Here is a 141,808-nt window from a genome sequence, read left to right on the forward strand (position 1 = left end):
GTTCCGTGGAATTAGGAATGACTTGGCGAGAAGACTTTGAGTCACAAGCTGCTGTGCCTCTGACTGTCCCTGGCTGTGTGCAGCTGAGGTGGTGCTGTGCCAGTCAGGCAGAGGGTAAGTTGCTGCTAACAGGGCAGAAGAGGTGGCCCTTTAGCTTCTCATCCCAAGATATTTATCCTGCCCACCTATCCATGAAGGTGATTTCAGTAGGCCGAGAGAAGCTGGTCACCTTTGGTTCCACTCATCAGCTGGAGTTCTAGTCCCAGACCAGGTTTCATCATCAGTGACTCTAGAAACCATATTCAGCTTTGGTTGGCTGATGTCATATACCAAGATCAACTGGTCTCTTCTTGACTACTTCCAGCCTGCCATCTTTCCTTACCCCACCAAGCATCATGGAAGAATTTTTTATATTCTTTAAAAAAAAATATTTATTTGGGGGGCAGTGTCATGTTGTTGCATCACACGGGCTCTTTCATGGTGGCACATGGAATTTCTAGTGGTATCTGCTCAGTAGTTGCAGCCAGCAGGCTTAGCTCCCCCATGACATGTGGGGATCTTAGTTCCCCGACCAAGGATCGAACTCACATTCCCTGTATTGCAAGGTGGATTCTTAACCACTGGACCCACCAGGGAAGTCCCAAGAATCTTTTATATTCTTAGTTTTTTCTTCATTTCTCCCTAAAGTGTGTTTTGGTGCTTAAAGAGGGGACGCATAGGAGTATATTCTTGGGGTTCCTGGAAATAAAATTCCTCTATGCTCAGCTACTTGAGTGAGCATAAGGATCCCTGAGGACATTCATTTGTGTAGCCACATAGCATACATTACTGAGGGCCTCCTGAGTGCCTGGATGGAATTAGACCCACTGATGTATTGAGGCACGTGGAAACAGAGATGGAGAACTGATTCAGCAGCTCTTCCAGGAGACCACTGTGGGTGTAGGCAGAAACCCAAAAGGTGTTGGGGGCATATGATCAAAGGAGGCAGTAGAAGGCATCAGAGAAACTTGACTCCTGAGGAAGAGAATGTAGAATAAGAAGGTGAGGCCAACGTGTGAATCCTGAGAACATAAATCAGTGTTTCTTAGAGCTTTACTGTTGATGATTTTAAGTGGAGAGACTGAGTAGGTAAGATGTTATTTCCCAGTTCAGTATTCTGCTTGCCTCCAAGAGTATTTTTCTACGAGAAATAGTTGAAAACACTTGTTCCAGAATACTTCGGATGTTGGAAGTGGTAAGGTGTTTTCCTCCTTCTATTATGGTCCAAGAAATAAAGTTTCCAGGAATTTGACCAATTTGGCTAACTAACCATTTAATTCAATACAGGACTACCCAGAAACCTATATATTGATTTGCCTCGGAAGTCAAAGGAGCTAGGAGTAGGAGAATGAGAAGAATATATTCATCCCAAGAATTGAACAGAGGAATAGTGCCTGTTGCTCTTGAACCTAAAACATTTCTACCCCAAGACTCTTCCCTTACACTCTTTAGGTGGTTCATATATGTACATTTTGGGTCCCCAGTTAGCCAGTGTTGGGCATGGATAACCTCTGCACTTCCTGTTTCTTGTGTTCTAGCCCCAAACCCATCAGAATCTTTCCTTGTCCTTCCAGGTGTCTCCAGTGCTGTGCCCTGGCTGTGCACTCTTGCTCTTAGAAGCCCAGAGAATTTTGCTTTCCCCTCTTCTATGACCCTTGACCTATTCTAACACATTATTAAGGGCCTCTGTCAGATGAGGGCACTTCTGAAGAAGGAAGGCTCTTGTCTGGCCTGTTTCTGTTGTCTTCTAGTTTTATCCCAGAGCTTCACAATTGCAGGGTGCTCTTGACTCTTCTCCCTGGAGAAGGGAACGGCAACCTGCTCCAGTATTCTTGCCTGGAGAATCCTATGGACAGAGGAGAGCCTGGTGGGCTGCAGTCCATGGGATCACAAAGAATCAGACACGACTGAGCGACTTTCACTCACTCACTCACTCACTCACGACTCTTATGCTGAATGGAGGTGCTTGGTCTCCTTGGGAAGAGAGGATATGTGGGTAAAACCGTGGGGAATTCTCCCCTACAGGGGCCTGCTGGCTAATAACATACTGGGCTGTAAAGAGTGACCTCATAAAGCAAGGATTCCCTCTGTGGACACTTCTCTGTGACCTTGTGGAATCTAGATGCGAGGAGATTCCTAAGCAGAGATTTTCTGTTGGATGGTTAAAGCAAGGAATAAAAATTGAAAATTTGGAAAATGTCTCAGCACTTTTATCACCAGGACCATGCAAGAATCCTTTCTAACTCACTGTTCGAGAATGCGTCACAGATATTCTATGAGAAATTATGGAAATTTCAGTAAATATTTTTTATTTCTCTTGCTTAACAAGTATGCAGATGGCAGTGTTGAGGGCTCTTAGCCTCTTCTCATAGGCACTCTTCTACTTCCCAAACTGAGGGACTCATCCTAGATAATCTGATTTCTCCGACTGGTGAGGTTGTTGAAGTCTCAGCCAAACAATTTTCTCAGCTTTACTGTCACAGTTGGCTGGTTAATCAGATATTCAGTCACACTCTTATTTGACCTGTAGACCAAATGACTAGTTTGTTCCATCTTTTCCTTTTTTGTTCAATACTGTGTTAGATAATTTGAAGGCTTTTTTGTTTGTTTGTTTTGGTAATAGACATGATCTCAAATCAGATAGTGGAAATTATATATTTTATTTTTATAGGTTATAGAAGTATATACATTCTATAGTTTTTTTACTGTGTGAGACTGTTGATTTGTTACATGAGGAAAATTGAAAAACACAGATAAATATAAACAGGAAAAAGAATTACCTGTAACTTTACCATCAGTAGGCAGACACTGGCAACATTTTGGCATATTTCATGCTGAATTTTTTTCTACCTGCTTTGCACAGTTGAGATAATTTTAAGTAGAGAATTTTTATATTGTATTGTTTCTATGTTTTGCTATCCAGTGGTCATAAGCATTTTTCTAAATCATGAAAAATATGTAGACATGTTGTGGTATCTGTGCAATATTCCATTAGCTGGATGTGCCATAGTTTACTCAACCTGTCTTCTTTTGGTTAGACTTTTCAATTGTATCCAAGTTCTTATTACAGCAAATAATGATGAGATAAACAGGTTAGGCTAAAGTCACAGCATGTCCAATTGTATTCTCTTGGGGTAGATTTCTTGGGTCTGAGGATATGAACACAACTAATGTTTTTCAGAAAAATTGGTCAGTTTACATTTCCCTGGCAGTTTATGAGAATGTTCCCTCACACTGCACTATTGCCAGCATTAAATATTATCAAGTTTAAGTCTTTCTAATTTCATAAGCAAAGTTAATGGTTTTGCTTAATTTGCACCTCCTTGATTAGTAGTGCTGCTGAACATAGGGAGGGGAACTTCACTGCCATTGTATTTCTTTCATGAATTGATTATACGCTTGCCCATTTTTTCTTAGAGTGGTCAATTTTTAAAAATCATTGATGTATAAGTGCTTGTATGGTTATTTGATTAGCAGTTTTCCCTACTAGACTGACTGTATATAGTTTTACTTCACCTTATATCTCAAGGGACTACTGTATTGCCTGGCATATAATAATCATTCAATAAAAACTTGTTGAGTGAATAAATGAGTGAGTTGAATAGTAGTTAGTTACTGAAAGTTTCGAGCTATCATAGCTCAGTTGGTAAAGAATCCTGCCTGCAATGCAGAAGACCCCAGTTTGATTCCTGGGTCAGGAAGATCCCCTGGAGAAGGGATAGGCTATCCACTCCAGTATTCTTGGGCTTCCCTGGTGGCTCAGCTGGTAAAGAATCTGCCTGTAATGCGGGAGACCTGGGTTTGATCCCTGGGTTGGGAAGATACCCTGGAGAAGGGAAAGGCTACCCACTCCAGTATTCTGGCCTGGAGAATTCCATGGACTGTATAGTCCATGGGGTCACAAAGAGTTGGATGCGACTGAGCAACTTTGGCTTTCACTGAAAATTTGTTGCATGAGTAAAGGAAGATGATGCTTTGTTTGAGAAGGAGTGGTAATCATTTTTGTTCCATAAGTCTAGAGAGATTGAACTGAGTTAACTGAGTGGGGACAGACCTACCCTTTGATTGTCATACATATTTCAGTGGTCATTTAGTCAGCATTTCATTGCAAATTTAAAGTATATATATGGATTAGATTTATAGTCACAGAAGGGGGAAAGCAGACCCTAGTTCCTAAAAAACTGTGCATCGTTTGGGGATCTAGCTCTGTTGCAAGATAATCACACCTCTTATTCAACTTTCTGACAGGAGGAAAGATACTCAGTTTCAGGCATTTGTGAAGAAAGTCATAATGAGTCGTCTCTTTAAGATAATTATGATTAGCACCGTCTCAATGAATGCATTTTTTATGGTCTTGTGGACTGATTATAAAACAAGATACAGCTTGTTCAGACTTTTTGAGGTAAGCAGACAAAATGGGTCCATTTCCTTCTGTTTTCTTTCCGAAACTGTTCTAAGACTCTTAAGGCATTTTGTTCAAAAAGTTTTCTATAGAAAAATTCTAAGGACTATTAAAATATACCCTAAAATCTAAGAAGATGGTGGCCGCAGTAGTGACAGCATTTACATCAAAACTAGTTAACAAGAGGGACTTCCCTCCCTGTCCCGTGTTTAAGACTGCATACTTCCTGTGCAAGGAGTGTGGGTTTGACCCCTGGTCAAGGAGCTAAGATCCCACGTGGTACGCAATGTAACCGAAAACCAAAACCAAAACAACAGCAACAAGAAAACTAGTCACAAGAGATCCTTACACCCAGAGAGTCCCAAACAGGATAAACCCAAGGCGAAACACCCCAAGACACATATTAATCAAATTAACAAAGATCAAACACAAAGAACAAATATTAAAAGCAGCAAGGGAAAAACAACAAATAACACACAAAGGGATTCCCATAAGGATAACAGCTGATCTATCAATAGAAACCCTCCAGGCCAGAAGGGAATGGCAGGACGTACTGAAAGTAATGAAAGAGAATAACCTACAACCTAGATTACTGTATCCAGCAAGGATCTCATTCAGATATGAAGAAGAATTCAAAAGCTTTACAGATAAGCAAAAGCTGAGAGAATTCAGCACCACCAAACCAGCTCTTCAACAAATGCTAAAGGATCTTCTCTAGACAGGAAATGCAGAAAGGTTTTATAAATGTGAACCCAAAACAACAAAGTAAATGGCAACGGGACCACACCTATCAATAATTACCCTAAATGTAAATGGGTTGAATGCCCCAACCAAAAGACAAAGATTGGCTGAATGGATACAAAAACAAGACCCCTATATATGCTGTCTACAAGAGACCCACCTCAAAACAAGAGACACATACAGACTAAAAGTGAAGGGCTGGAAAAAAATATTTCATGCAAACGGAGACCAAAAGAAAGCAGGAGTCGCAATACTCATATCAGATAAAATAGACTTTCAAATAAAGGAAGTGAAAAGAGACAAAGAAGGACACTACATAATGATCAAAGGATCAATCAAAAAAGAAGATATAACAATTATAAATATATATGCACCCAACATAGGAGCACCGCAATATGTACGGCAAACGCTAACGAGTATGAAAGAGGAAATTAATAGTAACACAATAATAGTGGGAGACTTTAATACCCCACTCACAACTATGGATAGATCAACTAAACAGAAAATTAACAAGGAAACACAAACCTTAAATGACACAATGGACCAGCTAGACCTAATTGATATCTATAGGACATTTCACCCCAAAACAATCAACTTCACCTTTTTCTCAAGTGCACACGGAACATTCTCCAGAATAGATCACATCCTGGGCCATAAATCTGGTCTTGGAAAATTCAAAAAAATTGAAATCATTCCAGTCATCTTTTCTGACCACAGTGCAGTGAGATTAGATCTCAATTACAGGGAAAAAATTGTTAAAACTTCAAACATATGGAGGCTAAATAACACGCTTCTGAATAACCAACAAATCATAGAAGAAATCAAAAAAGAAATCAAAATATGTATAGAAATGAATGAAAATGAAAACACAACAACCCAAAACCTATGGGACACTGTAAAAGCAGTGCTAAGGGGAAGGTTCATAGCACTACAGGCTTACATCAAGAAACAGGAAAAAAACCAATTAAATAACCTAACTCTACACCTAAAGTAATTAGAGAAGGAAGAAATGAAGAACCCCAGAGTTAGCAGAAGGAAAGAAATCTTAAAAATCAGGGCAGAAATAAATGCAAAAGAAACTAAAGAGACCATAGCAAAAATCAACAAAGCTAAAAGCTGGTTTTTTGAAAAAATAAACAAAATTGACAAACCATTAGCAAGACTCATTAAGAAACAAAGAGAGAAAAACCAAATTAACAAAATTAGAAATGAAAATGGAGAGATCACAACAGACAACACTGAAATACAAAGGATCATAAGAGACTACTACCAGCAGCTCTATGCCAATAAAATGGACAACTTGGATGAAATGGACAAATTCTTAGAAAAGTATAACTTTCCAAAACTGAACCAGGAAGAAATAGAAGATCTTAACAGACCCATCACAAGCAAGGAAATCGAAACTGTCATCAAAAATCTTCCAGCAAACAAAAGCCCAGGACCAGATAGCTTCACAGCTGAATTCTACCAAAAATTTAGAGAAGAGCTAACACCTATCTTACTCAAACTCTTCCAGAAAATTGCAGAAGAAGGTAAGCTTCCAAACTCATTCTATGAGGCCACCATCACCCTAATTCCAAAACCAGACAAAGATGCCACAAAAAAAGAAAACTACAGGCCAATATCACTGATGAACATAGATGCAAAAATCCTTAACAAAATTCTAGCAAACAGAATCCAACAACATATTAAAAAAATCATACACCATGACCAAGTGGGCTTTATCCCAGGAATGCAAGGATTCTTTAATATCCGCAAATCAATCAATGTAATACACCACATTAACAAATTGAAAGATAAAAACCATATGATTATCTCAATAGATGCAGAGAAAGCCTTTGACAAAATTCAACACTCATTTATGATTAAAACTCTCCAAAAAGCAGGAATAGAAGGAACATACCTCAACATAATAAAAGCTATATATGACAAACCCACAGCAAGCATCACCCTCAATGGTGAAAAATTGAAGGCATTTCCCCTGAAATCAGGAACAAGACAAGGGTGCCCACTCTCACCACTGCTATTCAACATAGTGTTGGAAGTGCTGGCCACAGCAATCAGAGCAGAAAAAGAAGTAAAAGGAATCCAGATAGGAAAAGAAGAAGTAAAACTCTCACTGTTTGCAGATGACATGATCCTCTACATAGAAAACCCTAAAGATTCTACCAGAAAATTACTAGAGCTAATCAATGAATATAGTAAAGTTGCAGGATATAAAATTAACACACAGAAATCCCTTGCATTCCTATATACTAACAATGAAAAAACAGACAGAGAAATTAAGGAAACAATACCATTCACCATTGCAACAAAAAGAATAAAATACTTAGGAGTATATCTACCTAAAGAAACAAAGGACCTATACATAGAAAACTATAAAACACTGATGAAAGAAATCAAAGAGGACACAAACAGATGGAGAAACATACCGTGTTCATGGATTGGAAGAATTAATATTGTCAAAATGGCTATTCTACCCAAAGCAGTCTATAGATTCAATGCAATCCCTATCAAGCTACCAACGGTATTTTTCACAGAACTAGACCAAAGAATTTCACAATTTGTATGGAAATACAAAAAACCTCGAATAGCCAAAGTAATCTTGAGAAAGAAGAATGGAACTGGAGGAATCAACCTGCCTGACTTCAGACTCTACTACAAAGCCACAGTCATCAAGTCAGTATGGTACTGGCACAAAGACAGAAATATAGATCAGTGGAACAGAATAGAAAGCCCAGAGATAAATCCACGAACCTATGGACACCTTATCTTTGACAAAGGAGGCAAGGATATACAATGGAAAAAAGACAACCTCTTTAACAAGTGGTGCTGGGAAAACTGGTCAACCACTTGTAAAAGAATGAAACTAGAACACTTTCTAACACCATACAGAAAAATAAACTCAAAATGGATTAAAGATCTAAATGTAAGACCAGAAACTATAAAACTCCTAGAGGAGAACATAGGCAAAACACTCTCCGACATAAATCAAAGCAAGATCCTCTATGACCCACCTCCCAGAATATTGGAAATAAAAGCAAAACTAAACAAATGGGACCTAATGAAACTTAAAAGCTTTTGCACTACAAAGGAAACTATAAGTAAGGTGAAAAGACAGCCCTCAGATTGGGAGAAAATAATAGCAAATGAAGAAAGAGACAAAGGATTAATCTCAAAAATATACAAGCAACTCCTGCAGCTCAATTCCAGAAAAATAAATGACCCAATCAAAAAATGGGCCAAAGAACTAAACAGACATTTCTCCAAAGAAGACATACAGATGGCTAACAAACACATGAAAAGATGCTCAACATCACTCATTATTAGAGAAATGCAAATCAAAACCACAATGAGGTACCATTACACGCCAGTCAGGATGGCTGCTATCCAAAAGTCTACAAGCAATAAATGCTGGAGAGGGTGTGGAGAAAAGGGAACCCTCTTACACTGTTGGTGGGAATGCAAACTAGTACAGCCGCTATGGAAAACAGTGTGGAGATTTCTTAAAAAACTGGACATAGAACTGCCATATGACCCAGCAATCCCACTTCTGGGCATACACACTGAGGAAACCAGATCTGAAAGAGACACGTGCACCCCAATGTTCATCGCAGCACTGTTTATAATAGCCAGGACATGGAAGCAACCTAGATGCCCATCAGCAGATGAATGGATAAGGAAGCTGTGGTACATATACACCATGGAATATTACTCAGCCATTAAAAAGAATTCATTTGAACCAGTCCTAATGAGATGGATGAAGCTGGAGCCCATTATACAGAGTGAAGTAAGCCAGAAAGATAAAGAACATTACAGCATACTGACACATGTATATGGAATTTAGAAAGGTGATAACGATAACCCTATATGCAGAACAGAAAAAGAGACACAAATACAGAACAGACTTTTGAACTTTGTGGGAGAATGTGAGGGTGGGATATTTCAAAAGAACAGCATGTATACTATCTATGGTGAAACAGATCACCAGCCCAGGTGGGATGCACGAGACAAGTGCTCCGGCCTGGTGCACTGGGAAGACCCAGAGGAATCGGGTGGAGAGGGAGGTGGGAGGGGGGATCGGGATTGGGAATACATGTAAATCCATGGCTGATTCATATCAATGTATGACAAAACCCACTGGAAAAAAAATAATAATAATAATAAAAATTTAAAAAAAAAAAAAAAAAGAGATCCTTACCAAGAACCACACTGCATAGTATTAGCATCTGTAGCAGAGGAAGCAGAGGGAAGTCAATAAGTCTTGAATAGCAATTGATACCAGAGAGTGTGTTGCCTAATCTATTAGCTGTGGTGTAACACAGGAGGTCCCTGCAATTTATGAAGGGGCTAGAATGGTTCAGACCCTGTAACTTTAAAAACTGACCGTCCAAGGCTACTTTCAAGGGTAGAGTTCCATACTTACGGGAAATATTGGGAGTGGAATGAAAATTGAGCAGGTAAGAGACCCAGGAAAAAGAGGAGAGGTTCAGATAAAATTGGAGAAGGGAAACAGAACCAGGAAACTTCAAAAATAAAGCTACCACATGTTAAATCAAGAATGGATATTTAAAGTTAGAATCATGTTTTCTCCTAAAAGTTCAGGAAAATTAATTTCATATAAAAAAGTATAATAGAAAAAGATTGTGGTAAAATCCCATATAAAATTATAAGAAGAAAAGAACAAAGTGGAGAATAATATTACTACAGATAATGAAAGCCCACAACAAAGATATGTTCACAAAACAGATAAAACCTGTACTATTTCAGAACAAGGTAAATTTTTACAAAAGTGATGTTAGGAAAGAAAAGAGTGAAGTGATAGAACTAAGAAAAGAATTAGAAATAAAATCATTTCAAAAATAAAGACCAAATTAGACTAAGAGCAATTAAATACAGCAGATAAGGACTTAGACATATAGGATTAAATGGGAGAAATAAAAATTTTAATTTTTAAAATAAAATCAGTAATTTTAAATTAAAAATCAGTAATAAATAAAGAGATTAAAAAGTATACAAGAGAAAATGATGAACACTGAAGATGGGGGGAAAATGATCCCACTTAAGGATAATAGGAATCTCTGAATGTGAAATAGAAGCAAAGTAATGAAACAGAATAAACACTCAAATGTAAATTCTAAGAAAAGTTATCTGAAATGAAAGAATTGAAACTATATATTGAAAGAGCCCTCATTGTATATTGAGAATATGGACTTAACAAACACCAGAACATATTCTAGTAAAAGAATATGAAGGAATCCCTTTGGCTTCCCTGGTAGCTCAGCTAGTAAAGAATCTCCAGTTCGATTCCTGGGTCAGGAAGATCCCCTGGAGAAAGGGATAGGCTATCCACTCCAGTATTCTTGGGCTTCCCTGGTGGCTCAGCTGGTGAAGAATCTGCCTGCAATGCAAAAGACCTGGGTTTGATCCCTGGGTTGGGAAGATCCCCTGGAGAAAGGAACAGCTACCCACTCCAGTATTCTGGCCTGGAGAATTCCACGGACTGTATAGTCCATGGGGTTGCAAACAGTCGGACAAAACTGAGCAGCTTTCACTTTCACTTTGAAGGAAAGAGGTGTAGAGGAAATTGTTAGCATCTAAGCTAAGCGGCCGGAGAAGGCAATGGAACCCCACTCCAGTACTCTTGCCTTGAAAATCCCATGGATGTAGGAGCCTGGTAGGCTGCAGTCCATGGGGTCGTGAAGAGTCAGCCATGACTGAGCGACTTCACTTTCACTTTTATGCATTGGAGAAGGAAATGGCAACCCACTCCAGTGTTCTTGCCTGGAAAATCCCAGGGATGGGGTCGCACAGAGTCGGACACGACTGAAGTGACTTAGCAGCAGCAAGCTAAGAGGCTTATAAGGAAAAGAAAATTATTATTAAACTCTGCTATGGTAATGCTTTACGCTGAGTGAAAATGGGGCTTCCCAAGTGGCTCAGTGGTTAAAGAATCTGCCTGGCAATGCAGGAGACATGAATCCGATCCCTGGTCTGGGAAGATCCTACATGCTGTGGGGTAACTAAGCCCATGTGCAACAATTCTTGAACCTGTGATCTAGAGCCCAGGAGCCACAATTACTGAGACCATGCTCCTCAACTACTGAAGCCCTCCTGTGGCTCCACAGCAAGAGAGGCCACCACAGTGGGAAAACTGCACTGTAATGAAGAGTGGTGCCTGCTCACCTCTGCTAGGGAAAAGCCTGCATGGCAGTGAAGACCCGGCACAGCCAGAAATAAATAAAGGAAAATGGAGTCAAACATTTAAGATACTTTAGGAAAGAAAATGCAAACCAAGAATTCTGGATCCAGCAGAACTGACTTTCAGGTATACAGGGCATAGACAAACTGTCATCAACATAAAAAAATCTTGACTAATACTGCTCCCATGAGCCCTTTCTTAGGAATCTATTTAATAAGGAATAAGTTTCAGCCAACTAGAATTACTAAAGAAGTATCAACACTGGGAAGGCAATGAACAGTAAAATATGTTTTTATTTCTAGAACTAATCATAACTATGGGTTAACAAGGAGAGAATATAGCACAAATGAATATATACTCTGACAATGAAGATATAGTATTGATTAAAATGGGGAAGAATGGGAGAGTTGATGCAAAATTTTAAACCATTTGTCAGAAATGAACTTTGTGGTGATGCTCTTAGTATTACTCTGGGACTGTTGTGTGTGTGACACAGGATAAAGCAGATGAGTAATTATGGGACAGTTTAATTCTGTTATCCTCAGTATTCTTGAGAACCAGGTTACTCATGGAAGAAAGGAAGTATGAATATAATATAGACAAAGTAAAACCCTATCGTTTTGCATTTAAATTGGAAGTATCAATATAAATCCCTAATATATTTTATCATTATCCATTGAAAAACCTAGAACACTGACCAACTTAATTATGCATCCTTAGTGCCCATAATGTGGTGTTGAAATACCATTTATCACTAGAAGGAGCTAGGGATTTTTCGAGACATGGTTGATTGCAGGCTTAGGCCTGAAACTATACCAAATGAGCTCAGAATATCTTGTACACATAGCAAGGAAGCTATCAAAGATTACTGTGAGTAAAAGTCACTCAGTTGTATCTGACTCTGCAACCCCATGGACTGTATAGTTCATGGAATTCTCCAGGCCAGAATACTGGAGTGGGTAGCCTTTCCCTTCTCCAGGGAATCTTCCCAACCCAGGGATCGAACCCAGGTCTCCTGCCTTGCAGGTGGATTCTTTACCTGCTGAGCCACAAGGTAAGCCCGAGAATGCTGGAGTGGTAGCCTATCCCTTCTCCAGGGGATCTTTCCAACCCAGGAATCAAACTGGGGTCTCCTGCATTGCAGGTGGATTCTTTACCAACTGAGCTATCAGGGAAGCCCAAAGATTATTAGGGTCATGTCAAAAGGACTCAGGAGACAACTTGATGAGACTCCTACTGGCTAAAGATGGGACACTTTGAGCTTCAATAAGGATAATACTTACAGTGGATTTTGAAACTCAGCAAATAATCTGTAAGTTTACGATGATACAAAAAAAGCTGATGGGTCACTTTTGGAGGGTGATACCTGGTGACTCAGCAGTAAAGGATTCTCCTGCAGTACAGGAGACATAAGAGATGCAGGTTCGATCCGTGGGTCAGGAAGATCCCTGAGGGCATGGCAACCTACTTCACTATTACTGCCTGGGAAATCCCATGGACAGAGGAGCCTTTTCCATGGGGTCGCAAAGAGTTGGACACAACTGAAGTGCCTGAGAACAGCAGCACAAGGAACTAATACTTTATTTCAAAAACTGTTAAATTAAGGGAAGGAATCAAGCTTTACTGACCTTTCTTATTGTGAATTGTATTATTGCTTAACAACATAGTAGATAAGGGGGATATCTCTTTATAGAAATATCCCAGTTAATAAAGGGAAAATAATTGACAGAATTAAAATATCACAGTTTTTCAACTGCTAGTGAATTATAGGATTTAGGCATTTTGAGCATTAATGATCGCTTCCCTCATAAAAAGAGAGACAACCAGACATTTTTTTTTTTTTTTGCCTCCTATAAAAGAACAGAACCTATCATCTTATGAAAAAGATCAAACCTGGGACTTCTTTGGTGGTCCAGTGGCTAAGACTCTGCACTCCCAGTGCAGGTGACATGGGTTTGATCTCTGGTCAGGGAACTAAATTCCACCTGCTGCAACTAAAGATCCTGCATGCCACAACGAGGATCAAAGATCCCACATGCTGCAACTAACTAAGACCTGGCACAGCCAAATAAATAAATAATAAAAAGAAATATTAAAAGAAGATCAGATCTGAATCGGATCAAGTCTTTTCATCTAGCATCCTATTTCTAGGAAATAGAGGACAGAAGAACATAAGTGTGCAGTCAGCATAATCCAGATGATGAAATTCTACAAGTCAAGTTGTCTGGTTTCTTCAACAAATAAACTTTAAGGAAAGGAAGAAAAAAATGAATAGGAAACTTAAAAGACATATCAAATTTTGAAAAAGTTTTTAATAAAAAAAAGTATTCTAGGAATGCACACATGAGTTTCTATCTATGGAGAAGTGCAAGAAAATGATCACTATAAATATAGGGACAATGGTTAACTTGGGGGAAAAGGGACGGAGTTGTGGTTGGAATGGAGCATATGGAGAGGCTTCTGGGATAGTTGGCAAGGTTCTAACTCTTGACTTAGGTGGTGGTTACAGGGGTGTTGGCTTTGGAACAATCCATTAGGCTATGTATTTGTGTGGTTCTGTATGTGTATTTTATTCTACAATAAAAAAAGATTGAAGAGGCGCTTTATCTTCATTTATGATAAATAGCAAATTTCCTTCTTGGTGATGAAAAGGGTTAACATCAACATAATGTGGTGTCAGAGGTGGTAGAGGTGATGGAATATCCCAATCAGTGTCTTAGATGTGCAGGGTCCACTTGGCACCACTTCTGTGAATGTGTTGGTATGGCAGTACATTCCACACCAGCATCCCACAGAGTTTAGAGTTTAGAGAATTATGTTAAGTATAGGGCTTGGGTAAGGATTGGGGGAGAGATGAGTTGAGGGATCTGAATCCTCTGATTGTTCTTCAGAAGCCATAAGGATTATTAAACATGCTTCAGTAGTGATCTTTGTTTGTAAGCCTAAGGAAGTTCTGTGCTGTGGAAAGGATGCAGACTTATGCAGATTTTGGTTCAAGCCCTAGCTTTACTACTGTCTCACTAGCTGTGAGAATTTGGTCACGTTGCTTAACCTCTATGTGGTTCAGCTACATTTGTAAAATAGTATTAACACACACCTTCCAGGGTGGCTATTGAGGTCATTGAAAATAATATGTATGAAAGCGCCTGGTTATCTATAAAACTGAGAAATTATTAACAGTCTTAGGGATCCCAGTGAAGATATGAGGAAAGCATGGAGGAGGCCCTGATCTGTCACCTCAAACTAATCTTGAGATTCTGTGCAAGCAGCAAATAAATGTTAAGGCAGGGTTGTAAACTTCTGAGGCATTAAATACATGCCCCAACACACAGAGCCCCTTGGCAAGGCTGGGAGACTTAGGGATTTCAGGAATTTAAGGAATACTCTGTTCAGTTATTAGTAGACCATTAAGCTAACTGAGCAGAGAATTTGGTGACCACACATGACAAAGTCATGTAGAATTAGTTCAGGAAAGTCTCTTAAAAAAAAAGGACAGCAACAACAACAAAGCCCTAGGAAGAGGGGGAATACCTGATTTCCACAGTTTCCAATATTATATGATTAAAAATGTTCAATTTCCAACCAAAAAAGAAAAAAAATTATAATACATGCAGAGAACAAGAAACTATGATCTCTACACAAGAAAAGAGTAAACAATAGAAACTCACCCCAAGGAAGCCCATCTGTTGGACTTACTAGACAAAGATTTTAATTGGCTGCTATGTTCAAAGAGCTAGGAAAAAAACCCACATCTAAAGAACTAAATGAAAGTATGAGAGCAATGTCTCACCAAATAGAGAATATGAGTAAAGAGAAATTATTAAAAAGAGCCAAATAGAAACCCTGTAGTCGAAAAGTACAATAACTGAAATGAAAATTCAGTGGAGGAATTCAACAAGTTTGAGGTAGTGAAAGAAAGAACTAAAGAACAGAAAGACAGGTCAATTGAGATTTCCAGTATGAGGAACAGAAAGCAAAGTGAATGAATAAAAATGAGCAGAAACCCATGAAACATCATCAGACATAGAAACATGCATGCAATTGGTGTCACAGAAGGAGAGGAGAGAAAGGATAGAAAGAATATGTGAAGGCATAATGGCCAAAAATGCCCCAAATTTCATGAAAAACAGTCTGAATATCCAACACAATCAACAAACTCAGAGATCCACCTAGACACGTTATAAGCAAATTGTTGAAAGACAAGGACAAAGGGAGAATTTGAGACCATCATGGAGGAGTGATTCATTGCATACAAAGTATCCTCAATAAAATGAGTAGTTGACTTTTCATCCAAAACTATAGTCGCCAGAAGGCAAAGGATGTCATATTCAAAGTGCTTAAAGAAAGACTATCAAACTAGAATGCAAAATCTAGCAAAAACTGTTCAAAAATGTAGAGACGTGATGCCAGCGAAAAGGCAGAGTAGGTAGCTTCAAAAATCCATCTGTTCACAGAAACAGCTAAAAAGGAGACAAAGCTGTCAAAACTCTGGAAAACAGCCAAAGATTTATAGAAACTGAGTGAACGCTGAGTCAAGAAAGGGGAACTTTAAAAAAGTAGGAAAACTTTGCAGCATTTTTACGTGCCTTTGGCCCTATATCTCTTCATCAAGGTGATGGTCCTGAAGATGGCAGCCTGTGTTCCCAGGGTGGGACTTTGGCCCCTGGGTCTAGAAAAAACAGAGAAGACTTTTGTTCATAAAGAATTGTGTTTGTCTATTTTGGCCTATCAAAGGGCTGTCTGAAGGATTGGTCTAAGCTCTTTTCTTTGTTTTGCTTAACCTGGAATTTTCTGAGGGCAGAAAGTGGTTATGCATTAGGCATTTCTCAAAACCACTGAAAAGCAAGTGACTGGTCCACTGCTCCCTGGAGCAAAAATATAGCACTTGAAGCAAACAATAGGTATGCTGAAAGCCTGAGAGGAAAATCCAGGGAGAGAGATTCTTTGGAAAAAGAGGGCATTGTCTGCCATACATGTCCAGGGCAGGACACATGCTTAGGAAAGACCTGAGAATATACCAGGCGTTCACTGTAACTGATCTTTAGGCTCAGCACAAGCTCAAAATTAACACTCAGTTTCAGTTGTAAGTGGGCCGGTTCAACATGGAAGGAGTTCCTCAACAAAGAGGCCATTTGCAAAGACCAGGAGAGTTTTTCTTCTCCCTCTTTCTCTCACTCCTTCTCTCTTCCTTCTTTTGTTCCTTCCTTTCTCTTTCTTTCCTTCTCTCTTTTTTCTTCTTTCTCCTTCCCTTCTTTCCCTCTTTTTTTTTTTTTTTTTTGCCTGAGCCATTTAAGAAAACCTCCATTTAAATACTAATTGACCAGAAACTAAAGAAAGAGACTTCAGAAGTCATGCATTACAAAGAATATGGTCTTTACAAAAGTTGTTTAGAGAAGTCACTAAACAAACAGTTACTACCCATGAAAGCAACAAACCCAACAATAAGGAGGGAAAGAATTTGATTTCCAGAGTTACCACATTGTAAAATTTTAAACATCCAGTTTTTAAAGAGATATTCTCCTACACAGGAAAAATAAACAGAAGCTGTCCCTGAGGACACACCAGACAAAGATTTTAAGTCAACTTTGTAAAATATGCTCAGAGAGCTAAAGGAATTCACAGGCAAAGAGCTGAATGTAACTAGGAGAACCATGTTTCAGCAAATAGAATATGTCAATAAAGAGAAATTATAAAAAGGAATGAAACACAAATTTTGGAACTGTAAAGTATAAAAATTTAAAAATTCATTAGAAAGATAGAGAGCATATTTGAGCAGCCAAAAGAAATTATCAGTGAAGTCAAATCAGTTGGACTTAGTCAGCCTAAGGAACAGAAAGAGAATGATGAAAAATGAACAGTCTTAAGAGACCTGTGGGACACCATAAAGCATATCAACATTTACACAGTAGGAGTTCCAGAAGGAGAGAAAGAGGAAGAAGGGAATATTTTATGAAATAATGGCCCAAAAGTTTACAAATTTGGTAAAGAATATATCAAGAATCTTAGTGAACTCTGAGGAGAAACAAAGAGATCCACACTGAGACACATTGTAATCAACTATCAAAAGTCAAAGACAAAGAGAATTCTGAAAGCAAGCAAGACAGAAGCACCTTGTTGCATACAAGGAGTCCTCAATAAGATTAGCAGCTGATTTCTCCTCAGAAACTGTGAGGAGAGAAGGCAGTGAAATGACATGTTTAAAGTATTGAAAGAAGAATATTGTCAACCAATAATTCTATATCCAGCAAAACTATCCTCCAAAAAAAAAAAAAAAAAAGAAGAAATTAAGATATTTCCAGGTAAACAAAGCCTGAGAGAATTTGCTTCTGATAGATCTGCTCTACAAGAATTGCTAAGATAGTCCTTTAGGTGAAAATGAAATTAGATAGTAACTTAACACATTATTGACCAGGGGATTTTGCAGAAACTAATGCCTACAGTGTTAATATGTCTCTGGTCAATAATGTGTTAAGCCATATGATGAATTAAAGAATGCTGATAAATGTAACTACATAGGCAAATATAAAAGCCAGTATTGTATTTTGGGTTTGAAAAAGAACTTTATTTTTCTATATGGTCCAAAATAATTATAGATAGTTAATGGGCATGCACTGTATTTAGGTGTATTTTGTGACAACAGAAACATGAAGTGGGGGAGGGATGGAGTTGTATAGAAACAAAATTGTTAATGCACTATTGAAGCTAAGGTTGTATGAGTTAAAGATGGATTGTTGGGACTTCCCTTGTGGTCCAGTGGCTAAGACTCCACACTCTGAATGCAGACAACCTGGGTTTTATTCCTGCTTAGGAAACTAGATCCTACATGCTGCAACTAAGAGTTGGCATGCCAAAACTAAAAGATTCTGCATGCTGCAACAAAGATAGAAGATTAAGACCTGGTACAGCCAAATAAATGAATAAATAAATAAATGGATTGTTTTAAATTTAAGAGGTCAATTGTAATCTCAAGGGTAACCACCAAAAAACTAACTTTAAAAATTCAGAGAAAGAAGTGAGAAAAGAACCAAAATGATACACTACAAAAAAATCAAACACCAAAGAGAGCAGTAGTGGAGGAATTGAACAAAAAAGATGTGACATATGTAAAACAAATAGCAAAATGGAGAAATATTTTCTTTCTTACCAGTAATTACTTTCAATATAAAGAAGTGAAGCTCTCCAATTAAGAGAGAATTGATTCTTAAAAAAAAAAAATCAAATATATGCTATCACTTGAGATTCAGAGATACAAATAGGTTGAAAATGAAAAATGAAAGGAGTTACTCCGTGCAAATAGAAACCAAAAGAGAGCTAGGTTGCGTATACTCATATCAGACAAAAAAAGACATTAAAGAAAGCTGTTACAAGAGACAAAGGGGGACATTATATATTGACAATAGAGTCAGTTCATCAAGAAGATAGAATAGTTTTCTCAAGTACATATGAAACATTTTCCAGGATAGACCACATATTAGGCAACAAAACAAGTCTCAATAAATTAGAAAATATTGAAATCATACACATTATCTTTCCTGACAGTTATGGAATGAAACTAAAAATCAACAACAGTAGGAAAACTGAAAAACTTCCAAATATATGAAAATTAAACCACAAACTATTAAATAATAGGTCAAAGAAGAAATCACAAAGGAGTTTAGAAAATACTTTAAGATAAATGAACATGAAAATACAGCATAATGAATATTATAGGTTGCAACAGAAGCAGTACTCAGAGCAATATTTGTACCTGTCAATGTCTGCATTAGAACAAAAGAAAGATCTCAAATTAATAACCTAACTTTATACCTTATAGAACTGGAAAAAGGGCAAACTAAACTCAAAGCTAGCTGAAGAAGTGAAAAAGATTAGAATGGATTTCCCTGGTGGCTCAGTGGTAAACAATTCACCTGCCAATGCAGGAGACATGGGTTTGATCCCTGATCTGGGAAGATCCCACATGCCACAGGGCAACTAAGCCCACTGAGCCTGTGCTTGGGAGCCACAGCTACTGAGCCCATGCTCCACAACGTCTGAAGCCTTCATGCCTTAGAGCCTGTGCTGTGCAGCAAGAGAAGCCAGTGAGCAATGAGCAACCCACACACTGCCGCTAGAGAGTAGCCCCCACAACTGGAGAAAAGCCCACACAGCAACAAAGACCCAGCACAGCCACACACACACACACAGATGGCAAGACTCAAGTCCAGGGAGCCTGCACGAATTATTTAATAATAATAAAAAAGATTAGAGTGTGAAACAAAATAGAGAATAGAGAAATAGTAGAGAAAAGTCAATAAAATAAAAGATTAAAATTCAGTTCTTTGAAGAGATCAACAAAGCTCATAAACTTTTAGCTAGACTGACTAAAAATAAGAAAACTCAATAATGAGAGAAATGAAAAGTTGGGACACTACTACCGACCTTATAGAAATAAAAAGTTTTATATGAGAATACTGTGAACACATGGTACACCAATGAATTAGATAATCTAGATGAAATGGACAAAATCCTAGAAACATAACCACCTACCAAACTAATTTAAGAAGAAATAGAAAACAGACATACCGAAACAGACCTATAAATAAAGAGGTTGAATCACTAATCAAAAGCCTCGCAGCAAAGAAATGCCCAGGACTGGATGGCTTTGGTGGTTAATTTTACCCTGCATTTAAAAAATAATGAGCACCAATCCTTCTCAGACTCTTCCAAAAATAGGAGAAGAGGGAATATTTCTGAATTCATTCCATGAGGCCAGCATTACCCTGAGACCAAAGCCAGAGACATAACAAGAAATAAAGAGACCAACATCCCTACAAATATAGATGCTTTAATCCTCAAGATACATCTGAGCCCAGAAGTGTACCTAAAAAGTTATATACCATGACTAAGTGGAATTTATCCCAGAAGTGCAAGGGTGGTTCAGCTTAGGAAAAGCAATGAATGTAATACATCAATAGAATGAAGGAAACAATTGACAAAATTACCTTAGTAGATAACTGAAAAAGCATTTGATGAAATTCAGTACCCTTTCATGGTTAAAAAACAAACAAACACTTAAACTAGAAATGGAAAGGAAATTTCTTAATTTGATAATGGGTAATTATGAAGAAATCCACAGCTAACATAATACTCAATGGTAAAAGACTGAAAATCTTTCCTTTGAGATTAAGAACAAGACAAATGCCTGCTTTCACCACTATTCAACATTGTACTGAAAGTTCTAGCCAGAGCAATTAGGCAAGAAAAAGAACTGAAAGTTATCCAAATTGGAAAGGAAGAACCAAAATTACCTAAATTTGACTTGATCTTATATATAGAAAATCCTAAAGAATACATCCATACACAAACTCAACTATTAGAGCTATTAAATGAATTCAGTAAAGTTGCAGGATACAAGATTAACAACCAAAATTTGTTGTATTTCTGTACACTAACAGAACATTCAGAAAAGGAAATTAAGAAAATTTCATTTACAATAGCATTCAAAATAATAAAATACCTAGGAATAAATTTAGCCAAGGAGATGAGAGATGTATAAACTGAAAATTATAAAACATTGCTAAAAGAAATTAAAACCTAAATAAAAAATGTAAAGGCATCCTATATTCATGTATTAAAAAACTTGTTAAGAGGACTATCCAAAGTGAACTACAAATTCAGTTCAATTCCTATCAAAATTTCAATGGCCTTTTAAAAAAAGAAATTGAAAACCAAATTCTTAAATCTATCTGACTGTGAGCAGCCAAGAAAACATTGAAAATGAAGAACAAAAGTTGGAGAACTTGCATTTTCTGACTTCAGAAACTTTCTGTGTTGGCTTATTCGCTAAGTTGTGTCTGACTCTTGCAACCCCATGGACCATAGCCCACCACACTCTTCTATCCATGGGATTTTCCAGGCAGGAGTACTGGAGTAGGTTGCCATTTCCCTCTCCAGGAGATCATCTGGACCCAGTAATAGAACTGAGTCTCCTGCATTGCAGGAGGATTCTTTACTGAATGAGCTATGAGGGAAGCCCCCAAAAAGCTTTCTACAGAGATACAATAATGAAGAATGTGGTACTCACAGGACAGACATAGACCTATAGAATAGAGCTGACATTAAAGAAATAAATCCAAATGCCTATGGCCAATTGATTCTTGACAAGGGTGCCACAACCTTTCAGGGGGAGAAAAATAATCTCTTCATCAAATGACAGAGGGGCAGCTTGCTATCAACATGCAAAAGCTGTGAGCTGTCATTCACGGTGCTGGTCGTCGGGTTGGGAAGAAGCATCACAATGATGTAGGTTATGTAACTGTTCCCAGACTGCTCTGGCTGTCATTTACCAGATAAAGAATCCTGAATACATTTTCTGGAAAGATAAGCTGCTGGTTCTATTGCTGAAACAGAAATGCCATTCCCATATTTTTTGTCATTTTGATAGCAATGAAACATTTTTATCACGATTAGCATCAAATTTATGAAATAAAATGATATGGAAACAGAAAGCATCTATTTAAGAAGAAGCTATCAGCCATGCTGTATAGGGCCACCCAAGACGGACGGGTCATGGTGGAGAGTTCTGACAAAACCTGGTCCACTGGAGAAGGGAATGGCAAATTCCTTCAGTATTCTTGCCTTGAGAACCCCATGAACAGTATGAAAAGGCAAAAAGATAGGACACTGAAAGATGAACTCCCAGGTCGGTAGGTGCCCAATATGCTACTGGAGAGGAGTGGAGAAATAACACCAGAAAGAATGAAGAGACAGAGCCAAAGCATAAACAGTGCCCAGTTGTGGATGTGACTGGTGATGGAAGGAAAATCTGATGCTGTAAAGAACAATATTGCATAGGAACCTGGAATGTTAGGTCCATGAATCAAGGCAAATTGGAGGTGGTGAAACAGGAGGTGGCAAGGGTGAATATCGACATTTTAGGAATCAGTCAACTAAAATGGACTGAAATGGGCGAATTTAACTCAGATGACCATTATATCTACTACTGTGGGCAAGAATCCCTTAGAAGAAATGGAGTCGCCATCATAGTCAACAAGAGAGTCCAAAATGCAGTTTGGGTGCAATCTCAAAAATGACAGAATGATCTCTGTTCATTTCTAAGGAAAAACATTCAGTATCACAGTAATCCAAGTCTATGCCCCAACTGGTAATGCTGAAGAAGCTGAAGTTGAATGGTTCTATGAAGACCTATAAGACCTTCTAGAACTAACACCCCAAAAAAGATGTCCTTTTCATTATAGGGGACTGGAATGCAAAAGTAGGAAGTCAAGAGAGACCTGGAGTAACAGGCAAATTTGGCCTTGGAGTACAGAATGAAGCAGGGCAAAGGCTAACAGAGTTTTGCCAAGAATACCAAAATCAGATTGATTATATCCTTTGCAGTCAAAGATGGAGAAGCTCTATACAGCCAGCAAAAACAAGACTGGGAGCTGACTGTAGCTCAGATCATGAACTCCTTGTTGCCAAATTCAGACTTAAATTGAAGAAAGAAGGGAAAACCATTAGACCACTCAGGTATGACCTAAATCAAATCCCTTATGATTATACAGTGGAAGTGACAAATAGATTCAAGGGATTAGATCTGATAGACAGAGTGCCTGAAGGACTATGGACAGAGGTTCATGACATTGTACAGGAGGCAGTGATCAAGACCATCCCCAAGAAAAAGAAATGCAAAAGGCAAAATGGTTGTCTTAGGAGGCCTTACAAACAGGTGAGAAAAGAAGAGAAACAAAAGGCAAAGGAGAAAAGGAAAGATACCCATCTGAATGCAACTGTATAGGCCATGGGGTCACAAAGCAACACAAAGTCATGGACGCGACTGAGCAACTTTCACTTCAAAGAATAGCAAGGAGACATAGGAAAGCCTTCCTCAGCGATCAGTGCAAAGCAATAGAGGAAAACAATAGAATGGGAAAGATTAGAGATCTCTTCAAGAAAATTAGTGATACCAAGGGAGCATTTCATGCAAAAATGGGCTCAATAAAGGTCAGAAATGGTATGGACCTAACAGAAGGAGAAGACATTAAGAAGAAGTGGCAAGAATACACAGAAGAACTGATCAAAAAAGATTTAATGATCCAGAAAACCATGATGGTGTGATCACTCACTTAGAGCCAGACATCCTGGAATGTGAAGTCAAGTGGGATTTAGAAAGCATCACTACAAACAAAGCTAGTGGAGGTGATGGAATTCCAGTTGAGCTATTTCAAATCCTAAAAGATGATACTGTTAAAGTGCTGTACTCAGTGTGAAAGCAAATTTGGAAAACTCAGCAGTGACCACAGGACTGGAAAAGATCAATTTTCATTCCAATCCCAAAGAAAGGCAATGCCAAAGAATGTTCAAACTACTGCACAATTGTACTCCTCTTACACGCTAGCAAAGTAATGCTCAAAATTCTCTAAGCCAGACTTCAGCAGTATATGAACCGTGAACTTCCAGATGTTCAAGCTGGTTTTAGAAAAGGCAGAGGAACCAGAGATCAAATTGCCAACATCCACTGGATCATCGAAAAAGCAAGAGAGTTCCAGAAAAACATCTATTTCTGCTTTATTGACTTCATCAGAGCCTTTGACTATGTGGATCACAACAAACTGTGGAAAATTCTTCAAGAAAAGGAAATACCAGACCACCTGACCTGCCTCCTGAGAAATCTCTATGCAGATTGAGAAGCAACAGTTAGAACTGGACATGGAACAGCAGACTAGTTCCAAATTGGGAAAGGAGTACATCAAAGCTATATATTGTCACCCTGCTTATTTAACTTATATGCAGAATACATCATGTGAAATGCCGGGCTGGATGAAGCACAAACTGGAATGAAGATTGCTTGGAAAAATATCAATAACCTCAGATACACAGATGACACCACCCTTATGGCAGAAAGTGAAGAAGAACTACAGCCTCTTGATGACAGTGAAAGAGGAGAGTGAAGAGGTTGGCTTAAAACTCAGCATTCAAAAACTAAGATCATGACATCTGGTCCTATCACTTCATGGCAAATAGATGGGGAGACAATGGAAGCAGTGAGAGACTTTATTTTTTGGGGTTCCAAAATCACTGCAGATGGTGGCTGCAGCCAAGAAATTAAAAGACACTTGTTCCTTGGAAGAAAAGCTATGACCAACCTAGACAGCATATTAAAAAGCAGAGACATTACTTTGCCAACAAAGGTCCGTCTTGTCAAAGCTACAGTTTTTTCCAGTAGTCATATATAGATGTGAAAGTTGGACTACAAAGAAAGGTGAGTGCCAAAAAATTGATGCTTTTGAACTGTGGTGTTGGAGAAGACTCCTGAGACTCCCTTGGACTGCAAGGAGATCTAACCAGTCTATCCTAAAGAAAATCAGTCCAGAATATTCATTGGAAGGACTGATGCTGAAACTGAAGCTCCAATATTTTGGCCACTTGGTGCTAAGAACTGACTCATTGGAAAAGACCCTGATGCTGGGAAAGCTTGAAGGCAAGAGGAGAAGGGGATGACAGAGGATGAGATGGTTGGATGGCATCATCGACTTGATGGACATGAGTTTGAGTAAGTTCCAGGAGTTGGTGATGGACAGGCAAGCTTGTTGTGCTGCAGTCCATGGTGTTGCAAAGAGTCAGACACGACTGAGCGACTGAACTGAACTGCTCTTAGGAAGGAAAGCTATGACAAACCTAGACAGTGTATTCAAAAGCAGAGATATCATTTTGCTGACAAAGTTCCAGGTATGGTTTTTCCAGTAGTCATGTACAGATGGGAGAGTTGGAACATATTGAGGGCTGAGTGCCGAAGAATTGATGCTTTTGAACTGTGATGCTGGAGAAGACTCTTGAGAGACCCTTGGACTGCAGGAAGATCAAACCAGTTAATCCTAGTCAACCCTGAATATTCAGTGGAAGGACTGATGCTGAAGCTGAAGCTCTAATACTTTTGCCACCTGCTGGGAAGAGCTGACTCATTGGGAAAGACTCTGATATTGGGAAGGATTGTAGGCAACAGGAGAAGGGGCAACAGAGGGTGAGACGGTTGGATGGGATCACTGACTCCACGGACATGGGTTTGAGCAAACTCTGAAAAATGAAGGTCAGGGAAGCCTGGAGTGCTGCAGTCCACAGGGTAGCAGAATCAGACACGACTTAGCGACTGAACAACAACAATGTAAGTAATCTCAAAATGTTTTAAAGTATGTGGGGAGGATATGTGTAGCTTATATGCAAATACCGTGCCATATTTTATAAGGGACTTGAGCATCCTTGGATTTTGGTATCTGTGGGATAGTCCTGGAACCAATCCCCTGGGAATACTAAGGGACAACTTAGTATAACCTTTATGTCAAAACTATACAATGACAAAATGAAAAAGGAAAATTATGCCCAATATCATAAACTTGGACATTATAATCCCAAACAGAATATTAGGAAACTGAAGTTTTAAAAATATATGAAGAAGGTAATATATAGCATTGCCAAGTTGGGCTTTTCGAGGAATGCAAGTATTACAAAAATCTAGGAATTTTATTAACTAGCTTAAAATACTAAAGGAGAAAAAAGTCCAATAAAATCACTTTAAGAGATGCATAAAACAGTTTATCTTGAGTATTTTTCATGATAAAACTTTACCAAACTAGGGAGAGAAAGGATTTGTTTTAAAGTAATTAAGAGCACCTGTGAAAAACCTATATCAAAGTTCACACTCAATGGTGAAATTGTAACAGTATTTTTTTTAAAGCTGTAGTCCAATTCTTGAGAAGATTTGTATCAGTGTCTTAGCCAATGTATAATATAAGGAAAAGGAATAAAAAAATTAAGAATTAGAAAGAAAGTTTTAAAAAAGACTGTAATTATTCACAGGTGTTATGATTTCTGCATAGAGATCCCCAAAGAATCTGGAATAACTATAAAGTTAATACAATTAATAAGTTAATAAAAAAATAAAGCCCATAAAATTTGGTAGGTATATGATTAATAAATAAAATGTATTTAATATGTCAGCAACAAAAGGCATAGCACTTATTATAAGATACAGAAAGTGTTAGAGGCAAATCTTATAAAAGTATTGTAATATTTTTAAGGAGAAAGAAATATATAAAAGTTATTAAAGAAGATATAGAGAAATGGAAGGATATATTAGATCATGCATAGAAAGACTCAGTTTCTTCAAGATGCAGTCTCCCGTGGTTAAACTATATAATATCAGTACAATTCCAAAAGAAATCTGGCAGGATTTTTTATGGATTGCCAAAAGCCAATGCTAAAATTTAGATGAAAGGATGAAAGAAAGGAAAACCAAGATGGTTTTGAAAGTGAAAAAGGGAGAAGTCTTACTATAAGGCTTTCTATAAGTCTTTCTGTAAGGCCTGTTAGTAACTAAGCAGGATGACAATGCATGAATAGACAACACAGGTAGACAAATAGACCAGTGGAAGAGGACAGAGTTCTCAGAGTCAGACCTGGCTTGGATGAAAACCTGGCCCCTGTCATATGGCACTGCAAATGAGTGGTGGAAGACAGTTTCTTCATTAAACAGTACCTATGGAGGAAAACACTCCAGTTGGATCTCTACCTTCCAGCATACACAGCTAAAGACCTAACTTGAAAAGTGAAACTTCAAAATGTTTAGAAGAAAATATAGAGGATTTATATGATCTCAGGAGGGAAAGGAATCTTAAGGTATGAAATATTTAAGCAATGAAGAAAAAGTTTGGTTAAATTGATTCCATTAAAACTTTAAACTTGTGTTCATCAGAAGATCATTAAAGAGGTGAAAAGATAATGACATTTCTCAGTGTAGGAGAAGCTATTTGAAATGCATGTAGCAGGTAAAGGATTAGGATTCAAAGTATGTGGATATATTTTCTTTCAAATCAAGAAGCAAAAGACAAAAAATCCAGCAAAAAATTGGGGGACAAATTAGGAACAGGAAGTTCAGTAAACACATAAAAAGATGCCCAACTTTATGAATAATTAGAAGAATGACAAAATGAAAAATAAGATATCACTTCATCAGATTAACAAAAATTAAGAAGTCCAACAGTAGGAAGTGTTGGTAAGGATGTTAAAAAAAAGCACCATTGTTGATGTTAAAGTAAGTTGGTACAACTGCTTCAGAATACAATTTGGCAATATTCAGTGAAGCTGAAGATGCTCATATTCTACAGTCAGGTAACTCTACTGCTAGGTTGTAACAGAGGAAAATGTGCGTACAATAAAACATGGGGCTGGGAGTTGGCTGGGGGTGTCTTAGGGGCAGGCAGTTATTTCGATGGAGGTGTTGTTTGCAGGTTTCAGAGAGAAATGAAAGAAATTCACCTATACCTGGCATTCTACAGGGTTAGTGGGGCTGCTGTGTCTTTGTGGTCACATGGGCATTATAGCCACATAGTCACCCATGATTAGACCCAGTTGCCCCGTGATGATTTTGGAGTGATTTCCTCTCTCAACAAGGACAGCAAGATAGGTGATCAGGTAGAGGGTGACTACTATGAGGGTCTGAAAGAAATCACTCCAAGGCCAGTTTTTAATCTATATCTTGATGTACAGGTAATACACATAGATGATAAATAAGATAGTAGTGAATATCATTCGATCACTGATTGAGGCAGATCAGAATCACCAGGCACAGTAGAATTTTAGCAAACAGGAGAATTCCCTTTTGGGTGCTCCAGCAGCTGGGAGCCCAAGGGGTACTCAGAACAGGCTGTGGTGTGGACAGGAGTCCCTAGGGGCATGGAGGATCTTTTCACAGGTTCGAGGACACTGTACTCCCAACCATCTTGCCTATGAACTGGCTGACAGGAGGGCCCAGGGGCATAGGACCTCAGGTCTGCTTTTTAAATGGCCCTGTATTTTTGCCCAAACTTTTTGTGCTTTTATACTCTTGGCAGTAGTAAAAAATTACAAAGAAGCTGAATATCACCCAATGGGTAATTGGATAAAAAATTATAATATTTTCATAAGTGGAATTTCTAAATAGTGGGGAAACTTTAAACTAGGTTTACATATATCAACATGGATGAATCTTATAATTTTAAATAAAAAAATTTCTCAAAGGATACTTTAGTGTATATGCAATTTATGTAGTGTATGAAAGATGCAGAACCATACCATGCACTTTTAGGGATACATATGTGGCAAAAGTGTAAAATATATGAGCAAGGCATACTCCAGGTTTAAAATAGGCTTACTTTTGTGGAAAGGGAAGGGGATTTGATCAATGTGAGGTTCTGCCTGTAATGGTAATATTTTATTTCTTAAGCTAAATGGTAGTATATGGTTGTTCATTATATTATTCTTTTACATCTTTTTGTGTATCTAAATGTTTCACTGTAGTTAACAAACATAAAAGTGTGTATAAATGGTTGCCGTGTGGAGACCACAAATATAAGTGTACGGGACAGATAACACCACCAGCGGCCCTAATGTAATCCAAATGGATAGTTGTGGCCTGAGCTATAATTTCCAGTGATAGCATCTGACATATTTAAAAGGTGGTGTATCTTAAAACCTTTTCTATTTCCCTCTAGAAACTCTTTCTAGCACCCTCCCCTTCAACCCACCCCAAACTCATCTCAGTTAAAGGCATCAGTATTTACCCAGTTGCTCTGTGTGAGGAATCTTCCTTGCCTTCTGTACATCCCTGAGTCCATCAGAAAGTCCTGTCATCGCTGCTTGCAGAATACATCTGGAATCCATCCTCTTCTCTTCAGTCCCACACTGTCCCCCAGTCCAATGCAATCTAACCCAGTCTCTTGCCTGAGTGATGCTAAAATTAATTCTACTATCTATCACCTCCTTCCTAACTTGCCGCCCAGTTGCTATTCCCACCAGTTTCCCCACACTCTCATTTCCATGGAGATCTCTTAAAAATGTAAATCAGTTCACATCACTTCCTTGCTCACGCTTCAAGGCTGAGGTTAAAGTTCACAGCCTTCCCCAGGCCTACCAGGCCCTCACTACACAGCTGGCCTCTCCACCTTCATCTCCTGCTTTGCTCGCCCCTTTCTGTTCTAGCCACTCTGGTGTTGCTGTTCCTTTCTTATTTTAGGATGCTTGTAGACACCCCTGGGAAGTATTCTCCTGGATTTTAATATGGCTGCATTCCTGGCTTTAGCAAGGCCTCCACTCTACACCTTTTCTAAGTAGCTGTCATGACCGTCCCTCCCCACCTGACCAGTCCCTTTCTCCCTTGTGGCTGTTTCACTTTCCTTCCTGTGTGATGTTATATGTGTATTTGTCTAAACCTTCATTTCTGTCTCTCCTATTAGACTGTCAGCTTCCTAGGGGCTGGACATTTTCTGTCTCATTCATTGTTGGTTTTCCTTATATCTGAAATAGCGCTTAGCATGTGATAGATGCTTAATCACTGCTTCCTCAATGAATGAATTCATTGATGATAAGAAAAAACTTAGATGTCTCAAAAAGTGCCTTTTGGTAAAATCAAACCCCCTGGAATTGTTCATGCATAAGAAGAATTTGAATAAGGTTGTTTCATAAGGTGTAACAGTGGAAAATAAGCAGAATATTCTTCAGAAGCAGATTAGTTAACTGATTTTAAGTAAGTGTGATAATAGAGTAAATATAAGTAAATGTGTGAGTAGTTCATCTCTGTTCATCTGGGTATTAAAGTTGGTCAGAGGCTCTTGGAATCTTCTCTGGGAAACTTCCTTCCGTGTTGCCTGATGTATACTTCCCACTGGGTCTTGATAGTCATTCTGACAGTCAATCATTCCCAAGCTCTCTGGGTCGGGGCCACAGGGTAGGGAAGACCCAGAAGGAGAAGGGAATCAGGCACGCTGTGTCCACTGTGTGCCTGGGACTCTGCCTGGGTTTCTCTGTCCTGTGGCTGACTTAGGAGCATCCTCCCCCTGCCAACACACACCCCTCATCGGGTGGCCCAGGCTGGGGGAGGTGTGCAGCTTGGTCTGACCCTGCCACCCTTGCCACCCCTGCAGGTCTCAGAGCTCATCTTTGTGTCCATCTATAGCTCTGAGTTCTGCATGAAGCTCTATGTGGACCCCATCAACTACTGGAAGGATGGCTACAATCTGCTCGATGTGGTCATTATCATCATCATCTTCATCCCCTACAGTCTCCGCAAGATCAAGGGCAAGCACTACCCCTACCTCAACATTGCCGACGGTGTACAATCCCTGCGCATCCTCAAGCTTATCACCTACAGCCGTGGCATCCGGGTGAGTGGCCTGGAGTGCGGTGGCTCTGCGAGTGCAGGTGACAGGGCCCCCGATGAAGTGGTACTTCTGCTTCTCTCCTGCGGTGATTGAGTCCTCTTGTGTGGGAGGTTGATCTTTACCTGTTTTATCTCATTTCGTCCTCAAACGATTCTAGGAAAGGTGTTAGCTTCATTTTACAGATGAAGAAACTGAGACCCACGGTCACTCAGCACTTGGATACTGGAGCTGAGCTTTGAAAGTTGTTCTGACTCGAGCCCATCTCATCTTTCCCTCTCTCCTGTGCTGCAGAGTGACTGATGGTCACTTATGGTCCAGACCCTTTGGAGTATGTGCCCAGGAGTCTCCAGCTCTTTGATGGCCCTGGCCACTCACGTCTTCCCCCAGAAAACTAAAAGTCTGCAGCTTCTCTTGAGGGTCAGTCTCATGACTTGTTCAGGAAGCCCTGGAAGCCCTCCCTGCTCCAGCTGAGGGGTCACACGGTGGCCGGTGTTGGCTTGGCTCAGTGGTGTCAGAGCCACTTCAGAGGTGCCCCAAGCATGCCCTCAGGCGTTCATCCTGGACTCTGGGTTCGCCCTGGCCCTGCTCAGTGCCCACGCTTCTCCAGGAAGGGGCTCGTCTGGACCTATTTGACCACACAGACTTCACCTGCACACTGTGTCCCACTGCGGCATTCTTCACGAGTTCTTACCTCTTTAGTCTTAGCAATCTTGGAAAAGAAGTTCTCTTTCTCTTGCAGGAGTGGAGGCAACTTTTTCTTTTTTTTTTTTTTTTTACCATCTCAGTTCTTTTGGAATTAACCCCCAAACACTGGTTTTCTTTCTCCAAGGAGAGGAGGGAGGTGCAGGGTGGGCATTTATTCCTGCAGGCAGCTGCCAGACTGGTCTACATGCAGGGCAGCCCCAGTGCTCCTTGGCTGTCTCTCTGCTTCACACTTTACCCCAAACTATCAGAATTTCACTGTCCTGGCTTCCAGCTCTACCAGTACCTCCTTTTCTATGTTAATAGTTTCTCGGCTTAGAAAAAAGAATTTTTGCAGTTGACAATGGTGGCACAATGCAAGAGGCTGGAGAGTGGGTTCCAGCCCTGCTGGTGTACCACAGTGTGACTGTGGATGAGGCATTTTGCTTCTCTGAGCCTCTGATCCTGCATCTTGAAATATGAACATCTCCCTACCTTGACAAGGTACCAGGGACAGATCTAGGTAGCTGAACATGTATATGCAAGACTCCAGGGCAGGGAGAATGAACGATGAGGTGTGGGAGATAAGACCAACACCCATGTCATGGATGAAGACTGAGATCACAAGATGAAGACCTGCTTGTGAGATGGGGCCCAGAAAACCTGGGAAGCCCCATTCCTCTGAGCCCTATTCATTCCTGTTTCCAAGGTGGCTCCCCTGCTCCTCCTGGACCTGGAAGAGCATTCAGGGCTGGCCCTCAGCTGAGGAGCAGGAGCAGGACACCCTGGGATGAACACAGAGGCAGGCTGGGTTCAAGTAGAGTGCTCAGGGCTGCTGATGGGGAGACTACTCCAGCCCCGGCGCAGCACAGGTTATCCCCCCATGGGTGACTGAGCCTGGAGGCCGTGCACTGGTGAACCACTGTTAGATTGCTCCAGCCCCAGTCTGGACACTGTTCCCATTCATTCTTTCAACCATTTATGGAGCATCTACCATGTGCTAGGCAAGGCACCAGATACTGGGGCAGCTATGGTTGGGACAGGCTGAACTGCTGTCCTCCGAGACCAGCCCAGTCGGCAGCCTGATGTAGCCCTTGTGCCTCTGCCTTGCAGACACTCATCACTGCCATGGGGCAAACAGCCTACACCGTGGCCTCCGTGCTCATCCTCTTCTTCGTCCTGATGTACATCTTCGCCATCCTGGGCTTCTGCCTGTTTGGGCTTCCAGAGGGAGGTGACATGAATAACTGGGGGAACCTGGCTTTGGCCTTCTTCACCCTCTTCAGCTTGGCCACGGTACCATGTTTGGGAATAGTGGCGGGGTCGGGGGCAAGGGCCTTGAAAGGGGACTGGCAGCTGGTGCAAGTGTGTGGACATGCTGGGCATCACTTGGGGTCTTTCCCACACTCAGACACTTAGCTGGGGTGGCAGGGGGAAGCTGAGGACTGGCCTCCTAGGACTAGGCACAGGCCAGCACCCTGGCCAAGAGTCCATCCTTGACTCTAATCTTGTGATTCCCTACAGCATTCCTATTTGCCCCCTGGGGTGGTAAAACTTTTCAAAAGTTCTCAAGAGATAATTCATCCTAATTGAAGTGTAATTTAGAAGGGAAACCCACAACACAAAGCCTTTTGGGGAATAGGCTGTCACAAATCCATGCAGAATAAGTCTGCAAAACCTGAGTCTCAAAGTCTAGATTCTATTGGGTTCTGGTAAGATTGAGGTCTTTCCAAAGGAGGGCCTGACCGAGAGGCAGTGTCTTGGGGAAGGACGGAAGGCCTTTTGGGGAAGAGCCCTTAGGGCACATTGGCCAGCACCACACCAGCGGTGCCCTGCCTCTCCAGGCCAGCCTGTCTGCACTGGAGTCGGTGGGTTAGGGGGAGTGACGTGGAAGAAGGGCCAGCCTGCTCCTCCTTAGGGCCAGGGCTCCACTAGGGCAGGTGAGCGGGAGGCCTGCCCCCCTGAGCCTTGTCACTCGCCCTGTCTGAGCAGGTCGATGGCTGGACAGACCTGCAGGAGCAGCTGGATGCCCGGAATTTGATTCTGAGCCGCTCATTCACCATCATCTTTATCTTGCTTGCCTCCTTTGTGTTCCTCAGCATGTTTGTGGGTGTGATGATCATCCACACTGAGGTGAGGTGGCGCTCTTAAGGATTGGGTGGGGGGGTTGTTGGTTAAGTGTGGCAGGTGGATCATCTCTGAGCCATCTCGCTCCAGAAGTGGATGGGAGGGGGCCAGGGGGACCATCTCTGTGCCAACGCAACCCTTCTCCCCGAGCCCTCCCTCTTGATGGTGGCCAGCAGGAGAGGTACTTGGGAGGTCATTGCAGCTGCAGTTGGCAGCTTGAGTTGGAGGCTGGCCCTGTGAGGGGGTCCTCCTGCTGAGAGGCCTGAGTGGCAGTGGGAGACTGGGGAAGAGGCGAGGTGGGGATAGGGCACAGGGAGAGCCCTGCATCTTACCTCTATCCTCCTGCCCTCTAGGACTCCATCAAAAAGTTTGAGCGGGAGCTGATGCTGGAGAGACACATGAACCTCATGGAAGAGAAGCAGGTGATTTTGAAGCGGCAGCAGGAAGAGGTCGGCAAGCTGCTGCAGACCCAGGTAGGCTGTCTCCGTGGGCAGGCAGACAAGCAGAGGGACAGTCAGGGCTGAAGGAATGGTCAGGAAGACGGGCCTAGGGGCCGGGGTGGAGGGCGGTTGGCCTTAGGCATCTGCGCATTTGGAAAGTCAGCTGCCCACTCCTCTCTAGTTTTCAGAGTCAGACTATGTACTCTACCTTTTTGTATTTTCTCTGGACCTCTTCAAGTGTTGAGTGTTGTGATTATACTATTTCCTTCCTTCATGGGCAACACTCCATTGCTGGACCATGGACTATAACCCACCAGGCTCCTCTGTCCATGGGATTTCCCAGGCAAGCATACTGGAGTGGGTTGCCATTTCCTTCTCCAGGGAATCTTCCTGACCCAGGGATTGAACCCAGGACTCCTGCATTGCAGGCAGATTCTTTACCATCTGAGCCACCAGGGAAGTGCCAACATTTCCCTCCTTCATGGGCACAACTCCATTGCTGGGCCCTTGGCCTGGAGCAGTCTTATTCCCGAGGATTCACTGGGTGCCAGGCAGGCCCCATTCCTGTTCATTGAGCGGGGGAGGTCCCGGAGGCCCTGACAGGTGCTACTAACCTCAGTTTTTCTAAACTGGAACAAGAATGAGCTCAATGGGCTGGAGGTTTTCCATCAAGCATGATACAGCTGTGAGGGCCGAAGTCCTCTGGGCTGCCTGGAGGGCCCAGCGAGGTCCTGAACCACCACCCCTTTCTCCCCCGTGAGGCCGGTGCCGCGCTCCTCAGCCTCCTCTCCGAGGTGGAGACGTCCCCCTGTTCTGTGGCCTGAGACTTGTCCACAGCAGGGTGAAATGCCGAGCCGTGCTCAGGCTGTCCCCTTTCCTCCCATGTCACCTGTCCTCACGCCGGGTGAGTTGTCCTCACGTCAGGTACAGTGGCTTGGCAGGTGACCCCAGTCGGGGGGCTCCAGGCCCAAAAGGGGTTGGGGTGACCCATGCTGTACTCAGGACTCATCTGCCTGCGCTCCTCATGGAGGGTCCCCGGGTCTTTGTGTAGCCACACTCTTGTCATCTTGCTCTGTTTACGCTCCTCTGTCTAGAAAGATCTTGACCACAAGAGTTTCACTGAACTGGTGGAGAAGTTTAAGAAGACCTTGCGGCACACGGACCCCATGGTCTTGGATGATTTTGGCACTAGCCTGCCCTTCATTGACATCTACTTGTCCACCCTGGACAACCAGGATGCTACCATCTACAAGTCAGTCCCAGCCCCGCTGAGCCTGGCCCATGGGCCCTGGTGGGGTGCTGGCTGATATGCAGGGAAGGCAGAGCCAGGTCCTTCTTGGGGGGTGTGCAGGGGCTGGGCTGCTGTGTGGACAGGCCTGTGGCTGGTGGGGGGGAGGGGAGCACTGCCCACTGGCCCTCCTCAGTTTAAAAAACGGACCTGTTTTTAAACATTGCTTCCTTTGATTCTCCAAGAGTACCTCACCAAGCCTTTCTCAGGGGGGCAGAGGAAAGACCTCTGGCTGCAAGTCAGAAGCTGAAGCTCCTGACCTGGTTCTGTTACTGCTTCCTGTGTGACTCTGGCCAAGTCTTTGTCCGTTTCCCGCCTGTCACAGGAGGGACTGACACTAGGAAAGCAGTGTGTGTGAAGCCCGGGGCTGTGCTCAGTGTGAGTTAGCTGGGGTCACACTGGCCATTACTGCAGGAAGAAGAGGGGCACAATTAGCCTCAAGTCTCAGCAAAAGCCCCCTGGAGGGCTTTGTAGACTGGAGGGGGTCTAGGAATGCCGGGTTTGGCCCAAGAGTGGATCTGGCAGTGTCCAGCCAGCCCTCAGGCAGTCACCTCACTCAGAGCCCAGGAGTCCGCTGTCTCCAACCTAACACGGGCAGTGAGATAACTTCCTCCCGGAGCGCAGGGAGCCGGGCCGACCTGGCCTTCCCACCCAGCCCAGTCTGGTTCTCAGGTCTGTGCTCTTTCCTGACCCATACCTGCCAGGTACGGCGGACATGCAGGTGCGAGCATGCAGGGGCAGGGCCGGGTGGGGCGGAGCTCACCGTGAGCTGAGGCCCTCCTCCTCTCCCAGGCTTCAGGAGCTGTACTATGAGATCGTGCACGTGCTGAGCCTCATGCTTGAAGACTTGCCCCAGAAGAAGCAGTCCCAGTCCTCGGAGAAGGTCGATGAGAAGTAGCTGGATGTGGGCACCCAGCCACCACGGGCCTCCCGGGCTGTGACCCCCGCCCCGCCCCCCCCCCCCGCCCCCCATTAAACTCATATTTTCTGAGTTGACCTCTCTGCAGCTGCTGCTGTGATCATGACATCTGTCCACCTTTGGGCGCTGACCTGCGTCGGTGCCCATGAAGTCTGATTCCTCCTCACATGACACAACAAGAGCTTGGAAATGGAGAGCAAGGAGAGAGGAGCTCAAGGCTCACCCTGGCCAGAGGCCACACCTGGGGGCCTCTTTCCCTTCCCTCGACCCCTGCAGCCAGGTCCCACTGGGCTCCTGGGAAAGCCATCTGGACCCCGGACTGAGAAGGGCTGCTCATGGCACCATGAGAGGGCCTGGCTCCTGTGAGCTGGTGTGGCCCCACTGGCCCAGGAAGCCCTGCTGGCTCACCTATGTGGGCACCCCCGTGCCGCAGGCTTACAGATCTCTCTGTGCACGCAGTGCCATGGAGGTCTCTCTCTTGAATCCTTCTCTGCTTTTCCCAAGGCTCACAGTGATAGTGGCGCCCAGGGCTGCAGCCGTCCCTGGCAGGACGCTGTCTTTACGGAGAGCCAGGAGAGTGGCAGCATCAGGCATTGGGGCTGCTCCCTTCCCTTACTTAGAATTCTTTACTCCAAAGGCAGCCTTTTCCGTGTCATCCCTGGCCAGATGCCTCCCGCAGTCGGCAAGGCCCTGGCCCAGCAGTGTTGGAGCCATCTGAAGGCGCAGGTGGTGGTGGTGGTGGGGGGTGGCTGGCACCCCTTGCTCCCATCTGGCCAGACCAGAGGCCCACCAGTGCCCGCTCTGCTCTTGTTTCTGGGGAGTGTTCTTGAGGCCTGTCACCTTGGCAGGGCCCTCTGCTTAGAGAAGTGGTGAGTTCTGGGTTGGGCTGGGGTGGGAGACCAGCTTCTATTGCTGGGTGCAGAAAGGCCCAGGCCAGCCCTGGAGAGGCTGGTAAGTAGAAAAACACAAAGAATTGAGAATGGTTGGACAAGGTCCCATAGGGGGGTCCGTGAGCTCCAGCCCTGGATGATGGCACCCCTGAAGCCAGAGGAAGACAAGGGCCTGTGGAAGCCTTTACTATTGTTTCCTGAGCTGTGCTGGGGGTTCTGTGATGAGAAAGCCACAGTCTCCTCCTGGCCCTCTTGTTCCCATGGTTGCCTAGGGCAAGCAGTCATCCAGTCAGAAGGGATGAGAAGAAATGTCTCTGAGGAAGTGACAGTAATTGTTTGACAGTAGAGAGCATGTGTCCTCTGAGATACTCAAATCGTTTCCATTTGCAAATATTCACACTCAGGACCAAATTGAGAATCGTGTGAAACTGTGCCGAGAAGGATTGCTCTAGAGCATGAGACCCATCGCCATGCCGTAGGGGAGCCCTCCGAGGGTAGGAAGCGTGGCCTCACGCCTTCCTGGACTGGAGAGAACTCTGTGCCCTGGAGGGGGCCCTGAAGTAAGCGAGGGATGCATCCAGTGCCTAGCAGTGAAGGGGGTGACTCCAGGTTGGGGGCTTCTAGGGGGGCTCTAGGGGGTACAGCCCAGACAGCCCAGCGTGCCGGCCTCAGGCAGTGGCTCTGATTTAGCACTGGGACAAGTCAGATGTTGCCAACTGTCCACTCTGGATGTGCCAGTGTTGCTTGGGGGAATGTGAAAACACCTCCCCTCCTTTCACTAGGAAACGTGCGGGAACTGCCCTAGGCCTCTGTGGGTGAACAAAAGGTTTTAAAAATTCCTCAGGGAGGCAAGTTTGTGAGTACTACAGTTTTAGTCAGGGGGCATGGATTCCTTAATCAGGTGGCCTTGGGCAAGGTGTCTGGTCTTTTGAAACCTTAGCTATTTCTTCTGAGAAATGGGCTGATACAACTGTTCAGCTATAGTATTATTTGCTCAGTCATGTCTGACTCTTTGTGACCCCATGGACTATAGCCCACAAGGCTCCTCTGTCCATGGGATTTTCCGGGCAAGAATACAGAAATGGGTTGCAATTTTGTCCTCCAGGGGATCTTCCTGACCCAGGGATTGAACTCACGTCTCGCTCTAAGGATCAAATAAAATGCACCTGAGAGTGTTAAAAAAAAAAAAGAAAGAAAAGACATAGTCAACTATGGTTTGTGCTTCCTGGTTGTCAGCTCTACCTCTGCTATGTGGCCAGCTGCAGTGGGGCTGAGAGGGACAGGGCCAATGACACAGTACCAGGTCGAAAGTATGGAGCTGAGAGCAGGAAGCTGAGGTCAGGAACCTGGGAGTCAGGGAGAATGGGCATCCAGGTGGAGCTGATGCAGGGTGGCCAGATGGCCCATTGGACTTCAGGGCCTGGGGCCCAGGAGGGAAGCCTAGGCATGGGCTGCAGGGCTGCGGTGTAGAAGGGCACTCTGCCTGGCAGGGCACAACCAGAAGGCTTTCACAGAGCAGGAACTGGGAGAGGGTGATGTGCAGAGGGCTGGCTCAGCACTGCTGGCAGCACAAGCCAGTGGATATTTGGCGTAAAGTCCCCAAGCAGCATTTCTGTTTGGCTCTATTTGCCTGCAGAGCAAACACTGGCAGTTTGGAATTCCCACTTGGGCCCTCACCAACTCAAACAGGCTTGGCCAAGGCTTTCAGTTGATTTGCTTCGGGCACAAGTGGCTCTGCTTGCCCAGGCCTGGCTGTGGAAAGCAGGACCCTCCTCCTACCCTCAGCCCGGGGATCCGGCAGAGCTGTCCCCAGATGGCTCGCCTATCTCCATCCTGCCAGCTGGGTAGTTTGGGGCTGCAGTGGGATACCCAGGACCTGGGCTTAACTCTTCTGGTCACTCCCAGGCCTTCCCCCGGCTCTTGTAGAAAGGAATATGGAATCCAAGGCTAGAGGTGTTTGGAAGGTGGCTAGATTTTTTTTGTTTTTTAACTGCTTGTTGATTCCACCAGCAGGAAGCAGTGTCTATAATATGGAAATCCAGGCAGTGACTGAGACTATAAGTGCTCCTCTTTATTCCAACAGTCCCTAAAAACCCAATACTGATATGCTGGAAACTGCACACCTTGAAATTTTCCCCAAATGGCGGGTGAGACAGGACACCTAAAACGAACTGCCCTTCACCAGGTCAGGAGAAGATGGCTCTGAATTCCTAACTAGGCTACTCAGGAAGGAGAGGTAATCATTGTTGATTCTAGTCACAGAGGTTGGGAAATGAGGGAGAAAGGCACTCAGTTAACGGGGTAAGATTTACCAACACGCTTGCACCTCACTCTGCCCCACACTGCACCAAGAATGTCCTCTGGGCGTGGTCGGCCACGTGCAGCACCTCCCTGAGTTCTTGCTCCGATTTCACCTGAGGTTTGGTGCATTGCAGCCCTAGGGGCATGGGGGAGGCAGGGCTGGAGAGTTGGAAGGAAAGGGGAGCGTTGAGGCTTTCTTGATCAGCTCCTGGCTTCTCCTCCATGGCAGAGAAGCAGGGTAATGGGACTAGACCTACAGGATAGGAGCTGGGACAGGGAGGAAGAAGGAAGTAAAAGCTGAGGCCATGAGTCAGAGGCTCTGAACCGAGACTCTGACCCAGCTGGAAGGCGAGAATGGAAAGGGGGCAGGTGGGGACAGTAGGCATCCTTGTTGGGTGAGAACTGGATCCCCACTGACACTCCTGGAGAGAGGCCATTAATGATGGGAATTATTAAGGGATGATTTTTGGTTGCTGAACTTTGTCTTTTGAAAATGGAACCCCATGAAGAAGTCTGACCACGTGGGATTTACATTATAAGATGGCCATGTGTCATACGGACCTCCTAGGTTAAAATTGGGATATGTTGAGAGGGCTTTAAAAACCACCACTGAGCCCCCAGCTGCGATTTGAGGCCTCTAGATGAAGTACTCCTGAGGGTAATGACACTAAGTGTGACTGGCTTTCTGCAAAATGAAACTGAGGTCTCAAAAGGAGGCGTGAAGAGGCCAACAGGCGATGAAAAGTCTGCTGTAAAATTCTTAGATTGACCCCCAACTTTTGTAATCTGGTAATGGGACAATGACCTCTCACAGCAGAGGCCCCCCACTGCCCCAGTTCAGTATCCTAAGAGCACAACTGCCCCTTGACTTCCTCCTTCCCCACTGGGGCCTTGATGTCTAGGATTGGGCATGAGGTGAAAAGACTCTTCAAAACATTCTGTTGGACCAGCGAAGGAGGAGTCCAAGCAGAGATCCAGCAGAGGCTCCAGAGGTATGACCTGTTCTCTTTGTTGGCTGTGGAAAATACCACCTTCTGTTTTATCAGTAGTTCTGTTTCAGATACTTTGACATACATGATTTAAATCTCATAACAACACTTAGGTACTTTCATTATTCCCATTAAACAGGTGGCAAAACTGAGGTTCACAGAGGCAATGTACCCCAGGCTGTATAACCAAGAGGGAAGAACCAAGCATTCCTGCTCTAACCACTCTTGTGATACTGTGCAACAATCCTCTAGGGAAATGTTATCCTCATCTTATAAGTGGGCAGACAACACTCAGAAAGACTGTTACTTGGTGAGATCATCATTGGAGGGCAGAGTCAGTATCTGAACTCAGACCATCCATGGCCCCCTCTGTGGTCTCACAGCAGCCTTGTTCTTTCTTATCAAAGCGATTTTTTGAACTCTAAAAATCAAACCATGATTCTCTCCTGAGCAAGGCCTGCCTCTGGGAGGACGAGGGGTGGTCCCTCAGACCAGCCTCATTTAGCCAGTTTCCTGGCCCCTTCTTATTGCCTCGTGGAGGCTCTGAAGTCTGCCGGCCCAGTGGGTCCTGACTTAGCAGCCCTAGGAGCTCCGGGGATGGAGAGGGTGGCGGGAAGCAATCAGTGTGTGCAGATGGGTGGTGACTGTGGTGCCTAATCAGGAAATTATAGCCTGGGCAGAAGAGGGGTTTGGCTTAGAAATCACCCTTCCCTGGGTTCCAGTCAAGCAGGCCTAGGGAGGCTTGGCTGGGCTGACGGGACGCTCTGAGCAGGCGTGAGCTCAGCCGGCAGGATGAGCCGGCCTTGTCAGGCAGGGCTGTGCAGACCGGCCCCCGGGTCCAGGAGACTGCCTCCTAGGTGGTGACGCTGTGGTCAGTCCTTTCTGGGCCTCTGCCTGCTCCGGTGCCTTCTGACACCTCATCAGCAAGGGGAGAAGCTGTGGGCATCCAGGGGGTGCTTTGGGAGGTTCTTGACCTGCGTCAGTGACTTCTTACCTGATTCACAAATGAGCAAGTGGACAAGGTGTGAAAGAAGTGTCAGGTGGAAAAACCCAGGTGCAGAACTGTGCATACGTGGGCCATTTGGAAAGGGAGAAATAAAACAACACACACACATTGGCAGTGAGATATTCCAAGTGGCAAATATGATAGACAAAACCTAGTCTTGGCCAGGGCATGGAGATGGCACCCTGTCCACTTTTGTCAGTGCAAAGAGGTGTGACTTTCTCAGAAGGCAATGTGCATGAGATTTTACTCATGTGTTCCTATGGCCCAACAGTTCTGCTTATGAAATCATCCTGAAGAGCCAAATGACAAATGCACTGAGATGTAGGGATAAGATGTTTCCTGTGACCTGTTGTGATGGAAACGCAGCAAAAGAAATCAATGCCCATTGGTGAGGAGACTGGTTGAATTAGTATGAGTCCATACATGTCGCCCTTAAAGCAGTGATTTGTTGATAAGAATAGGTGTTCTTGATATTATATGATTGAAAAAAGTGGCTTCTAAAGCTACATGTGATATGTCTTTTATATAACAGTGAGTGAGAGTGAGTAACATATGTACATGCACATGTGTGTATGCTGAGTGATGTCTGGAAGGATAATCATATTAGTGCTGGGATGGTGGTCTTGACTTTGTCTTCACTCTTTTCTGAACCTTTTGAATTTTAAGAATCAATATGTCTTTTGTAATCAGAAAAAACAATATAGTTTTCATCTTGGAAAAAGTTCTGGGAATTCCCTGGTGGTCCAGCAGTTAGGGCTCCGTGTTCTCACTGCCAAGGGCCCAAGTTCAATCCCTGGTCGGGGAACTAATATCCTACATGACGCATGGTGTAGCCAAAAAAAAAAAAAAAAGGAAAAAATGTTAAAAACAGTGTGCATGTGTGTGCGTGTACATGTGTGTGCATGCACACCTATGCCTGTGGTAGATGGAAGGGCATTCCAGGCAGAAAGAACTGCAGACACAAAGGAAAGAAGCTGGTGTGGCTGCAGCCCGCAGTGTGAGCAAGGGCAGGGGGAGACTGGGGACATACACTAAGCAGGATCCTAAGGACCTGGGCTTGGCTATCTGGAAGCAGGGCAGTGACCTGGCCTCATCTGACCCCTGCTTCCTCTCTGTGAACGGCCTGCTGCCCTGTACCTAGCACTTAAACTTCCTCTATTCTGTCTCCACTTCCTCTCCCCATATCTCCCAGGGCTCCCCTTTGCCCAGCCCACCTTCACTCCTACACACCCATTCCCATCGCCCTGTCCATCGTGACTCATCATCAGGTCCCCTTAAACAGGAAGCCTTCCCAGATTACTCTGGTTAGCCTTGATAGCTCCTTTTGCATCCTCTCACCCTTGAACTTTCATCCCTGTCCTTAAATCAGACCTTAATTCCTCTAGACCAGGTGAGGAGGGCTGGGAACTGAGAAGTTACGCTGGAGGTTACCTGGATGCCAGTGATAGAGCAGCTGACATCAGTCAGCTTCAGAGTCCCAATGTGGAGGGAGAAAGCAGGCAGCAGAGATCCAGGAGGTATTTTGAGCCTGGCATGTCACAGGCACAGTGCCAAACACTGCACATAGCTTTTCACATTTATTCCCGTTGAGCAGATGAGGAAACTGAGGCTCACAGAGGTTATGTGGCAGCAAGTGGTAGTCCTGCACTTGGGTATGGACAAGCCCAGGTTCTGTCTAACTCTAAAGTCCACACTCTCACCCTACTCGTCTCTGGCTGTCACCCCCCCTGGAGGGTGGCTGGGCTGGGCCTGGGATGGGACCTTGCTGTGCCCATGGAAATGGACTTCAGGGTGAGAGGGTGATGCTGTCTCACTCAAGTGGTAGCTCCTGTCCTGGCGGAGAATGTGGGGGCAGTGCAGCATACCTGCTGAGGCCGGGGGACAACTGGCCATTGTCCCCAGTGAAATCAAGTGAGATATTTCCCTGTGGGGCCAGCTGGCAGGAGCACCGAGTAAGAATCTGGTGGGGAGGAGGCTAGGCGTGCTGATCGAGAAAGAGCTTTCCCACTGAGATTCTCCAGTGGTAGGAAGTTGGTGAAATGATAAAGGACAATTTAAGCAATAGCCCAACCGAAAGCCTTACATACTGGTCACATCCATGGTTCCTTCAAACCCTGCCAGCAGACTCCAGGAGGCAGGAGGCAGGTCCAGTGCCCACTGACAGAAGAGGAAAGCTGGGCTCCAGAAAGGGACAAGGAGCCCAGGCCAGGGGCTAGAATCCAGAGGGTCCCGGGCCTCCCCCAGGCACCTCCCCCAACCTTGGGCTCAGGGGGCATTTTTGCCTTGATGGGTTGGGCCAGTCTCTGTGAGCCTGGGGACTTCCCTGGGGTGGCCTCCACGGGAGACCAGGGAAGCAGCAGCAGCTTTGGAGGTGTGGACAGCAGGCTTAGGAGGAGCCATGAGCGGTGTGCCCGTACTCAGGGACCAGCCTCTCTGACTCAACAGGAGTGCTAGTTTGGGAGATGGAGGAGGGGTCCTTTGCTACACTGTCCTGTGTGTGTGTGTGTTTTGTCTAAATATATCCTTTATTAGATCAGGTTTGCCCAAAGGAAGAGAGAGGTGTGTGCATGAAAAGGCTAGAGTAAGGGTGGGGATGAACATCCATTCCAGTGTGTCCTGGAAAGTTCCCAGAGAGGCCACAGGAGGGAACAGTTTAGGGAAACCCTCACAGGCCCCGCCACAGCCTGGCAAGCGGCAAAGTGGCCGACTGCTTTGTGGCTACAACGTCTTGGAGGGTTTGCCAAGCACTTTCCATGAAGTCACTGGGACGTTAAGCCCTTGGTTCAATTAAATGGGTTAATATGCTTTGTCTGATTTGCTGAATGCTAATCATATAATGTGATAATGGTGGTAATGGTGCTCTCAGCCGTGGTCATCACACGTGCCGCACCGTCCCAGGCACGCAGGGAGGCAGAGCTCACATTCCCGCACACTCAGGCCTCATTTTCCACTCATAAAAGACCATTCTTCAAAGCCTTTCCAGCCCAACTCCCTATATCCATTTTCGGGACAAATTACCAACACTTAAAAAAAATTGGTCCATTTTGTGTAAAAGCCAAGTCCAAATGACTGTTCCTTTCCCCTTTGTGTTTTGAAATTTCACAAAGAGACGGTGGGGGGCTGAGGGGGACACAGGGGACGGAGAGAAGAGGCAGGAGGGCAAAGAGGGAGAAGAGAGTGTGAACGAAGGAGGGAAAAACAAGCCTTCTTGTTTCAGTAAAAATGTATTTCTGGAATGATGTTTCAGTTTACTCAGGCAGAAAAATTAGAAATGGTGTGCTTATTAAACAGGCTAAGTAAGCATGACTATTTTTAGTAGTGCAGTAAAACCTTGGTAATTTGGACCTCTTTAATAAAGATTCCATGATCACGCTGGCTGGCAGGCACACACGGTGTGTGTGTGTGCGTGTGTGCACGTGTATGTGTGCAGGCAAGGTGAGCGTGTAAATAGGCTGCTGAGTTGGAGGACTAAGAGGGTGAGGGGATAAAGGGGACAGGGGTGGGTGCCCCACTTACGAGAGCCTTTTTAAACTGAGTTCTCTCTGCTTCGCAATACAAGCTCATTACAAATTCTTCTCTCTGAACACTCCTCTTGGCATCTACTAATTTGACATCTGTTTAAAGAAGAAAGTATTTGAAAACAAAAATTTTCATTTCTGTCAAAATCTGTAAAGATTTACTTGACACCACCTGTCATTACTGGCCTGTTCCCCCTCCGTGTGTGAGACTGAATCCCGGACGTTGACACTTCATCCCGGGGAGGTGGTGACTGACCCCTCTAGGGTAAGGACAGGGACCTGTAGGCAGAAGGCCACTTGCTGTCCTGCAGATTGCAGTTTCTTGCATTTTAAAAATAATATTTGATTCATCCTATCATGACTAAAGTAATAAACATGCTCAGTGCAAAAAAACTTGGAAAGGAAAAATGAAAAAAAAAAAAAGAAATCCTGTTTCCTACCACCCAAAGGTAGCGGCTGTTAGCACTGTGCGCATCCAGAAATTTCTCTGTGCATGTATAAAAATAAAAATGGTACCATACATATGTAATGTTCTGTAGATTGCCTTGTTTAGTGTTTTGGCAGAGAAGCTCAGTTTAAAAAGAAAAGGCAGTGGCAAACCTATTATTTAATTTTATGCTAAACTTACAGCAAAGTCATCGGCCCCACTTACTTTCTCTTGGCTGTATAGCAGACACTTAGTAGGGACTTTAATGAGGTCCCAGTGTCCTGCTGCACAGAGGGATGGAGGATAGGGTGGGGGCCACATGGGGCTCAGCTGTAACTGGGGCCTCAAAGGGTACCCGCTGAAGAGGGTTGCAGGGAAAGTTCTTCCAGCAAGCAGCAGACTGGCTCTGGTAGTGGGTTCAGCCTCCAGGAGTCCTGGGTACCAGCCTCTGAATGCCTCCCTGGGAGGCATAAACACAGATACACTTTAAAAAAAAGTTTAAAATGCACATAGCATGAAATTTGCCATTTTAACCTTTTTTAAAGTGCAGAATTCAGTGACATTAAGTACATTCATATTGTACTTATTGTAACCATCACCATCATCTCTCTTCAGAATTTTTCATCATCCCCAAATGAAGTTCTATACACATTAAACAGGAACTCCCCCTTCCCTTCTCCTCCCTGCCCCTGGCAACCACCATCCTCCTGTCTGTCTACCTCATAGAAGTGGAATCATACAATGTCTGTTGTTTTGTGACTGGCTTATTTCACTTAGCACAGTGTCTTCAAGGTTCATTCATGTTGTAGCGTCTGTCAAGAACTTCCTGCTGTTTCAAAGCTGAGTAGTATCCCACATTTTGTTTATTTATCTGTTGATGGACGTGGGTTGCTCCTACTTTTAGGCTATTGTTAATAATGCTGCTATGAACGTGGGTGTATAAATATCTGTTTGAGTCCCTGCTTTTGTTTCTCTTTGGTATATACCCAGAAGTGAAATATCTGGGTCATATAGTAATTCTATGTTGTTTTTTTTTTAAAAAAGAGATCGTTGTGCTGTTTTCCACAGCAGTGCTGTTTTACATTTTTACCAGCAACGCACAAAGGTTCCAATTTTTTCACATCCTCACTGACACTTGTTATTTTCTGCTTTTTTGGTAAGAGCCATCATAATGGATGTGTAGTGGTATCTCCTTGTGGTTTTGATTTACATCTCCCTAATGACTAGTGATGTTGGGCATCTTTTCGTGTGCTTATTGGCCATTCGTATGTCTTCTTTGGAGAAATGTCTGTTCAAGTGCTTTGCCCATGTTTGAACTGTTGTTGTTCAGATACACTTTTAAAAGCAGTGCTTGTGCTGAATGGTGGGGAGTTGAATGGGTGAGAGGAGGAAGGAAAGAAGCAAGAGATGAGAGAAAGGACTGGGGAGAGGCAGGAGGCCAGGACATGTCATGTGGAGTAAGACATAAAGGAAGACAGCCCTCCTCCTCTTTTATTTAGCAAATCCTTCTTCGGCACCAGCGGTGCGCAGACACTTCTCCACACGTCATTATCCACACCTGTTTGCCGATGCATCCTGGGTCTCAGGGGCTGCAGTGACCCTGCCCAGTGGCTAGCCCCCTGCCTCCAGGAGGCTGTGCTCACAGGGGTGAAGCTGTGGACTCTGTCTGCAGTAGGACAGGCTGGGATCCAAGGCTCTCAAGCTGGAGTGCCTTTGGATACCCCGAGCCTTGGCTTCCTCATCTAAAAATGAGGCTCATGAGATAAATAAAACATGTACAGCCTACAGCAGGGGACAGTGCAGAGGAAGGCGTGGGGCCATGTAACCAATCACCCAGTGCAGCTTTCATCTGCCCTCAGCCTTTACCCTGTTTCACAGGCAGCCTCCTGTCCTTAGACCTGCTCCCCTCCAGTGTCCTGATTCACAGGCCCACAGGCTCCCCAGCCCATGGCTGGGCTCTGGGGCTGTGCCTCCTGGGGGCCCTGCAGCCTCTCTGTCAGTGGACACCAGCTCTGGGCTACACTGTCGATTGGGAGGCAAGGGCCAGGGCCCGGTGGAGAAAGAGCACTGGAGTGTGAAGACTGGGGCTTCTGTGTGGAGAGGGGCAAGGAGGCAGGTCAGCACGGGCTGTGGGAGGAAGCCTGGGAAGGCTCCCAGAGGGAGGCGGACTGGCGGCACCCATATAGGAAATGAGAAACTCATAACACCGAATGGGAGTTTGGATTTAATGGTTGATATTCCAGGGCCCTGCCTTTGCCAGGAAACTTCTCTGTGTCCTGCCTGCCCACCCCAGGGCTTCCTCAGTCCCGCCTGTTACCTGCTCCTCCGCTTTTGTCCCACAGAGCTGAGTGAGCTCGGTGAAGGCAAGACCTGGGGTCTTTTCCTCTCTCCCAGAGGACAGCTGAGTCCAGCCTCTGGACCTGAACTATAATTGTTTCTCTCCTCCGCACCCCACCCCTCACTCCCCAGCACAGTACAAATGTGCTTCCAGTCAGGAGGGTGTACAGTGCCGTGGATGGCACCTGGGCCCCAGGCAGAGGGCTGGGGTGAAGTCCTGGCCATTTTCTCCATGAGCTGGGCCATCTTGGATGAGCTTTTGGTTCTCTCTGAGCTTCGGTTTATCCCAGTGTAAGACTAGCAAGCCCATCCCTGCTGTGAGGAGCGAATGCTTGTATACTACCTAATTCTTATACAGTGCTTGCATGGGGATGCAGCACTCAGTCAGGGCCTGATTGGCTGTCAGTAAAATGAAGTTGGCTGTCGGTAAAATGAAGTAATACAAAAAGAAGTGTTTGGATGTCTTCATCCCCTGTTGCAGGGAGCCCTTCGGGGAGAACTCTGGGCATGTGTCCCTCTGTTCCTGAGGTTCGTCTCTCAGAGTGCTGACTGGCCCAGCCCATGTTCTCCTCCACATGCCCAGTGGACAGCAGGAATTGGGCCTGGTTCCTCTGGGTCTCCCAGGGTCTGCCCATGGAGTGTGGTAGTTAGATTGGACCACAGGACAACAGGCTGGGCTCCGGGGGGTGGGATGGAGTGGGGAAGGTGGGGCAGGTGGGGGAATCAGTAGGACTGTCAATCATGACTCACGTTCATGGCATTCAGTGAAGCCTGAGGGAAAACCAAGGTGGGTCCTAAATGACATTTTCAGAAATAACCTGTTGACGAACTTACCAAAGCCCCATTAATGTGGAAAGTGGGGGACAGGACCCTCAGGAGAAGAGGCAGGACAGCTCACTTTAATAATAACAATAGCATCTACAATCACAATTCCATCAAAAGCAACAAATTATTGAGCACTTATTATATGCCAGCACCACAGATAACACTTTATGTGCATGATGTCATTTACTCCTTTAGACAACTGTGTGGAGTGATTGTTGTTATTCCTTTTCACTAAAGAGGAAACAGCCTCAGAGACCTTAACTCTGTTGCCCAAGGCAACTCAGAGGTAGAGCTGGAACTCAGACTCCTGCTTTCAAAGACCACAGCAAAAGTTCCCATGGATGCCAGAGCCAAGTAAACACCCCAGGAGAAGGGGAGATCCCTGGGCAGAAAACCACCCTCATTCTCATTTCCCAGACTCACCCTCTTGGTGACTGAGGCCCTGTTACTATCTTACCAGGGAGCGGCAGCAGGCTGAGGCATGTGGAGTGAAGGGCCACCCAGAGCCACCTCCAGGACTTGGACTCCTCAGGCAGTGCCCCCTGCAAGTCAGCCTTTCCAGCTGTGATCCCCCTCCCCCTCCAGATGACTCAGGTGGCCCAGATGGAGGCCTGCAGTCTGACTGTGGCCGTAAAGCTAGGGAAGGTGACTCAGTTCCTTTCCCTCAATGACCAGGCACTATGGGGGTTACACACAGTGGCTCACCCCACTCTCCTTTGGTGCCCACTGTGCCTTCAAGTCAGTGCTGGGCACCAGCCTCTTGTTCCCCAATCCCTAATTTATGGCCTAAGCTTGTAGCAGCCCTTTAGGGTTCACTTTGTTAGGATCAGGTAAGAACAAGTCTGCCTTGTGTTTTCTGAGGGCCAGTCCTATGTTACTCTGGCCACCTGATGCGAGAAGCTTACTCATTGGAAAAGATCCTGATGCTGGGAAAGATTGAAGGCAAAAGGAGAAGGGGGTGGCAAACGATGAGATGGTTAGATATAGCATCATCGACTCAATGGACATTAATTGGAACAAATTCTGGGATACAGTGAAGGATAGGGGAGCCTGGCATGCTGTAATCCATGGGGTCACAAAGAGCTGGACACTTAACGACTGAACAAGTCCTATGTTGCCAGCAGAAATTATGATCTCTTTAAGATCAGATAGCACCCCCTGCCCCTGAAGTTGTCCATGGTAATGGGCATGTGGTAGCCTTGTGCAGAGTGGGGAGTGACAGGGTTTGAATCCACTCCATCACTCCTACTGTATGAATTCTTTAAGCCTCTGGGGCCTCATCGGGGAGAGGAGACAATGAGGACCCTTCTTGCAGGGCTGCTGGGTAGGTAAGGGTGCTCATCTATGAGAAGAGCAGGGGGCTCTAGACCCCGAAGGGCTCAGTAAATGATAACACTTGCCACTAAAGACAGAGATGGGGTCACCTCCACTGAAAAGCCTTGCCTGGCTATCCTGTTTGAGGCAGGACCATCTTTTTTTTTCTTCTTCTTCTTACTCACAACACCCTGTTCTTTTTCTTCAAAAGCACTCAGCCCAGTTTGTAATTATACGTGTTTGTTTACTTATCCATGAGAGCAGGGACTGTGTCTGTTTCCTAGTTCTCCATCCCCAGCACCAGGGGCAGGAGTGCAGTAAATGTTGAATGAACCTCCCAGTCCTCTTCAGACAGAGCAAGACTAGCACTTTCTGCCATTTCTCAGAGGACTTGGCTCTCAGAGCCCTGCATATTCCTCAGCAGTCCCTCCAGAGATGACCCTGCAGCTGGTGTAGCTGGGGAGAGCTGGCTACTACTCCCTGCAGCCAGAGTTCCCTAGGTCAGAATAGCTGGGTGGGGCCCACGGCTGGGTCCTGCGCTCACCTCTGCCATGGTCCCTGATAGGACAGTGGGGTCGTTCGGCTTTTGCCTCTCCTCTCAGCTGCAGCTCTTTGGCCTGTGGCCCCACAGCCACATTAAGTCTCCACCAGAGCTCCTCTTCGGTCCTCCTCTCACCTGAGGCTGAGCCTGACGTTCAGAGGGGCCTCTCTGCCTCCCACTTCCCTCTAGTCCCACCTCCTTCTAGGTCTCCCCTGCCTCCTGCCCTCAGCTGAGACCAGGGCCCCCTGGCCTTGGCAGATGTGTGAGGCGGGGAGGCACTCTGAGTCCAGATGTGATTGTGTTTATGTTTCCAGAGAGTGAGGGGTCGGAGCTCTGGACTGGAGCTGTTGGGGGAGGGGTGGTCTGGCTCCAGCCCCCTGCCCCAACCTTCCCTTCCCCCACCTCCCTCCCCCAGCCTGTGTATCTGGCCCTGTCCTTCTCAGAACCCGGCAGTCCAAGTCCTACAGCATCAGGCTGAGCCATCTCGCAGGAAGGACCCCTCCTTACTCCTCCTCTGAAGGTGAGAAGACCTTGGAAAGATGCTTGACTTTCGAATCCGTGTGACCTTGGCCCACTGCATAGTGTGATGGAGCCCTAGTTCCATCATCTGTATAGTAGGGCCAACACTCCTGACCTCAGAGTCAGTACTGGCCCGGTCTGGGAATGTGTGCACAGGGCTCTCCAGCTATTAACCCATGACTAAGCCCATGGCCATACCCCATCCCCAGCTAGGGCTTGCCTGGGCCCGGCCCCAGGGCATTGCCCATCACAAGGTGACTCTAAAGCAGAATACCATCCCCTCCTTCCTCACCCGCTGCAGCTGCAAACATTTTGTTTTGCCATTAGAAATGAGTTACTTAAGGGAAGCAGAATTTTACAGGCAGTTTACAGGCTGGTCTTGTTCAGTAGTTTCCAAAAGTGGGGGAGGGTGGCGGCGCTGGGAGCCACAGATACGTTGGATTGGAAGGGAAGTGAGAAATGAGTTGTGCGTGGTGGACACTTTCATCGGAACAGCCATATGCCCCTGGGTGGGATTTCGATGTGGAAAGGCAGAGGGAGGCCCTGCCTAGACTGGCAGATCCAGCACCCTCGGTCTTCCCGAACAGCGAGAGCAGGACGCTCAGTGCGGGCACCGGGCCTATGAGAGAAAAGGCAATCCCAGGCCTAAAGAAACTCTTAGCGGCTCCCACCCCAAGGTTCCCGGCAGACAAAGTCTGCGCACCACCCTAAGAGGCTGAAAGGTCATTCAGACCCAGCCTGAGAAGAACCTGCAGAATCTGGCGGTCGGGCCAGGCTGGGACAGCCCGCGCAGCGCGGGAGGCAGAGCCGCTCAGTCGATTGCTTCGGGGGCGCGCGCGCGCTCGGAGACGGAGTTGGTAGCGCCCAACCGCGTCCTCGAGGGAGCCGGGCTGAACAGGCCGTGAATGGTGGCGGGGAAGTGGGGGTAGGGTCCTCTGGCGGGGTCGGCCTCGGTTCTTCCCTCCTACCAGCAGAGCCCAAGGGGGCCCATTTCCCTTTCTACCCGCCTCCCTTCTCGGCCGAATGAAGCAGTCAGGGCTCGGCAGTGGTTAGCACGCTCGTACTATGGTTTTTAATAGACGTACATGGACAAGTCGATATAGACAGATTTATAATTCTATACAGTCAGTCCGACATACACAGGGACGCTGTAAACAGGGGCGCGGGCCGGAGAGCGGGTGTGCAAAGTGGGCGCGGCTGGGGCCCTGGCCGCGCCCCGAGCTCTCCCGGCTCGACTCTTGCACGGCGGGCGGTGAGGAGGGGGCTCTTCGCCGGGAAAGGGGGGCCCTCTCCTAGCCCCGGGGGGAGCCGAGCGGAGGGCCTGGGTTTGCGGCGAAGCCTGGGGGCTGGGATGCTCGGAGACAAGCACTCAGCACGCTCCCGCCTCGACCGCACCGCCAGCTGCCGCTCCTTGGCCTTAAAATAGGACTCCGGGGCACGGGGCAGGCGAGAGCTCCTCGAGGCGCGCTGGGGCCATTAGTACGGCTCCGCGGCGAGTTCCCGACCCTGGGCTGGGTACCATCATCCCCGGCTCAACGCCCGCTCCAACTTGGATCCGGATCGAGCTATAAGGTATGCTCAGCCGGGCCCAGCTCGGAGGGGGCGTCTTGGTTCCCACCTGGCCGGGGCCCAGGCTTGCCTGGGCTCCGCGCTCCAGTTCACAGGCGCGGCCGCTCAGTCTGGGTCCAGCGCGGCGGGAACGCGGGCTACGGGGGCGTCTCCTCCGGGCCGCGGGCCTGGGCGCTCGCCTCCCGCGCCGCGTCCCCTCCGCGGAGTGGCCCACCCGGGCCCCAAGCGAGCGAACGTGCACCACCCGCGCCATCCCGAGGGAAATTGCAACTCATCCGTTTTTTTTTTTTCGCGGCACTTTTCTCCGACGTCTTTTTTTGTTTTGTCTCGTTTTGGAGGGCAGAGTGAGGTCCAGGAAAGCAAACACAAAACCAAGCCGGAGGTGGGGAGGTGGGGAGCAGAGGGTGGCTCAGGAGCCAGGTCCTCCGCGCCCGTCCGGGTCCCGGCCCCGACCCCGGCGCCGTTCCGGCCGCCGGCCCGCGTGGCTCGGCTGGGCGGTCAGCTGTTGTACTGGCACGCATTGAGGCCCGAGGCCGGGCCCTGCAGGCCGCCGTAGCCGAAAGACGAGTGCTGCTTAGACTTGAGCCGCAGGCTGGCCAGGCTCGAGTTGCACGTGTCCCGGTAGACGCTGTAGGGCGAGGCGGGTGTGCCATACGGGCAGGCGCCTGGCGACATGGCCGAGTTAAGCGAGGAGCCGGTGAGGTTGTTGATGTTGTTGAGGCCCGAGTTGGGCATGCCGGGCACGGCGCCCGGGCCCATGCTCGAAGGCATGGTCATGGAGGAGATGGAGCTGGGGGCCGAGAACATGGACTGCGACGACAGCGGGCTCATGGAGTTGAAGAAGGTGAAGCTCTTGGTGGAGAGAGGCGCTGGCGCCAGGCTCTTGGCGGCCCAGTTGTTGTAGGAGTACCCCGCGGCGTACACGTCGTCGTAGGGCTGCACCAAGCCGCTGAACTGCGGCACGTAGCCGCCCTTGCACAGGTCCAGCTGCTGGTTACGCTCGCGTTTCCGCCACTTGGCTCGCCGGTTCTTGAACCAGACCTAGGCGAGGGGGACCGGAGAAAGGTCAGGGCTGCCGGGCGGGAAGGCGCCCCCACCGCCCCCGCCCCATCCCGAGGCTCCAGCCCGCTTCTTTCTCCCCAATACCGTTTCTTTTCTTCCATATTTCCGCCCCTGCCTTCTCCCCATAATGGTTCCTTTCCTGTCCCCAGAAAATATTACTAGTCTTTTCTTTTTTCTGATCGTTATCCTCTTCCCCTAATTAAATCCGGTTTCTTCTCCTAAGGGGGATCCTCTTGTTTTGTTTTTTTTTAATAACAAATATTTGTTTTCTTTCCTCCTCTTCTCAACCAGGTCATCTTGTGCCTTCTCCCGCAAACGGTTCCCCGTCTATCTCCTAAATACCCCTTCCATTTTCTTCTCCAACACCAAAGGTAGTTTTCTTCCCTGAAACATGGGACCTTGCGACTCCTCAGTCTACTTTTCATTCCTCAGATAGTCTGTTTCCATCTTTATTGGTAATATTTGATATTCTAATTTCTGTCCCAAATGTTTTTTATTTGGTCCACCCCGCTATCTGAACCACTTTTTTCTCCCTCAGACAGTCCATTTTTCTGTTATCCCCCATTTTTGATCCTTTTGATTCTTCTCCAAATATTTAGTTGTTTCCTTCTTTCCAAATATCTGACCCTCACTGTTTTCTCTTAAATAGTCGATTCTTTATTTTTCTCAAATACTTGATGCTTTTGCTTCTCCCTTAAATATTTAATTTCTTTCCTGCCACCTAAATATACGCCAAATATGTTTTTCTGCAAATATTTAATTTCCTTTCACTTCTTACTAGTTTCTCTCTTCTCTCCCCCTCTACTTTTCCCCACGAAATTCAGTTAAGAACCTCTTTTCTTCCCAAATCCCAGTCCTTGCCCTGGGCTGTTCCCCCGACCTTTCTTGCCGGATCCCTGCGTGTCAGCCTTCTCCACCCCAAGCACTAACACTGCCTGATTCCTTCCGCCACCGCACCCCTACCACCATAAACCGGGGGGCAGGATTAGTGAGTTCTGGATTACTGAGCGCTGTCTTCACTCCCTATCCCACTGGGCTGGCCAGCCTGACTGGGGTGGGGTGAGAGCTGAGGTTATAGCAGGGAGTCTGTGGCCCCGGTGGGACTTTGGTTTAGTTTGGGATGTGCTCCCAACATCTGATTAAATGTTTGCAGTACCCAGAGAAGAAATTACTCTCTTGCTGCTCTGGCAGAAAAGCCATGTATTCACTGGGAACCGAGGGGTGAGAAGAGCGAGTGTGCAGTCTAGTCTTGGGCTGGAGATCTTAGATCTCCAAAGGGATTCTTCCTGAAGCTCACTCATCCACCAGATTTGTCGCCCACCTCCCACCTGACCCCAGCCCTACAGGAAAGGGCATTAGGGAAAGGGTTCAGCTACAGGTTGGCTGATGACTGACAGTCAGGTGGAGAATATCCTGAGATTATGAATTAGCCAACTGCGGATAGGACCACTGCCCCAGGAAGTTTTGAGAGCCCCAAGCCTGGGCTCTTCTCAGGCCTCTCTCAGACTGCCAGGCAGGTTCTGCCTTTCCGTTTAGTTTTTGCGAGAAGGCACTAGCGGCTCCGAGGTCCCCAGCGGCGGGGAATCCTCTGCACAGTCTAGGGTGGTAACGTCTGGGCGGGCTCTGGGCTCTACTGGGCAGGGGAACTTCCCTTGGGGCCACACGCCTTTGGATGGGGGCTGCAGTGGAGCCAGAGGATCAGGTAGGATGTGGGTCAGAAAGATCCGAGGAGGCAGCAGCCGTTGGGCGCTAGCACCAAACGGCTCAGCAGCAGCTGGGTAGACTGGGCCTAAGGTGGAATCTCCTCCGGTGGAGGGAGGGAGAAGGTCTGACTGTTGGAAAGAGTGTTAGTCTGGGCGCGGGTCTAAGCTTTCAAGGTCTGCGCTGGGCCGGCTGGCAGCCTTCTGCGCGGGTCCCCTTAGGCGCACACCCTGCGCTCACCCTCACGCGTGGCTCGGTGAGGTTGGTCCACACGGCGATCTCCTCCCGCATGCTCATGTCCGGGTAGCGGTTCCTCTGGAACGTGGCCTCCAGCTCTTGCAATTGCTGACTTGTGAAGTGCGTGCGTTGCCGCCGCTGCTTCTTCTTCTTGGCGGGGTCCTCGGCACCGCCGCAGCCCGCGCCGCCGGCACCGCTGTCCTCGGGCCCCTTCGGTTCCCCGCCGCGCTCCTTTTCTGAAGCAGGCAGGATGGGGCGCCGGTCACCTCGGGCTTTTGCCCTGTTGCACCCCGTCCCGGCTCCACCGAAGCCCCGCGATCAGCGCTGGCGGCCCGCCCTCCCGCCAGGGGCCCTGGAATTAATTGTCCCCGCTGGAAAGAACCCGCCTGTGCCTGGTCGGTCAGTAGTCACCTTCTGGTCAGGCTCGTCTGGGAGCAGAGCCCAGGAGTTGGAGCCGCGGACCAAGGTTCCCAGCTGGGCAGGGCCTGCTCTCACCGCTCGGCACACGCTGGAGCCCTACTGTTGATGCCACCGGAAAATGTACACTTTTTAGGGTTCTTGGGGGTTCTAAATCGGAGGAGATCTCTGCTTTTCTGAACTAGGATCAGACTTTTCTAGCTTGAAGCTAGGGGATCCCTGGAGTCAGAGCCAGGCGGTGGCCTGCACGTTCTTCTCCCCGGCCCGAGCCGGAGCCCCACTGAACCGGGCAGGCACAGCACAGCCGGTTTCTCGGCCTTAGCTCCAGGCCTCAAGTCCGAAGGCCCAGAAAAATCCCTCTGGCGGCTGCCGGGCAGCCCAGACCCACAGACTCTGTCTAGGTGACCTGGGAGCTCTAGTCTTGCTCTCTCTCTCAAGCTACACAAAACACGGTCATAGAAACATTGAAACATAAAGAAAAAGGATTTAAAACCAAAACACTGAATCCCAGAAAAGCTAACAGCTCTATGGGTAAAAACACAGAAAGGGTCAGAAACTCTTAAAAATAGGCAGACAGAAACACAGCGAACGCAAATTAAGAAGCCAGAAACCTCCATGCAAACACACTCCTAACTAAATACAGTGCTGTACGTTTATAAGCTCCAGGCAGGCACAGGCATTTATTTATCTGGGATTTTTAAAAAATCAACGTAGTGTTGTAGATTGATTTTTTTAACCCCTTCTGGATAATGCCCTTCCCCAGGTAATTTTTAAATCCCAGGGAAATACAACACTATTGTTAGGTAACTTAAATTCCGCAAGTAACACCACTGTAAGTGGATTTTGAGAAAATCCCGGAGAAACGCGCCATTTTGGATTGACTTTTTAAAATCTCTTGAATAATGTAGAAATTTAAATTTGAAAATGTACCTAGAATAGCAGTTCTTTCTACATCGAAATATACAGTTAAAAATTTAAATCTATTCTCATCGACCTTTTTTTTAAAAAGAGCAATCTGTAATTATATGTTTCTCCGGGCTTTTAAAAATAAAAACCAACCAAAGGCCACGGTTAAAACTTTTGAAAACAAAAGTACCGTCCAGCGTTGACTACTTTTTAACCAACCAAACAGAACCTCTCAGAGAAAGTCACTTAGGGATGCAAAACAGAAACAAATAGAGATTACAAACGCGTAGAGAAACACTCAGCGGTGGATTAAGAAATGAACGCAGAAGAGGCGCCCAAGGCCCGGGGAGTGGGGAGCTCAGCGGCGGCGCCGAACTAGGACAGAGAGCGCCGGAGCCGTTCGGAGACCCGGGAGTCCGGGCAAGGCGAGGGACTAGCCTCGGTGCTGCCCGCGCCGCCCACCCGCCGGCCCAGCAGTAGCTGGGGGAAAAAAATAGCTTGAGCTCCGACAAAAACGCAGCGCGGAAGGAGACGTGCCTGACCCGAGTCGGAGCCCTGCAAAGGCGGCCTGGCGGCTCCCGGCTCCCGCGGCACACGTGCCGCGGGGATCCTTCTTTTGGGGGGTCCTATATCCTAGCGGGGCGGCGCCTCTTGGCCCGCTTGCCCTCGCTGTCCTCTCTTTTCCTTTTACTTAAGGTTGTTTTTCTTGCCCCCAGTTTGCTTTTCTGACTTTGCCCGCCATACCTTCTCTTTGGTTTGCCCCTTTCAAGTCAGTCGCCCAGTCTGTCGGGGTGTCTGTACTGTTTCTCTGGGCACTTTCTCTCGCCCACCCGCCCATTCCTCTTTGATATGCTCCTCTCCTTCGGTTCCAGCGGTCCCCTGGACAACCAGTTGCGCAAACCTAACTTTTCTCCCCGCTCTATTTGCTCCTGATCGAGAGAGGCTGTCATTCCGACCTTCCGGTTGTAGGTTCGTGCATCGACCGGTCACTTGGCGCGACGGGACCGCGTGGAAGTGCCTTGGGAAAGCACTAAAATTTCCGTTTCATAAAGCGCGTCCATGTCCACGTTCATCGTCAGATGGAGAATGGGAAAAGGCAAGGTCCTGACGCTCCTGGGGCGTACAGCGAGCCCGGCTGCGGGGCGCGGCCCTGCTCCCGGCTCCCCGCGCCCTGCGTCCGGGTGGTTCCGCGCGCGTCTCGCCGGGAGCCGCTCTTACCTGGTAGCTCCGTGTCGGACGACTCGCTGGCGGAGTTTTCGAGAGGCTCGCGGGGATCGGCCGTGCGGGCTAGGTGGAAGGCGGGCCCCATGTCGTGCGGCGGCGGCGGTGGCGGCCGGAGTCCCTCTGGCAGCCGCTCCAGGCTCATGCCCCCCTTGAAGGCGTCCATGGAGGCGGGGACCGAGGCGGGCGCTCCGGGGGCCGGGGCTGGGCGCGCCCGGCCGCCCCGGGAGCGACCTGCGAGGACAAGAGCGCAGCCCCTAAGCGGCTGCCCTCCAGGGCTGCCCGCGCCCGCAACGACGCCGCGCTCGCCCCATGGGCCGCCCGGGGCTGCGGGGCCAGGCGGGCGGCAGCGGCAGCGGTTTCTCGCGACCCGGGGGCCCGGCTTCGCGCTCCGCGCTGCGCTCCCGCCGCTCGGGCCTCAGCCGCCCGCCCGGCCCCGGCTCCGGCTCCCGATCCGGGGCCGGTTTCTAAGGCTCCGGACGGCGCCGGCAGAGTCTGTCTTAAAGCGACAGCGCGCACCGCCAGGTTCCAGCAGTCCCTGCGCCAGGGGTGGTGGGTGGGGTGGGCCTGGGTGGGAGGGGGCTGGGAGGGAGGGAGCCAGCGAGCAGGCGAGGGAGCGCGGGCGGAATCCAGCCCCGAGCCGCCCGCGCCGCCGCGCCCTCTCTGCCGCCCTCCCTCCCTCTCTGCCCGCCTCGCCCGCGCCCTCCCCCTCCGCAGCCACCTTCCCGCCGCCTCCCCCCTCCCGCGGCCTCGCCGCGCCTCACCCTCCTTCCCCGGTGGCACGCCGAGATCTCCCTCGGCCGCACAAAAGAAACGCATCTGGCTTGCAAGTCCCGCGCGGCTCGTGCCCACCTCAAGCCCCAAATGACTGGTTTCGCTCAGAAATCAACTCCTGTCTGGGCCGCCTCGAAGTTTCGAGCCCCCGGCGAGAACAGCCCGGGATGAGTGAACGTTCACCGAGCAGGATCCAACCGACCGGGCGCCTGCGAGTCAGCGCCAGGGCGGGGGCAGAGCCCAGGGCTCGTTCCGGCAGCTCCCAGCGGCGTCCTCATCTAGGGGCCGCGGCCCCTCCTTCCCCGGCCTCTTCTCCCGGGACCCGAGCCAGGCTGAGTGACAGCAGCCTGCGCTCTAATGGGCCCCCGGATGCTGCCTCCTAATTAGCTTGGACCCTCTCCCCCAAGGCTGCTTCTCAGGCCTACCCCCTCTGCACCGCAGTCAATTTTCCGGGATTGGGATAGAACTGATGGCTTCTAATCAGACGAAACGTTTCTGTTGGCTCCAGGCCGCTGTAGAGTGCAGCAGGAGACCCCAAGAGCCCTGCCAGCCCCCCACAGCCTCTTCTCTCCCCTTGTTTTGCACCTTCAACGGTCTGGCCAAATCCGCCAGGTCCCGGCCTTGGCTACTACAGGGTGGGCCCCTCTCTGCCCCCTTCCCGGCAGGTTCGCAGGGCCTGGCGCCTCACTTTGGCTTCTCAGGGGTGGCAGGCACAGGCCAGGCAGGCCAGGTGACTGCAGTTTCCAAACCTAGGCCAGCAGGCCAGGAAGCCTAGGACAGTCTTGGAGCTTCTCTTAGCTACAATGGTAGCTAAGCTGCAGCACCAGTGGGTCCTCCATGAGCACAAACACATTCCCCTTCCCATCCCTTAGAATGAGTCCCTCCTTGAATCCTCCTACTTCACTGAAGTTTGTTGAAGGATTTTGTTTAACAATTGTTAACTGGTCCTGAGGTGTCAGAGTCTTGAGCAAATAGGGGACAGCTGGGATGGTAGGGTGCAGCCCTGACCTGTTCCTCTAGCCACAGGTGGACCCCAGGGTGCCCTTTGCCCCCTGTCTGTGTGCCCCATCAGACAGAAGCAGCACTGAGCAGGACGGCGGTGGGGGGTGTGTGTGAGACCTGCAGAAGCACTGTGGTCATGTCCAGGCCCAGTGCCTCACGCTAGGGCCCAGGGCATCCTCATGTTCTGCTGGGATCTCTGCCTGGGGCTGACTGTGCCAACTGTCAGGGTCTGGGACCCTCAGCAGTCCCTGCCCTCACCCAGCTCCCTATCACCCTGGCAGTCACCTGCTTCCACTTCAGGCTGAGATCTCTGGTGAGGATTGCGGGGGCAGGGGCGTGGGCAGGGTAGAACCAGGCCTGCCTCTCACTCCCTTGGCCCCAGACCAAGGCCCCCAGCTCTGGGTCCTGGGGAGTAAGCACAGTTCGTTAGGGGCTGGCCCACTCTCCCTGGGTGCCTGTGACCACAGGGGGCAAGCTCTGAGGCTGGGGCCAGAGGAGAATGCATCCAGGAGTTTGGGTTGGGGGAGTGGCTCCAACCTCTCCAAAGGTAATTTTCTGTAGGTTGAGACCCCCAGGGTGAAAGTAGACTTGGTGTGTAGGGGAATGGGGAGGGGTCCAAGGACAATGGGAACAGTGGTGGCTGAGCATTTGGCCCCAGCCCCATCTTTGACCACAGTTTCCAGTTGAATCTCCTGCAGGAGCAATACCTCCTTTCAAGGATGTATTTAGGTGTTATGCCATGCCAGTGAGTGCCCCTCCGCAAGCCACCATCCTGGCAGCTGCCTTACTTCGACGGGACAGTGAGCCACCAGCCTGCCAGGGTCACAGAAGCGTGCACATACTTAGATGTACTGCATACCTGTACAGGTGTGCTGTGCGTGCACACACACACACACACACACACACTCACTGCGCCCACACAGGGGAGTGCTGAATACAGTCACATATGTGTACACACAACCAGGCCTCTGAGCTCCAGAACACTGATGCTATCTGGCACGAAATCTGGCTGAGAGGGGTGTGTTCTAAGCCCACCAAGTGTCAGGCCAAGGTGGGAAGCACAGTGCTCCTCTGGGAGGGGTTGTGAAATGAATGGTCTGCCTTTGGGCATCCGGAGGCTGGCCATCACAGCCCCACACTCCCCAGAGGGTCTAAAGAGTCAGGCCTTCTGTGGATGGGGACTGTTTTGTGACTCTGCAGTGCTAGCTACTCAGTCTGAGGGCCTTGTGCCCCTCACTGTTGGTGCATTTAATGCAGTTATTGAGCACCTGCTGTGTGCCCCTCCAGATCCAAGCCTCTGGCAGGGCTCCAAGCAGTCACAATAATCCCTATATTTGGAAATCTTGATGCCTGCTGTGTGGACGGAAAAGTCCTCGGACTATTGCGGGTGAAGCTCCATATCCCGGGGCCCTGAGCCCTAGAGAGGAGCTGAGACTAGTGGGGGCTGCCCCGGGGTGTCCTCTCCACTAGACCCAGTCAGCACTGAAGGAGTAGGGGTGAGGAACTGATTGATCCAGAGGAGGCCCTGGCCTGATCTTGGGTGCTGGCTGGAGAAGGGACTTGGGGTGCTCTGTCTTCTTCCTCAGCCGCTCTCTCCCCTGGCTGCTATCCCAGGCAGAACAGGGGCTTCTTGCACACGCTCACAGATGCAACACACACACACACACACACACACACACACACACACACATGAGACAGGCGGCAGCTCTCTTTCAGGAGTCAGAGCAGGGACTCAATGTTCCCCTGGCTTTTGCTGTGTGACCTTGGGCAAGGCGTGACCTGCACTGTGCTGCAGCTCCCAAGTCTGACATGGGACACGCTGCTTCAGCCTCCACCTCACCAGATGATGGGACATGAGGAAAGAAGGGAAGCGGGCTTACTGGGGTTGGAACCAACCCTCCAGGCCACACAGAGCTAGCAATGATTCTGTGACTTTCAGGAAATTTGGGGCTTAGAGTCCTGGCTGGGTTCAGCAGAGAAGCCTGGGCTCTTGTCGGGTTGAAATAATCACCACAGGGACCCTTCCTGAGGCTGGGCTTACAGAAAACAGACTCTGCCCAAGAATGGCTTAGTCATTTTATTTGGGAAGGGTGATTGGAGGGTCCTCTTAGAGGGCATCCTTCCACCCACTCACAGGGGTACCTTGTCCTAATCTTTGCACCAGAATCAAGGGATTTTAGGAAAAGGAAAGGAATGTGCCATGGCTTGCCTCCGGGGCCATCCGTGACTCTCTGGGACATTCCAGCCCTAAGCCTCTTAGGCCGTGGAGAAGTTCAAACTAGAAAACCCAGTTTTGGGAGTGCAGCCGGGACCACCTACCTCCTTCTGCCAGATCTAACATCCCCTCCCCAATAAAAATTATTGTTTCTTTGACTGAAAGCAGTTTCTGGGTGATGGGAAAGGGGCTCTCAGGTAGGTGGCTGGGAATGGATCCTTTCAGCTTTCAGGTCCCCAGCCTGAGACTTCCTTTCAGTCGGGGTTCCCCAGCCTGTCCCAATGGGAAGAACTGAGATGTACCGGGAGCAGGAAACTCAGAACTCGCTGAAAGCAGCTGGTAGAGCCCATCGCTCTCCAGGCTCACAGCTCACCCAATCCCACTGGTCACTCTGTAGTTCCTGAGAATGGCTGAGCCAGGGGACGAGCAGGCTGGGAAAGTGGCAGTGGCTGTTCACACAGCTGGGAAGCAGAGGGTCAGCTTTTGTGAACACAGCCTCCTCTTCCCAGCAGCTGCCTTCCTAATGGAAGGGCACGCTGAGCCTGGCCTGAAGGTCAACGAGAGCCACCTCAACATCCCAGAGTCCGGCTCTGAGTCTATATGCCCAGACCACTTCTTTTCCTTTTTCAACAGAGGTGAGGGCTTCCAGAGCAGTCTGAGGAAAAGGCTGGAGTCCACCTCTTGGGCTGTCCCCGACTGCCTGTAGCTTTTGTCATTATTCTCGACCTGTATCCTCCACCAAGTGGACAGCAACCTGGGGTTGCCATCCTCCGGGCCGGCCCCGCGGCTGTCAGAGGCCACTGGGCTGCCGAGAGAATACCCGAGCCCTGGTTTCTCAGAAAAGTGGATTCAAATACTTTGATTAAGGGAATTCCTAAATTAGAAAACATCGGAACCAAGATTCGCTGGAGGTTCCCATTTCTGCCATCCCGGCCGCCGGGGCCCTGCTTAACCACGGCGGAATCAGCTCAGATTTAGGAGGCTGGTCAATTTCAGAATTCCGAGACCCCGTTCTAGAGAAGCGGCTGCGTGCTCGGGAACCCTGCGTCAACAACCAAACCCTGGAGAAGCTGCGGGAATATCTTTATTGGATTTTGCGAAGAGCACTTGGGGTTTCTCTTAGGGTAAGGAAAAACCTGACGGTGGCGGCTAGGGCAGGCCGCTTTGGGCTGGGGGCGCCTCCAAGCACTGCGGCGGGACTTCGGGGTGCGCCGCGAAGACAGCCGGGGCTCTGGCCGACGTCTGTTGCTTTTCTACATCATAGCTGCCCGAACAAACGAACGAGCAAACGAATGAAGCGGTTTCGTTTAGGAAAAATACCCTCTTGACGCGAAGTAAGGCCAAAGTTCCCCGTGCGTGCAGAGGGGCCAGCGCTTCCGCTCGTTCTGGGGCCCCCATTCCTGGGTGCAGCGGGGAGCGGTGGGCGGCCCCCTCACTTGCCGGTTCTCCCAGAGGTCCCCGGCGGTCCGCGCCACCACGAAGGGCTGCGAAGGGCGTCCAGGGTTGTGCCCTTGCAGGGCCGGGGCCCGCACCCCCGAAACTGTTGCTCTCTTAGGGTGCCCAGGGCTACAGCGTGGCGTGGGTCCGCCGGTTAGGTGAGTTAGTGCCTGACGATGGCAGCTGTGATTGTGCGCTGGGCGCAGGAACAAGCTCCTGGAGCTGCCTCGATGGCTCCTGGCCTTCGCGATGCGCTCAGTCCGGTGCCACCGGCTGGACCCCACCTACTCTCGGAGCCAACAGCGCGCAACTCGGCCACCACCTCCTTGCGCCCCAACACCGCGGGGACCCGCGCCCCTAGCTCAAAGACTCTTACCCGACCCGGGCTGCGCGGCGCGTGCGGATCCTCGGCTCCGGGCTCGCTCGCCACGGACTCTGGCTTAGATTTTCACTCCGACTGGGGCCCCGGATCCAGCTGTGTCTCCGGCTCTGCGCGCAGCTTCTGCCCCTTCTGGTTCGCTACATCCCAGCGCGCAAGGACCGGGCTGCCGCGGCTCGGCCCGCTCCTCCTGCTGCCGCCGCCGCCCGTCGCCCGCGGGGAAGGCGGGGACACTGACTGGGGAGGCGGGAAGGGGGGAGGGGAAGCGAGGCGCTCGTCGGGACCGGCGGGGAGGGGGCGGCGCGCAGTCCCGCGGACTAGGGGTCCCGGCCTCCCTCCGGGCGCAGGCAGGGGTCGGCGCGGCTCACGGCCGGGGCCCGAGGCCGCAGAGCGCGCCCCGGGACTGCGCGCGCGGAGGAGGGGCCTGGCCGCTTGCGGACGAAGTCGCTGCGGGTCCCGGCCTGGCCCCAGCGCACCTTCTCTCCCCGGGCTCAGTTTCCCACCTGACAGTCGAAGGGCTGGGCCTGATCTCGGTTTAGTCGGGGTCTGGTCGGAGTTTCCCCGGGTCCCGCCAGGTGAAGCTTTGAGCCGGGGTTTTGAGAGTCGACTTTCCCCCCTTTCTGCTCAGCCTGCGGGAGGGAGCTGGTCTTGCATATTGGCCAGGGGAGTCTGCCGCGCAGAGCTTGGCAGCCAAGGGAGGTTTGAGGACAGACCCTAGAGTCAGTCTCTGTGTATGGTTGGGGTGGGGGTTGCAAGGGAGGGACAACCGCCCGATCTGTTCTGCTTGGAGGATTCCCCACCCCACCCCCATTCTCCTCAGGGGCTGGGCTGATGAGGAAAGGGGAGACCCATCCCACGAGGGCAGACTTCTGAGGCCCCTTGCCCAGCCCCTTGCCTGCACATCCTACAGCAGTCGTCCTGCTTGGCCCTTTCACAGGAGAGGACTCAACCTATGTGGCCGAGTTGGCCTGGCCCTGGCTGGTGGCTACTGGGAGATAAGCCAGACTAAGGGGAACTGAGTTCTGTTCTCAGAAGACTGGGTTCTTCTCCGTTGCCAGATATGCCGAGTGAAGCCCTGTGCTGGGAAAGCAGTTGGGCAAACAGATTTCCTGCTTCCCCTAAGCGCCCAGTCTGAGCCTGCTGCTGCTGGGGCCCTAGGATGGGACGCAGAGTCGGGTGGGCAATCTGGCTGGGACTACCCCTGTGACCAGAGCGGCTGGGCCTGCCCCAACGACCGACAGCCGAGGGACTCAGAGCTGCCGCTTTGGCTCTAGGTGCCGGGAGATGGCAGTGCGGCGGCCGGGCATCAATGTTTCATGAGGTGCCATCACCCCTGGCGCCTCCCTGCCTGGTTCACTCCAACAGCTGCTGCGGGAGAAGCCACGGCCCCTTGCTCGCCCTGGCACCCTCTGGTCCCCACCTCCAAGGCTATCTTACTGGGAATGTGGAGACCCCAGATCCCCTCCTAACCCCTAAAACAGGAAGCCTGCCCGACCAAGCCTTGCAGACTCCGCGGCACTCGGGCCCTCAAGGTGGCCCCTGCACCATATCCTGCTGTTGAGGGAATCCACAGCCTCCCCTGGACACTCAACAATAGGAACACCTCTTTGGTGGGTGTGATGGACTCAGGGCGCACTGAATCTTAAGGGTTAAGAGCTGCGTCCCTGATGCCTGTGATTTCAGATTTGGAATGCAGTCTCTAGTCGGCTGGGACCCTGCCTTTCGGGAATTCTAGCCTCTGCTTATAGTTTGGCTGTTTTGTGTTTGAAACTGGTTTGCTGGCCAGTCTGGGCCCATGGGCTGCTAAGCTAAGATGCTACTGACCTTGTCCTAGGCAGCCTCCTCCCAAAGATGCCTCCTGGGTATCTTTGGGCATAAATGTGACTGCTGGTCCTTTACTATGTATGGAGGGCCAGACATTTGTCTAGCTGCAGTGGCATTCAGTCTGGTGCTTGTGCTGGGAAAGCAAATCTTTCTACCCCCGCACAACAGTAATTTTCTGAGTTTTGTTCTCAGTGGTGATGTGGTACACACATATGTGATTCTCTGTCTGCCCTTGTTCCCAGGCAGAGCCTGTGGTGTCAAAAAGCTGCCTCTGACACCCAATACTCAGAGCCGGAGTCTTGTCTGTGTCTTTTACTAGCTGTGTGACCTTGGGTAAGTCATATAATGTCTCCCAGCTTCAGCCTCCCTACCTGTGAAATGGGAGAATAGAGTTTTCATCTCACTGAGAAGTCTAGGAGATGGTGGAGATGAGGGGTGTGGCTTGGTGTTGGGGTGGGCAGCAGGCTCAAAGTGGTGATACCTGCCAGGCAGCTTTGCTCTTTAGAAGAGTTTGCTCTCATTTTTGTTTCCATCTTTCCCCACGATGGTCGTGTTGGTTGAGTCAGACAAGAGCAGGCTCATTCTCTGATTTAGTAGACCTGCCCCTCATTCCCTCCTTAGCTGCTTGGAGGTTTTGGATCAGGGAGGCTGGCCAGACAGGTGAGGTGGGTTGGAGTGGGACCAGGGCCTGAAAACCTAGAAGTCCTTGGCAAATTGAGGTAGCTCAAAAATGCTTTTTTATGATCTTATTTTCACTTCTTCCAAAAAGAATTTTTCACATTTTCCCTTTAGGTTTTGACATCTTGGGGCATACACATTTCCACTTTGAAGGCAGAGGAATTAGGTATTAGAGAGGAAAAGCTTAGAGTTGGATCCACAAGGAACAGAAATGACACAGTCCTTGTACCTGAGTATCAGTTTAGCTTTTAGTTTCCAGATACCTAGCCAAAAACCATCAGCAGAATTGTCTGATGTGTTAGATTTGTCTTTCTCTTCAAATGGACATGCTTCTAGTCAAAAGTTTTTCTCTCTAGTACAAAACTCCGAGCTGAATTTGTCACATGAATTCACGCTAAACGTAGTGGGCAAATGTCCTCCACCGCAGTTATGCAAAAAGGCATAACAATTCTTCAAGCAGCATTTCTTATATCAATATCCAGTAAAAGTGGAGAACATGTCCTTTCCCTTCATAGCTCTTGTTTCATTAGTATTGCAATTGGTATTTATGTAACAATTGATTAGAACCTAGTGCCCCTACCACGTGTAAGCTTTTTGAGAGCAAGGCTGAACTGCTCTTGCCAACCACAGGACCCTCCCGAGGGTCGGCAAAGAAATTTGGCTATGTTGATTGGCTGAGTGTGGCTCATATGCCCACTGCTGAACCCATCACTTCATGGGGAAGAGTGGTTCAGGATTGTGGTTGACCAGGCTAGGGTCACAGGCCCCACCCCTGAAGGATGGGACGAGGAGCATCACCACGTTAGGGAATACTCACCATAGTTCCCCCAAAGTACTGGCCGCCACCCTGCAACAGGTTCTCAAGCTGCAAGAGGCAGGAAATGGGTTAGTTCCCAAAGAAGTCCCTGCCCTGTGAAGGTTCTCAGAGAGCTGCCGATGGTGTTGGTAAGAAGTTCATTCCAAAGTAGTGGGGAGACACTGGCTCTGTTGAGAGAGTCTGAAGTCCATCAGGATTGTTCCTGAATTCGTTGTGGGAAGAGGTGAAAAGTCTGAGGCGAGGCTTAGCATCTACTGACTCACATACCGGGATGGATCTTTAGATCACGGGAGGGCATCTATTTGTACTCCTTTTTTCGTCTGTGAAGAGGGAATTAGAGGCTCTAATTCCTTAGAGAGGAATCCCTAGACTCAGATAAGATATTAATTTCTTTTAGCATTATTATATTGCAACCTTGAGCTTTCTGGAAGCCAAAGCAAAAATAGAAACCATTTGGGCATCTCAAGTATTTTTTTCATTGCACACCTATCAGCATATCCATGGAAAAATAGAAAGAACCCTGACCTGGAACCTTCCTGGACAGGCCACTGTCATGTCAGTTTAGAAAGCATGTATTCTGTGCCTGTGATTGCAGAGATACAAAGACAGATGTCTCCTGCTCATTTGGGTTGAGCCAAGGAGGCTTCCCTGGTGGCTGAGACAGTAAAGAATCTGGCCACAATGCAGGAGACCTGGGTTCGATCCCTGGGTTGGGAAGATACCTGAAGAAGGGAATGGCAACCCACTCCAGTATTCTTGCCTGGAGAGTCCCATGGACAGAGGAGCCTGGCAGGCTACAGTCCGTGGGGTCACAAAGAGTCAGACACGACTGAGTGACTTTCACAGGGAGGCAGACACAGCCACCCATATTTGGAGCACGGGGCTGGAGAGGAAGTCTGCCTGGTGTTGAAGGGCCTTGAATGACATACAGGCATTGAGTTTGCCTAGAACAGCTCTCCCCCCACCCACCCCCACCCCGGAATGGTACTGGAACAGGTGGTCAGACTTGGAAATGGGGGAAGAGGAAGTTGGAGAATTAAGTGGGAACCAGACACCACAGGACTTCACAGCCCTTGTTGGGAGGATAGGATGTTCCCCTGAAGGCAAAGAGGAGCATGAAACAATGAGAGATCTGGTGGGATTTACACTAGAAAGCTCACTCTGTCTGGGTAGTGGAGGATGGAGCCGAGGAGGTGATACAGGAGCGGAATATTGCAACAGCATTCACTCAGCCCATTTCACCCATCTTTTGCTTGGTTCATCTCTCTCTCCATCCACCTGGAGCACAGGAGGCTACAGCTTGGCATAGGAAATAGGAAGATGAGATGCTGAGGCCCCTCCTTTCTGGAGCTGCCCCTTCGAGGCCCTCTGCTTACCCTTCTGTGGGCCTGCTCTGTCTCACTCATCCTCACAGGCTTGTGCCTTGGGAGCCTTCCAGGTATCTGCTGCTGTGTGGGGAGACAGGGCACTGAGGTCCAAAAGGGCACGGCCACTATCACAGACAGACAACTCGGCGAACCTGTGTGGTGAGCAGCCCTGTCGGAAGCTTTTAAAATAATTACCCCAGCCTGCTCTGGCTGAGTGGCTGACGGCAGCCCATTAGCCCTGAGTTGGAAATTCTGAATTGTTTCATGACAATTGAAAACACAGTTGGAGGCCAGGAGGGAGCAGCCCATGAAATATTGATGTTTCCTTGGTGTCGTCCCCTCAGACGGGAACCCTGGACGTGCAGGGCTGGTGGCTGCAAAGTGACTGCCCTTTTCCCCGGGTTTCTCAGGCTGATTCCCTGTGGGGAGAACGGCGTGTATTTTGTGCAGAGTTGTGACAGTCGTTTCGGGACCTGCACCTCTAATGCCCCTCTCTGAGCTGTGCATCTGCACTCCCCTCTCCTGCCCCCCAGCTCTCCAATCCCACTATCAGGGCTGAGTGGGATAGAACTTGGGAACTTGACATGTCCTGTGTATTCGCTTTTGGCCCAGATTCTCAGCGCTTAAGGCTCATCTGGAGGCAGGTTGAGTGGGAATCCCAGTCCTGCTCCCTCATCATTGTGAGGCTTACTTTCTCTGTGTCCAGTGGGAGATGCCTCGAGTTCTTTCTAGCAGGGCTGTGATGTTTAGGGACAGTCACATTTGCGGGACCTGGCCTCCACCACCAGCTCAGGAACTCATCAGGAGCTGGGTCATCTTGGTGAGTCCTGGGGTCAGGTCAGGGCTGGCTACTGGAGCCCCTGCTGGATCCTCAGGGTTTTGTGGCCCCCTCTCCTCTGCAGTGGAGAAGGCAAAGGCAACCCACTCCAGTACTCTTGCCCGGGAAATCCCGTGGACAGAGGAGCCTGGTAGGCTACAGTCCATGGGGTCACAAAGAGTCGGACACGGCTGAGCGACTTCACTTTCACTTTTCACTTTCATGCACTGGAGAAGGAAATGGCAACCCACTCCAGTATTCTTGCCTGGAGAATCCCAGGGATGGGAGCCTGGTGGGCTGCCGTCTATGGGGTCACACAGAGTCGGACACGACTGATGTGACTTAGCAGCAGCTCCTCTGTGAAGTGCTTTGAGGCACTTGGATTTCCCCCTCTCTGTACATGCTATGTAAATGCTAGTGCTGAGAAGGCGCGTGCTGGCCTAGCAGGCAGCTCTGATGGTTGAGGTGCCCTAAGGTCTGGACCCCGCATGGCCAGCCCAGGCTCCCCCCTCAATGAGTGAGACTGTGCCACGGTGGAGGAACCTGGTGATAATGCCTGGCTGCCTGCCCTCAGATCTGCCCAGGGCCTCAGGATAAGGATTTCTGCTATTTGAGCTCTTGACTTGCCGGCCATTATTCTCATTGTGGGAGGTGGTATTCACCCATTTTACAGATTAGGACAGTGGAGGCTATATGTCATTCCTTTTGTCACTAGGCAATCCCACAGGCAATTTTAATAGCATCCACTCCATGTGCTGGCATTGGAGGGTGGTGCCAGGGACTCAGAGGTAATCTTGGTGAAATCCTTCTTGTGGAATTGGATCTAAGGATATTCATGTTTAGATTCATCTTTAGAAGCGGGGCAGGTTAGAAGCTGTGGGAGACAGAACAAAGGCAGCAAACCTAGGCAGGGCAGGCTTCCTGGAGGAAGTGACCTTCCCACTGAGATGTGTGTGGGCACAGCACGAGTTTACCCTGGAGCTGGGATGGGGGCAGGGCCATGACAAGGCTAGTGAAGGGCAGGCTCAGCCTGGAAGTTCGTATCCACCTGAGGAAGGGGGTGCAGCCCTCTGTATACCTCTTACCCCTGCTGCTATGAAGGGCAACTTAAAGAGCTACCAAGAAGGGTCTCCAAAGTCCTGGGTCCCTGGCCCCTGGGACTCTCTGGACTTTATTTTCTTCATGTGAAAAATAAGAAGTTGGATTACTCCTAGCAGGAAGGCACATTTTTCAAATGAAACTTTACCAGGACTCCTACATAGATGAATGCAGTCCTGCTCTGAAAGAGGGTTGGTATAGATGTGGGCTCATCTGCCCTCCCCCCACATCCCTTTCTGACCCACAAGCACTCTGAGGAACCCCAGGCTCCAGAGGCCACAGTTTGCAGGCTGGAGAGCAATGATCCTTCCCACGAAGCTGTCCAGCTCCCAGGCTCCAAGAGTCCTGGGCCCTGGGGGTGCCAAATGTCCCCTTCCATCTGTATGGAGGAACCCCCATGGGCCCTCTGTTCCCCGCTCCTTTAAAATTTCCTGTTAGCCGTTTGTGATTCAAGTCAGCAAGCACTGATTAAATGCCTACTGGATGCGTGGGGAGGACCTAGTGCTTTTTTGAACACCAGCTGGATACTGCATCTCTGTGGGGCTCTTTGTGTCAAGGCGTTGCCTCATCACAACCAGCTGCCAGCCCACTTTATACATAAGGGAGAGGAGAACTTGGAAGAGGCTGAGTGACTTGCCCAGGATGACAAGTGATAGTAACAATAACCTCCACTCCAGTGCGTAAAGGCCCAGGCATGCCAACATCTTTCCGTGCATAAGTTCCTTTTGTTCTCAGAGCAAATCTGTGAAGCAGGCACTGTTTACATCCTCAGGAGTCAAATAAGCACCCTAGAGAGGTGAATGAGATGGGTCTGGGCCCCAGACTTTTGGCCCCCAGCCTTCCCCTCTGTCCTGTCCTGTGTTGTGGAGCCTGGGGCAGCTTCCTATGTGGTTCCAGGCCAATGAGCTCTCTCCTCTCTAGGTTTCCACTGTGCATATAGGGAAACTGAGGCCCAGAGACCCAGAACATCTTCTCAGAACATCTCTACTCTCTGGGGTGTCCATCTGGCACAGGCTTCCATCTGTCTGCTCTGTGGCATTGACTATGAAATCTCAGGCTGGCATCTCTGCAGAGTACCTGCCTTTTGGGGGGTGGCCTGCCCACCTGGCGGTTTTGATCAGGGCTCACTGACCTCGCGGGCAGGGTGGCCCCGCCCTGAGTTCAGGACACATGGAGGCGGTAAGCCAGTGGCAGCTGCACCTTCTGTCTTCACATGTTGGGTTCTGGCTCACTTTTAGCCCCCTCAACACAAATCTTGAGTCAGCACAAACTCCCCCTCCTCCCAAACACCTCAAAGTCACTGCTGCTAGATGTGAGCATCTCACGGACAGGGCCAGCATGGGGTTCTTGCCCTGGGGGGCATGTCTGATACTGAAGATGGGGTGGCATTTTACGCAGGGTGGCCCGAAGTTGGACTTTTGGTGTATGGAGAGACTCCAGCCTGGTGTGCCTGCAGCTGGGGCCCCCGGGGCGGCAGAATGTGGGGGCTCCCCCTAAGCCCCAAGGGCAACGCTTGTCTGTGCACAGGGCCCAGATCCACGCCGAGGAGACAAACACAAAGTGAGGGAAACACAAAGTGAGGGACGAGTCTTGACAAATGTTTGCCAAGTCCCTGGCTGACTTGGAAGTCAGGAGCGAGCTTGTTTGGCAGAACAAAGGGGAAAGCAGCCTCCAGAGGGCCATAAATAGCGAGGAAGGAGGAGCAGTCCAGCCTGAAGGCTCCCTGGGACCTTGTCCCAGGCCGTGCTCTCTGCTGGAGGAGACCTCCATCCTCTCACGCTTTGGACTGGGTGGCTAGGGCCTGGAGGTGGGGGTGGTCATCCTGCCCCCCAAGCTGTGTCTCCCTGGGAACCCCTAGGTGGTGGGTCAGCTGAGGGGGCCTGGGTGGGCTGGGAGGTCAGTTTGATCTGTACACCCTGAGGTCCCTCTTCCTTCAAGAACCAGGAAGTTGGGCTGCAGTCAGCAGTGGTAAGGCTTCCGAGGAGGCAGGGCTGGTCTGGCACTAGACTCTGGGAGCTTGTGACACCTGGAGATACCAGGCTGAAGGGGGTCCAGCCCTCCCCCTCCTCCAGGAGGGTGCAAGCCAGCTTCCCTCTCTCTGCCCACAGTCTTTAGAGGAGGAGGCTCAGAAGAGAAGAAGTGGAGGGTGGCTGGGCAAGACACTTTCCCTACCTGGGCCTCAGTTTCCTCAGCTTCATATGGGATCCTCAGGCTTGGCCAGCCCCACACCCCAGGGTTACTGTGGCCATCAGCTGAAGTAGGGAGGCCTGGGGACCAGAGAAGCTTACCGAGAAGGGCTAATTTTTGTACTGAGTCTTGAGACACCGGCAAGATTTCCTCCGGAGCAGATGGAGAGGCCATATGGGCAAGTGGAGAGGATAGGGGAATACGTGTGGGCAGGGGATGTGGGGGGTGTTTGGGAGTCTATAAGATTGGTTGGTTGAGTGTGGCCCCGCCTGAGTGTTTACAGGGCTGTGATGGGAGTTGGGCTCTGAATGCCAGGACAAGGGGAATGCCACTCCCTCAAGGGAAGTGGGAGCCACGGAAGGTAATTGAGCTGGGAAGTAGCCTGAGCAGGGCCTGCTCTAGGATGGTGGGGAGGGAGAGGGGGTCTCTGTGAGGGGTGGAAGGTGGACTACAGAGCACAGAGCACCTGGCTCTCTCCTCTGGGCTGGAGGAGGAAGTGTTGGAATGGGGGTGGGGTGGGGATGAGGAAGGCCAAATCCTGGCCTTCACTCTGCTGACCTGGCTGACTTTGCAGGGCTGAGCTATTTTCTGCCCGAGTGGAGGCACTCTGCGGCCCTATGCTCTGGATCCCTAGGCCTCACCCTTGAGTGCTGGCCTGAGCTCCCAGTGCCTCCCTCTGTGTCTCCATGCCCATTGATTCTGCAGCCCCCATACCCAACACGTTCCAAGGAACCCAGTCCAGGGGTCCTCCAGAAGGGGAGAGGCGGCCAGGAGGCCTGGTGATGAAATCTGGGTGCTGACCTCCTTCCTGGGCACTGTCACAGGCCCACCTAGAGTTATCGCTCAAACTTTCCCTGGCTGCGTACCTACCTCACTTTGGGGCTGGGGGGCCTCAGGGCCTCAGAGGGAGGGGACTCATAAGGGTCACGTGCCTTCATTCAGCAACCTTGTGGAACCCTCACCCACCCATGGTGAGGCAATGGGGAAGCCCCCTTCAGCCTCCAGGAAGGGGACGGAGGGACTTGGGTGGTAGCCAGACTGTAGGTGTTGGGGTGGGGTGGTGGTGGGGAGCTGCCTTGGTTCCCAGAAGGCTGGTGGTCACCCTGTTGGGGGTGTGGAGAAATGCAGGACCCTGGCCTTGCTGGCGCCGGGTTCTGGGTCCATGTGTCTGGGTTCCTTGCTGCTTGCTCACATTCTGTTCTGCCCTCCACTCTCTGGCGGCCCTGGGGCAGGGCTGGGTGGCAGGAGGGTGGGAAGCTGGAAACAAGGTTCCCTGTACCCCACCTGCCTCGTCACTCAAGTGTGGACTGTTTGACCAGTGTGTCCGATGCTAAATCTCTTGAATTTATTCTCCATTCCCCATCCTGATTTGGTGTTTTTAAAAAGTTTTGCTCTTAGGTACTGAAAAAAAAAAAAAAAAAGGCCACCTTAAAGATTAGGCTGGTGGGTCTTCATCTTAGAGGTGGTTTCGTGTGATAAAATGGGAACTCTGTACGCTGTCTAGCCGTGTCCATTTCCTGGTGGTGTTGCGGTGCCCTCCTGACGTCAGACGCGGCCATCGCAGGAATGGGGAGGGGTGCGCAGGCCTGTCTGTGCTATTTGGGCAGCTTCCTGTGAATCTGCGTTATTCTAAAATAAACTGGGTTTGTTTTTCTTTTTTAAAAGAAGCCAGGTTGAGGGTCTGCTTGGACGGTGGAGGGCACGTCCCCGCAGAGCACAGTAGGAGCTGTTGGGGGATCCTTGGAAAGGATGGAGGGCGAGGGGCTGGGGTGTTGGAAGGGAAGATAAGAGTTTCTGGGCCAAGGCACTAGGAGCGGGTTCTGAGCTGCGCCGGAGCCCATCCAGGGCTGTGGCTGCTGGCCCCACAGGCCTCCGGTAGCCGCGAGCACGGTCCTAGGGGAGTGAGGTTGGTGCAGCTGGGCTGAAGTGGGAGCAGGGAGGAGAAGGCAGGTAATTTTGGATCCAGAGCACCTCAAAAGTGAGGGTCTGAGCATCGTCTGAGCGGAGGAGAGGCACATGTGGGTGTCTGTGCTGTGAGGTGCCCTTGCCTAGTGGCAGGTGACTGCCTCCAGTCCACAGGGGGCCTCTGGTGATGTCAGGGATGCATTTCAGACGCCTGGCTCCGATCTCTTGGATGCCTTTGAGAAGCAGGTCTGTAGTGGGTAGTGGTCTGGCCACATGGATTTGACAGAGGGCAGGCTCTCTGGTTCCACACAGGTAGCCCTTGACTGAGCCAGATTCTGGGGCATCCCCCTGCTCTTGTCACCTGCCTTCTTGTTCAGTCTTCTCCCGGGACTCTGTTCTCCCTGACGCCCTCCGCTGTGATCCAAGAGCAGTTCTCCCAAAACAATCTAAACTGTTTTGTTGCCTTGCTCCATGGTGGCTCAGATGGTAAAGAATCCGCCTGCAATGCAAGAGACATGGGTTCGATCCCTGGGTCGCGAAGATCCCTTGGAGGAGGAAATGACAACCCACTCCGGTATCCTTGCCTGAAGAGTCCCATGGACAGAGGAGCCTGGTGGACTACAGTCCATGGGGTCGCAAAGAGTCGGACACGACTGAATGATGGACACTTTCACTATCCATACTCGTCCCAGACACTACCCACTGTCCTGGACCCCGTGTTTGGCACCTTCAGCACCGGGCTGGGGCTGCCCAGCCTACATTCCAGGCTCTTCTAAGTGGATCTGGTCCACTGTTTTCTCTCACCTTCCACTGCCTGGGCCCAGCCGTGCCCGCCTCCCCTCCATGAGGCTCACCAGCTATGAATTATGAGCCACTAACTGACTGGGGAGTGGTTTCTTCCTCTCTTTCATCTGGCAAACTCACTCTTTCAGGCCCAGCCCGGAGACCTGTGTTCAGAGTAGCTCCTCTAGCCCTCTTCCCCATATCATGCTTGTAGCTACTGTCCTGCTCTCTCAGCATGATCTCTAAGTTTTGCATGTCCTGTATTTGTAGGCTTATTTTTGGCTGTAGACTGTGGGCTCCCTGGGTGTTAGGACTGTATCTTTCTCTACTTCTCTAACATTGTTGCCTCCGGCCCTGCCCAACCACCCCAGCACAGTGGCTCATGTTAGGAGACCTGTCAGGTTTGCCACACACGTGGGGCCAGGGATCCGGCCACCATTATTCAGGTGAGGCTGATAGGAAGGCTTCAGGCTTCCAGAGCATGGACGGTCTGGGAAAATATGCCGTGAACACTGGTATCTTGGCTACTCTTGCTGCTGGGGTGCCCCAACACCCAACTTGAAGACTTCTCCTCTCTGCCAAGCTCCTTCTATGTGTCCTGTTCTGGAAATTAGGGACTGACTGGCCATTTAATGGGTGAAAAAACCGAGGCCCAGTGGGAGTTACTGTCCCAGGCAGCAAGGCGAGGAGCTGGGGTTTAGAACTAGGTTGCTTGATGGAAGACACCTTCCCTACCCCATATTTTTAACCATTACACAATCCTGGTAAGTTCAGGGGGGCGAGAACAATAGAACCCTGGCTTCAGCCTGGAGGTGGGTCCTCGGAAGCCTTTATAGCCCCAGGCCATCAGGGAGCGCTGGGTTATGCTGGGGGAGATGCCCTGAGATACCCCACCTTTCAGTGGGTTTGGGGATAAGGGATCCAAATGTGTCTGTGGGGGCTGCTGAGTGCTCTCAGGAGAACCCCCACCCCAGCCCCATCATCATGTGGCTGCAGCACAGTCAGGGCTGTGAAAGAGCCTGGCTCTGCAGATTTACTGCCGTGCTCAGGAATTCCTGGTCCCCCCCAGCTCTGGGCGTCTGGGGGACAGCTGCCTGGACTGGGAGGAGAACCGAGGTTATCTTGATCTCCAGATGAGGTAGGATCTGCTCGTGGAGTGGGCAGGGAAAGCTTTTTTGCCTTGGATCTTGCTCGCTTTCTCCTTCCGGCCCCTGATAACGGGTCCCAAACACAGGGCCGTAAAGGTCGCCATAAAAACAGAAGAAACGCTGGTGCAGCTGGCTTATCAAAGCTCATCTCAGACACCAGCCAGGTCTCCCTACTTCAAGTTTATTTCTCCTCCTCTGCTTTCTCTCAGAAGGTGTCTCGTAAACAGCTAAGAGGGTCATTTATAAATGTCTCCTGCCTTCCGCGCTCAGCACAGGCGCTTCGCTTCTTCTGTTCCTTTAGGCGCGGAGGTGGTCAAGGGAGGGTCCGGCGCTGCCTGCTCCCAGGGGCCGGCAGAGATGAGAAGGGGAAGCCAGAGGGGTCCCCGCATCCCTGGAGAGGGGTGAGGCTCCCACAGGTGAGTGATGGTGACGCTTTGACCCTGGTTCTGCCAACACCTCCTCTCCCACTCCCATCACACTGATGGGGGGCGGGTTGAGCCGACCTCTGGCAAGGGGCACCTTGCCGTGGGCTGGCCTCGGTAGTTGACCCTGTCATGGAATCCATCCTGTGGCATCAGAGCTGAAAGGACTTCAGAGACTGCCTTATACAAGTCACACCGGACTCTAGTGAGGCCTGGGAGGGTGGGGGGAGGCACTTCCCTGAGGCAGCATTAGAGGCGGAGCCAGGAGCAGAAAGTGGGTCTCTGCCTCCTTGTTGGTCTGGAGGAGGTACAGCCTTGTGACTGCATCAGCCTTCACCCCTCTGCTCATGGAGTATGTTTCAGGGTGTGGAAGGCTTCAGTGGTCCCCATGTTGTCTGATCTTTGCAGTGACTCTTCGGGCAGAGAGAATTATTCCCATTTTACAGATGGGTGCTGGGTGACTGGCTTCTTTGGGAACTCTGTTAACCACACACAGCTGTGTTCTCTCTCTGCCCCTTCCATTCCTTCCTTGTTGAGTTTCCTCTTATTCATTAGCAAGAGAGGTTCGTGGTCCTTAAACCACAGCCCTTAGCACCCCAGTCCTCCTGTCCTAACCTCCTGTCAAGCCCCCAGCTTCAGAACCCAGAGGTGAAGTAGTGTGGGGTTTGTCTCCTGAGCCTTTTTGCCTTCCTGGTTGGGGGTGTCTTGGTTCCTGCCGGCTGGGGGGCTTGTGACTGGGCTTGGGTGAAGCTCCCCAGCTGGTGAGAGGCTCTGAAGCCCACGCGTCAAGACTGAGGTACTCCCGCTGTTGAAGTTGAAGTTGGGTGGGTGGGTGTGGCCCAGGGGGGTGTGAGAGGAGCCTTGGCAGTAGGAGCACTCCCCCGAGTTCCTGTCTCCCTGGCAGGAGCCCAGTACTTGGCATGCAGCAGGCACTCTCGAGACACTAATTGCACAAATTAGCCCAGCCTCCGGTGGCCAGGGTAACTGCCCCTGCTTTGACAAAAGCTGGGCTGCCTCTGTGTTGTATCCGTTCTGTTAAAAGGCAGATTGTATTATGTCCTGTGTGTCTGGAATCCACCCCCACCCATGAGGTCAGCAGGTGGCTCCCAGCAGCACTTCTCTGCTCATCCATGTCTTGCACAGGCCTAGGGGCTCACTCTGCATTTCTGCTCTTCCTCGGTTATCACCTTCTGGAGCGGATTCCTTCATGTGGCCTGATTTGATACGTGAGCAATCCTTGGAAAATAGCTCTCCATGTTTCGGGAGGGGCTTCCCTGGTGCCTCAGGTAGTAAAGAATCCATCTGTCAAGCCAGGAGACGAAGGAGATGTGAGTTTGATCACTGGGTCAGGAAAATCCCCTGGAGTAGGAAATGGCAACTCATGGCCATGGAATGGCTGTTCTGTGGACAGAAGGGCCTGGGGGCTACAGACCATGGGGTCACAAAGAGTCGGACAGGACTGAGCACCATGCAAGAGCATTTCAGGAGAAAAGAGAGGCTTCCCATGCTTGGTGACTTTGCTGGTGACACAGAGGGCTGGCGGCCAAGCCAGGGTTACAATCCTAGCTTCAGTGTCGCTTCTCTCCCCGTGTTTCTTATTCTTTCCCGGCAAGACTTGTTGAGTGATTCAGGTAATGTGCAGCCCGCAGGCTCCCTCTGTAAAGACCCCGTGAGGCTGTGTGGGGGAGGCCTGGGAGCAGGGGTAGGGAGCCCTCGTGTCTGCTTGCTGCCTGTAATAGATTTGAATTATCTCCACAGATGAGCCCTGATTTAGCAAACAGTCTAGAGTAAACCTCAGCTCGAAGACAAATACAATTGACACTGGGCTTGAGTGGTTCAAAGGTTATTGGCACAAAACTGTCGGCTTTGTTTAGCTGAGGGACTGTATTTATGACGGGTGATACGGCAGTGCCATCCATAACTCGCCTGCAGCAAGGCTGACGTGGGGCCAGAGACAGGCTATTTACACTGAGCCTGGAGTTTAGTTTCTCTGCTGGGAAATGCAAAAGCCATTCGACTCTTGGCCAAGTTGCTTTGTGGGTTGCTGTCTTAGGCCTGGGGTCATAATTTGGGGCATCAGTTAACCTTGTTGGGGATGGACAGCATCCTCAAGAGAATTGTTTCCTGGGTGTGTGCAGCGGGGGGAACTGGAGTAGGAGAGGTCGCTGGGGATGTTTGCAAGGACCTGGTGAATGGGTTTCACTTTGACCCCTAATTTAAGGCCCACATACACAGGAGTAGCTACTCTGAGTCTCTGGGTTCTTGATTACTTTCTGTGTCTCCTGGATGCTGTGGTTAGTTTAGGAAAAAGGGACTGTGGCTAAGTGTTGCACTGAACAGATGCTTTTGTCTGCAGTGTTAGACAGGCAGGGGTTTACACACCAACTTCCTTGGAAAGAAATAATCCCAGGAATATGCAAACTGTGGATGGAAGGAGATGTGGCCAGAGCTGGGGGAGGAATGCATGGGTGGCTTTTTGGAAAAGAGGAGACATTCTGTATTAAGATCCTGAACTTGTGCTTCTCTTGTGACCCGTTCATTCTGCTGCTGGGAATCCATCCTGAGGAAATCAACCTCGATGTGGGCAAAGATTCACGTAGCTAGGTGTTCACTGCAGTGTTATTTGTAACAGCACAAACGGGGAAGTAAACTTCAACAACAGGGGATTTCTTTGGCACTTGGTTTTCTTTGGCTGCACTGGGTCTTTGTTGTGGCACGCAGGGGCTTCCCTGGTTGTGGTGGGCAGGACTTCTCTTGTTGCAGTGCAAAGGTTTCTCATTGAGGTGTGAGGGCTTCTCTTGTTAGAGAGCCCAGCTCAGTAGTTGCGGCAAATGGGCTCAGTTGCCCCGCAGCATGTAGCACCTTAGTTCCCTGACTAGGGATAGAACCCATGCTCCCTGCATTGGAAGGTGGATTCTCAACCACTGGAACACCAGGGAAGTCCGATTTGGCATATTAATAAAATAGAATTCTGTACATTGATTCAAATTGATGTATGTAAAGAATTTTTAATGATTTGTCAAAATGATTCTAGGTAGAGGAAGGGAACATTTTATAAATTATAAAGTGTGTTTTCCATTGTGTAAAACAGTCTGCAAAGAAGGAGGGAAATATATGAGAATATGTGGAAGTTAGCTCAGGTGACGACTGTGGTTGTAAAGTCTCATTTCTTCATGGAATATATTTTAAGTTTCTATTGGGGATGTGTATCACTTTTCATCCTCAAGGACAGTTCCTAAAGGAATAAACAAAAATCCAAGTTCTCACTTCTTTAGCGATTCTACTCTTCTCCAGGTCTCAGTTTCCCTGGGCATGAAAGGACCCTGGGCTGCTCTTGTTCTGCTCTGCTTCAGGTCTTGGGCTGGGGGAGTGACCCTCTGGGCAGCTTTGGCAGCCTGGCCATGATCACCATGTCCTGGGTCTGGTGGGTCACCTAATTTTAGTGCCTGCTGGGGCAGCTGCCTAAGTGTGGCCCCAGCCACCGGGCAGATGGTCAGGGTGGTGTCGGCAGTGTTCGCAGCATCTCTGCCAGGCTAGTGAGGTCAGGGCATGGCTTGAGCCACGGGACGTTCTCAAGTGTCTGTAACACAGAACATCTCAACCTGTGTTTGGGAAGAAATCCACTAGCCAGGATCCCTGGGCCGAGCAGAGCAGAAATGGGCACCTTGGAGGGGCGAGGGAGCAGGGTCACATGCCCAAAGTGCTGAAAAGTCAGTTCTCTGGAATTCCAGAAGCCAGATTTCCATCGGGGTTTTCCAGTGCATGGCTAAAACCTGTCTCTCAGCCCAGTTCCAGCTGTCAGCCGAGGACTTGCGTGGAGACGTGGACATCTCCCTGAAAGGTCCTGGCGGAGGGCCCGTTCTGATAGCAGGCAGCTGTGGGCACCGTGTCCCTAACCAGAATAGCTGGGAGTGTGTGGAGGGTCCCTGGGGATGAGAACTTGAGAATGTCTCTGCCAGGAAGAAAGCTCAAGGGCACATGGAGAGCAGGGCAGTTGATGAGTGAAGACAGGGCTGCCGTCACCTCCTGCCTGTCTGCTGTCTCCAGTCCTGTGCCACCTGCTTTGTAAATCAAGCCATCTCTCTAAACCCAGCTCTGATTTGTCACTCCTCCTCTGACATGGCTCGTAAAACCTGGGAGTAAAACCAAGTCCCCTGAGTATGCATTGAAGACCTTTCCCCAACTTGGCTTCAACCTATTTTTCTGCTTTTATGCCTGTAATCTTCCTGCTCTGGCTAGACTATGTCCTGTCCCTTCTCTGTCCTTGAACACACTATAAATCCTCAGTTCCCTTGGGCTGGAATGCCCTTCATCTCCTTTGCCTCACTTAATCCCTAACTGTTTGTGGAACACCTGCTTCAGACTGGGTATGAGTCAACGGATAAACTCCTATTCAACCCTCAAAACCCGAATGTCTTATGGTCTAGTATACCTGCACCAGCATAGTCTCCCAGGTTACTCTTTCTCCCCTGCTGATGATGTCCTGTGTCTCTTAGAGTGTTATATCTGCTTTTCTCACTGGGCCTTGGTAACTTTCCCCTGTATTCCTGGCACAAGGCTTAATTTTTAATTCTCTGTAAATAGCTGTTCGGTGTTTTCATACAGAGAAGAGCCATTAGTGAATGCCAACAAGGCAAGTGGGAGGACCTATTCCTGGGGTTGTAAGGACGTGGAATAATGAAAGCAAGTAGTGTCAACTTATGTTTACCAGGCATGTACCATGTACCAGGCACTGTACTGAATGCTTCCCGTGCATTAGCCCATTGAATCCTCCCACAATCCAAGAGATGGGTGGCATTACACCTTCATCTTACAGATGAGGACACTGAGGCATGGGAAAGTCAATCACTTGTTCACGGCCACACAGCCTGTAAGCAAATGAGCTAGGATTTGAACCTTACACAGATAGGCTCTCAAACTCCCCACGCCTGCTTCCTGCATGGCCCCCAGCCCTGCGAAGGCCAGGGGAGAGGCAATATGATCAAAGATGACTGAGGGGGCGGGAAGTCTTACCTCTTAGAATTGCACATGGGATCTGGGGAGGAATCCTTTTAAGGGATGAAAGCAGTTTTTTAAAAAGACATTAATCTCCTCACTCACTTCCTTCTGATGGCTGGAGATGAGTGACAAGCCTCGTAATTGAAGATGGTGGGGCTGATAATTCAGCGGTAGCCTGGGGAGGGATGTCTCAGGCTGTGAATCACTGCACACTACACAGATCTGAGTGTCTCCCTGATGGTATCTCCCGGGCCGTTGGAGCCTCTTTCTGGCGCATAAAGACACACTCGCGTGTGAAGGCTTGAGCTGAGCTGCTTGTCAGGATGCCCAGATGTGGCTTCCTGGTACAGAGAAGTTTTCTGGGGAGCAGCTGCTGCAGCAGACAGAAGAACCGAGTGCGAACTTTGCATGGGCACAGTGCTAGGAGCTGGGCAGAGAGTACCTGGTGCATAGTAGGTGTGTGAGTAGGAAGCAGGGGTAGGAGCCTTGGGCACATAGACCAGACCTACACACGCCCTCTCCCTGCCAACCAGTGCTTTCCTTATTGCCCCTCACCCTGGCTTAGCGGGTGCAAGCAGCTCTGAGCTCAGGGGATCCTCTGCCCAGGATGGAGCTGGGTGAGTGTGGGTACTTAGGGAGACTTGACCTTTCTGTTGTAAATGCACAGGGCCCCATACTTATGCTACTGTATTTGGATGTCCTAGCCTGGGCTCAACCTGTGGGCTGAAGGAGGATGCTTTGACAGCAGGCAGGCAGCAGTGAGCAGAGTGGAAGCCAAGGAGGGCAGAAACACCGACACCGGGGTGCTCCGACCTGCACCCCGCTCCATCCACTGGCTTTAATGGCCGATGCCTGGCAGGTGTTGCTAGCACCTCGGACAGGTCCAGCCCTGGATGTGGCTCCTGTGTGGGTCTCAGAGGTGTGCTGTGGGCAGAGAGGCGGGGGAGGTGATCTGGGGCTACTGTGTGTGTAGGTGGGTGGGACATATTCAGTCATTCATTCAGCAATGCGGTCAGAAGAGTCACTCACCATGTTTGAGTCTAGGGTTCCAAGGCAGGAATGAAACTGACATGGTTCCCACTGTCATGAAGCTCACAGCCTATAGAGGGAGACAGATATGATGCCCACGATCAATCATACCAATAGACACAAAAGTCCTGATGCACTTTTGTCACTGATTTGTGACTTTTTCCTTCATGCCACAATATTCACACTTATTTATCTGAAGACCCCTCTGTTGAAATAAACTCTTGCTGGTACAACTGTAGAACAGTTTGGGGTGTTTTTGATCTCCGTTCATCTGCCTTTCAGGCTATCCCCTCCCACCCAGATCCTCAGGGGCCTTGGTGTTCTGGGGAACACAGTATGAACATCCCTGCTCTAGGCTTTGGGGAGCTAGAGACAGTCTTGTAGCAGGATGGTGAGATGTTGACATTGCTGTTTCAGGAAGATGCAGGTGGCAGGTGATCCTAGAGAAACTGCACCCAGGAAAGAGGCTGAGTGGCCCAGACCCTATGGAAGGATGACTGGATCAGGCCCAACCTTGTGCAGATATGAGGAGACTGCTGGCTGAAGACAGAAGGTTCTGCTGTGGAGCATGGGCCTGCCAGGGGCCCCTGGGGAAGGGGAGGGAGGCCGGGGCTACCTGTGGGCTTGGACTGCTCTAAGCATAGGCCCTGGTGCTTACTCAGAGGGCAGGCTGCACCAGCCAGAGCTGAGGTGTTTGAGCCGCCTCCCATGGGGAGGCCCCTCTGTTGAGTATGGGGAAGTGGAAGGGCAGGGTGGCCGAGGGCTCTGGGGCAGTATTGGTTTCTGTTGTTGCTGTAATATGTTACAACAGAGTTAGGGGCTTAAAGCCACACCACTTTGTCATTGCACAGCTCTGTAAGTCAGGTTGACAAGGTCTCGTGGGGTTAAGATCAGGGTGTCGACAGGGCTGTGCCCCATCTGGGCTCTCGGAGAGAGCCCTTTCCTCTCTTCCTCTGCCTTTTCCAGCTTCCAGAGTCTGCTTGCATTTCCTGGCTCACGGCCCCTTCCTCCATCTTCAGAGCCGGCACTATTGCCTTTCTCTGGTGGTCCTTTCATCATCACTTCTCTCTCTCACTGCAGCTGGGAGATGCTCCCCACTTTAAAGGACCGGTATGATGAGACTGGGCCCCACCAGGCAATCCAGGATAATTCCCTATTTCAAGACCGTTGAACTTAATCACATTTGCGGAAACCCATCTCTGCCATGTAATTTACATGATGGAAGGATCTGGGGATTAGGATATGGACATCTGTGGGGCAGGTGGCAGTGGGGGGGGGGTCATCTTTGTGCCCACCACAGAGGCCTGGGGATCTCCACTGTCAGGAACAGAGGAGTGTGGATTTCCCTTTGGCTTTCAAGGTGGAGCTTCCCTCAAGACTTGTAACCCAAAGGAAACTGCTAACTAGAAATGGTTTGGAGAACGCTCTTCTCAGGCAGCTGCCTTGCTATGCCTTACGTGTCTCTCCTGCCCTGGTACCTGCAGTTTCCTAAAGGTGCCAGGCTCCTTCTTAGCAACTACTGGACTTTATATGTGTTTGCTCTGCCTGGAACCCCCTTTCCCTTCCATGCCACCCTCATGGCAAACTGGTGAAAACTGGCTTGCCCCTGGTTAGCCCTCTGGAAGGCCCCCTGTCCCCCCTTGCCTGCCCCCCTCTGCTTCTGGCCAGGTTAGGTGGCTCCCGTGCCCCCTTGCCGTGCCCTCAAGGTGTGTGCTGGTCTTTGCCTCCCCCATCTAACTGTGAGCTTCTGAAGTTGGAGCAGGACTGCTCCATCTCTGAGGCCAGCCTGGGCCGTGGTCCTGAGCCTGTGAACGTGACCCTTGTGAAAGAAATGAATAAAGGAATGATTCAGCTGTGGGGAAAAAAGGGCCTGGAATGGGGCCGTGGTGTCTAGAATGATGGTTGGGGAAGGTGGGTGGGTCCCCGCAGCTGCCCAGGGCAGGGCCATGGCTGGTTCACTTGTGGTCCTTCCAGCTGCATGTAGGTGCATGGTCGGGGAAGCAGGAGAGACGGGGCTGGAAGGTTTCCCAGGAGACCTGGGTGCCTGTGGCCCTAGTAACACAGTAGAGATGAGGGGCTTTGGGCAACTTGGACATGGCCCCTGAAAGGGCACATCCTGACTGTGAGGCTTGTCCCTCTCCCCGAGGTTGGGTTTCTCCTCTGGCTCTCTCTGCAGCACCTCTGAGCTCAGGGCTGAGCACTTTGGGGAGGGAGCTGAAAACACAGGCATTGAGAGACAGCCAAGCTTGTCCCCAGCCAGGGACAGTGGCTTCTGAGCCCCTAGGCTGGGAACCCGCACCTGAGTGGGGAGAAACACAGGTGCTCCAAGGGTGTCTTCTCCCTGTCCTAGCTCAGAAGCTGGCAGGCTCCACTGACTCTGGGTAATATCCAACACTTTTCTCCAGGAAGGCCCTCAAGGGTTGACAGTGACATTCGCTGTGAGTCCTTACCCTGGGTGACATTGCTATGCGGTGACAGAGACTCCTCCGGTGCACAGTATGGGCTGGAGGACCGACCTCCTCCCCATCCCCCAACTCCGGTCTAAGTAGCCTTCTTAGGGGTACCATGTGGACCCATATTGGAGCCTAAGGCAAAGAGAAAGATCAGTAATACCGATCTTGTCTTTATTTAAAATCTTGGTATTTTGTTCATCATGAATTTTGGCATTGTTTTCCTTGGCCTTAATTTTGATTTAAAAAAATTTGCGTAGAAATATTTAATCTTGATCGCTGAGTTTTGGGGGGGTCCCCTTATATTTTGTGCCCCGTAAAATCTGGGCCTCACTCACCTCCCCCTGGTCCCTGCCCTGCTTCTGGGACAGGGCCCTTGGGTTCTGTGTGTCCCCAGGGACTCATTCTAGCCTCTAGTTCTCTCTTCTGGGGGAGGTGGTGAGAGCAAGCTGGGTGCTTAGGAGAGAAGGGGCTGGTGCTGTGGCCGTCTTGAGATTTTAGTATTTGCTACCGCCACCAGCAGATGTGACTGTGGGCTAAGCAGAGCAGATCCTGCTGGCTGGGGTTTCTGCTGGGTCTGCCCCAACCCAACACGGAGCAAATCCTTCCCCGGCCTCGTGGGGGTGGAGGCCCAGCCCCTGGACTGTCCAACTGCCCCCATTAAAGATGTCGTCCTCCCGGGGTTGTGTGAGCCCAGGGGCGTGGGCTACTGGGGCTGAGGACAGGAGAGGAGCGTCTCGGAGGCTGGGTCCCCGGCAGCCGGCCCCGGCAGCTGGGCGTGTATTGTGGTGGCCAAGGAGCCGTGTCGTGCAGGCTGTCTGACTGTAAGCCGTGTTGGCAGGGCTTGGGCTCCCAGGCCTGATGCTCAGCACGCTGTCAGCACTCAGCAAATAATAAATAATAATAATATCTCCAGCATGTTGGGAGAGCCTGAGGAAAGTGGGAACACAGGAAACATGTGTGTTCTCTCATGGCCAGGGCTGGAGAGCCAAAGTCTGTTCAGTGCCTCTCTTTGGGTGGGGTCTGGGGGGAGCCATCCCCACCCCAACACTTCTTGGCCTGGAGGAGGGTGAGCAAGCAGCTGGGGCCTGCACTGGGGCCTGGGGGCTCGGGGAGACTTGTCTGGGGGCGGGGATCTCCCTGAACTGCCCTTTGTAAAGAGCCCAGACTGTCCTCAGATGTCCTCTGGAATTTGGAGATGATCAGACTTGGGTTTAATCCTGAATCTGCCACTTCAGACAAATCACTTAGCCTCTGAGGGCCTCCTCAGTCTTCTCACTTGTGAAATGGGCCAGTTACAGAAACTGTTGGGTGGGGGCAAGGTGAGGGGCTGCAGAGTGCTTGCATGGGGACCAGCAACAGATCAGTGGGGAGCGTTGCTGGCGCTCTAGCTCAGTCGGCCGTGTCTCTGGTCCTCAGTGGTTGTTGCCCCAGTGTGCTGGCTCCCTTTACTGTTTTTATTTTCCTTTCTAATATTTATTTATTTGACTGTGCTGGGTCTTAGCTGTAGCATGTGGAATCTAGTTCTGTGACCAGGGATTGAACCTGGGCCCTCTGCATTGGGAGAGTGGAAGAGTGGAGTCTTAGCCACTGAACCACCAGGGAAGTTCACCCTTTACTGTTTGTTGGCGGCCTGTGAGCTTCTGTGGGGCAGGGGTTGGAGGTGGAGTGCTGGGGGCTGAAGCCTGCTGGGGACCGGGTGGCCTGGATGAAGTCCACTCAGCAGCCCCTGCATGTGGGGCTCCGTGCCAACGTCCCGAGTTGCAGCTGCCTGGAGTCTGGGAGAGCTGAGTCGGGCAGAGACAGAGGGGCTGGAGAAGGCCCTGGGCAGTCTTTCATGACCCCCGTTACCTCTGTGGCTTTCTTCTGCAGGAGGGGGGGCGCGTTGCTGTAGGCTCATCGTGGGAGTGAGGAAGCCGGGTGCTGGGTTTCTGCACCTGCTCAGGCCTCTCCCAGGGGGTGCCTCGCTGCCCCACCTCTGCCTCCAGCGGCAGCACAGGGTGACGGAGGCTTGGCGGGCAGACATCCGTGGCCTGCCCCACCTCCCCCTCTTCAGGGCCCTGGTGGGCCCCTTCTCCCACTCCTGGCTTCCCCCAGACAGGACGTTGTCCTGCTCCCTGCAGACTCCTGCCTCCCGCCCTGAGTGAGGGCTCCTCCCAGGTGGCCCCGGGCACATCCCCCCTCGGCCCGGCTCAGCCACCGGGGATGGGCCACTTGTCAAACGCTCTTGTTTAATTTTCCTCGCTCACAGTCTGCTTGTTCCAACACCCTGCAATGACACGGGTGTTAACCGAGCACTGGGGACTATAATTATCGGGGTTGAGAGACGAGAAGCTCCTGGCGGTGCAGCAGCTGCAGACAGGAGCGCCGCCCAATCTGTCCCCGGAGAGGAGCCGCTCGGCCTGACTCGTGTCTGAAGAGCCGCAGGGTTCGCGCCCTTCACCCTCTGCTTGTCTGACCGCGAGCCCGTTGGGATTTCTCCCTCGTGGGCCCCCAAGGCACTCTCCTGTCGGAGGGTGGGGAGATGCTTGGATATTATTGGGTCGAGTGTGGCTGGGAGCGTCTGATGGGGATGGGTAGCATGTGTGGTCTTGTGGCAGGCAGACAACGCTACTGGGCGGGGAAGGGGCCGCTCTTGACCACATGGGTGGCGGAGGAGGCCGGGTGAGCCCCCTGGGGCCACATCTAGGGAGCAGGGCAGGACATTACCTGGGATCAGTACAAAGTGCTGTGTTTAGGTTTGGGAGATCAGTTCCTGAGTTCTGTCTGCCAGTAGGAGAGACTAGACCCAGCAGCAGGAATTCTGGCCACAAAGCTGGGGTCCACTCATGTTATATGCTGTGGTTGCTTCGTCAGCATCCCTGAACCCTCTAAACTCTAAATCCATGAATAGGTGTTTAGCATCCTGAGTGGTTGAGGGGACAGAAGGTGCTCCTGGGGGTGGTACCTCATTGTAAGAGGCGTGGACAGCCTGGTCCATCTTGTCCTATGTGGGGGGGCTCTGGGACCTGGGAATGGAAGGAGAAGGGACACTCACCTGTGTTCAGGTGTTTGAAGGGCACATGTGAGGAGGAGGCAGCAGGGGGCAGGGCTCGGCTCTGGAGAGGAAGGTTTGGGCTCAACATGCGTTTTGGTGACCCAGGATGGAGAGTTGGGCTGTCAGGGATGGAGTCCCCGGTCTTCGGGGTCCCTAATAGGCAGAGGTAGGGTGGCTGTTGGAGATATTGGAGAGAACAACTCCTGCCTGGACAGGGCTTCAGGCTGCATCTCGTTTGCTGACTACAGGGTCTCTAACCCTGAGGCTAGCCTTGGCTCTGCCGCTAACTGGTTCCCACCCTCTGGGTCGGTTTCTTCCCTTCTCTATGCCTCTGTGCTCCTGCCTGGGGTGGAAGTAAGGTCCTGCTGTCCCTTGATTTATCCCGTGGGTGGTATCGGGGGACATGGGGAGTGGGGGTACCAAGGGGGGCACTGGGTGCTTTCGTGGGCACACTCTCCAGGGTGCCGCAGAGCCCTGGGGGTCAGTGTTTGTGGGCAGAGCACTTTCTCCTAAGACTTGTGCTTCCCCAGTGAGATTGCGATGCTGTAGTCTTGAGAGCGTGATGGTTCAGTGTGAGTCTGTACTGTCAGGGCTGGCACTGGGACCCAGGACTGGGAGAGCCGTCAGAGCCCACGGGACTGGGGAGGGGGTAGCCCCAGCAGGTCTCCTGGCTGAGTCCTCATGAGCGCTGGCATCAGCATGAGTGTGTCATAGATCCTTTCTTGCTCAGCATGTTTGGTGGGCAGTACCAATGGCACAGCCTGGCTTCTGACAGGTGAACCTAGCTTCTGGGAGCCAGCGATGGACTTGCTGAGGGTCTCCGGCCTTCTGGGCTGGCTCCAGGGCCAGAGGATGGGGTCCGGGGAGGAAGGAGGAACTGGAGCTCCTAGGGAGCATCAAAGGGTTGGTGCGAGGTTTATTGGGTCCTTTACTGCCCTAGTTTTCATTATTTACACCCTGTTGATTCTAGGAGTTCCCGTTAAACGTGTAATAAATATAAAAATATTTTACAGGCCAGTGAAAATTCCACAGCAAAAATAACTCTATAAAGAGGGATTTTTGCCCTACTCTGCCCGCTGCCGAATTCTGTGTGGCATTCCTCTGAGCCTGTTGGCTGGCAGCAGGGCGATGAGGTGGCTGGGTTCCCTGATCGTGGGGGCTGGGGGCATGGGCTGGGTGTTTAATTAGCCCCTTTACCAGCCTGTGAATGAAGCAGCTCCTCCCCGGGCTGAGCCTGCCAGCTCTCCCAGGCGGTGGTGGGTAAGTGGGCTGGAGTGGAGCCTGGGTCCCAGATTATACTGTGGAAGTCTGGAGAGCCACAGGGAAGAGGGAGGCAGCAGGTTAAAGCTGTTCCTCCCTGCCCTCCTAGACAGTTTGAGATGCAGCCAAGGGACTGGGCAGAGAGGGTGGGGCTCAGAAGGCAGTGATGAGGACCAAGGGCTCTGGGGTCAGACTGGGGCATTCTAGTCCCATTTCCACCACGTAGTAGCTGTGTGATCTTGGGCAGATAACTTGCACTCTCTGTGCCTCAGGTTTCTCCTTTGTAACATCCTGCCCCACGTGATCACTGTGAAGCACATGCCTGGTCATAGGAAGGACTCAATAAATGACCATAATGGTTATCTTTATGCTCAATAATTATAATTATTTTTAATAAAGAGCACAGCATTCCCAGTTTTAGAAAATTAGGTGTAGGAAGAATGATGCCTGCTGCTTCTGTCTGACCAGCACGATCCAGGTCGGGGGCAACTGGCCACATGACGGCCGCTGAGCCCTTGAGATGTGACTGGTCCAGGTTGGGATGTATAGTGAGGCCACACTCAGACTTCCCAATACTTGGTGTGAACAAAGGCTCTAAAATATCTCATTAATAATTTAAAACTATTGATTATATGTTGAAGTGGTATTCTCTGTATCTTGGGTTAATCAGATATATTATTAAACTTAATTTCACATGTATTTTTTTTTTAATGTGGCTGTTAGGAACTGTACAATTACATATGTGGCTTATATTGGTGGCCTGCATTGCATTTAGGTTGGACAGCTCTGCCTTTCTCTGAGCAGGGCAGGCTTGAAGCCCTTGGTCTCTTGTGTGCTGGCCCAGTCCAGCCACCCATGTTCTAGAAGGGAAGCCATGGCTGGAGAGGGCAGTGGCTTCCCTGAAGTCTCAGCTGTTGTGGGGCAAAGCTGCCCCACAACTCAAGACACCTTGGATCATGGAGAGATGCTGACAGTTCGCCTTGCTCCTTCCATTTTCTGGTTATTGGGAGAATTAGATCCAGGGAGTTATGACAAATGTGTGTTTGCAGCTTTGTCGAATGAGGTCTGTGGTGTTTGGTGAATTCCATGGCATGCTTGGGGGCACGCAGCTGCACGGTGGGGACTGAGGGAAAGATGCAGGTGGCTCATTGGTCTGATGGAGCACAGATGGACTGAGTCTGCCTCGTGGAGGTGCTGCGAGAACAGACCCCTGCCTCGCCGAGCACCCACCGCTGCTTGGGTACCAGGCAGGGTGGTTGGAGAGGCGTTTTCCTTTTAAAAATTTTATTTGTCTTTGGCTGTGCTGGGTCATTGTTGCTGTGTGGACTTTTCTCTAGTTGTAGTGTGCAGGCTTCTCATTGCAGTGGCTTCTCTTGTTGCAGAACATGGGTACGAGGGAGTGTAGGCTTCAGTAGTTGTGGCGTGTGGGCTCAAGCTCAGTGGTTGTAGCTCCCAGGCTCTAGAGCACAGGCTCAGTAGTTGCGGCACATGGGACTGGTTGTCTGCGGCATGTGGGATCCTCCTGGATCAGGGATCGAACCCTTGTCTTCTGCATTGGCAGGCAGATTCTTTATCACTGAGCCACCAGGGAAGCCTGGAGAGAAATTTTTGAATAGTGGTAAAACCCCACATTTACTCTGCGGTGATGCAGGCCAGGCCGGCAGGGTGCTTTAAACCTCACAGCAGCCCCACAAGAGCTTGGGATCAGAGCATCTCCACTATCCTCCACAATGGAAGGATAGTAGGTGGTGGACATGAGTTAAATCTCTTTAGTTTTAAGGCTTGCGCTTGGAGCTTGGAGCTCAGCTTGGAGCTCAGCTCTTGCTAACATGCCGTCTGTCTTGCCCACTCACCTGTGGAGGGTCCCTTGCCCTTCTGCTCCTGGTGGCCACAGTGAGGGGAAGGACAGGCCTAGGTGGTCCAGGTGTCTTGTCACAGACTCTGGAGTCAAGACTTGGCCACTTCTTGGCTATGTGACTCACTTCACCTCTCTGAACCTTGTCTTCTTTCTTTGTAAAATGAGGGTATTACTGACGCCTGCCTTCTAGTGCTAGTTAAATGAAATGGTGTGCTCCTGCCGTGTAACGACCACTTGATAAATACTGTGGCTCAGTGATAATGCGGATGTCAGCAATTTGACGAGAATCATACCACATGGACATGCTCTTAAAAAATGGTCTTCAGAGTGGAAACAGATTGGAATTTTCTTTGAATTCATTTTAGAAGTGTGTCTCTTTGCTCCTGTCCCATCAGATGGAGGGATCACATGGTCCAGAGTCATCCTCAGGAAGCAGGTCAGTGGGGCCTGAGGGCTGTTTCTGAGCGTGGCTGTGGCCCCACCATCATTCCCAGTGACTCCTGGGTCTTGGCTCTGAATGCTCTGGGCAACTGGTCACTCTCCTTCCCTCCTGTTTCTCTGCTGGGCTCCTATGTCCACCTTGCACTGCTTGAAGACTGTGGGCTTTGAAGAGCAAGGGCAGGACCCAACAGTCTTCACCCCTGCAGTCCTGCTCAGGGAGCCTGGACTCAGTTGATGCCCAGGACATCAGTGGCTGCAGAGAAATGGCCCTGTAGTTGAGATGCTGACTGGGTGGGTCTGAAGGTCTTTGCCACTTGTCATCTCCTATGATATGATCTACTGTCCTGGGGGAGAGGATAAATAGTGGCTCTTGCCCCATTTTTGTAGACGAGGAAACAGATCTGGGGCATGACTGTTTCTGGGATCTTACAGGGTGGAATCTTAAGCTGGGAAATTCAGGACCCTTCCTTTAGGATGGTTGTTTCCTGGCTGGGCAGAGGGACTCAGGGACAAGCTTGGATGCTGCTCTAACTCAGGACAACCCCACCTCAGGACCCAGGACTTTGGCCCATTGGCTTTGGCCCATTCTGTTGAAGTCCCCTGGAACCCTGGGCCTGCTGCCATTTGGACTTGGACAATTCTAGGACTCTCACATGTGACTGGGTTTCATCCCTGTTTTCTCTGCCTCCTCTGTCTCTGCCTGTCCTAACCTCAGAAGAGCCCTGCACAGGGATTGGATTGAAGCCAGGTCTTCCACTTTGCAGGCAGATTCTTTACCAGCTGAGCCACAAGGGAAGCCCAAGAATACTGGAGTGGGTAGCCTATCCCTTCTCCAGTGGTTCTTCCTGACCCAGGAATTGAACTGGGGTCTCCTGCATTGCAGGTGGATTCTTTACCAACTGAGCTATCAGGGAAGCCTAGAACTGGGAATGGGGTAGCAAAGACTGAGGGCAGCATCTTCATTGACCCAGGGGTGGAGTGGGGAAAAGACTGCCAAGTGCCAGCTTCCCTGTGGCCAGCCCATGAAGACTGGCTGCCCCTGCACAGGCCCACCTGTGGGTGGACTGGTAATGGTAGGGTGGGGAGGCTGTGTGACCATCAGTGTGCATGGGGCTGGGTGTGAGCCAGGCTCTGTGCCATAGCCTTCACATACTCTCCTTTTACACATGTACAACTCAGAGAGGCAGGTGCTGTTGTGATTCCCATTGTATTCCTTTTTTTTTCCCTCCCTTTTTTGGCTGTGCTGGGTCTTCATTGCAGCACGTGGGCTCTCTCCTGCTGTGGGGCTCAGACTTTCTAGTTGCTGTGTGCGGGCTCAGTTGCCCCACGGCATGTGAGATCCTGATTCCCTGACCAGGGATGGATCCCACATCCCCCGCCTGGAAGCAGGGAAGCACTGGGACTGAACTTTGAAGCCAGGTGGTCTGGGTCTGGACACATGTGAACATGGAGGCAGGCAGGGGCAAAGCTGGAAGACCCTTTCCCTGGGCAGACCCTTCCTTGATTGGTCTGTCTTGTGTTGCTTCCTCCCCTCTGCCAGCCCACACCTTTGGAACCACCCCTTTCGGTTGGAGAACTTGTTCTTCCATTACTGTGAGTCTTGGCCGTGAATTTTGACTCCTAAACTAAGCCAGACCCTGGGAAATTGCAACCTCTGTCTTCCCCTCCAAGCGCACGGGCTGGGATTCAGAGACATTCCAGAGCATTGAGGTGAAACTTCCCAGACAGAATATCAGGTCCATAGTAATTTAGCCTTTGCCATCTTCCCTTCCCTGGGGCCAGCACACACCTTAGCAGAAGTAGCCCTGAGGCCTGCCTTGGGTTTCTCTGAGGTTTGCTACCCAGTGTCTTTAGGAGGTGATCATGGGTTTTTCCAGAAGTGGTTCAGGAGGGCCATGACCGGGGCTGGGGGTTGGGGAGTGGGAGTGACCGGCTTAGGGTGAGAACCGCCCCATCAGGTCATGGTCTCAGGCAGAGGCTCAGATGAAACCCCTTTGCTCCCCAGGCCTGGTTCTGCCTCCCACATCTCAGCCAGGTGGCTTACTCTGCCCGGGTGAGCAGGCCTTGGCTGCAAAGCAGATGGTAACTGCCTTCTGGGACTGTGGCTGCCACATGAGAAGGCCTGAGAGCAGGCAGGAGGAGGCCTGGCTTTGACTTAGTACTGGAAGGCCTTCCTCATTGCAGAGTGTTGGGCAGTAGGCTCAGAATTTCTTACAGGTCCTGGCTGCTGAATACCTGGCCGCCTCTTCTGGTGGGGGCTCTGGAGGGGTACTCCTCCCAGCCCTGGGTGTCACTTGGGGTGGCCTCTGCTTCTAGGATACAGACTTGGCCTCACCAGCCTGTGGCAAGCAGTGTTTAATCTCGCTTTTGTGTCGTCACAGGCTGGGGTGAGAGTTCACGAGAGAAGAGAGTATCTAGGCTATGTAATTAAGTCGCACACTTGGCACGAAGACGCAGTGTTAATGCACGTATCCCATTTGCTGGCTTTTCCAGGCCTTTGTCCCCAGCCCAGAGCCCACGGACTAATTACAAGGTGTAGGTTCCGGGGTGGTTCAGTGGTCTGGCCGGCCGTGCTGAGCGTTCCCTGCTCCTGGGTGCTGGACTGGCTGTGCTAGGAGTGGCTGTGGGCCGCCTGCTAGGGCTGGCCTCCGTGATGGCCTTGTGGATCTGCCCTGGAGAGAGGGGTGTGGGAGCCTGGGTTGGGGGTGGTCATCACTGGGGAAGATGTCTGAATTTTCCATGCACGAGCTGATCAGGCTGGCCTGTGAGGTGGGCGGCAGCAGTCCATGGGGAAGAAAGAGCAGGGGCCGAGCTCCTGCCGGGGCTCTGGGGTTGTGAGGAGGTGCATTCTGAAGATGGGGACTCTCTGGTGACCACAGTGTGGTTCCCAGAAGTGACTGTGCCCCAGCTGAGCCTCTCTGCTTGGGGCTTTATGGAGAGGACTCCTTTTTTCCCAGAGGCAGACGCAGAGGGGGTTGAACATTAGACTGAACAACCACAGCATATCCTGGAGGAAGAGCCCAGCAAGCCCCTGTTGTGGTGAATCCCAGGAGTCAGTCATACTCAGGGAACCTGGGTACCTTGAGTGAGTGTCGGACACCGAGAACAGCTCCTGTGACCCCCGGACTCGTTTCTGAACGAATAGTAGTCATCACATGCATTGTATTTTCACATTCCCTACTGTCTTGCTTGCCTTAGATCCTATATATTTAAAAAAATAATTTTATGTATTTATGTATTCACTTTTGGCTGTGCTGGATCTTCTTTGCTGGACGGGCTTTCTTTAGTTGCAGCAAGCGGGAGCTATTCTCTAGTTGCGGTGCGTGGGCTTCTCATTGCAGTGGCTTCTCTTGTTGCACAGGCTCTAGGGTACTCAGGCTTCAGCAGTTGCAGCACGGGGGTTCAGTAGTTTTGGCTCCTGGGCTCTAGAGCACAGACTCAGTAGTTGCGGCACACAGGCTTAGTTGCTCGGCAGCAAGTGGAATCTTCCTGGATTAGGGATTCAACCCGTGTCTCTTGCATTGGCAGGTGGATTCTTATCCACTGTACCACTAGGGAAGCCCTGCCTTAGACTTTAGGATAGATTTGAAGGATGGTTTACTGGTCTCAAGTCTCTTAGATAAAGTGTCCATAAAACTTGGAGTGAAAAAGCTTTTTTCCTCTCAGAGTTACCCCACCAGTAAATGAGACATGTCCCTAGTTGTTTCCATTGGTTCCTGAGTGTGCCCAGAGTGGTGGTGGATAGGCAGGGCTGCTTGGAGAGGCCCACGACCTTCTCCATTGGCATCCCCCCATCTCACCCTGCTGAGAATTCCCAGAGTAATAACAGCTAACGCTACTGAGAGCCAAGCTGTTCCAGGACCTCATAGGAGCTCACTGTAATCCTCAGACAACCTCTCGAGTTACGGGCTTTTTGGTGAGGAAGCGGAGGCACAGAGAGGGAAGTGACATGCCTCCCATCACACAGGAAGGAAATAATGGTCCAGGATTTGGAGGCGGGCTCTCAGCAGCCAGAGAGTCTTCATGAGGCAGGACTGAGCCATATCCTCACTGGCTTACCCTGGTTACCTGAGCTCCACGGAGCTGAGCTCCAGGATGGCTATCAGTGCCCCAAGCAGACCCCTGTGAAGTCTGCATCCCTCTGCCTTCTGGTCCACCAGTAAGCAGGCTGAGCTCTCCTGTCCTATCCCCGGCTGCCTGCCTCTTACAAAACCAGGTGCAGGAGGACAGTTCACTGTTCTGAGACTGGAAACTAACTGTGTTTAAAAGTATGAACTCGAACCTCAGTGCAACAGAGCGCAGCCCCTGGGCCCCTGCAGGTGCAGCAGGTCCTCAGCTTATGGGGTAGCTGACAGCCGGCCCCTGGGCCAGGCCACACATGGCGACAGTGGGCCACTCTGTGTGTCCCAGGGAAGAGCCTCCCAGGCAGAGGGCAGGTCTCACCAGGGAGCCCTGTGAGTGCCTTGGCAGAAGCAGACTGGCTCTTCCTGAGTCCCTTGTCTGGGTGGGGACCCTGGGATCCTGCGCCAGGCAAAGGGTCTAATTCAGTTCGTGTACCCCATGGGCCCCAGCTCAGCGAGCTTGGACCTCAGTAAACACTTGTTTCTAGATGTTTATTTTGGGGTTTGATGAAAAACAAACTAGCTAATCCCTGCACTTGTATGGAGCCAAGTTCTCAGTGCCCTTTGGTGGGCAGATCGCCTTCCTCCTCACAGCAGTCCAGTGAGATGCCCCGACTCACAGCTCCTCTGGCCTCTGCATCTTTGCACATGCTGTTTCCTCTGCCTGGCTGCATCCCCAGCCCTGCTCCGTTGACCTGGCCTGGTTATCGCCTACTTGGCCTTCAGGTCTCCACTGGGATGTCTCTTCCTCCAAGGCTTTTCTCTGCTCCCCACCAAGTCTGGATCTGGCCCCTCCCCTCGGCTCTCAAGGAGCCAGTATGCACGCTGTGCAAAGCCTAGGTGGGTGGCTCCCCTTCCCTTGGTGACAAGTATTGTCTCGTCTTCACTGTTGGATCGCAGGTTTGTTGTATGATTGTAAGAAGGAGCGACAGTCGCAACAATAATGGTCCACGTGTGTGTGCTAAGTTGCTTCAGTTATGTTCGACTCTTTGCAACCCCATGGACGGTGGCTTACCAGACTCCTCTGTCCATGGGATTCTCCAGGCAAGAATACTGGAGTGGGTTGCTGTGCCCTCCTCCAGAGGATCTTCCCTAGCCAGGGATTGAACCCATATCTCTTATGTCTCCTGCATTGGCAGGCAGATTCTTTACCACTAGTGCCACCTGGGAAGCCCTCCATAAATGTCAGCTCTGTGCCAGGCACTATTTGTGGCATTTGACAAGTGTTTACTGATCCGCTTCTCACATCAACCCTACGAGGCAGGTGAATTATCTCCATCTGGCACATCAGGACAGGCACAGGAGTCTAACTGGCCCACAGCTGCGCAGCTAGTAAGGACTGGAGCTGGGCTCCTAATCCATGACTACTCTCCTCTTAACTGTGTGCCAGGCTGCCTCCCCTGGTTGGCACCTGGAGACATATGATCAGTATCCCGTCATTCAACAGAATAGGTCTGTCTACCCCTATAGATTAGGACTGAGGCTCAGGGTGAAGGGGCTTGACTGAGGTCATGTGACTGACAGCAGAAGGGGGACTCCAGCCCACCCAGACCACACGCTCCTCGAGGGCGGGAACTTGACCACTGTCTCCTTCTGTGTGTCACCAGCTTCTGGCTTGGCACCTGGAGCAGAAGGGGCTCATCTCTAGGGATGACAGCCTGTCAGTTACATTCCCCTCCCAGCACCGGAACCTGGGCCTCCCCACCAGGAGCCCCTGTAAAGAGGTGTTTGTGTCAATGAAAGCATGAGTCGCTCAGTCGCTCAGAATTCTTGCCTGGAGAATCCCATGGACAGAGGAGCCTGGTGGGCTGCAGTCCATGGGGTCGCAAAGAGTCAGACATGATGAGCAACTGAACTGAACTGATCTCCTGCATGCATGCAGATTCTTTACCATCTGAGCCACCAGGAAAGCCCTTGTGTTGATGGCTGTCAGAGGAATGACTGTGGCAGGCAGGCAGGCAGAGACTGTGGTGTGGGGGTGTGAGCTGGAAGGAAGACCCATGCTCCTGCTTCTAGCCTTGAGCGGGGCTTTCCTTCTGGCTGGACTTGGGCTCATCTTTGTCAGAGAGTGTGGCTATCTGGGAATGCCCACAGGGATCCAGGATGGAAACTTCGTTGGCAGCCCCCAGCAGGAAAGGAGGTTTCTGTCTCAGAAGGTGAGGTTTTGTTTTTCTGGGTAGCCTGGAGTGAAAAGACATTTGTGAGCTCCCCATGGTCCAGGAGGGCCCCTCGCGCCAGCAGTGAGCAAACATGGGTGCTGCAGGTCGATAGATGCGTGGTGGTGTGGTCTTTTGTTGGGCACACCTGGCTCAAACATCTCACAGGATGGGAGTGACTCCGTCAGTCCCTGCTCCCTGCATAGCAGCACGGAATGGTTTCAGACATTCTCATTTGGGCTCTGACAGCTGTGTCAGCTTCTGGCCACACTCAGAGGTGAAAGGCATGTTGAAAATGAGTTTTCAACCTGCAGCCTGCTGCCTTCCTGCCTGTCCCAGTCTCGCTGCCCCAGCCACACATCTGTCGTCTCTGCTTGCCTTTGCACCGGCATCCAAGGTCCAGACCATTGCCTGTTTTTGGATAGGCCCTAGACAAAGAATAACCTTGTGTCATACACCCTTTTCTCCAGAGAAGTCCAGAGCCCTCCTTACATAGAAATTGAAAAGTTAGTGTCACCCTGTCAAGTCATGATACCAAATGCCCTGCGGGGACACTGACCATAGCCAGGATGAATTTCCTCAGCATTCATGCCAAGGTCAGCAGCAAACCAGAAAAAGGGCAGATCAAAGGTTGTTCTTCCTGGCCCTTGAGCCTAGAATTGAGAAATTCTGTAATTAAGCTGTTCAATAAAATCAGTTTTGATAATTCTCTTTTGTGCTGCTAAGTCACGTCACCTGCTGAAAACTCAAGCTTTGCTCACCTTGGGCTTATTATTATGATAATAACTGGAGGGAATCACCCTCCTCTTTGTAAACTAGCAGTACAATGGCTGTTAAATCTAAAAGAGAGCTGTAATTTATTTTAAGATTCGGGGATTTTGTATGCACAAGTAGGCAGCAATTATGAAACAAATACTATAATTATAACTGCTCTAGAAAAGTGAATGAGGCAGTAACTAGCTGAGATGTGTTTTCTGATTAGAAAATATATTATTTCAGTTTTGAGCAAACTCTGCTGGGCCTCCTGGTCCCAGGATTTTTGGAGTTGAATCCAAGAATGATGAAGAGTCTACCTGATTTGCTGAGGGAACAAGAGGCTGACATAGTGAGCGGGAGTCAGGCTGGGGAGAGGCTGAAAGATTATGAGCCAGTGCCAGCAGGGAGGCAGTACCTGCTCTGCCCCCCCCTTCCCTCTCCTCCACCTGCACCCCACGGGGAGGCTCAGCTGTGTAGCCTGCTCTCCACCCCCCGCTGTCCTGGCTGAGTTTCGTCCTTGAACGTCGTTGGAGCTGCCCTGCATTTGGAGCCTCCACTGGGCTCTGCCAGATCAGATCTCTTGCCGGTGCCATGCCCAGGAGAGCATGGCACTTCTTTCCTGTTTCCCCTTTTGGAACATACACTGGAACCCACAATTAGATCCCACAAAGTGAGTTATCTTTATCCAGTGATGTTGTTTTTCTAAGAGACAGTTTTAACTCTCGGGTGAAGCTTTCTTGAAGGCATCACCAAAACATCTCATGACTTGCTAGAGGTTTTAGGACCTCTCTGGGTTCTTGGTGGGTGGTCTGAGACTCACAGTTTTCCCACAGCTGGATGGTAAGGAACTCAGAAATGTTGAACATAGACTGACATCTGACCTGCATTGGGTAACACGGAGACAGAAGATAGGATCTGGTGTTATAATTCCTGGGTTTCTTTTCTCATTATATAACTAAAATCAGGATCTATTTATCCATCTATCTATATATAGATCGATATATATCAATTGAAGCCAAGGTTTCAGTATTGGAGAAAAATCAGACTCTTGACAAAAATGTGAAGTTAAAAGGATTTAGCCACCTTGATTAAGAACTGAATCAGCAAAAGCAAAATTCCTTATTAGAGTGTGAGCTCTGTGATGTTAAGGATGTACCAGTTCTGTCTGTCTGTTCACTGCTGCTTCTCCAGCCCATGGAGCAGTACTTAGATCATATAGATGCTTAATAAATAAGAATGAACATCCTTAAGAATAACTGGGCTCACTTTAAGTCTTCCCTGTCAGAATGAGACATGCAGTATGGATGCATGTGTATAGTTAGGGGCAAGATCTTCTGGAAAATACTTCTTTCGAGGGGAAGGAGAAACGACCAAAGCATCTGTGCTCACCAAGTGGACCTACTGAGTCTTGTTGCCCAAGAACTTGCAGAAGCAACAACTATTAATTCTGAAGGGTGCTGATGTAGTGAGACCATGCTGCTGATTTTTGTTTAACACTTTCCAGCCTCTTTGGGCAGTGTTAATATCAGTTGGCTAACGTTTTTGTCAGCCAGAGTTTGTACCATGGTCAAGGAGGTATAAATATGTCTGTATTTATTTTTGTACATAAATAGATAGAGAGCCTCTTGATGAAAGTGAAAGAGGAGAGTGAAAAAGTTGGCTTAAAACTCAACATTCAGAAAACTAAGATCATGGCATCTGGTCCCATCACTTCATGGCAAATAGATGGGGAAACAATGGAAACAGTGACAGATTTTATTTTCTTAGACTCCAAAATCACTGCAGATGGTGACTGCAGCCATGAAATTAAAAGACACTTGCTCCTTGGAAGAAAAGCTATGACAAATCTAGACAGCAAATTAAAAAGCAGAGACATTACTTTACCAACAAAGGTCCATCTAATCAAAGCTATGGTTTTTCCAGTAGTCATGTATGGATGTGAGAGATAGACTATAAAGAAAGCTGAGCACCAAAGAATTGATGCTTTTGAACTATGGTGTTAGAGAAGACTCTTGAGAGTCCCTTGACTGCAAAGAGATCAAACCAGTCAATCCTAAAGGAAATAAGTCCTGAATATGGAAAGACTGATGCTGAAGCTGAAACTCCAAATCTTTGGACACCTGATGAGAAGAACCGACTCATTGGAAAAGACCCTGATGCTGGGAAAGATTGAAGGCAAGAGGAGAAGGGGACTATAGAGGATGAGATCATTGGATGGCATCACTGACTGGATGGACATGAGTTTGACCAAGCTCCGGGAGTTGGTGATAGACAGGGAAGCCTGGCATGATGCGGTCCATGGGGTCACAAAGAATTGGACATGACTGAGCAACTGAAATGAACTGAATTGAGCAAAGATCAATGTATGCATACTCAGTTGTGTCTGACTCTTGGCAACCCCCTGGACTGCATCCTGCCAGTCTCCTCTGTCCATGGAATTTTCCAGGCAAGAATATGAGAGTGGGTTGCCATTTTCTACTCCAGGGGATCTTCCTTACCCAGGGATCGAACCCGAGTCTCCTGTGTCTACTGCATTGGCAGGCAGATTCCTTACCAGCGAGCCACCTGGGAAAGATCAGTATAGGCTGAGAATTTAAAGCATTGATTTTACAAGTATCATAGTAGGTTGTGTTGTACTGTTTGCTCATCTGAGCTCATGTCAAATATGTAACCAAGTAAATATAACTCATTTTCAGGGGTGCAAATGGGGCTCGCCTATTTGTTTGTCGCTCTGTAAGTCAAGGCATCGGATCACACAGCCGAAAATTATAGCCCTGGATCCAGGCTATGGAGAGTGTGTGCCCTTAACACCCTTCTTGTCCCATGGGACTTGTGCTGTGAAGCTGCAAATGGGTACGTGTGTATTTTCTTTTTTAAATTGACTTCTAGAGAAGAATTTCTGTTTGAGAGTTCAGTAAATGACTTGGGATTGACCAGGGCAGACTAGGTCTCCTGTGGGTGTGGTTGACCCTAGGTGTGGACATGGAGTCTCTGAGAGGCTGGGACCCAGGCTCCCCAGAAGCTGGTTGGGAGCTGCTGACCCTGGGTCCCTAGGATCTCAGTGCCTCAAGTACCCACGGAGCAGAGTTGAGGTTCCCAGCCTGCTCCCGCGTTGAGGTTCTTGCTCTAGATTGGCATGGGTGCTTCTTACAAGGCTATCTCCAGACCCTCAGCTTTCTTCTCTCCAGGGCAGACATGCTGGCAGAGCAGTGGTTTCTAACCCCCTAGGCTCTGGTTGGGCCAATTGGTCAGAGTAAACACCCAGCACATCCTGTCAGTCAGGGGGGCCCCTTTCCTCTCCCTCTGAATGCTGAGGGTTTCATCAGCCTTAATACGGCTATTGTGGGCCTGATAGATGGGAGAGAGGCGCCAGCAGGCTGAAAGGCCTGGTGGTGACAGACTCTGCCTGCAGGATGCGCAGCTTGGGTGGGGTGTATGCAGAGTGGGGTTCGGGCCCAGGTGAATCAGCACGGACCGGGGAAGCACAGCGGCGCTGATGGATGGCCAGGGTGCTCGGATGCACCCCTGACACTATTTGTACAAACAGGGAACTTAAATGAACGGGGTTTTTACCAGCTTATATAAGTCAGTTGGCAACGCATAGCGCCCCAGCTGTGTGGCGTGACAGGACAGGGCCTTGCGTTCCTGTCAGAAACAGGTGACTTTCAGAACCAGTTTGCCTGTGTCAGGACTTGAAATGGTTTGCTCTGCCCTTCTGTTGTCACAACCCCCCCTCCCCGTTCTCTCTTTGGCTTTCTCTTTGTCAAAACTTTCTTTGCAAAGGGATTCTTGTAACTGGGACAGTAGGGCTACTGTTGCTTCCAGCAGCTGCCTGAGCGGTTTGCTTTTCTCTGGGACACTGACTTCCTTGAAAGACGTGTCAGGGAGGGGACAGCAGGTGTGTGTGGCTGAGCGCGCTGAGAGGCGGTGGACGGGGAGGCAGGGGCAGGGGTGGGCTGGAAACCCACCTCAGCGTCTTCCTGGGATCACCTCCAGCTGTCTGTCCTGGCTCCGTGCGTCAGGCATGGGATCCACAGGGAATCACCTCGTGCTCACACAACACCCCTCCCAGTGCCTGGCACGTAGTAGGCCTCTCGTTCACTCCATCCATCAGCCTGCTGTAAGGAAGGCGGGGCAGGAGTTCTCACTGTACATGGAAGTAACAGAGTCAGAGAGGGGACGTGACCCCTGGCAATGTGCCCCGGCCAGGCAGAGCAGGGCTGGCCTGGGACCCGGGTCCAGGGCCCTTCAGGGCCGTGCCCCTGCTGCCACCTTCCTGGTCCAGCATGTGGCCCTCTGCCCTAGTGGCCTCCTAGAGACTCAAGGGGCAGGGAGAGAGGGACTCCTGAGATGCGGACCCTGTATTTTGAGACCACATCCACGTGTGGGCATGCCCCACTGTCAAAACTAAGGCGTCATCCTGTCCCTTAGTGCTGTGGAACATGCTAATTGTAATTCACATCTGGCTGCATCCCGTGACTGAGTCTTTCTATCAGTCCTGAGATTGTGGCAATCACTAGTTTTATACGGGGCTGAGTATCTCGTCCAGGCTTTGTACTAAATTTATCATTTATGTGTAAGAAAAAGAACATTGTTTTCCAAGTTAAAAAGCAGTATTTGATTACCGTGGAAGGTCAGAAAATATAGAGGGAGATAAATTTTTAGTAATCACACCACCTTGGTATATAAGACAAGATGAGAGCATGTTAATTACATGACATTTCTGTAACCCGGATTTTCCTCTTATTTAATTCTGAATGTTTATAACTGTCATGGGATATTCCCGAACAACATCTTCTCTAGGGCTGCAGAGCATCCTCTCATTGGTTGGAACTGTATTTTGTGGATGGATATTTATAGGCTGCTTCTATCTTTGTGTTCTTAACATGAGTGAACATCTTTCATGGCTAAGGATGGCTAAGTCTCTGCTCGTATTTATTATTCAAAAAATATTTATTGAGTGCAAGGGACATTTTTTTGGGGGGGATAAATTCTTAGAAGTGGATTTTCTGGGTTAAATCATCAATTCAGTTCAGTAGCTTAGTTGTGTTCAACTCTTTGTGACCCCATGGACTGCGGCACGCCAAGTTTCCCTATCCGTCACCAACTCCCAGAGCTTGCTCAAACTCATGTCGATCGAGTCATTGATGCCATCCAACCATTCATCCTCTGTCGTCCCCTTCTCCTCCTGCTTTCAATCTTTCCCAGCATCAGGGTCTTTTCCAGTGAGTCAGTTCCTTGCATCAGGTGGCCAAAGTATTGGAGTTTCAGCTTCAGCATCAGTCCTTCCAGTGAATATTCAGGGCTGATTTCCTTTAGGATGGACTGGTTTGATCTCCTTGCAGTCCAAGGGACTCTCAAGAGTCTTCTCCAACACCACAGTTCAAAAGCATCAATTCTTTGGTGCTCAGCTTTCTTTGTGGTCCAGCTCTCATATCCATACATGACTACTGGAAAAACCATAGCTTTGATTAGATGGACCTTTGTTGGTAAAGTAATGTCTCTGCTTTTTAATTTGCTGTCTAGATTTGTCATAGCTTTTCTTCCAAGGAGGAAATGTCTTTTAATTTCATGGCTGCAGTCACCATCTGCAGTGATTTTGGAGTCTAAGAAAATAAAGTCTGTCACTGTTTCCATTGTTTCCCCATCTATTTGCCATGAAATGATGGGACTGGATCCCATGATTTTAATTTTTTGAATGTTGAATTTTAAGCTAGCTTTTTCACTCTCCTCTTTTACTTTCATCAAGAGGCTCTTTAGTTCCTGTTCACTTTCTGCCATAAGGGTGGTGTCATCTACATGTCTGAGGTTATTGATATTTCTCCCCAAAATCTTGATTCCAGCTTGTGCTTCATCCAGCCTGGCATTTCACATGATGTACTCTGCATATAAGTTAAATAAGCAGGGTGACAATATACAGCCTTGACGTACTCCTTTCCCAATTTGGAATCAGTCCGTTGTTCTATGTCCAGTTCTAACTGTTGCTTCTTGACCTGCATACAGATTTCTCAGGAGGCAGGGCAGGTGATCTGGCATTCCCATCTCTTTGAGAATTTTCCAGTTTGTTATGATCCTTGCAGTCAAAGGCTTTGGCATAGTCAATAAAGCAGAAGTAGATGTTTTTCTGGAACTCTCTTGCTTTTTCTATGATCCAACGGATGTTGGCAATTGGTTGGCTTAAATGATATGAGTGTTTTAATTTTTTATTTTTTTTATAAGTACTTTTAAGGTTATCACATTCATGGCGAAAAGTTTAAAGAGTGAAGGAATAGAGTGAAAACTTGAGGCCTCTCAATCTGCTCTCTAAAAATAACCACTGTTAACAGTTTTTAGGTATTCTTGTGTGTGCACCTTTTTAATATAAATTGATTAATTGCTTTTACAGTATAGTATAAACAGTGATTGTTCTATTTAATAAAGTGTCCTGGGCAATCTCACAGCGTATCAGCATTCTAGCTTCATGGCATAGTTGTATCAGTCGCTTATCAATGGACTGGTTTTTTTTTCTTAAATTAGGATGCATGCCTCAATGATCATCCTTATGTCTTGGTTTAGTTGCAAGTATAACTGTAGGAGAAATCCTAGAAGTAGAATTGCTGTGTTGGAGAGCCATGCCAGGTTATAATTTTTATAGCTGTGGCTAAATCAATGCTCATGTTTGACACTGTCACTTGTATTGGCTAATCATTTTCCACAATGTGTCTATTTACACTCTTATCAGCAGAGTATGAGAATGTCTGTTTCCCAACATCTTTCACTAACTGCAGATTATAAATTTAAAAGATGTCTACTTATTAGCTAAAAAAGAAGAGAGATAATATTTGTACCTTGGTTTACATTCTTCTTAGCATATAGCTGAGATAGTGCTTCAGAGAAAACCTGTTTTTTTTTTTTTTTAAGACTAAATTCCTTTACTACTTGGGCATTTTTGGGCAAATTCCATTGCACATCAGTTTCCTTATCTACCAAATGGGGATAGTGAAATCTACCTCTCAGGGTTGCAGAGCAAACATCTTGTGAATGATTTGTCCGGCCTCCCTGACAGGAAAGGTGGCCTTGTGCAGTCCGAGGAAGGGTTAGCGCTTCTACCTATAGCCTGTGGTTTTTCTCCACCTTTGGAAGGTCCTTCAGGTAAGAGCCCTGTGCCTTTCTGCAGTGGTGCCTCTGGCGTTGTGTTTTTACTGTTGTTGTCATTCTTTCACGTTGTCAGCTCCTCCAGTCATCCCCATGTCCTCCCTAGCCTCTGCCCTCCCCTGGAGCCTGAAGCCCCGGATTGCTTTAGCTTTGGCTGGTTTCAAAGGGGGTTGGGGACACGAGCTGCCTTGCTGGGAGGTAACTCTTAGGACCCCCTTCTGGAAACCAGATAGGGATTTGCTGAGTGCCTCCCAGGCACCCGGCACTGTGCTGGCTGCTTTACGTGGCTCAGCCCAGTGATTCCTTCCGAGGGCCTGCTGGGAGGGTGTTCTTACCTTCACTCAGAGGTGTAGCATGGTGGGGGACTCTTTTGGAGTCACACAGCCCAGTTGGCAGTAGAGCCCAGAGCTGACCTGCTCCCAGGCCGGTGAGCCTTGAGTCACTGTATGCTGCCGAGGAGGGCTGGTTCACCCGGAGTCTGGGATCCCGCCCCTTGAGGAGTTCTGTCAGTCAAGACTGGAGGGTACGTTGTTGTCATGCAGGCTGCAAGGGACAGGTCCGAGGCAAGGGACAGAACGTCCCCACTTAGCTGCAACAGTGACCATCACCCCGGCCTCACTAGGTCCAGGCTAGTTAGGTCCCTCTCTGGGTCCCAGCCAAGTGTCTTAAAGTGGGCCTTCAGGATACAGTTACATGGTACCAGGAAATAGGGTCCTGTTCCGCACAAGACAGACCCTGCAGGTCTGCTCACAGGCTCCCTAGAGTGACCCCTCCCTAGCCTGTGTTGTCTGGCCCTTGTGCCCTTCTATATTCTCTGGGTGACACTTTATTTCTAAAAATGGAAGCAAGTTTGAATGAATTTTTTAGTATTTATATTTTCTTATTTTGCAATCTTCTTTTTCCTGCTAATATTGACTATGAAAAATTTAGACAATAGAGTACAAAACACATTTAGGTATTCAATAAATACTTGAAGAACAAATGAATGTAATATAGAAAGTGTAAATTGCCTTGGTCTCCCAGAAACAACCATTGTCAGTAGCTGGTTAAATAAAGTTTCATAATTTTTTTCTAGGCATGCATATATAATCTATACTTGTTATTTACATGAACGGACTGATATGACACATACTGTTCCACATTCATTTAATAACACCTTGGGCTTCTTTCTACATCATCCGCACATAAACCTCCACGTCTTTTTGGACATCTGCTTTGTGTTTTGCTGTATAGATGGCCTTCAATTACTTTAAATCCTTTACTGATGAACATTTGGGATGTTTCCAACTTTTCGTTGTTTCAAACCATGTTGCAAATGGTGTACTATTTTGAAAGGCCTCTTTGAAATGAATAAAAAATTCTAGAGCGTGTTAATTCTATACTAGAAGTGATTGATCACCTGTTTTTTAGAAGCCTTTGCTAACCCAGCTGCTCAGAATCAGTAACTTTCTCCTGGGTCCCACTGCCCGTGACTTGCTTCATCTTCTCCTTTTTCTGAAGCCTGGCCTGCCTGGGTGTCTGCGCTCTGGACAGTGACAGCCCGCTGCTTTCTCTATCTTCTGTCTTTCTTTTACTTTTTTGATGGTGGTGGTGGGGATTTGCTTTTTTAAAATTTTTAATTAAAATTTCTTTAAATTGGGGTATAATTGGTTTACAGTGTTGTGTTAGTTTTAGGTGTTCAGCAAAGTGAATCAGTTATACACATACATATACCCACTGTGTTTTAGATTCTTTTCCCATATAGGCCATCACAGAGTACTGAGTACAGTTCCCTGCACTGTTCAGTGGGTCCCTGTTAGTCATCTGCCCTATATATGGTAGTATGCGTACGTCAGTCTCTATCTTCCAATTTATCTCTCTCCCCCTTACCCCCTGGCAACCATAAATTAGCCCTCCACATCTGTAACTCTGTTTCTGTTCTGCAGATAACTTCATCTGTACCCTTGTTTTAGATCCCATGTATAAGCGATGTCTTATGATGTTTGTCTTTCTCTGTTTTTGCTTTTTAAATTTAGTTTTCACTTGTTACTGAAGTTTGACATTAACATAAATAATTTAATATTTATATAATACTTGCTCTGAAAAAGAAACTTCCCTTCCCCTAAATACTCATCTGTCCTCATTTTGACCTCCTAGGACAACCTATTTCAACCCTTTATCTGATTTTTAGGGGTATTGACTTTCATAACTCTATCAAACATGTTTGTATTTCTACTTTAACCTTTTTAAGTTTTAAGCTTTATGTATTGACTTCTCATTGTGAACAGCAAGCATTTATACTTCTTATCTGCTTTTCATATATATGTCCTCTCATAGTGCCTTCCCCGCCATGCTCCTAAGACAGCTGCATAGTATGCTTGATAAATCAACATTTAGTGTTTGTACTATCTGGTCTATGTCTTATGAAACTGTGAGTATTTTCCTTGGGCTACACAATGTTTTGTGTTTCCCCACAATTAATCATTATTGTCCTTGTGTACTTTTCTATGCATTCATCATGATTTTGTCTCCTCATTATACCCTAGTTATGTAAATCTTCTTAGTATATTCAGACACATGAGTATTTTATGAGGTTCATCTCCCTGAGCAAGACTCCCCTGGAGCCTTCTGACTTGCTGCAGTCTGGACTGGTTGCCCTCTGTGCTTGGTGTACATCTTGAACTTTTCCTTCATCATAATCCTGGGAATTGGTGTCACTTCTCTTCTGAGTAGGATTTCCTGTCTCCTGTCTCTCGTGCCTTCTTCCTCCTTGGTTCCCTCCCTTATCTGGCAGAGCAGAGTCTCTGTGACTTCCTGATAAAGGATGTGGTGGAGGTAAAGATTTTTAGACCTTGTGCATGTTACATGGTCTTTATTTCCCCTTCACACTTAGCTTGATAGTATGGCTGGGTATAGAACTCTAATTTGAAAATAATTTCCCTTAAGCATTTTGAAGGCTTGTCCATTACCTTTTTGCTTCTGAAAGTTACTGTTGAAAATTCTGATGCCAATTTGATGCTCCATATTTTTTGTGAAACTTGTTGATATTTCCTCTCCAGTGGCTTCTAGAAACTTCTTTTGGTTCCCAATGATCTGAGATTGATATTTGGTGTGATTTTTGGTATGATTCTCTTTGTTTTCATTTGCTAGACACTCAGTGAGCTATTCAATCTAGAAAATAATGTCTTTTAGTTTTAGGTAATCTATGAGAATTATTTAGTTTATAATATCTTTCTGTTCTTTCTATTTTATGATTCTCAAAAAAAATCTTATATGGTCAGTTGCAGAAATAGCCTCTTCCTCACATCCTTGTCCTTTGCCATGTAACTTTGTGGTTCTTCCTTCTCTGATTCTGGGTTGAGACATATGGGCTTCTTTGGGCCAGTGAGTTGAGGGTGATCATGATACAGGCAAAGGACTGAAAGCCACATGTGTGAGTGAGCTTACTTGCTTTTGCTTGCTACCATCACCATGAGAAAAACATGACCAGGTTAACCAGTAGTTCCAGGAGGAAGATGAGAGACACATGAAGCAGAGCCAACCCCCAGCCAACATCAGCAACCACTCCAGATACGTGAGCAATAATTGCTTATTCTTGTGTGCTACTGAGGTATTGTAATTGTTTATTATTTAGCATTGTTGTGGGAATAACTGATATATCTGATTATTTAGATGCTGAATCTCTTAGCATAACCCTTTAGTTTTCTTTTTACTGTTCTTTCTGGGAGATTCTCTCAACAATATCTTGCATCCTTTCTACTGAGTTTTTCATTTCTGCTGTCATGCTTATAATTTCTAAGAACTCTTTGGTTCTCTGCATGCTATTGCTTTGTTGTATCCTATTCTACTTTCATGAAAGCATCATTTCTTATTACATTAACTATTATTCTTTCAAGTTTTGCTCACCTTGCATTATCTCTTTCTTCCAGGTTGCTTTTTTATTCTGTTTATTTTGTCTTCTATCTTTGATTGCAGAGATTTCCTCTAATGTCTCATAATTTTTGCTTGTCCATTCATACTTACTAAAAAGCTGGTTGGAAGCTTTGTGTATGTGTTGTTCACAGAAAAGCAGTTGTTTTGTAGAACTTCTGACCCTTTAGAGCTAGAGAGATGACCCAGGGAAGCCTCCTCCATTCTGCAGCTTTAGGACATCTGCCAGGCTACCAGCATTCTGGGAATCTGATGGGAGAAGGCGGCACGGGGTCCCAACATTCAGGGTGTCAGCGGTCACTGAATTCCTCTGTTTTTGATATAGTAGCCCTGTTCTCAGCTGTGCCTGGTCTCCCTAAACCAGAGTCCCTCTGCCAAACTCTTTACAGAAGAGACTCCCCCTGTCTTCTGTCAGCAAGGAGAGTGTGGTCACCTGGCCTCAGGGAGTTGGAGAGGGGATCTGTGCATCTCAAAGCGGGTTATAAGGGCTTTCAGCCAGCCTTTTATTGCTCCTGTCTTATCACTCTTTTAATTGTTGCCAGTAGGTTGGGCAAAAAGGCTATCTAACTGCTATGTTGATGTGCATTTCTTTGAATAGTGAGGCCGAGCCTTTCTTGTGTGTCATGGCCATTGTGTGAACTGTTTGCTTTCTATGTGGTGTTTTATTCTCTCTCCTGAAGGGAGTCCTCGGACCTCAGTTCAATCCCACTTTTACTCCCTGGGTATCATGGGTCCCGGGGTCTAGAGGTCTGCAGGCTGCGTCGTGGTGGGAAGAGGCACACAGCTGGTGAGGGGGTGATCCAGAGAGCAGGGCGTGCCCTTCCCAGGTTCTCCCCTCTCCCCCACAAAAGTACTTAGTTGGAAATGGGCCCAGCCTTTTCCCCACCTCAGCACAGGCCTGCCGCTGGCAGCTCCTAGGGACAGAGTGGCCCTCTGGGCTGCTTGACTTAAGGGGCAGCTCTGTGTAGGGCCCCATTAGCAGTCAAGTCCTGGGTGATGATTCTGGCACCAGCCTGAGGTTTGGCATTCACCAGGGTTTACATTCCACAAAGACGGTTACCTTTTCTTTTCTTTTCCAACCTTAAAAAAATTGTGAAATATAACACATATAGAAAATGTTCAGTTTAACAAATTATTATAAAGCAAACACCCGTGTAACCACCTCCCTGGGAGACAGTTGACTTTTAACAACACCATGGCAACAGGAGCTGGCAGCTTGCCACTTGACTGTTGGGCTGTCCGTTCCCCTCCAGCCCACCCCGAGTCTTGGGGCCCAGGTGGGGCGGCCCCTGGTCGCTGGAAGTCCACTCAAGGTGTGGTAGCTCTGGGGCAGGGCCCTGAAGTCTAGATGGGGGGTTGAGTGTGAGACTTGTTTTCTCTCAGCCTCCTTCACTGACCTGTGTCCTGATAGACTCAGGGATCACTCAGAACTCAAGAATTTGCGTGGAACCCAGGGAGCAGGGGGAGTCCAGAGACCCAGGGTGCGAAGCCCAAAGCAGGCCTGAAGGCTAGGTCTGGCTGGCTTGGGGTTGGGGGCTGACCATGAAGCACTCACCCTCCACAGAGGGGCCTGGCCCTCCTGCCTAGCCTGATGGGGGGCAAGGCCATGTGTGTGGGAGGGTTTGGAAGGGACTGCCCTCCGTGTGGGAGATATTCCTCATGGATGAAGGTTGGTACCGCGAGCTCGGTCCTCTGGGGTGCGCCAGCTGAAGAACATTCCTGTCCCTGGGCACTGCCCTCCCTTTTGCTGCAACAGCCCTGTGGTTCTTCTCCAGATGGGATGTCTTCCCCTGACAGCCAGCTCCCAGGTGGAATGCCCGTGTCCATTAAAGTGCAGCCCCTATACACAGGAGATGGGCCTCGGCCACTTGCCTGCCTCCACTTCCTTCCTTTACTGGTTCAGCCCACGTGGAGCTCCCCACCATCTTCCAGGCACTGGGTGGCAGCAAGGGGCAGGACAGACTCAGTCCATGCCCTCATGGTGATAGTCTAGTGTTGCACTGTCCAATAGATTTTTCTGTGATGACAGGGCATCTGGCGGGGGAGGGGGGAGTGCAGGGAGGATATGGAGGAGATAAGGAAATGGGCACCTCAGGGCCATGGGAACACACAGGGCTTGCATTGGAGCAGTGCTGGCTTGGCAAGGCTTCCTGCACAAACCAGTCCTGAAGGATGCAGATGGCAGGTCAGGCGTAGGGACCAGGAAGTGTGATCAAGGTAGGCGGGATGGCACATGCCTAGGTCTGGTGAGGAGGGGAAGTGTGCACTTCTGGAATGGCAGGAAGAGAGCTTGAGGGAGGGGCCATGAGAAGGGTGGGCACTGGGAGAGGTCGGGGAGGGTGGAGAACTGGTGAGTTGCATGGAGTTGCACCTGGAAGGACATTTAGGCAGATCTGCATTTTAAGGTTGCCCTGGTCGCTGCAGGGCAGGAGAAGGGTCTGGAAGGCAGGACCAGTTAGGGAGCTGCTGCTGTGGTCGACCTGGTGAGAGGCAGAGGCACCAGGGGGAGGGACAGAACTGGAGGCGGAATCGGCAGGACTTGTGGATGGAGTGGACGCTGAGGGGGAGGGAGAAGAAGCGGATGTGAGGGACCTGGTGCTTCTTGCTGGGGAAACTGGGTGAAGAGGAGCCCCCCGTGGAGCTCTCGATGCTGGCGGAGGAGCAGGTGTGAAGGAGAGATGAGTTCTATTGGGGTGAGCTGTGTCGGAGGCTCCTGGGGGCCACCCAGTGGGCCTTTGGATGGGGGAGTCTGGGGCTAGTGGAGTGGTCTGGGCAGGGGACACTGGCCTGGGGTCCACCCTTGTGGGCCTGCCCGTCTCTGGTTCTGCCCCTAGGCTGTCACTCTCAAGATGCCCCAGACTAGCCCAACCTGGGGAAAGGCTGGTCCTGACCGGGATATGGCCATAGCTCACTGATGTCTACTTGGGATGTGTCTGTGTGCCTCTGTGTAGTGGGGGCTTTTACATACATGTTAGGAAGAAAGGGGCTGGGGGTAGAGGAGGGGGGAGCACAAAGTTTCAAAGTAGAACTTGTCCCAGGAAGGTGAATTTTGCCGTGTGGGGTTTAGCTCACCTGGGCTGATCCTGGAGCTGGGTGTTGGCTGATAGAAGAAGAGTTGTGTCATTCCCTATGCTCTGCCTCCTGACTGGTCATGGGATAGACTCATTTTCTTGGGGATTTTGCTCTGACCACCAGCCTGTGGGTTGCCTACTTATTCGTGGCCTTGGGGGACCAGCACCTTGGAGTACAAACTGAAATTCAGTACACGCCAAATCCAGTTTAAGCTATTTAGGTACAATTTAAGCTATTTGGGCCTTCTAGGGTGTCTGCCAACTTAGCTGTCCCCTCCTGGCCCCCACCAGTCCCTCTTCCTTGCCATTCTGTGGGCAGTCTGGCCATGGCTTCTGCTTTTGGTTGGGAATCCATGCATTTTGTATTCAGAAGTACAGAAACTGGCCATGTGATACTGGGATAACATGTTCTGCTGAGCCTCTTGGATGGGGCTCGGGACTAAGATCTTAGACTCATCTTGTCCTGATCTTCAGTGGTGACAACTGGGAGAGTCCACGTTGATGGTGAGGACCCAGCCCACAGCGGGCACCACAGAGCGGTTCATAATCTCGGTCTGTGGCCTTCTGCAACCAGCCACGGCTCCTGACTTGGCCAGGTAGCTAGTGGGGCCAGAGGCACGGGCACGGCTGTTCCAGGAAATCCAGCCCCAGGGTCAAGTTTGCTTAGGATGCTTGTGGTTTCCTCTGTAGGCATCCATCACCCAGGTCTATAGACTCTGCCTCTATACGTTCTCTGCAGTGTGTCCACTTCTGTCCCCTGAGCCACCGCCAGCTACTCTAGTTCAAGCCTTCACCATTTCACAAATCTCCCTACCTTCTCTGATCCGGCCGACCCTCCCTGGCAGCTGGACCTGATCCTGTGACTCTTATCTTTGACTTTTACCTAGAGTGTTCCCATCCCTCCATCTCCCTCCCCTCTGCATGGCCAATTTCTGGTCATTCAATGCCTGGCATATAGTGCGTATTCATATGTTTCTCGAGTGAATAAATATAAATTAATGTGAATTGAATCCTTTTGATCTTGACTGTTTATCATTTCATAAGGAAGTCTCTTACTCCCGTTCTTATTTTATGGTGCACCCACGCTTCATGTTAATAAGTGCAGATATGTATTCATTTGGCCGGACTCTGTATCCTGGAGTTGTGGCGGACCACTATCTGTCACATGCTGCATGTTGGCAAATATTGTTGAATTAAATTGAGTAACATTATCTTTTCAAACTGAGAAAAGTCAGGGAATCTCCTTTAGAGATCAGATGCTTTCCCTGATATTTGGATTCTTCTGATGGTGAAATTTTGTGTTCTGATTTTCAGCCCCTGGTTTCTTTTTTTTTCCATTTATTTTTATTAGTTGGAGGCTAATTACTTTACAATATTGTAGTGATTTTTGCCATACATTGACATGAATCAGCCATGGATTTACATGTGTTCCCCATCCTGATCCCCACTCCCACCTTCCTCTCCATCCCATCCCTCTGGGTCTTCCCAGTGCACCAGCCCTGAGCACTTGTCTCATGCATCCATCCTGGGCTGGCGATCTGTTTCATGCTTGATAATATACATGTTTCAATGCTATTCTCTCAGATGATCCCACTCTCGCCTTCTCCCACAGAGTCCAAAAGTCTGTTCTATACATCTGTGTCTCTTTTTCTATTTTGCATATAGGGTTATTGTTACCATCTTTTTAAATTCCATATATATGCATTAGTATACTGTATTGGTGTTTATCTTTCTGGCTTACTTCACTCTGTATAATGGGCTCCAGTTTCATCCATCTCATTAGAACTGATTCAAATGTATTCTTTTTAATGGCCGAGTAATATTCCATTGTGTATATGTATAGCTTTCTTATCCATTCGTCTGCTGATGCAGCCCCTGGTTTCATGGAGAAGGTGGCTTGTGAACCTAGAGAATGGGAAGATCTGATCCTGAGAAGATAGAGTAGAGAAGGTCATTTCAGGCTGAGAGAAAGTTTTGAGCTAATGTAAGAGGCGAGATGTTTTCTTCTTCAATTCAACCCATAGGTCATTGTCCCAGTATCCAATTTGGTGGCTCTGAATTTTCAGTCATCTGACTTTGAACTTCTTTCCTGGGCTTAGGTCCCTCTGAATCTGACCTGGCCTTGCTCCGCATCTTCATTTTCTGCTGCTTCTTGTCTCCGACTTTCCTTGGACTGCTGCTCTTGCCTACGATGATGTTTCTCAGGGCACATGTCTTGAAAGCCTGAGCCTTACCATCTTCCATCGGAATTGTGATTTTTTAGCATCTACACATTTTGCATCTTTCCTAATGTCCCTCGGCTGCATGTATCTTGCAATTCAAGCAGCTTCATGCTTCATCCATCCCCACAGTGTCCTTTAGTTGTTTGTTTATTTGTGAGTCTACTATATCCTTGTTGCTGCCAGGGTCTGTGGAGGAGTCAAGTGCCTAAGACATAATCTCTGTTCACATGAGGTTCTGGTCTACCTGCAGAGTGGAGATAAGGGAGGAATGGCTACTCAAGGTCTTGTGCAGGTCAGAAAGGGCTCTGTCAACCATGGCCTCTAGCTGGGAGAATCAGGCAGGGCTTCACAGAGGAGGGAGCCTACGGGTTGAGTCATGGCATAGGAAGAAGGGATTTAGTCCTGCAAAGCTGAGGTAGAGAAGACTTCCAGGTGGGACCATCTCGAGGAAATTTAGAGAGACAGGAGAGAAACTTCCCTGGTGGTGCAGGGGTTCAGACTTTGCTTTCTAATGCAGGGGGTGGGGTGTGGGTTCGACTCCTGGTTGGGGAGCTAAGATCCCACATGCCTTGCAGCCAGAAAACAAACAAAAAACCCCACATAAAACAGAAGCAACATTGTAACAAATTCAATAAAGACTTTAAAAATGGTCTGAATTAAAAGAACTATAAAAAAGGAAGACAGGAGAGTAGGGGTTTGTAGAGGGAGTGGGCTGTTAAGCTGATGCATGGAAGTGAGATCGGAGACTGTGTCTGGAAAAGAGGGCAGTGTCTGTGTTTTATGATGATGGATATGGGGATGGAGAATGCTTGCTGGTGTTGAGCTGTGAGGTGCGTTGCTAATTTTGATAAGTCAGCATAAAAAATTAAAGGTGATCAGGTACCATAATGAAGATGGTTTGGGGTAGAGAAAAGTGACCATGGCGAGCCAGGGATGTTGAGAGTGGCACTCGGGGCCCCCAGCACCTGGTGAACCCTGCCTGGGTCTCAGGAATCGCAGTGGAATGAGCTTGTGGGAGCATCAGTGACTCCTAGTGACTTCAAAGGAGCCGGCAGAAGGTTGCAGACCATGGGGTCCCCCAAGAAGAGGGGAGGATGTCACCCCATCTTCCCAGGCTGGGATCAGGCTTTCCTGTTTTACTTCAGACACTTTTGTATCATTTGAAAATTTTACAGAAATACATGCTACCAATTAAAATGATAAACACTTTGTTCTAACTGAAAACAAGGAAGAAAACAGGATGCTTGAGGAAATGTGAGTGGTGATGGGACCCAGGGAGCTGACCTCTAGGAAATGGTTTTGAACTGTAGTGGGTCCGGGGTATCTGGTTGCAGGGTGAGATGAGGTGTCTTTAGAAAACCACGGCATCCAGTTAATGCCTGGTTAGAAAAGGGATGTCAGATTTATGATACAAGACAAACTGTCATCACGGATTAAAACACTTCTGCGATCCAAGAGTAACAGTCATTGCTTGGAACATTTGCTAATCTTTTAAAAATTTTACCAATGTGAAACAGATCAACTGCTTGAGACCGGCTTCTTAAAGGTTAGGTTATTCATTCGTGCAGTCACTTAACTGATATTTAATTGATTCATTGAACTGGTCCACTGATAGTAACTCCTGTAGAACCAGAAGGCAAGGTAAAGAAAGTGGGTCCTCAAGAAGGTGGAGCTACAAAGTATCACTTTTTATCCCCATGTGGATTAAGATGTTGTAGTTTCTGGGAGTATGAGAAACATCTTAAAGTGCAGCTTGATTTTCATGTTTATTATTGTCAGATTAATGCAAAAGACATTAAAAAATGCCATTTACAAAGAAAAAGTTACATTTGTGTGGCATTATACGGGAGCCCCCTCGTTTTATGAGGACTGCATGTTTTGGGCTCACATATATAGAGGAGGAAGGGGCAGGAGGTGGGGAGATATGAAGGGAAAGGCCAGGGGTGAAACCAGCAGGTCCTGTCCTAGGACAGTGATGCCATCGTAAAATCCTGGGTGCTGGTGAAGCATGCAGGTTGGAGGCCCACCCCCCAGGGATTTGCATCCGGAAGCCTGGCAGCCCACAGGTTTAGACAGTTGTCTACCCAGGAGATCCTGAGGAGGACCTGTGACCCTGAGAGAAGGCAGCCCCTGTCTTGTAGTTTCCAAAGATGCCTACTGGGATGCGGGTCCCCTCTGTTTTAGGGCCACACTGGGCCCATCTACTTGGGTGGAGGGAGATTTCCGACCTGACCATCCAATCCCACAGTCATTCCTTCAGCTTTATGAGTTCTAGGTATCAAATCCCAGAGCCCTGGGTTTCAAAGGCAGGCTTGTGAGGCCCAGGTAGCAGGCTTTGGACATGGAATGGGCTCTGCAGGGCACAGTGGCTCCTGGAGGGGGAGGCTTTGAAGGGTTGGGAAGGTTCTTGAAGCCAGGAGGCACTGAGCAGGAACAGTGAGACTCTTTTGAGTTCCGGACAGTGGCAGAGGCCTCAGGACTCTGTGGAGGGCTGTGCTTCACTTACTCATCACCCTTCATCAAGGCCCTTTAGTCTGGACCTTAACCAAAGGGCATGTTGGAAGGTTATGATACCCTGTAACAGAACATGTGCTGAAAGTGAGTGTTGGAGGGGGTGAAGAAATCATTGTATTGGTCACCTCAGTTTACAGATGGGTAAACCAAGGCTTTGAGAGGAGATATGACCCATGGGGAACTAAAAGGAAGATGGGCTATGAAATCAGACAGAAATGGATCCTCTCCACCTCTGCCATCTCAGCTGGATGACCTTGAACAGACTGTGTGACCTCTCTCTGCTCCTCTGTAAGATGGGGATGATAATACTCACATCTTAGGCCTTGCTATCAGGATTCAGCATCAGTGTTTTCAGAGTCTGGCACTGTTGTTGATGCCCAGAGTTTGAGTCAGTGGTGGTTAGGCTGGGACTGGCTGCCCGACCACCTCATCCAGTGTTCTGGCCTGGGGCCCCCTGCTGCTGGGGCCCCTCGACGCTCTTAGCCTGGTCAGGCCTGTGCTCCAGCGATGATGGTTGGGATTGGGATGTGGGGCACTGAGCAGGCTCTGTTTGCTAACTTTGTGTATTGCTTAATAAGGAAAACACGGCTTGTCCTGGCAATCAGTAGATCTGGCCATATATGGGGAAAAGGAGTAACTTGGATGTGGTCAAGGATGCAATTCTGAGTAATTCAGATTTAAAACAAAATCAAAGACAATATGGAGTTGCTACTTTTCTTTGTCCAGTGTGGTTATGGAGTGATTTCTGGTTATAAATAGGTAACATCTTGCAGGGAGAACTTCAGAAATAGCTGTGAACTGTTTGGGGGAACAAATCCTTTCTATACTCGAAAGACCCTGGCATAGGGACAGAATCCCCGTGCATGGAAAGAAAGCGTTGTTTTTCAGGCATGCAGAGAAGACTGAGGCCTTTTCTGGCCCAGCCATCTCCAGGGTAAATTCTAAATCTGGGGCCCTCCTGGCCTCTGCACTGGGGCACCCACTGTCTTTCCTGTAGCTGTCCGCTTCATGGTGTCTTCATCAGCTCCATTCCTTAGCCATCACTCATTCATTCGTTCGTTTGACTCGCTCAGACACATCCTGAGCACTCACCCTGTGAGGCCCTGCTCCTGACTTCTTCCCCATCCTTCTTCCTCCTGCTGGCGGCCTTGCTCCTCTGGCTGCTCTTGGTTCGCAGCTAGTGCCTGGGGCTCTGTCCTTGGTCCTTTCCTTCGCTCCCTCTGTACACTCTCCCATCTCCTCTTGGCCTGATTTCCACAGCACAGCAGTTAAGAGGGGGCCAATTTGCCTGGGTCCAGTCTTGCCCCTACAATTTCCAAGCTGTGTGACCTTTAGTAAGTTGCTCAACTTCTCTGTTCGTTTCCTCGCGTGTAAACGGGAGATGATTATAGTGCTTACTTCTTGGGTAGTTAAGAGGACTAGTTGAGTTAATCCCTAGAAAACTTCTAAAACAATGCCCAACAGCAGGTCAGCACTCAGAAACCTAGGCCCTGCCATTGCTTGCTGATGACGCCCAGTTCTCTCACTGAATGCTTTCTTTGCCCCAACTGCCATTCTTGACAGGAACAAGACAGGCGGAACTCCATTGCATGCTTGGCACTCAGTCAGGGCATGTGGCATTGAGGAGGATACAGTCCAGGACATGACAAACATTTCAGTGTGTGTCCTGCCTGAGAGCTAGCGCTCCCCCACCCCCCACTCCAGCTGATGGTCTCTGTCCACAAACCATTCCCAAGGACAGTACCCTTGTGGGGATTAATTAGACCAAGGGTGTGAGAAAGAGACCAGAAAGGCCCAGGTTTCCAGCCTGGGTAGAGGATGCTGCCATCCATTCTGCTTCTAAAGTATTTCTTGATTCTTTATCTCCTCTCCATGGCCATGGTCCCGGCCTGGGTCTGGCCTCACCGTGTCTCTTTGACCCCCGTGATCTCTCTGTATTAAAGCCTTTTCTGCTTCCTCTCATTCATCCTCTGACCTCCCCTGGCCAAAGTCAGGCCAGGCCTGGGGGAGGCTCTTCAGAGGTGGCCCATCCACCGTGCACCTGCAGCCTCCTCCTCCTCTGTCTGGGGGAGTCCTGTGACCGCCTTCCCTTTGTTTGCTGAGAGCCAGGCACCCCCTGGTCCTGGAATACCTGGTGCCACCTCCTGGGGAGGGAAGATGCACAAGCTCCACGGGCGTGTGGGGCTGAGTGACCCATCACGTCCCAGCCCTTGCTTTCACCCAGCAAAGAAAATTTACTAAACGATTATCTCCTTGAGTTCTTGGAGGCTCCCCAGGTCTGTCCTTGCTCCCTCTCACACACTCTGTCGTCACCACTCCTGTTCTGGTCAGAACAGACTCAGCCACCTCTTGGCCAGGGACCTCTTCTTGGGCTTGTCCTGTGGGTGCCTCATCCTTGGATTCCAAGGTTGACTTTGCCTGTTTCCTTGATTGGACCTTCAGAGCTGCCTGAACCACCTGCAGGTACCGCTGTGGCCTCCAGCTGACCGACGTGAGCTCCCGCCCCTCTGACTTGCTTTGGGGGAGTCCCTTCTCCTCATCTGGCCACCGTGTGCTTCCGGAGGGCAGGACTCTTCCTCCTCCTCATCTCCTCGCAGAGAGGAGCAAGCCCAGAGCTGACACACAGTAGGTCTTGGGCCACTGAGCCTTCCTTCCCACGCTGCTGGCTCCCTGGGGGTGGGCACGTGTGTTTTCTGCCGGCGGTTCCATTTTAACCTTTGTTTGAGCAGAGATTTCTATGTTAAGACTTTCTTCAGAGAAGACCTGAAAACCTCTGGGCCAGTCTGTCTGATCTCTCAAACTTCCTTGTGAGATTCTCCTGTGCCCTGGGTACTTCTTGTGCTGCCTTTTCCCTGACTGGCATGTGGCCCTAGGTTTTGATGCCTGGTGACCCATGTCCTTGAGCACAACAAGGGTGGATTCTGAACCAAAGCCTGGACCCAGGCAGCCCGTAGATCTCAGGTGTGGTCAGTCTAACAGGTAGACCTTGTGTGTGCTGGGGCCAGAATTTGGTCCTGGACTGAAAACTCTGCCCGAGGGTTGGCCTGACTCCTGAGCTACTGTGTCTCCATGCAGATGCTGGGCCCTCAGTGCCCATCTGTTAACATGGGGGTGTGGCTTCTTCCCTGAGATGCTGGCTTCTCCACCCTGGGGAGGAGAGGTGGCCAGGGTGCGAGTTACAAGCCCCCTACCCTCCATCCTAGAGCATGGAGGTCATCCCTTCTGGGTATATGGAACCTCTTCTCTGAATTGGTCCCCAGGACCCTATCCCCACCACCTTGTCCCTCACACAGCAGGCAAAGTGGAGTCATTCCATTGTTTTCCAAGGGTCCTGCTCAACCATGCCCTCCCCTCCCAAACTGTATCTTTCTGCTACTTTTGTGACATTTGATCAAGCAGCCTGGAACTTCCCAGCTCTCTGGCTGGTTTACATGGGTACAGAGTATTCTATGGTTATCATAACTTAGTGAATTTTTCCTTCATGTATGTTTGGGTTGTTGTTTACAATTTTTCTTTATCATAAACAAAATTCAGGGAACATCTTTGAAGGAATATGTTTTTGTAGGGCCAATGAGTTTGTACATTTATCATGTTGGTACATAATGTCAAATTGTTCCCCTCAAAGGACACTCACACTGCATGAGAATGTGTTTCCCTATACCCCAGTCAACATGGGTTTTGGTTCTTTTTTTTTTTTTTTTTGCGTTTATGGAAGAAAAAAAAAATTATACACTGTGCCTATTTGCATTTGATTATTAGCGGCTGTTTTGTATTTCTTTCTTAAAAAATTTAACTAGTTGATTTACAATATTGTGTTAATTTCAAGTGCACAGCTTCAGATTCTTTTCCTTTATAGGTTATTATGAAATACTAAATATAGTTCCCTGTTTATACAGTAGGACCTTGCTGGTTATCTATTTTATATATAGTAGTGTGTAGCTAGTAATCTCTTACTCCTAGTTTATCCATCTTTTTCCACTTTCCCCTTTGGTAACCATAAATTTGTTTTCTCTGTCTGTGACTATGTTTCTGTTTTGCAAGTAAGTTGATTTGTATTTTTAGATTCTACGTATAAGTGGTATCATATAATATTTGTCCGTTTACTTCATTTAGTATGACAGTCTCCAGATCCATCCATGTTGCTGCAAGTGGTAATATTTCTTCTTCTTCCTTTTTAATGGCTTCTTTTACAGATTGCTTGTTCATATGCTTTGCTCATTTTTCTACTGGAGGCTCATTTTGAGGAACTGAATGGTGAGAGCCCTTTGAATGTTTGAAGTGCAGCAACTGGTACTCAGTAGACCAGTTTGTAAAAGTTTGTGGTCAAGTAACTTTGTTGTGTCTTGAAAAGATTTTATTTAACCATATAATTTTTTTAAAATTAGAAGTTTTGGGTTTCTGTGTGGTTGAACTTTTCTCTTTTACATCTTTTAACTTTTCAAATAACATGCTTAGAAAGCATCCCTCTCCCATGCCAGATTATTTGCCCATATTTTCTCCTAGAACTTACAAAGTTTTATTATTTATGCCAGAATCTCTGTTCCATCTATAGTAGAATTTATTATAGTTTAGGGAGAAAGGTATGGATTTAACTATTCCTCCCCTTTCACAAACAAAAATTAATCATCAGTTGTCCTGACGCTATTTATTGAATGATCCACTTCAGTTCTTCTAAGTGGAGATGCTACCTGCATCATATTCTGAATTTCCATATATGTGCTCATGTCTGTTTTATGGATTTTTCTCCTGTTTCCTTGGTCTGCTCACATTCATGGGTTTTTTTAATTCATTTTAAAATTTTTAATTTTTTAAAGTATTTATGTATTTGGCTACAACCGGTTCCAGCTTTGGCACATGGATCTTTGTTGCGTTATGCCGGATCTCCCGTTGTATTGTGCGGGCTCTGCAGTTGCTGTGTGTTGGCTCAGTAGTTGTGGCCGATGGGCTTAGTTGCTCTGCAGCATGAGGCGTTTTAGTTCACCAACCAGGGATCGAACCCATATCCCCTGTACTGCAGGGCAGATTCTTAACCCCTAGACCACCAGGGACGTCCCTGTATATCTGGTTTTAAAAGCACTTTTGTTAATAACTACCAATCACTGAGTTCCTCCTGTGTTTCAGGTACTTGGCATACTTGATCTCAAATCTTTCCCAACATCCTACGGGGTGTTAGGTACGATGGTCCTAGTGTAGCCAAGGCTTGTAGGGTAGATGAGTCACACAAGGTCAAAAATGTAGTAAGTGGATTAGCTAGGAATCAGACCCAGGAATGCTTGCCTCTAAGTCTGGGACTTCCCACCACCCTGTCTTGCTCTGGTGACCCCACTCCGCACCGTCTGGGGCATGTGGGAAAGGCGGCTTAGAGAATACCAGCTGGAAGGTGACTGCTCTCGCTTCACATTGTTGAAAGCGGAGGCCTTGGGGAGTGGAAGCTCTCTTCAGACCCAGCCCTGGCTAGAAAGAGCCGAGTCTGGGACTCTCAGCTCACTGACTCTGTATCCCCAAACCAGCATCATGAGAGAACTGACCTGTTGACCTGGTCATGGGATTATCCATGCCTGGTCTCCGAGCTGTTACAGAGATTCCACTGCAGACACAGCTGGTGGCAGTCTCCCTTATAGAAGAAAGTGGGTCAGGTGGTGCCCAGGGGAGCCCTTGCACATTGCTGAACTGATGGGAATGACACGATTCCTTTGTGTCTTAGAGCTGTAGGCTACACGGTTCCTAAGAAATTACATGGTCCAGCCCTGCCAGGTTTAGATCAAGAAGCTGATGCCCAGAGAAGGGACAGAACTTGCCTGGAGTCCCCCTGCTGTGGGAATCTTGGGCATATTCCCAAACCCACACCCCGCGATGAAGTCTGTTGTGTAAGAACTCCAGCTGGAACTGGGCTCTCAGGGACAGTGGTAGGAAGGTGTGAAGTCAAACCCCAGCCTGGTCTCCTGGACTCTGAGATGGCCCTGAGGATGGGTCTTGCTAAACCCCATAGAAGTGTTGTAGGATGGTGTGTGGCCTTCTCCAAGCCTATGATCTTCATGGCTGACACCAGGGGCATTGTGCAAGAGTATGATAAGCATCGCTGTTGAGATTGGCACCTCTTGGTAGTGCTTTCCGTGCCCGAAGTATTGCCTGCTGGCTGCTTCCCGTGGGAGAAGTGGTTCGGCTTCAGATTTGCGTAATCACCTTGGCCAGAGATGCAGTGTGTGCATAGGTACACACACACACACGTACACACATATACATACATGCTAATCTTTGGAGTGGCTGTGTCCCCACAGTGCTGTCAGGGCCAAACCCCAGAGTCTCTTGTCCAGAGCCTGTGGGTTCCGATTTTCCACTGGAGTCCTGGGCCGTTCTCTCATTAGTGCTTTTGCCGTTGCCCCCCTGCCCTGCCGTACTCGTCTCCTTTTCTCCATGTATCAAAACTCTGGCTGAGCTGTAAGGCTCAGCTCAAATCTTTCTCTGGCTCTTTTTTTTTCTTTATTCTAAAGATTTTTTTGATGTGGACCATTTAAAAAATCTTTATTGAATTTGTTACAATATTGCTTCTGTTATGTTTTGGTTTTTTGACCATAAGGCATGTGGGATCTTTGTTCCCCAGCCGGGGATCAAACCTGCACCCCTCGCTTTGGAAGGTGAAGTCTTAACCACTGAACCACCAGGGAGATCCCTCCTTGACTCTTCTGTACAGTCTTCTCTCCCCAGCCTCATGCAGACCCCAGCTCTCTCCCTCTTCCGAATGTTGATACTGTTCTTCTGTGTCATCCACATGGGACTGGAGCTTGCACTGCCCTGGGACACCTGTTCTATAGAACTCTCCCTAACAGCGTGTGTGGCTCCGTTTTCATGAGATGAAATCTTGCTGATCCGCGGAGGCAGTGATCTTGTATTTCACCACGTGTGTACTCTCATCAGTGTGTGGCACACAGTAGACCCTCAGGAAATGTTGCTTGCCTGGTGGATTGGAATGAGCCAATACGTAAACACAAACGGAGATGCTTTCAGGCCTCAGTGGGCGTTAGGTGCTTGCCTGCACTTGCTGGCGGCCAGTCGAAGGCGTGAAGTGGGCTTGCTCAGCCCTGTAGGAGGTGCACCAGAGAGAAATGTTGAGATGTAGGGATTAGGGAGATAATGCAGATTGGGGTTAAGGGACTGGCAGTGCTTTATTCTCCTGTGAAGTGGGAAAAGGGCATTTGGGCAGCAGGTGACAGGGGAGGGTGTGGGAGTGGCGCTCCCAATGAAGCCTCGTCAGGGGACCTTCACTGCCATCCACCTGGAGGTTCCTAGAAGAGGTGGGTGAGAAGTTTGGCATGAGGTGGTGGGATGTAGTTCATTCTCAAACACTCTCTTTGGGCCCAAATAGTCCTCCTAGCCAGTCCTAGGAGCTCTCAGAAGACTGTCCTGGGCATGGGACACGTTTTCCCCTTTTTAGACCCTAAAGGGATGCTGAGTGCTATTGGAGGGCACCTTCTTGAGAGAGAAGTACAATGTGCTTGCCGTTCATTTGCTTACTTGTTTATTCATTTTGCACTGGGGCTAATGATGTGATGCTGACCTGCTGACAGGTCTGAGTGGGGCTGCCCTTCTTACAACACTGAAGCAGCTGGTGACCGTCTCCTGCGTGGGTGACAAGTTAAAGTCATGCTCTCTGTCATCCAGGATAGCACCCAGCCTCCTCGGGCTGGCATGCGGTAGCCTCTGCCCCCAGCTCTGTAGACTGCTCCAGCTCTCCTCTCTGTGTTCTCTAGAACTTCCTCCAGCCCTGCTGCCCTGCTCACATTTCCCAAACACACTGGCTGCCTTGCATCACCGTTCTTCTGCTCATGTTGATTTCTCTGCTTGGACCCGCCAGGTCTCCTGCACTGTCAGTATGAATGAGCCCCAGGCATCCTAAATAGAGCCCTGAGTAGACACATGTAGGAGAAAGAGCATGGAGTCAGGTAGTGTGTATGCATGCTGAGTCATTAAGTCGTGTCCGACTCTTTGAGACCCTGTGGACTATAGCCCGCCAGGCTCCTCTGTCCATGGGATCTCTCAGGCAAAAATACTGGAGTGGGTTGCCATTTCCCTCTCCAGGGGATCTCACCAACCCAGAGATTGAGCCCATGTCTCCTATACTGGCAGGCCAGGGAAGCCCGGAGTCAGCTAGATATGGATTCAAATCCTGCCTTTATCTTCCCGGCTCGGCAAGTTACTTCCCTGGGCCTGTTCACCAAACACTTACTAGCACTGACCTCACAGGGCTGTTGGGAGAGCTGAATCGAGGGAGGAGGTGCCTGCCCCTTCTCTCTCTGCTTCCCTGCCATTCTCAGTGTGAGGCCTGGAGATGCCTCCTCCTCCTGGTTGTTTGTCTTGGTGAAGCCATTTTGTTCAGATAGTTACTGAACACCACCGTGTGCCAAGTGCCCAGCACTGGGAATAATTTTTGTTTGGTCATCGGCCACCAAGGAGTTGTAAGAGCCCATACTGGGTTCTTGGGGGAAATGACATTTGTTCTGACAGACTTCCTGCATGGCTTCCTTGGTGGCTCAGATAGTAGGGAGTCTGCCTGCAATCCAGGAGACCCAGGTTTGATCTCTGGGTCAGGAAGATCCCCTGGAGAAGGGAATGACAACCCACTCCAGCATTCTTGCCTCGAGAATTCCATGGACAGAGGAGCCTGGTGGGCTACAGTCTACTGGGTCACAAAGAGTCGAACCCGACTGAGTGACTAATGCTTTCTGATTGTAGGAGGCTGAGTGAGAGGTAACTTGGAGAAGATAGGAGGGAAGAGAGTTCTAGGCAGAGAGAGTAATGGGGTGTGCGGGACCCAGTTAGTAATGAACTATGTGAAGGTATTTATCCTAAGAGCAGTAGGAAGGATTCTATGCCAGGCTGGGGTCTTGGTCACTTTTGCATCTCCAAAAGCAAAAAAATGGACAGAGAAGGACCAGAGGAAGCTGGGAGACCAGTGAGGAAGGGCAAGGGAAAGACATGGCTGGTTGGGGTAGGGGCTGTGGCCATGGAGAGATCCTGGAGGTGAGGCTCATCAGTGTGGTGAAGCCTGGGTCATGGGCAGTGGGGGGAGAGGGAACAGGGACTCCTGGGTTCCGATGCTGGGATGCACCTATGTATGGAGAGCAGGGTGGTGGCCAAGGAAAGATGAGCCCTCAGCTTGTTTCCCTGGATGTGTAAGCTCCCTGAAGCAGGGATGGGCCCTCACACTCCATGTCTCTCCCATGGCCCTTTATGCCCAAAAGAATTTCAGAAGACTTGTTCCTGGTTAAGGTGAGAAAATTACCCCTGTTCCCCCATCGGTCAGCAGTCTTGACTGTGGACACATCCCCTTGGACTCCAAGGCTCTCTGAGTTGAGGGGTCGACCCTGTGCTCATCTCCTGGAGGAGGCCCAGCCCCTCCCGGGGGCTCCATGCTGGGACTGGTGTGCCCAGCCTCTCTGCTCTCAACAGGGCTGACTGGGGTGGGTCTCCCACCGCCTCACTGAGGCAGGCCTGGGTTTGGCCGCCCTCCCGGCTGTGTTGTATCCAGTGGGAAACATTTAGAATATGTGAACGTAAGTGGCTGCTGGAGAGAAATCTACAATTTCTCCTATTATTGGGAAAGAGCTAGGCTACCATAGGCTACCAGATGTTCTATGTCATATAATGGTATGTTTTATGGCAAATGAAAATATATATAAAATCTGTACCCAGAGAGCTCCCTACTTGCTGAAAGGGGGCTGGATCCTTCTTTTTATTCTTACCCTTTTCAGAATTTTAGGCGAGAATTCCCTTCCGGGCAATGAACTTATCTGCCAAGTTGGGGCCCAGGGGGAACCCTTATGGGGGACTCGTAAACCCTGTCTTTTGAGGAAATCTTGGGGCTGAGGCCACATTCAGCCCCACGTGTTTACACAATACTCTCTCTCAGCTCTGAGGGGCCATTAGAGTTAATTGGGTGAATAATCTATGTTTAAAAAGTCCCCAAATACGTATTTACATAATCCACGCTTTGCCCAAGCCTGCTCAAGCCTATTTGTGGGATCTGGAGTGGATCTGGGCTGAGCGTCTTCCTCCCGTGCTTCTAGAGCAGCTTCTCCTGTTGGTGACTATCCTTCATTGAGGACGGGGACAGGCAGGCTTTCCTCTTGGCTGATGACGTGGTGGGGACTGTTAGTGTGGGGTCTTCCTGAGCCTTGGCCAAACATGTGTTATGGATCACTGGTCCTGAGAGATGCAATATGGGGAAAGAGGTCCCATGGTTCAGTAAGTTTGGGAAGCACTGCATCTTATCTCTTCTCTCGGAGATTCCCTGTGCTCATTATTCAACCAGGACTCCAAGAAGCCCTACAACAGAGAGATGGACTTAGCTGTGTCTAAATCCAGCTTTTTTCAAATGTTATCTGATCTCAGCATCTCCATCCCTAACTGTGATGAATAGCCCAAAGAACTAGCCCTCTGTAGAAACACATTGGGAAATAGCAATTCCACCCCCCCGTCCCCCACCTCCCTTTTTCAAACCAGGGGGCACTTTGAGTTCTGGCCACCCACCCAGACATTGTGTGTACTGCCTTTGGTCGAGGCCCCTGTGTGCAGTCATGTTGGCTGTGCACACACAACCCCCAAGAATGCTTTTCACATGACCTCAGCCTTGCTGGTTCTTGGAGCAGGAAAGACACCAGGCATTAGGGACAGGCCCGGGGTGTTGCATGGAGACATGGCATTCCCAGTTAGGGAGCCCTGCCCACTCCTGCAGTCCTGTGCCCTGTTAGTTGCTGGCATCCTTTCTGTAACACTGTCTCTATGGGTCACTCCAGCCACAGGATTTCTCTGGGCTGGGAACTTTGGGCACAAGGAAGGATGAATTCAAATGCACTCAGGCCGAGCCTGCTTCCAACAAAAGCTGAGCACTCACCCTCGGGAGTAGCCCTGCTTTCCGGTCTTCACGAAGTTCTCAGTCTTGGCTGCACATGAGAATCACCTGGAGAGATTAAAAAAAAACATCCTGATGTTGGGTCAGAACTCTGATTGGTTAAATCAGAATCTGGGTGGGTAAAAAACCTGGCTCAAATCAATGGTCAAGCTTCCAGGTGATTCCAATGTGGCTCCATGCGGAGGTGGAGCACAGCCACCCTGGAGCTTTGTCGGGAGAGCTGGCAGGATAGGAAGAGGAGCAGAAGTTCATGGCACTACTCCAGGCTCAACCACGACTGCATGAAGGACCAGACTGCCCCCCTTCCCCAGTCCTGCCTGGGCAGACTTCTGCAGCGTGGCAAGTCCCTGGGTGAGGAAGAGGAAGCGTCCTGCCGTGTTTACCCTACAGACGCCTTTGTTGGGTGGTCCTGAGAAGGATGGTGGCCAACATTACTGAGCACGGCATCTGCTATGGGCCAGGTACTGTAAGATGCGTTGACTTGTTTAATCCTCACGTTCCCCATGAGTTAGGATTCCTGGTTATAGATGTGGAAATGAAGGCACAGAGTGGTTATGGAGGGCACCCAAAGTCACACAGATGTTCAGAAATGATGGAGCATTGGTTTGGATCATCCCCGTGAAGAGTTCTTGGTGCAGTGCTGGGGAAAGCCTTCCTGTAGTACAGGAGCTGTATGAGGGGTGGTGTGGCTGGGGCTGGGAGAAGAGACCATGTGTGTGTGTGTTCTCTGAATTCAGGGATTGACATGTTTCTGCTTGGGCTGAGGGGAATGGGGTGGGCCTGTAGAGGAGCAGAATCAGTGGGGTGCTGGAGCCAGCTCCCCTCAGCCTCACAGCCAGCTGTGCCTACTTCTTCCCAACTGAGTTCAGTGGCATCCAGTTGGAAGCTTAAAACCAGCTGGTGTGAGTATTTGCACCATAGAAATCAGCAAACACTACAAATCAGATTTTTATTTACTTAGTTTCTGTTGAGAGCTGGCTTTTACACATTAGCTAGCGCCTCACTTGACCCAACTTTTTAAGCTCAGCACCATTAGATTGAGGCTAGTGGGTGAAGCTAGAGGCTTGGATTAGGATGGGGGAGAAGCCAGAGGGCAGGGCGAGAGAAGCGGATGAGAAACAGTGCACAGAGTAAATAGTTCTATCAAGGGAAATGAAATGAGAGAAGCAAACATGCTTCCCTGACTTAGGGTAATACGGTGAAGAAGCATAGTGAGTGCTGAGTAAGTATTAATTTCTCTTAAAATCGGGATTATTGGGGAAAAAACTAGCAACACAGACTGAAATGAAGATGAGGGGAAGGGAAGGGACCATTCCTGAAAGATGTGCAAACTGATCGGGAAGTTCTGTCCCACCACGCAGGCAATGAGCTCAGAGAACCGAGTTGCAGCTTGCAGTCCTGGGTCAGAATGCCAGAAAAGCATCCTGAGTCTGCCTTTGGGAGCAGGCAGATAGGGGCTCCGGCAGTGAGATGGTTAAATCAGAATAACAAGAGGTGATTTATCTTGCAGCCCCAACATTCCCTTGCTCACTGCTCCGGCTGGCCCTGCTAATGCTCCCGGGTTGCAAATCTACCTATTTGTCAAGTCCCTCTCCACAGCCGGGCTCTCTCTGGCTGCTTGCATGGTTTATTAAAGAGGCGTTTGCTACCTGTCATCTCAAACGGCCTCCTTTATCCAAAACAGAATAATAGAGATATCTCCCTCCAGGGACTCGGGATGCAAATGCCCGAGGACAGGTTGCCAATTTGCTGCGTGTATTAGGAGAAGGAAGCTGTCAAGGGAAACGGCCAGGATCCAGGCTCTTCTAACAAGCTCATTTCTGGGTTGAGGGGAGACCTGGGCCGCTCGACTTTAGATTACGCGGGCACACGCCTCCGCTTTCCTATGGACAGCTGTCAGCAACAATCGTTTCTCCCCGGGAAACAAAATTGGCTTTTCTTCCTGCTTCCCCTCCCCCATCTCATCCTCCGGTAGCGGGGGGACCCTGCCAATAACTGTCAAGAAGCCGTCCAGCTGTGGAGCTGCGCCTGCACGAGGGGAGCTGCGGGCAGCGGGTGCCCACTCTGCGGCGGATCGCCCCGGTTAGCAGGCTGGGGAAGTCGGTTTTGGCTGGCGTTTGCTTCAGCCCAGGGGACAGGGGTCATTTTCTCCCCTAAGGGAATCTACTCAGAGCAGCCCGCCTGTGTCTGATGGGCACGGGGCAGAGATGCTCCTCACTCTACCCACCCCATCCCTCCCAGGATCTCATCCTAGAAGGAAACACAGGTCTCCTTCCTGTCCCAGAATCTCCCCACACTTGGCACCCACCACCTTGGCTCTGGGACCACTCAGTGTGACACTTGGGGTCTAGGGCTTTCTGCCCTCTAGACTCTGAGAGGACACAGTGCAGAATTAGGGACCCCACCGGAAGCTCCCTGTAAGTCCTCATTCCTCTGAGCACCCCTCCCTCGGGGTTCACAGGTGAGGAGGCTGTGGCCCAGGGCCTCCCTTACAGCTGGTGAGTGCTGGGCTTTGAACTTGAACCTGGGACAGGACTGTTGCATTTCCTGCATGGCTGTGCTCGGGACCGTGCTGTGCGGAGGATTCACAGGCCAGGAGAAGTAGATTCCGTATCCTGTGGGTTGTCTCCATTGTCGTGTCTCTGTGGACTCAGGCTGTCCAGCCAGCTTGACGGGCCCGTCTGTCTCCACTCCTGATGGTGGGGGTCGGGGGTGGAGTCTCACTTGAGTGTGTGAGGCTCTTGGGTCCCTAAGAGTTTCATGATCAGCAGGATCTCTCTTCCCCACTGTGTCCTCACCTCCATTCCATGCCCCCCTCCACCACTGCACGCTGCCTCAAGACTGTGTTACCCCAGAGCAGGGCCTGCAGGGCACAGAAGTGTCCTGGGAGGGTGGCCGCAAGGGTTTGTCCTTGAACTGGGCAGAGGTGACCCCAGTACATGGAGACACCTGCTGGGCCTGTGCCGTGACCTGGAGGCCAGAGCTAGCCAAGGAAGGCAGAAGTCAAGGGCCGTCCTTGACTGGAAGCCAGACCATGCCTTGGGGTCTTGGAGATAACCTCAAGGAAGGGAGTCAGGGCCCTGTGAGCAGTTTGGGTGTCTGTATGAGGCGGGGGGCCCCTGTGAGCCGGGGGCACCACGGAGCTGGATGTTTACATGTTTGCTGGCTCCTCTGTCTTCTCACATGTTTTGGGTAGGTGCTCAATTCAAGCATGTTCGTAGCCTGCCCCACACCTTTCTGTTCCCTGGTGTCATCCTTACCCCTTGGGGCCTCTCTTAGACACTCACCAATGCTGATGGGGCTCCCGGTGTGTGCCAGTACCATGCCTCATTGGCAGGTCTGCCCTCCACGTCTTAGCCCCTGTTCCTTCCCAGGGGTCAAGATTTCCTTCCTTGCCTGTTGTACTCAGGCTTCTCTCTGAGTCTGACTGACTCAGCCCCACCTGGCCTGTTAGTATCCTTGTTTTACAGAAAACTGACTCTCAGAGAGGGTAAGGTCAGAGCAGGATCGGAGCCCAGCCATTCTGCCCCAGAAGTCTGTGTTCTTACTCCTGGAAGGGTGGCATGTTGGCTGTGGCAGTGCTTTGGGCTTAGAAGTGAGGACTCTGTACGCTAGGAGGTCTTGCCAACACACTGTCCTGGTGTGACTCTTCTGTGAAGAGGGTTTAAGATGCTGCGTCTGGCCACCGCTCAGGGCTGCCTGAGGGTGGGGTGGGAGGATAGACTGGAGGAGGACCTGTAGATCTTTCCCCTGGCAGGGGGAGGGGGCATTGCTGCTCTTGCCTCAGCCTGTAGGGATACTGGACTAGGGCTGGGTTTGCCTGCTGAGACGGCCCCAGGCTGTGGCTATGAGATGGTCTATGGAGCTGCCTGTATATCATGGCCTGCAGGACTGTGCCACCATTTCTGGCTAGCTGTGCAGAGGGGGACCTGCTGTGGATCCCTCTGCACTGCATGGCAGGATTGCATCCCCCTGCCAGTCCAGTAGCAGCTGCCCATGGAGTCCATCGAGGGCGGAGAGCTGGGGTTCCTTGTACCTAGTCTATGCTTCCTAGAACACACCATCAAAAAGGCAGCCTCTGGGTGAGGGATGTCAAGGCCAGAAGGAAAAAATGGAAGATTTGTGGGATTCTACCCACAAATGACATTGGTACGTTGAGATTGTTCTCCAACATGAAGTGGGACCTTGGACACCTCACAAATTCTGAGCCCGGGTTGTCTCAGCCAGTGCCTGACATGTGGTGAGCAATCACAGTTGTCTAATGGTTCTGTCAAATGGGAATGGCTGCTCGGAGGCTGGTAGTGGGTGGAGTGAGATGGAGTGTGGAAAGCAAGTGGTAGGCAAAAGGCTTTAGGTGCTCAAAGCCCTCCTTTTGGTAGGTGGAGTTGGGGGAGCTTGGCACCTGGCCACTCTCATGGTGCCTCTTGCCTGCCTCTCTCATCTGCTTTCCCTCTGCTCTGGGACTCTGAGGCCTTACTCCAGAACACAAGACACTGTAATTTCTCTAGGGGAGATTCCCCAGGAGCAAACTTGGTGGAAATCTTTGAGTAGATGTGTGAATGCCAGAGCTGGAAAGGCCCTTAGAGGCATCATGGAACCATGGAATGGCAGAGACAGCAGAGCCAGGCAAACCTGAGTCTCATCCCAGCTCTACTGCCTAAAAGCTGTGTGGCCTTGGGCAGCCCACCTCCCCTCTCTGAGCAGCCTCCTCAACAGTTCCTATCCTTGGAGGCTCTTGTGAGGCCAGAATGAAGGATCTTTGCAAAGTGAAGAGCTGTATTTGTATTTATTATTAACATGGTAACTGTGTTAGGAGAAGCTGTGTTGCTCATGATATTTCCCAGTCTTCTCGTTCTGCTGAGGGGGCCTCTAGGGCTCAGGAAGGAATGAATGGGCTGAGGGCAAGAGAGCTAGGTCTTGGGTTGAGAGACCGGCCCCAGGGGCTCTCCTGTGCCCCTGGAAGCACAATGTGCGGTTGTCAATCAGCATCCCTGCGTCCTGGCATTCAGTCCCCACCAATGGTGAATAGGTCCTCTTTGTCAGAGGGAGCTGGTTGGCGGGAGCCAGGGCCTACTTGGAGGTCCTCTCTGGAGCAGATACCCCAGAGGGGAATGGACCCTTCCTCGGGGCCTGGAGAGCTCAGGCTGGCAGACGTCCTCTGTCCGGGCCTAGGGAAGCCAAGCCTGACTTAGAGAAAGCATCGTGGCTGAGTTTGTGCATTTTAGGGGAAAATCAGCCCAAATAACTCCCAGATTCAGACTCAAGCTGTGCAGGTGAAGAAGGCAGGTAGGAAATTACAGCCACTTGAGGCTTTCTCTCCCAGGGACTTGATTAAAGCTGAGGAGTGTTGGAGCCAAAATAACTGGGAAAAGTGCCCTTTGATATGTTCATTTGGTTTTAATTTTGGGGGGGGGGGACAGAGGGCAGCCCCAGCTTGTTTTATTTCTGCTTCCTTTTGGCGGCTTTCACTTGGCTCCTCTCCCCCACTTCCAACCCCCTCCCCTCCTGGAGTTTGTGAAATTCAAGGTCAGCTGAAAGTCAAACTTTACCATGTCGGTGATGAAATGCAAGCAGATGTGGCTGGTTGGGCTGATGGCGGCCACACCCTGAGAACCATGCTCAGTCCTGTGGGTGCTGCCTGGCAAAATGAACAAAGTCTGATTGCTTACAATCCTGGGTTTCCATCTCGCAGATTCGGATTTCAAAGTGAGGGCCAGTCAGGCGTGTGTTTACCTAGGGGGGTTGAGAGAAGTGATGCTGGCTAGGACAGGCATGGCTGCCTCATCCCCCTTGCCCGTGACTGAGAGCCAGTGGATGGGTGCCGGAGTTTGGGATTGGCCTTTGGCACATGGTGCTGGCTTTCCCGGGGACCTTGTCTGCTGGCCCTCCTTCCTAGCAGAAGGGTTTGGTGGATTTTTCAATGCTGGTCACAGCACATGTCCGTCTAGTTGCCCTTGCTCCCCACAAAGTGCATTAAGCCATTGGCAAATCCTTGCCATGTGACCAACATGGTGTTGGCAGTGACCTCAGGGAGAAGGTCGAGCTTTGGCTGGGCCTCCTGGCATCACCCACACCCCTCTGTGACTCAGAAAGTGGCCCAGCTGGCTGCCTCCTGCTGCAGCACTCTGGCAGATATGGTCAGATGGTACGGAGAGGAGCAGGTTTCTGATGTCCTAGCTGCTTCCACCACTACCCCAGACAGTGCCTCTCAGGCTCCATGGGAGGTCTTGCACTGCTCCCCAATGTGGGGTCTGTTGATGGACTGTGGCAGCCTGGTCCCTGGCATACTTGGGAATCCACCTTCCCAGTCACGTGCTGGGACTGGCTTACCAGGAAAGTGGGGAGACCCCGCAGACCTGGGTTTCTTGTTCTGTGCTCACCAGCTCTTCCCAGCCCAACTCCCTGCACCCACTGCCTCTCAAGTCCCAGCCACAGGACAGAGCAGATGGACCTACTGCCCGTAAGACAGTAGGGTGGAAGGATGGGCATTTGGGAGTCAGCACTGTGCTGGGAACTCAGCTTCATCCGTGGTCAATCATGAGACCCCCGACTCACTTCCTAAGTCCTCCAGGTCTCAGTTTCTTTGTCTGTAAGAGGGGATAAAGGTGCCCTCCTCAGAGTTGCTGTGAGGATGAAATGGTGCATGTAAAGTGCCTGGCACAGTGCCTATGCTCAATAATGTCTGCTATTATAGCTATTGTCCAAATCCAGTGAGAGCCATTCGAGACAGCGATGTAGGGAGGGACCAGCCTGGGCTCCCCTGTGGGTGGCTGGGTTTCGTAGCTGTAGAGCCCAATTACCCAGCCTTTGCCTCCACCAAGGAGCACAGCTTCTTCCCCAGGGTCCTCGCCCCAGCTCAGCGAGAAGCAGAGGCAGATGCAGATGGGGAGTTAGCCTGAAATCACCCTTTCCACCCTGCCTCTTTGATTGGCAGCGCACTGCAGAGAAGTGATGTGTAAAGAAATGTCCCTTCAATCCAGGAGCTGTCCAAAATGGGAATGGTTTTCACGGCACAGTCATTTTTGGATAAGAAAGTCTGAAATGAGAGAATTCTGAACCCAGAACAAAGCAGAAGAGCCTGCCACAACAGTGCATGTTGAGTCAACCCGCAGCGCCTCGCAAACAGCCTGCCTTGTTAAAATCAGTCCCTTGGTGCGGGCGGGATTAGCGCTCTGCAAACTTCCCATCCCAGGCCTGTCTGCATTTTTACTTTCCCTGCTGCACGTCTCTTGCTGATCTTCCTCCCTTCATACCCGGGGGGATTTCCCACACATAATGGCGGCCACTCCCATTGCTACAGTGAAGGAGACTTTTTTCCTCTGCTTTGGGCAGAAAAATAGTAACTTGTGCTGGGAACACAGAGAGGCAGAAACACTCTCTGGAACAATTCCCTTGGCCTGGTCCCCCGCTCTTTGCATTGTGAGAAGGAGCAGGGAGACCCCAGGGAAGGTGCCCTGGTGAAGGGCCCTCTGGAGGTAATTTTGTGGGAGTCCCATGGGGCATTCTCTTCCTCTCCCTCCTCTTCTAGCAAGTCCTGCCTGGTTAACTTACTCTGCAGAGTTGGGGCCTCCACTCTGAGGTTTCCAGTGGCAGACACAACTATTCACACATGGTACCCCAGGGGCTGTGTCCTGTGTGGACCTGCTGACCACCCACTGTCCAGGTCACTACCTGCCACAAGAGTGGCTTGTGGGCTGAAAAGCATGTCCATGAAGGAGCAGCAAGGCCACACCACGAGAAGGTTCTGATCATTTCTGCCCCATGGCTTCCTGCCACTCTGAGTGAGCCGGAGCAAGACTGGCCGGCTGGACTGGGTTCTGGAGCCAAGCCCCTTCCCTCGTTCTGTTTGCTGAGCCTCCCCACACTTCGGCCGCTCATTATCTCCCCACTGGCGGGCGAGTGGGAGAGGCCGCACCGAGGGGAGGGCCAATTACTGGGGCCTCACCGCTACGCACCGCCTTAAATGCATTTTTCTAAAATGGTGAAGCCCTCTTCGGGGAGAGGCAATTTGTGGGGAGCTCAGGGCCGCATAATTTACGGGCCCCTCTAGCCTGGGTAGGAGTGAGGTGGCTGTGGCTTGGTTTAATTAGCTGGGTGTAAGCCGAGCACATCACCAGAATGGGCCCGGAATCCTGGTCACCGAGGCTCATTTCTCTTCTGTGCGAAGCACCGCCAAAGACGAAAAGGTCTAAAGTTACTTCATTCATTGGATCCCTTGGTTAGCAACGTCTTCCAGTTTGAAATATAAACCCACTTATTTTTCTTAACAAGAATCCAGCCCACCAGCTACAGTGTTCTGCTCATGCATTTAATAGGAATAATTGAATGGAGCTCAAATTATCATAACCTAATGCTCTCCGAGGCAGATCCAGCCACGGCATATTTTTTCCTACAAGGAAGCAAGTTATGTGAGGCAGGGCAGTGGGGGGGGGAAACCAGCCTCAAGTCCTGCCGGTTCCCAGCTCTGCTCTGCAGTGACTCGGTGGTTGAATTTCAGGGGCTGCTAGCCACTGGTCTGGGGGCCTCTAGGGGCTTCGAGAGGCAGGGCACCAGTGTGGTAGGTGCTCCCTAGGTGATGTGCAGCTCTCAGGTGGGCACGGCTCCAGAGGTCATTTTTAACAATGATCCGGGAGAGAAACCTAGAGCTGGAAGAGACCATGGAGTGCTAATACTCTTGGTGTTAGCAGGAATCCTAATAATGTTTGTGGACATAATTAAACATAACGGTGATTATGGGTAGATAAGGATGCCCACTTACTGTATGGATGTGGGAACTGAGGTCCCAAGATATGGTGCTGGTGACAGATCCTTGATCCAGTTTATTTCTAGAGTCCCCAGAGCACAGAGGGAGGTTTCCAGTGATGTGATTCATAGACCCAGGCCCTTTGAACAGATAGGATACACAGGCTCTGGAGGGTCCTTGAGGAGCTCTCCCTCGCCAGCTACCCGATCTTGGATAGGCCTCTCTCAGCCTCAGTTTCCACATCTGTAAAATGGGGCTACCACCTGCCCTGATTCCCTCATAGCACTGGTGTGTGAAAAATGTGAGACTCAATGCAGGGGAGGGGGCACAGCAAAGTGCTGCCAGGTTCATGGAATTGTCACCCCCAGAGTGCCCTTACCTGCAGGGGCAAAAGCTTCCTAACTGCACCCCTCCCCAGGCATGATTTTGAGCTTGAAATGACCGGAATGAAAAGAGTGGCCAGAACCAGGGGCGGGCTGCTGACTGTGGGTGGCCTGGATTTGAGCCCTGTAGCTTTCCCCAGATATGACTCTCATGCAGATCGTGTACGGCAGAGTAGGGGGTGCTGCGTTTCTGAGCTGTCCCCTCACTTTCGTCAGCCCGCAGAGGCAGGCCTTCAGATCAACCACCTGTGGAGGAGTAGGGGTGTGTGAACAGAGGACCTGTGCTTTTTCAGCCAATGTGGCCCCCTTCGGAATCAAAGAAGGGCTTGATTCCCAGGGGCATGTGTATAATCCCTTCCTTACCTCCCTCCTTCCCTTTCTTCTCTTTCTCTCTCTCTCTTTCTGGAACTACATGTAAAGTCATTAGGAAACCCCAGCTGGGTGTGGGGATGGTGCTGGGCTTCACCTTGCCTCAGTGGTGCTGGGGTGGCAGGTGCTGGGTCCCCCGTGAACGCTGTCATCCTCCCAGGCCTGGGCCTCAGAGGCTCAGGAGATTTGCCCAGTGCCAGCAGAGAAGCTGTGCTGGTCTGTTGTCAGCAGATAAAAAGGTCACAAAGGCAATGAGAAGGCTCTAGAAGGCCTTTGTGATCCCTCTTCCCAAGAGCCTTGCTGGTTAGGCTTTTGTTACTTAACAAAGCAAGTGGTGCCTTCGCTCTTCAATCACAAATCGTGATGTTGACTACTTCAAAAAAGCAGAGTGAATATGATTCCAATATTTATCTTAGCACAAAACTAACATTTCAGGGCCTGTGCCCATAATTCAAATGTTGATGGGGAACACATTGTGTGAATGTGGTGCAAATATATACAAGGGGGGAAGTTGCTTATATTTAATAGGGAAACATGAAGTAAACATTTTTGAATAAAATGGCAAAGACTTGGGTTCTAGTTGCAGTTTCTCAGTTGAGCATATTTAACTGGCATGTCCGAGGAGCTGTCATGTGGTCTGAGGGCTGAGCGGGGTGAAGGTCAAGTTCTTGTTACCAGGGATGCCTCTCAGAACCCGAGCCCACGATTCTGTGTTCCCAGCTTCGCTGGGCGCTTGCTGATCTAGAGGCTGGCCTGTGGCTCTGGGAGGCTGAGCGCGGCTCCTTGTTCTCTCTCTGTCTTTGCTTCCACTCCAGCGCTCGTTAGTGGCAGGAGCCCTTATAAAGGCACGTGGGAAGGGGAGCGCGGCTCCTTGTTAAGGGCAGTTGCCTTCTGGCCGCTTTACAAGAGTCTCAGTCCAAAGGCTCCCCTCCCCGTGGCGTGCTGTGTGTGGAAAAGAGAGGCGCGGGCCCTGCGTTCTCGCTCTAGGAATCCTTATGCAATGGAAACCCCGGCTGCTGCCGGCATCTGACATCATGCGAGAAGGCCTCGCAAGCCTTGTATAAACACCCAGGTGCCTGTCTGTACAAATGTGAGGCCTTGACACCGGCAGGCTCCGTTTCTGTTACCACTGCAGGGTGTGGACATGTGGGCACTCGCAGTTCCTTCTGGAATTCTCCAGCCTTTGTGTCTGGATGGGGAAGCAGTTCTGGAGCTGCCCCTGCACAGCCCTAGCCCCCTGCCCCTGGGACGATTCATCAGGTTTGTAGGGGTGGGGGGGCCTTTGTGACGCTGTGTATGCTGGTTCCTGGGGCTTTAGTTTCCATTCTAAATACTTCTCGCCTGCCAGCATACAGCCACGTGACTTCTGCAAGTGAAGAAAGGACACTCTGGACTTGTTCCCCTGGCTCTGCTCATGGTCATCATCTTGTTCCCCAACGTTTCATTTTCTCACTGGCTGCGCTTTGTGTTTGTATGGGCTTCCTGAGACAGCAGGACCATATAAGCCTTGGTGCCCCACTTTCCAGGGGACAGAGATAAAGTGACACCCAGAAGAAGTTCACAGGGAGGGGGGACCCGGGGAGACCTGGAATCTCATTGGTTCAATTCAGCAGACACTGACCAGGCACCGGCTGTGTCCCTGGAGCTGCTCCGTGTGCTGGGCAGGGGTGGCGGGGCAGAGAAGGGGCAAGGCTAGGTCACCCGCGCTTTCCTAGGGTGTCACGTGAGTAGAACAGAAGTTAGGACTTTGCTTGGGAAATTCAGAGGCCATTTGTTTCAGGGGATCTGCTCCAGGACCTAATGGTAGTGATGATTAAATTGAAAATTAAAAATTATAAAGCTGATAACAGTGCTTATACATATGCCAGAAACTGTTCTAGGTCCTTTATGGATGTTAATGCATTTAACCCTGACGAACAGTCTCTGAGGTGGATATTATTACCCACATTTGACAGCTGTGTGTAATAACGCCTTGTCCGGGTTAGAATAGTCAGAGATGATGAGGTGCTGGTTTCTGACCCCAGGCCGTCCAACTCCAGGGCATGTGCCTTGAGCCACTGTGCAGGTGGAAAGAAGTAGGCACAGGTGCTGAGTGTATTTCTGCTGCAGTCTTTTCCTTGGGAACTTGGTGTCTGGCTGGTGACCCTGACCTGGACATTGGCTCTCTATGCCTCCTGGGGATGGCAGGATGGGCCTGGTGCTGAGAGGAGAGAGCAGGCCAGGATGTGGCTGCCCACTGTCCAGACCCAGGGCTTTGCAGCCTTCTCTTTCTTGCAGAGAGCCTGGGACTCACAGCTTTGCTGCTGTTTAGTTCCACTTGCCACATGAGGAACGTGTGGGGCCCGCTCTGCCCACTGGAAGCTGGAACCGCATCCCAGGGTGGGAGGTGGAGCTGGAGCAAGCATGAAGTGCCTGAACTGAGGCTGTGCCATGCCTCTCCTCCTGACTGCTGCCAGTGGCTACTCACCAGGAAGGAGGCACCATGGCGCAGCCTCCCCAGCCTGCAGGTTCCGCGCTCAGACGCCTCATGGCTTTCTCAGTGTCAGGCTCTCACTTCGCACTCCTGCCCCTATCATTGCTGTCTACTCCCACCTTGAAAGCAGACAACAGTAGGGCTGATTCGTGTCTGAGAAGCAACTCTCTGAGAAGTCTTTGGACACACTGCCTGCGCATGTGGTGTGAGATCCCAGTGAGCAAGACTCAGGAGGGATGTCCAGGCCTAGACCGGGGCAGGGGAGGGAGACAGATGATTGTAGAGGTGTGTGATGGAGGAAGAAAGGGTGGTGGTGATGTGGAGGTGAGATGCCTGTTTTGAGCATCTTCTACTTTGTTTAAGGCATCACCTAGGAAACTGATAGATCTTTAGAAGCTGGGTGGTTTGGGAACCATTTAGCCAAAGTGAACTGATGCCTCCACTGGGTGAGTAGTTGGGACTTTCGGCCCGGGCACTGGGGCTGTGGGAGGAAGTGCAGGGGAAACTGCGTCCTTGTGAGAACTGGTGTGTGGAGGGCTGGGGGAGCAAGACTTTCCCTGGGCATGCTGAGTGAGAACAGTGGTCGAAGCTGAAGACTTCAGCATCACACTGGGCCCTTGGGGCATCTGGGGATGATGAAAACTGTAGAGTTTTAGGCAAAATTTTACCTACCTCTGAAAGGCTGTTTCCTTCCAGCATCAGTACATTCTCCTACTTCTTAATGGGATTTTGGTCTCTAGGAGCAGCCCCAGTAGGTATTGTGTGTCTGGTAGCTCTCTGCTGCCTAAGGAATGACTGGAGGGGCCACTTAGTGCCATTTCTGAGCCGGGAAACAGTGCCATTTCTTAGTGCCATTTCTGGCGGGGGGATGGAAAGGCAGAGGAGTATTGGCCGCAGTGTCCCCTTTCTTGTTTCCCTGAAATAGACCCATTGGTGTCGCCATGTTGGAGCTGGGGTAGGACGGGTGGTGTGAAGTGACATCATGTCTCAGCTATGGGTGTGGAGACGTCTGCTTGGGTGACATGGTGACTTGCCTTCAAGACTCGAACAACACCTGGGTGAAGGCATGTCCCATTGTAGGTGACTTTTGAGGCAAAGAAAAATAGTTTTTTGTTGCTAAGGAAATAGCAATAGTTGCTATTGCTAAGGAAAGAGCTGGAAGGAAGGGGTGAAGTGCCCTGAGGGTAGGGTGTGTGATGACAGGACTTCCTCTGGGGGAGGTGCCAGAGGAGGAGCTGAGTGGTGGCCCTGTATCTTCTCTCCCCTCTGTACTCTTTCTGGGACTCAGCCTCTCTAGGACGTCCCCCTCGGGCCCCCACAGAGCAGAACAC

General features: G+C 49.5%; 3 protein-coding genes across 3 annotated transcripts; 2 read left to right on the forward strand and 1 right to left on the reverse strand.

Moving 5' to 3' along the window:
* Nucleotides 1-1,872: 1,872 nt before the first annotated feature.
* Nucleotides 1,873-36,012, forward strand: CATSPER3 (cation channel sperm associated 3). Its single transcript, XM_061149410.1, has 8 exons — nt 1,873-2,336; nt 4,288-4,441; nt 30,320-30,559; nt 32,351-32,533; nt 33,230-33,370; nt 33,718-33,837; nt 34,899-35,056; nt 35,885-36,012. Exons 1-8 carry the CDS (start codon nt 2,236-2,238, stop codon nt 35,988-35,990), a joined length of 1,203 nt encoding a protein of 400 aa, XP_061005393.1. The 5' UTR covers nt 1,873-2,235; the 3' UTR covers nt 35,991-36,012.
* A 16,677-nt stretch (nt 36,013-52,689) lies between these two features.
* PITX1 (paired like homeodomain 1) lies at nt 52,690-57,974 on the reverse strand. Its single transcript, XM_061149411.1, has 3 exons — nt 57,789-57,974; nt 55,251-55,483; nt 52,690-53,288 (listed from the first exon to the last, which is right to left on the reverse strand). The coding sequence occupies exons 1-3, from the start codon at nt 57,955-57,957 to the stop codon at nt 52,746-52,748; spliced, it is 945 nt and encodes a 314-aa protein (XP_061005394.1). The 5' UTR covers nt 57,958-57,974; the 3' UTR covers nt 52,690-52,745.
* On the forward strand, nt 57,956-58,948 carry LOC133062888 (proline-rich protein 2-like). The gene is made up of 2 exons (XM_061152242.1): nt 57,956-58,343; nt 58,509-58,948. Exons 1-2 carry the CDS (start codon nt 57,956-57,958, stop codon nt 58,946-58,948), a joined length of 828 nt encoding a protein of 275 aa, XP_061008225.1.
* The last annotated feature ends 82,860 nt before the right edge of the window (nt 58,949-141,808 follow it).

The sequence above is a fragment of the Dama dama genome, chromosome 9 (genome assembly GCF_033118175.1).
Source record: "Dama dama isolate Ldn47 chromosome 9, ASM3311817v1, whole genome shotgun sequence".
NCBI lineage: Eukaryota > Metazoa > Chordata > Mammalia > Artiodactyla > Cervidae > Dama > Dama dama.

Coding starts and splice junctions, on each gene's coding strand:
- CATSPER3 (XM_061149410.1), top strand. CDS start 2,236: ATGTCTCAGCACTTTTATCACCAGGACCATGCAAGAATCCTTTCTAAC. Junction 30,560..32,350: donor CCTACAGCCGTGGCATCCGG/GTGAGTGGCCTG, acceptor TCTGCCTTGCAG/ACACTCATCACTGCCATGGG. Junction 32,534..33,229: donor CCCTCTTCAGCTTGGCCACG/GTACCATGTTTG, acceptor CTGTCTGAGCAG/GTCGATGGCTGGACAGACCT.
- LOC133062888 (XM_061152242.1), top strand. CDS start 57,956: ATGGAGGCGGGGACCGAGGCGGGCGCTCCGGGGGCCGGGGCTGGGCGC. Junction 58,344..58,508: donor CAGTCCCTGCGCCAGGGGTG/GTGGGTGGGGTG, acceptor CCCCCTCCGCAG/CCACCTTCCCGCCGCCTCCC.
- PITX1 (XM_061149411.1), bottom strand. CDS start 57,957: ATGGACGCCTTCAAGGGGGGCATGAGCCTGGAGCGGCTGCCAGAGGGA. Junction 55,484..57,788: donor GTCCGACACGGAGCTACCAG/GTAAGAGCGGCT, acceptor TGCCTGCTTCAG/AAAAGGAGCGCGGCGGGGAA. Junction 53,289..55,250: donor TCACCGAGCCACGCGTGAGG/GTGAGCGCAGGG, acceptor CCCCTCGCCTAG/GTCTGGTTCAAGAACCGGCG.